The sequence below is a fragment of the Arvicanthis niloticus genome, chromosome 8 (genome assembly GCF_011762505.2).
Source record: "Arvicanthis niloticus isolate mArvNil1 chromosome 8, mArvNil1.pat.X, whole genome shotgun sequence".
NCBI classification, from domain to species: Eukaryota; Metazoa; Chordata; class Mammalia; order Rodentia; family Muridae; genus Arvicanthis; species Arvicanthis niloticus.
In genome coordinates this window covers 74,684,531-74,824,812 of record NC_047665.1, presented here as the reverse complement: position 1 = coordinate 74,824,812, position 140,282 = coordinate 74,684,531, and the positions used below count along the sequence as shown (strand labels likewise).

The following is a 140,282-nucleotide window of genomic DNA, read 5'->3' as shown; positions in this document are numbered from 1 at the left end:
ATCTGTATGGCTATAAAATAAGAATAGTAGGGGGCATAGTGAGAGGACAAACAGTAATGTAACACATATGTGGCACTATGTGGTCACATGCCAGCAATACGTGTCAGCAACCTAACAGGGAAGTGTACCCATACAGGAGTACCCTTCTTCCTGGCCGTGATCTCAGTAGCTCAAACACTGAGAGACAAGGTCTTATTTCTCTTTATGGTTGTATTAAATTTCATTGCATGTCTCATATGCATTTTCTTTATGCACTCGTCTAGGCTGGTTTTGTTCCCTGGCTAGTGTGCATAGTTCAGCTATAAACATGGATGTCCTGTATTTCTGTGCTGACTTCATTTAGACTGCTTCACACCTATACCTCTGAGGGGCATCAGGGTCTATGGTAGTTACATTTTCAGTTTTTCTTGAACCTGCACACTGATTAACACAGTGGCCACACCAGTTGACATTCCTAGCAGCAGGGAATAAAATTCCTCATGTCCCACATCCCCTTGATGGTTCTTGTCATTTGTCTTGGTAGTCATTCTGGCTGGTATTCAATAGAACCTAAACGAAACTTTTGTTTTTTCCTGATTCCTAAGAATGCTAAACTTTTTTTCATTGATTTATTGACCATGTGTGTTGTTTTTATGGAACACTGTCTGTTCACTTCATGGATACTGGAAGATGTGTGGGTAGGTAGTTTTTTATATGGCTATCATCTCCTGTGTGTAGTCAGCAAAGCATCTTTTTCTGTTCTTCAGCTGTCTCTTTGCCCTGGTGATTGCTTCCTTTGCTGTGCAGATGCACCTGAATTTCATGTAATACCCTTTGGTAGGAACGTGGTCCGAGAGTGGAGTCGAGTGAAGAAAGTTCTGAGCACTTGTGAGGGAACGCCCAAGATCCCAAGACAAGGGGTCTTGTGACCTCAGTTTCTTCAAAACCACAAAATCATTTTTGGATTATGTTTTCATGCCTCTCCAAGGTGTAACAGGTAGGAGTGAGTTTATTTCAGATTATTCATCACACCTGGCTACTGCTGTTTGTGTACGTGCCTCTATGGAAAACATGTTTTTGCCATGTGCTGCTTGTCTACCACGTGCAGCCTGCCATTGTGGTTGTACACTTACTTTACTTACATGACTCCTCTTGACCCTCAGAGTATAAACTGCCTAATGCTCTGAGAGTTTAGTCTGCCACGTTTGTCAGCTCCAGTCTCACAGGTCCCATCGCCAATTAAAGTGCCTAACAGCCTTTGTTTATGCTCAGGCTATTGTCCTGTCCCCTGTGCTACTGGAATCCTGTTCCAAAAATCCACATTAATGCGTGTCTCTGAACCATTTCCTTTATATTTTCCTCTAGTAATTTTAAAGTTTCAGGCATCACATTAAAGTCTCTGTTCCGTTTTTAATTGAGTATTGAGCGTAGTTAACAAACAAACAACAAAGATAATTGTTTATTCTTCTACATGTGGGTACCCAGTTTTCCTAGCACTGTTTGCTAAAGAGGCTGTCCTTCACTCCGTGTACTTTATGAGTTTTGTCTAAAATGAGGCAGCTTTACCTATATAAAAGTACTTACGGGTCTCTTTCCCTACTCTGTCGGGCTACACATGTGGATTTGCACCATTGCTGTGCTGTTTTCACTGGGTCTTTATTGTGTATCACTAAGTTGGGTGTTGCAATCCTGTCAGTGTACTCGTTCAACTCAGGCTTGCTTCCTGTTGCTGGCCCTTCATGCTTGTCAGTATTGTTCTTCCAGTTCTCTGATGAATGGCATGGACTCTTGACAACAGTATGTCTGAAGCTCTTGCTAATACAACCTCTTTCACAGTGTCACTGCCTCAGCCTATGTGTGGGCACAGAAGGCCTTTCCACCTGGGAGCCTCAGCAAGTGTTTTCTTCAGCGTCCTAAAGCATTCACTGGAGGTCTTTCACTTCTCTGCTTAGCTTTATTTGTAGCCCTTCCCTTTTCTTTCTTTCTTTCTTTCTTTCTTTCTTTCTTTCTTTCTTTCTTTCATTCATTCATTCATTCTTTTTATTTTTTGTTTTTGTTTGGTTTGGTTTGGTTGTTTGGTTTTTGGTTTTTCAAGACAGGGTTTGTCTATGTAGTTCTGGCTGTCTTGGAACTCACTGTGGAGATCTGAGATCTGCCTGCCTCTGCCTCCAGAGTGCTGGTATTAAAGGCATGCAACACCACCACCTGGTCTTTCTTTTGTTTTCGTGAAGCTATTGTGAACAGCATTTTCCCTGGTGAGTTCATTGTTATTATACAGAAAAAAAAATACAGAGCATATGTTGATTTGTATCCTATCACATTGCTGAGATTTTTAATCATAGGATCATGTGAATTACAAATGGCATTGATTTGAATACTTTTCCTATTTGTATTCTTTTAATTTCTCTCTATTATCTATTCTTGGACTGTCTTACTTAGGGTTTCCATTGCTGTGAAGAGACACCATGACCAAGGAAACTCTTATAAAGGCGAACATATAATTGAGGCTGGCTTACAGTTTCAGAGTTCAGTCCCTTTTCATCATGGTAGAAAGCATGGCATCATGCAGGCAGAGTTGGTGCTGGAAGAGCAGAGAGTTCTACATCTTGATCCGAAGGCAGCCAGGAGGAGGCTACTGTGTTTTCACACTGGGCAGAGCCTGAGCATATATATTACCTCAAAGCCCCACCTCCACAGTGACACACTTCCTCTAACAAAGCCACACCTCCTTGAATAAGACCACACCTCCTTGAATAAGACCACACCTCCTAATAGTGCCTCTCCCATGGGCCAAACATTCAAACACTTGAGTCTATGGGAGCTATACTTATTCAAACCACCACATTCTACTCTCAGACCCATTCAAACCACCACATTCCTTTCCCAGGCCCCTATAGGCTATATATATATATATATATATATATATATATATAGTATAGCATATATAACATACATATGTAAAATAACATAATGCAAAATGTATTTAGTCCAACTTCAAAAGTCCCCATAGTCTATCACAATTTCAACAGTTTAAAAGTCCAAAGTTCAAAGTCTCTTTAAGATTTATGCACTCTCTTAACTGTAATCCCATATAAAATCAAAATCAAAAAGCAAATCATATACTTCCAACATATCATGGCACAAGATATTACTGTTCCAAAACATAGGGAATAGAGCATAGTGATAAAATATTAGACCAAAGCAAAACAAAAAAACCAGCTGGGCAAACTTCAAACTGTCTCTCTCCATGTCTGATGTCAAAGTGCTCTTCAGATCTCCAACTTCTTTCAGCTTTGTTGACTGCAGCGCACTTCTCTCTCTTGGACTGGTTCTACTCCCTGCTAGCAGCTTTCCTCAGCAGGTATCCCACAGCTTGGGCATCCCTAATACCTTGGGGTATCCAAGGTAAACATCAACTTCACAGTTTCTTGTTCCAGTGTCTGGGATCCATGCATGATCTTCTGGGCTCCTAAAAAAAGGACTGGTGTCACTTTTCCAGCTCTGCCCTCTGTAGCACTCTAGGCTCTGGCTGACTCCGCTGCTGCTGCTGTGGTACTGGCATATGTTGGGGTCTTCTGCTGCAACTAGGCTTCACCATAGCCTCTCATAGGCTCTCTTCATGGCACTAAACTTCAGCTTCTTCACATGACCCCTTCAGTCCTTTGCCTTTAACAGCCAGGCTGCACCTTTACCAATGGCCTTTTCTCACCTCTCACCATGCCAAGCATCAGCTACCCTTCCATGACCTCATCATACTCTCCAGACAAGTATTACCTGGTGACTCTTATTCACTACCAAGTCTGGTTACCACCACAAGGTAGAACCTTGGCTGCCCCTGGAACATAGCTTCTTTGTGCTCTCACTTTCCAGAAGATTTCACCACAGTGATGCCTGACTCTTCTTAATCACCACTAAAGCATCAGTGGCCCCAATAGTCCCTTCTATTCTTAACTCTAAAGCCAGAGCCACATAGCCAAAGCTGCCAAGTTCTGCTGCTTGCTGGAGCTGGAACATTGTCAGGAGCCATCATAGGACAAGCTAATAACTAGCAGGTGATCTTCCTGCTATTAATATGCTTTTCCTGTTATTCTTAAACATATCTAACAATCACTAGGTATTAGCCCACCCCTTTGAAGCAGATCTCTGCAAGTCTACAAAGATGTACTGTCTTGTAGTGATGCTATACAGACAAATAGATGACTTCTTAATTCTTAATGATCCTATAAGAATTCCTAAAATTATATCAGTATGTATTAAGCTCTTTTATAGTGAGAGTGCTATTAGATCCTTTTCTGATAGTCAAAACTGCAGTGAGAACTCTGCCAGTCTCCCATGTGTCTCCAATTAATTGCTTCTAGATAGTAGCCAGACCTACTACTACTCACAGCACATTCCAAGAGGTTGTAAAACCATTAACCAACAGTCATAAAAAGGGAACTAATGATTTATTATAGGTGCTAGGACAGAAGATAAAATATTGACTGGTTTTATCTATACAAAACTTCACTAATAACTTAGTTATGGTTTTTAACTTTCAATGAACCTGTGGAGCTGTGACAGGTAATGGATGTTTAGCCAGATAATTACTCCTAAAGGATATGCATGTAAGCATTCTCTGTTGTAAACTTCTTATTCAATTTATGATTTAAATTTTATGTATGAACTTGTGATGAACTTTTACCATGTGATCATGCATTCTGAAAGATGTATAAGTACTGAGGACTAAAAGAAGAATCAGAACTGAGCTAAGGAGAACTTTTTAGACAGAACACTTTTTAGTCAGATCTGAATAGAACTTAAGATAGAGCAGAAAAAGCAGACAGCAGAAAGAACAGAACAGGTCTTTTCTTAATAACAAGACAGGCTTAGTCTTAACATTCTTCTTACAAACTTGGGTTTAATTCATTTAGCATTAAGATGGTAGAAGCTTTTTCTTTCTCTATGAAATAAAGATTGGAGTTCATTTTTCTTTTTTTGGGGGGGGGGGTTCGAGACAGGGTTTCTCTGTTTAGCCTTGGCTGTCCTGGAACTCACTTGGTAGACCAGGTTGGCCTCGAACTCAGAAATCCGCCTGCCTCTGCCTCCCAAGTGCTGGGATTAAAGGCGTGCGCCACCACTGCCCGGCTGGAGTTCATTTTTCATCCAGAATGAATGAATTCTTTTTGCACTGGTGCTTGGTCTTTTGCTCCAAAATCATATGTAAGTATGGATGTGTATATGTAAGTATGTAATTGTGAGAATGCATGCAAGCTAGACCCAACTGGTTTGAATGTAAATCTAAATATGTATGTATATGTGTATGTATATGTGTATGTGTATATGTATATATGCATACATATGTGTGTATGCTGAATCTATATATGAACTTATGTGTTTATGCATACTTGCTTATGTAAAAGTTTTTCCTTCTGTGAGAGTTATTCTCTTCTCTTGATTCAATAGAAGTTTATTGCTCCAAACTTTCCCCTAGCCTGACAAGCAAGAGGCATCTGGACAAAAGGGAAAAGGCTCTAGCAATTAATCCTTTATTTAATCTCCTGCTGTTTTGGGATGAGGTACTAAGTACCAGAGACTGCAGTTTCTTGCCTTAGAGGAACATAAAAAGCAGGTCAGCTACAGTAGCAAAGCTACTTAGACTAAGATAAGTAAACTTTATTATGCAGCAACCCTAAATATCTTGTAAGACAAAGTCTTACCCTCTGCCAAAACTATTCCCCCTCTGCTACCTCAAGAAGAACCAACAAGAAAGAAGACTCCGCTAGGGCTGGCCCCCAACAGAACATGGCCCCTTGTTCTACTAAATCTTCACCAGCTTTCTGTTTTCAATGGTTTCTTTTGCTGCTTTAATCTTGGTTGTCCAGGAACTTGCTCTGTAGATTGACTTTGAACTCAGAGGTCTGCATGCTTCTCTCTCCTGAATGCTAGGATTAAAGGTGTGCACCATCAGGACTGGACCTATGCCTTTCTTACTTTTTTCACAAGAATTTCATAAGTTCTGGATTCGAGTTTTTTCCAGATACAGTCAAGTTGACAACTGAGAATAGTCATCACAATCTATCTCTTATCAATTTGACACATAATCATATCTCTTTAGGTCCAAATGAAAATAATAACCAGGTGATAATAACACATAACATGATATAACTATAACTTGTCCAGCTGCAAACACATGAAAAATAAGCTTAGCTTGGGGGAATCTTGCTCTGAGGTCATTATTGTCTTAATTCCATTTCATCCTTGAACACAGGATTTAGCTCAATTTTACTTCTTGGTGCCCCTTTAATCTTTGAACCATGTATTTTGTATTTTTCCTTTCCCAGTTTACTACATTTGATTAAAATGCTCTTCATAAAAGTGAGCCTCAGGGCAGAGTCTATGCTAGGCTATTTTGAGTCCCCCTTCCTCAATGTAACCAATCTAAATCTCTTCATCTTAGCCTCAGGTAGACTTCCCAGAAAAGAGCAAAAAGCAGACATGGTCTTCACCAAAACATCGTAAGAATAACCTCCATGCAACATTCTAAAATTCCTCTTCTCTTCAACTTCTTGAGCTAGGTCCCAAGAGTTCAGATGATTCTCAGCACCAATGTCTTCCATATTCCTACTAGGATAGCCCACTAAGCCCCACTGAAAACACTTCAGTGCTTTCCAAATCCAAAGTCCCAAAATCCACATTCCTCCAAACAAAACCACGGTCAGGCCTATCACAGCAATACCCCAGACCCTGGTACCAACTTCTGTCTTCATTAGGGTTCCATTGCTGTGAAAGACACCATGACCAAGCCAACTCTTATATATGAGTTGGTACTGGAGGAGCCAAGATTTCTACATCTTGATCCAAAGGTAGCCAAGAGAAGACTACTGTGCTTCATACTAAGCAGAGCTTGAGCATGTATTACACCTCAAAGCCCCACCCTCACAGCAACACACTTCCTCCAGTACCAAGTGGTATATAACAAGACCATATCTCCTCCAGTAAGGCCACACCTGCTAACAGCGTCACTCCCATGGGCCAATCAGTCAAACATATGAGTATATGGGGGCCATTCCTATTTAAACCACCACATTGACCTAAGACTTTCAAGCACTACATGGAATAAAAATTAGAAGACTGAGCTCCCTCGTCAAATTCCAGCCTGTAGAGGAAATGTTATCCCCTTCTCTCACATATTGTGTTTGCTGTAACTTTGTCATATATAGCCTTTGCTATGTTAAAGTACATTCTTGTTCCCACTTTCTTCAGGGCTTTTATCACCAAGGAATGTTGATCTTTGTCAAAGGCCTTTTCTGAATCAATTGAGATGGTCCTATGGTTTTTGTTCTTAAGTCTTAGAATCACACTTAATAGTATTGAACTATCTTGAACTCTGGAATGAAACTAACTTGGTCATGCTGTGTGATATAAATATATGCTTGAATTTTATTTGCAAGAATTTTATCAAGAAATTTTGTATCATTGTTTAGGGAAATTTATAGCTAGTTAGTTTTTCTCTGTGAGTGAGTCTTTGGCTTTGGAACCAGGGTGGTGCTGGCTTCATAGAATGAGCTTGGTTGTGTTCCTTCCCTGTCAGTCAATGGATGTTTGTGTAGCATTGGTGTGGCTCTTTTTAACGACTAGGCTGCACTCAGCAGTGAGTCTGTCTGGCCCTGGACTTCTCTTTGTTAACACTTCAATGTCACTGATGGTAACAAATCTGCCTAAGTTGTTCATTTTTTTTCTTGACTTAATTTTGTTAAGTTATATTATGTCTAAGAATATTTTCATTTCTTCTATGTTTTCTAGTTTTTTGGAATATGACTTTTCAAACTATCCTCTAACGATTCTCTGTATTTTACTAGAGTCAGTAGCTATCTCCCTTTTTCATTTTTAACTGTATTCATTTGGGTCTTTTCTTTCTTTTACTTGGTTTTGGTAGGGGCTTGTCAATCTTATTTTTTCAATGAGTCGACTTCCTGTTTGATGGATTCTACTTTCTTTCCTCTTGTTCTCAGTGACTCCCCTATCGTGACTTTTCTACCCTGACAACCTACAGAGCACTTTCTGGGACTTTGAAGGATAGGGCGCCTAGAGGAAGTTTCCAAGTTAGTTCCCACATTGATTTCTCAATGTCCTTTAATCAAGCACTGTGTGTCTTCCAACAATAGCGTTTCAAGCTTAGCACTTAAATTAAATGCCTTGTGTCTTCTAGGATATTGTCTACACATACACAGTACCTACATGCGAACTCTTTGAAACACACACTCACACAAAATCTGGTAGGTTTCTATGTGGTGTTTTGTTTTGTTTGTTTATATGTTTTGAGACAGGGTTTCTCGGTGTAGACTAGCCAGGAACTGCCAGTGGAGAAAATTCCTGTCCTGGAACTCAGTCTGTAGACCAGGCTGGCTTCAAACTCAGAGGTTTGCCTGCCTGCCCCTGCCTCCCGAGTGCTGGGACTAAGGTGTGCATTGCCACCTCCTACTCAGCTCTGTAAGGCTTTTTCAGACATTCTTAGATTTGGTTAACCTACACCTTGTCCATTCCAGCTTAAAGCTCTATCCCCAGTATTCTCACCCTGGACTTCCGACCTAATGAGTCCCACTACTCTCTCGCCTACTTAGTTCCCCTCCCCTTCTCACAATCCTTTCCTTGATCTCTACAGACATTCCAAATTTAAAACACAAACAAAAACTTGAAGCTGAGCTCTACATATGAGAGAGAACGTGTGTTTGTCTTTTGGGGCCTGGGCTAACTCAAAACAGTATAATATTTTCCAGTTTCATCCATTTTCCTAAAAATTTTATTGTTCCGAGCCCCTCCCGTGTCCCCTCCGCCCACGAACAAGGACACGGGAGGCAATATTCGGGTGGTTACCACAAACGAGGCTTTACTTGTAACAGCAGAAGCGGAAAAGGCGGAAAGACAGGAAGAGGCTCTGCTTAAATACACCCTAGAGTGCCGTGTTCACTTCCGATTGGCTGTTCACTCATTACCCATAATACACCCCAGGATGGGCAGTGACTTTTGGTGCACTTTTGCCTCTTTGCACCTGCGCAGTTAATTGTTTACTACTGGGAGGACAAGATGCCCGCGCCATCTTGGAATGGCGCTAACCACGGCTTCCTACATTTTATGACTTTGTTTTTTCTGTCAGCCATGTGTACATGCCCCACACTTTTCTTTCTGTTCATCAATTGATAGACATCAGGGTGGATTCCATCTCCTAGCTGCTGTGAGCAGACCAACAGTGAATATGGGCATGTCTTCGAAGGAGAACGTGGAGCTCTGTGGTTATGCGTCCATGGATGTTAAAGCTGGACATGTGGTTTTGGCTTTTTGAGAAACATCCAGAACGACTTCCTCAGGAATTATATCAGTTTCTAGTTCCACCACCAGTAGGCATGGCTTCCTCAGGGACTACACCAGTTTCTAGTGCCACCACCAGTAGATATATATGTCTTCTCCTTGTCCGCACACGCATGGTAGCATTCATTGTCATTTGTGTTCTTGATGATACCCATTCTGATTGGGATGAGGTGGGACCTCAAAGTAGTTTTAGTTTGGCTTTCTCTGATGGCTAATGATGTTGAATACCTTTAAAAGTATTTATTAGTCATTTATATTTCTTCTTTTGAGAACTCTCTGGTCATATCAATATAGTCCACTTTTTGATTTAGTTATTTTTTTTCTTGAAATTTAGTTTCCTGAGTTCTTTGTAAATACTACCAATCTTATATCAGATGTATAGTTAGCAACAATTTTCAACTATTCTGTAGGTTTGCCTCTTCTTTCTTCAGTTTCTTTTGCTGTAAAAATTTCTTTTAATTTCATGAGCTCCCATCTGTTCATTGTTGATCTAATTGTCCCTGTCTTCAAGTGTTCTGCCTGCTTCTCATTCTAGCAGCATCGGTGTTTCAGATCTTAAGTCATCATTCTCAATCTGTGTGCAAATCTGTGCTGAGTGACAGATGAGGATCTGGTCTCACTCTTCTAACGCAGCTGCCCAGTTTCCCCAGCATGCAGAAGAAGTTCATTTCCCCCACTGTGCCTTGATATGAAAAAAATTATATAGCTGCAGTTGCTGGATTTCTTTCTGAGCCCTCTATTCTATTTTATTGGTCCATATTTCTGTGCTTGTGCCAACAGTATGCAGGTTTCACTACTATGGTTCTGTCGTGTAATTTGAACTTGGTGATACTTCCAACAATTATCTTTTTGCTCAAGATTTCTCTGGCTATCAATTCGACATGAATTTTAAATTTTTTGTATTTATTAAGAATACCACTGGAATTTTTATTAAGATTTCATTGACTCTGGAGATTGTTTTTGATGGGACAAAGCGATTTTGAATTTTGTCATTATTGAGTCTTAGGACACGTGAGCATGGGAAGTGTTTCCATCTTCTTGTTGATATCTTTATTTATTTCTCCAGTGTTTTAAAGTTTTCATTATAGAAATCTTCCACATCCTTGCTTAACTTATTTTTGAGGCAATCGTGAATGGACTTATTTCCCTGGTTTCTTTCTCAAACGTTTGTAATTGGAATGTAGGAAGGACACTGATTTTGTATGTTGATTTATTTTTTATCGTTCCACTTTGCTAAAAGTGGAAAGTTGTTTATCAACAACAAAGATTTTCTGGTGGACTCTTTAGAGTCTCTTAGATGATAATAATATCATCATGTTCCTATCTGACTTATACCCTTTCTCTTGTCATATTGCTCTAGCTAAGACTTCTAAGATTTCCAGTTCTATATTGAATAAAAATGGAGAAAGTAAATATCCATATCTTGTTCCTGATTTTAGTGGAAATGCTGCCTTTTCCCATCTAATATTATGTTGGATGTAGGTTTGTCATATACACATTTTATCATGTTGAGGCATGCTCTGTCTCGTCCACATTTCTCCAGGACTTTAACATAAAGAGGGGTTTTTTGTTTTGTTTTGTTTTGTTTTGTCAAAAGCTTGTTTTTCATCTATCAAAATAATCATGTGACTTTGATCCTTGTGTCCATTTATGTAATTTGTAACAGTTTTTAATTGTGTGTTTTAAGCTTTTTCTGCCTTGATGGTGTAAAATTAACTATGTCATGATGAATGATGCTTTTTGATGCATTATTCAAGTGTTTGCTGAAAATTTTTCAATCTGTTCATCAGGAAAATTACTTTGTAATATTTTTTTTTTTTGTGACTTTTTCCCCTTGCTTTTGGTATCAGGGTAATGCTAGCTTTGTAAAAAGAGTTTGGCAACACTTCCTAATTTTCTAGTTTATGGAACATTTGAGAATCTTTGGTGTTAATTTTTCTTTAAAGTTGTAGTAAAATCCACTGATGAGTTTATCTGGCCTGAACGTTTTTCTTAACTGAGAGATTTTAAAACCGCTGCTTCAACTCCCCATTAGAGTTCTGTTTAACCAGGGTGTGTCTCAGCTTGCTTTCATTTGATAGCTCTTGTGCACCTGGAAATTCATTAATTTCTTTAGATTTCTCAACTTAGTATGTTTTTAAGGTAAGACCTTTGAAATTTTTTTCTGAATTGATAATTGTGGTAATGGCTTCTTTCTCAATGCTGATTGTATTTACTTCAGTCTTCTCTCTCGTGTTCTGTGTAGTTTTACCAAAACGCTTTACCAATCTTGTCTGTCTTTTCAAAGATCAACTCTTTGATTCAGTGGTTCTTCTAATTGTTTTTGTTGTTTGTTTCTTTCTATTTCATTAATTCCTGTCCTAATATTACTTCTCTTCCTGTCTGTTGATTTGGGGTTTGTTTGGTTCTTCATTCTCCAGGGTTTTGGGGTGTATCATTAGGTTATTTATTTGAGATCTCTTTAATCCTTTCTTTTTTTTCCTTTCCTTCCTTCCTTCCTTCCTTTCTCTCTTTCTTTCTTCCTTCCTTTCTCTCTCTCTTTCTTTCTTTCTTTCTTTCTTTCTTTCTTTCTTTCTTTCTTTCTTTCTTTCTTTCTTTCAAGATAAAGTCTCACTATATAGTCCTGGCTATCCTGGAACTCTCTATGTAGACCAGGCTGACCTCTAACTGAGAAATCCACCTGCCTCTGACAAGTGCTGGGATTAAAGCATATGCCTCTGTGTCTGACCTCTCTGATTTTTTACTTTAAGTGTTTAGAGCTCTAGATTTCCCTGAAAAGACTCCTTTCGTTTTAACAGCATAGATTTGTTGTGTTGTTCACCCAAGAGAGGGCCTGATTTGTTTTGGAGAGTTCTGATTTTGTTGTTCAAAAAAAGAGGTTGTTCTCTATATTTATTGAACAGCACAGAAAATTCTTTTTTTTAAAGAATTTGTTTTATGCATATGAGTATACCACCATTGCTTTCTTCAGACACACTAGAAGAGGACACCAGACCCCATAACAGATGGTTGTGAGCCACTATGTGGTTGCTGGGATTTGAACTCAGGACCTCCGGAAGAGCAATCAGTGCTCTTAACCGCTAAGCCATCTCACCAGCCCAGCAGAGCAAATTCGATAGTAAAAACGAATAAGGAAATTTTGTCTTAATCAATCTGTTGCAGGAATCTCACAAAGGGAAATTGTTTTTCTAACCCTATTGACTCAGAGCATCACACAAAGCCATCATGCCCACATGTTGCTGTCAGTATTCTTTGTGGGGACTGTGGGTGGCTTCCAATGCCTTGCTGCTTTCAGCAAATGATCTTAGTCTTGGACAATATTTTATGACACACACATTGTTCTGAGTTAGAGTCATAATGGGTTATAAAAGAGAAAAAGGAAACATGGTCTATTGGGAAGTCCAATGCATAGTAAGATTAATTATATTGTTTTTTAAGGATATATATATATATATATATATATATATATATATATATAATTTTTTTTGAGACAGGGTCTTTCTATTTAGGCTTAGCTGTCCTGAAACTTGCTATCTAGTCTAGGCTGGCCTTCAACTCAAATAGATCCTCTTGCTTTTGTCTTCTGGGTGCTGGGATTAAAGGTGTGCCCCAGCAGTCCAGGTATAAAGTCAGTTAATTCTAAACTGAGTAAGCATACATTGTGTCAGCAGAATGGGAGCGTAGTTATAAATGACTTCAAAGAACATTGTTAGTTACAGATTAGGTAAATGTTTAATTTGTAAAGGAATCTGCAAGTAGCATCTCAAAGAGTCATTGCCACTGGGGGGGGGGGGGTCTTCTTACTAAGCAACCTAGTCCTGAAGCCTCAGTCCCCAATACCACTTGGAAAGGAGCAATGGCAAACTCTATAAGATACAGAAATATACTTAAAAGTAATGACAACCCGTGAATCCATCACCAATATTTAAAAACTAAAAATGATAAGACCAGCATGGAATGTGATATGATGTTAAACTTTTTAAAAGATAACTGTGTAAACAGTAAATGAAATAAGATAAAGAACATAGGAAAGGAGAGGAGGTGAATGTTAAACAGACAAAGGAGAAAGAAGGAATGGGCAGAGAAGAATGGTATAGAGGAGAGAAGAAAGCAAGAGCTCGGAGGTTAAAAAAAGGTTTTACAAGGTGTAGAATAATACATTAACAACATGCAAGACTTTTTAAGACAATAAAGTAAAATCAAGATATTGCTAAAGTGTGTGTGTGTGTGTATGTGTGTGTGTGTGTGTGTGTGTGTGAAGGAGACATAGAGGCAAAAAAGGAAATGAGAAAATGAAAAACCATTGCCCTAGAAAGAAGAAAAATGCTTGAACACGATTGGGTGATTGTAGGATGGGGGAGATGGATAATGAATAAAACATAAGGATTTTAAATGTAATAAAGTAAAACTTCTGCTAAATGTTTAAGAAGAAAAACACTCTGAATCATCCAAGAAATAAAAAGACAAAAATGAAGTGGTGAACCATCCTGCTCTGTGTCTCTAGAATTCTCATGGGCGTGTACGAGGGGCAACTGGGCTCCACTTGCGGACTTCTGACTCTCTTTTGGTTTATTTTGTCACTGAGTTATATCGGGCTAGCAACTAATGTTCAATAGAGCTGGTGGCTGTGCATCCGGGGTCTCTGCTGATCACACTTAACCCTTGCATTCTGTATACTGCCATCGAAGACTGCTGATGTCAGCCCCCAAATGGCTGTTTTGGCTGAGGGACGCCTTTCAAGTTCATTGGCATGTCAGAAGCCATCACAGCATTGAGGGGAGTAGACACAGGAGCCTGAGTACTTTCAAGGCCTCTTGAGCATTGGTCACCCCAGCAGAGGGAAGCCACTGTGGGTGTCATGTATAGCCCTGGAGCTTCAGAGTCTCAAGTCAGCCGACTTTCTGTAACCGACTTGTGAGTCCTACCAAACAATTTCAGCTACATCCCTTCAGTGAGAACTGTGTCACACAGTACTCATAATGAGCCCAAAATAAAGTTGAATTCTATGAACAGGAAAGATATTGATCAGTCAGAAACTCACCTTGGCTACACCAGTGTTCACAAACTGCTCCAAGAAAGATGTTCCTTGGAAATTCCCCATTCTTTGCAATGATTAAACTTATGGTGAGCAAATCTTTCAATGAACAAATGCATCTAAAACCCACAACAGACAATCCATTCTCAAGTCAACACTATTAAATCTCAGCTGAAGGCATCAGAACGTTTAGAAGACAAAATAGTCAAGTGTGTTGCTTGAACCTAAGTTTGCAGGAAGTGTGAGCTCGTTATTCTTAAGTCAGAATCATGGGATCATAAGGGGATGATATTGGGATTTTCCCAAGAATATACAAAATTTTACACTTTTGTTCCCTGAGTGCCATAATTGTCCACTTGGGGGTATTTCCAAATTGGAGTTCTCCATGCTTGTTAGAATTACAAATGCTGACTTCAGCTAAGAATTTTTTTTTCTTTCTGAATTACCCTAGAGAGACTCAAATCTACAGATGCACAATCCTTCTCCACAGTTCCAAAGGTGGGAACTTCTTGAAAAAACATAGTTGCAAGCTGCAGTCCGGTATTTAGTGGAGAAAGCTAAGCTGAATTACTTCAGGCTACCTGTATTTCTCCCACTTACTATAATTGGCGATATGTATTTGACTGCAAAAACAGTCAAATAAACTTGATTGGGATCGGAAGGCTATTATATTCCCTCTTAAAAATAAAAAGATTGCACTCAAAAACATACCTTCCTTTACTTCCGAGTTCTATGGGGTAAAGATTTTGTTAATGCACCAACTGGCTCACAGTTTGAAGTCTCAGACGGTTGTGATTCCCAGGTGCAGTTGAGGGATTGTATCACTGATTTGATAGGACAATGAATGTTCTGTGATGTAGATTTAAGCAGGTAAACATGCTGTCTCTTGCTCATGTACACATGGAATTTTGATTTGCAAAAGTCAAATACCAAGTTGAAAAAAACATTACTTTTTACCCTAATTAACTTTTCTAATTTGTAGATCCAACAATGCTTTGCATCTGTTATAACAATAGAAGACACTCAGATTTTTCAACTGATTAAAAAAGTGTAAGAATTTTTTGTTTGTTTTTATTTTGTTTTCCAGACAAAATTTCTCTGTCCAGCCCTTATTGTCCTGGAAATTGCTCCATAGGCCAGGCTGGCCTGGAACTCAGAGATCCACCTGCCTCTGCCTCCTGGTGCTGGGAATAAAGGTGTGCACCATAACACCAGCTTTAAAAAAAAAAAAAAAAAAGTAAGTACTAAAGCCAACTAGGCCAGAGCTTTCCAAAGAGATGCAGAAAATCAAGATGATTAGTTGTCTGTATTGCTACTTTTTAAAATTTTTTTTACTAGTACTGCACCATGTGGTAGGCTTTATGTCTTGCTTTTTCATATTTATAATTAATTCAACCATCATCCTTGGCTCTGACATGCAGACGAAAAGCAAAACTTGATGTAGCCATGTGAACTCAAAATTCCCGTTGTGGGATTTGCTCTCCACTTCCATTTCTCTGCAGTTCACTACGATTAAAATCTCTGAGTTTATCGTCTTAGTCACTGTGTAATCCAAGCTTAAATACGGAGCTCCATGGTGAACCCAGGTCCTCTCAACTTCAATCTTGCTGACATACCTAGTCAACCCTAACTGCACCTCTCACCAATTGTTGCTATTTCCTGTGGGAAGCAGAACTCAAGATGGCGCCTGGCTGGGTACCAGACGCCCCTGGCGTGTTGGCTCACCATTTCAGGAAGCCTAGGTGGCACGTAGGCTAGGCTTTACTGTGCATGCATTCTGCTTGTTCATCTTTAAGTAAGATCAGGCCATGTGAGGTATGTGCTCAGCACCAATCGGGAATGACCGTGTGGCAGGTTCTGATTGGAGAGGACACAGAGATTTAAGGGCTGGGAGCTAGAGCTGGGGGGTGGGGGGGAGGCTTTTGTGGTACTTCAAGGTTCCTGAATAAACCGTGTTGGCAAGGAGATCCCGTGTCCATTGTCTTTTGTCTGCTGGTCGGTTTGGGAGAGGACAATTTCCCTTCCTCTGGGTGTGTCTTGGGCCTGCTGGCCTCCATGGCACTTCTAGAATGTGCCGCTGGAATCCATCCAAGGGCCTTAGTGTATGCCATGCTGTACGTGTATGTTGTGTGTGTGTGTCCCAGGTAGTGTCTCCATCTTTCAGGTCTAGTGTCCATGTCATCTGCTAAGGAGCAGTTTCTGGTCCTCCTTCTCGATGCATTCTCTGTCCTGCACACTACCTCACAGAGAGCACTCTTCAACACTTTGAATCTTGGGTTTGTTAGCTTGCTACTTGTCTGTTTCCACGAGATAGGAGATAAACCACTGCTTATTCATTATTACCTATGAGCAGCAAGTGCTGTGCACAGCAAATGCTAAGTTCTCAAGAGCTGTGGTGAACAACCTCCAGCTTGCTTACCTGAGAACTTTTCTACACTGTCTCCTCCATTTTGCTTTCAAACACAGAGAAAAAACAAGAAACCTGTTCGTGTATACCATGACTATGGCTTCAAAAACTGGAAAACCAACTACTTCTTCAGAAAGTATATAATTAAGAATATGAATAACTTACAAAGTGCTCAGAATAGTCTAGCCTATAGGTAATAAAAAGGACCTAGCTGTAGACTTACATAAGAGTCTATTCCTGTCCAGATTTTTTTTTTAAACCATAGCTGCTCTGTAAATATTTGTGAATCCAAGTCTACCCCAGTTATCTACTTCAGAGCAGGTGCAAAATATAAAGGCCAGAAGGGGAATCTGGCTCAGTCTATTTAAATTAACCCCAAGCCTGTGGGTCACTACCTGTCTCATAAAATTCTGGTTTTGTCAGCCCTCTGGTTTACTGGAGGCAAGCCCTGTTTATTCTAATCGTCCTGTAATTAACAGCATTTTTTTTTCCCTCAGAGTCTTCTTGTAGATAGTGAGTGTGATAGTAACCCTAGGTATAGTTTTAAAGGTGACTATTAAATAGTAGCCCAGTATATCAGACCTCTGTGTGGGATGAGTTGAGTGGGTGTGGGGGCAAGTGTCTTGAAGAATGTGGGCAATTCTCCATCTTTTTTTTTTTTCTTCATCCTTTGGTATTTTCTTTTATCGTTGGCCCATTAGAAATTTTCTGGCAAGAAATTAATTGCACAGTTGATGCGTTCAGTTCACACATTTAAGTTACCGAAACACTTTGATATTAGCTGACTTTGGGGACTTTACATTTGCAATGACAAGTGTTGGATTCCTCTAACATTTTTATGTTTAATTTTCAGACTGTATTAGAAAGGCCTGTTTACAACAGCCCTGAAGCGCCCAACTAGACAGAATCAACTTTCCCAGCCCACTTAATTTGAAAGCCTGCCAAGTTAGGTGAAAGACCTTATAAATATGTAAAGCAGGAAGTTCAAATTACAATCAAGTAAATCCCTAATGATTGATGTTCTTTTCAAAAAAATTAAAAGAAGAAAAAAAAAAGGAACAACCAAAAAAAAAAAAAAAAAAAAAAAAGAGCGCATTTCCTAGACACCCGGCTAGCACCAGCACCAAAGGTTGGTAAGGAGTTCAGACTCTAGGTGTACTTTTAAGGCTTTATTTATTTTGAATTTCTACCACTTCCTGGAGGCCGGATGGAAGGATTTAAAAAAAAAAAAAAAACAACTGGGCACCTCAGCCATTTTGTTTGTAAGGCGGAGCGGTAGAACTGGGCCTGCCAAGAAGGGGTTTGGGAACAGCGCTGAAAGGGAGAGGGTGGGGGAGCCGAATATGGTTTCAACTTATGGCAGGATTCATTCGATGCTGATGCTAATGCAGGGACCGTGGTGCTTGCGGCTGCAGGAGGCCCTCGGGAACGTCACACCGAGCACACTCGGATGGGCATCTTTCCAGAATGGCCGCGTCCGCATGCACGCCCCACACAGACGCCGTCTCGCGTGGAGCCCCCCGCGCGCCGCGCGCAAGGGCGTGCCCAGATGCTCCGAGGACGCGGCCGCTGCCATTGTTGTGCTTGTCACTTACTCGCGAGCCCTGAGCCGGGGCCGGGCGGCGGCGCTCTCCAGAGCCCAGTGTAAAATGGCACAGTCGTGCATTCTTTCCGAGCTGCGGGAGGCGGGAGCGAGGGCGGAGCCCGGAGGCCGCCAGCCAATGGGCACGCGTGCCTGCCCTCTCGCCCGCCAGCGCAGAGTTGTTAACCCCGCGCCTGCCGCCGCCGCCAGCTCCGCAGCCTCCAGCCTGCTCCATTCCCCCGGACGCCCTCGGATCCTGCGGCTGCCCGCCCCGCTCCGCCGCCCTCCATGGACGAAAGTCTCACTTTTGATTTACCAAATATTTTCAGGATGTTTGAAGATCCGTACGCTGCCCGGAGGCTGTTTTTTCTGGACAACCCAGACCCCAGCCTATATTGTTACAATTTTTTTTTGAGAGCTGGCTGCTGCTTTGCCTACACCGATGGTAAGTTTATAATTTTAAATATTCTTGGCATTACATCTTCGAAAGGAGCACTAGATAAAAGCGGTTTTCATTGTGTTTCTTCTCACCAAACCAATCTTTGTATTTTTCTTTAGCTTCGATCTCTGCACGTTCCACCTAATTTTGTCTGGTTAATTTTTACCAAAAGAAAAAAAATAGTTTTTCTCTCCATTGTTAAAGATAAACATGTATAATGAAAATTATACTTTAATTGCTGTGAACTAAAGGGGAACTCAGATGTTTCAAGATGGACTTTTTTTGTGTGCCAGCAATGTTGGTAGTGCCAAATATGTACGTATCCTCTTTATAAAAATTATCTATTGCCTAATTTGTCCAGAGTAAATCACCAACAAGCAAACTACCGTTGTAGTTTTGTTTTGGTTTTTTAAAAATAGATCTATTGTGACTCCCTTGATGGAGTACTTCAGAAAGCAGCTCTGGTATAATGAAGGCGGAGATTGACATAACCGGGTTTAAGTTATGGCTGTAGCTAAATAGTGGCTCTTTTATTGCTGAGCGGATCTAACTTGTGGTCTTGATGTGATTTCTTTAACGCTCTTTGACGATTCATCTCTGCAGATCTATCTTATTTTTTTTTCCAGAAAGGTACATTTGGGAGACATTTTGTGATTTTGGGCATTTTTCTAGTTTTCTTCTTTTTGCACACGGTGGGAGATTTTTTTTTTTTTTTTTTGTTCTGCACTGATCTGTGTTGGTGGCGCTGTAGTGCTGCTCAACAATTTGTCAGTTTTACTAAAAGAAAAAAGGAAGAAAAAAGGTGGGGCAAGATTTTATCTATTATCCTTTAATTTTCATAAAGAAAAGTTCAATTTGGTCAACTGTATTATTTAAGCTTGGCTGTGGACGGTGCACCATGGCGAGAGCAGACATGTCGTCACAGCCAGTCCAGGGGACATTATGGACAAACATGCAGTTGGCAGTTGTGTTTGATCTCATCTGATTTATTATCTCTATCGGATTCTTTAATAATAAGCTGTCCTTTACCCTCTCCTCGCTAACATTCTATATGTATGTTTTTCTTATTTTACAAAACCATGCCTATTAGCACCCTTTCAGTGTAACAAAACATTTGAGTATTAGTTCTTCGGACATTGTAAAAGTTGAATTTCATTTGAATCAAGGGATTTCTCAAATACATATTCTGAATCTGTCTTGAGAATGGTCTAGTAGCTTGTCATGTCTGTTTTATTTTGAGCTGCCCCTTGGATTGAATTTATAGGCAGCCTTGTTTTAAATGAGCAAATATTTTTATTTGTTGGACAAGATAATTTTTTAAAGAGTATTGCACACATATCTTTAACTTAAAAATACTGATATGTATATTTTTAAGGAGGTGTTACATCTTTGTTCTTGAGAGTTATCTGATTAGAGACTAAAGGATTTAGGCCCAAAGCCAGGAACAAAAATATGTCACAATATGACATCGGCTTTGCTGGTCTCTGTAAACATTTTAGTTGTTTGTGAAGATGTCTTCAGTTCAAAAAGAAAGTAGGAGGGATCAGTAATTATGTTTTGAAATGCATTGTTCACCAAGTAAAGTAAAAACTGAAACGGCATTTGGATTATCTGACTAACAGGTCTTGAGAGAGAGAGAGTGACCGTGCCAGGAGTCAAGAGTCTTCATTTACTTTGACATCTGTAAATGCCCTTCCCACTGGTCCTTTAACAGTCTGGAGTAAGAGAATGTGTGAGCAGGAGTAGAAATGGTATTTCCTAGAATCTGTTTATCTCCTTCCTTGAACTTCAGAAGAAACAAGCCCAACGCCTATGTTTTGTTTGTAGCGTGCTCAGAAGGTTTGGAAGTATTCACTGGCATAGTTCATACTCTCTCTCTTTGTGAAGTCTATATGCAGCTCCAAGTGTGGCTTCTGATGGTATAGATTATGTATGGAATGAAATACTGCAGGTATAAATATTGCCTAACCTGGTTATGCTGGAGGCTTTAGCTCTCTGAAGTTGACCAGCTGAATAAAATATTCCTTCCTGCTCATTTATTGCTAAAATATTCTCTTCTTCATAATGTACTGATTTTTCATTTTATTTAATTTCTGAAACTGGCTATGTTTGTCTAATGTCACCCCTTTTAAGAGCAAACTGAGCTGGGAAGTCCATCCGTAGCTATGCAATCCTCTTTGTTCTCCTGACTATTACATCATTGATTATGAAGTAACCATTAGAGTTCAATCGTTACTTTTGAAAATCACTCAGACATTTCTATCACACATACTCTTCTAGATGTGACCTTGCCATCACTGTGGAAGTAAAGAGGTGTAAATCTGTGAGGTAAAAATAATTCCCTATTTTATATTAGTCTCCATTTTCAAATGTACCTGGTGCTTCAGCTCAGCTCTTGATTCTTTGGGAATTAATTCTTCTTAATTGACGTTTTATAGACATGAAGTTCATGATGTTGTGGCTATGCTTAGAATTAAAAAAACCAATTTTTTTAATCATTAAAAATCGTGTATAAAATGTAGTATATAGAGAACTAAATCATTTTTTTTTTTCATGGCAGCAATTGCTAGATCATGGACAATCAAAAATGATTTTTTTTTCTCGATTTTGCTGTGTCATTTCAAACTGACACTTTTTTGCATATCATTGTATCAGAGGGAGTAGTGGCAAGTAGCAAAATTGACTTCATTAAAATGCCGTGTGTGTGTGTGTGTGTGTGTGTGTGTGTGTGTGTGTGTGTGTGTATGTATGTATGTGTGTATGCAGGAGTGCATGCTGCCCATCCCTCTTGTGGAGGGAGAGGTTAACGAACAGTGATATGGTCAGGAAACAGGTTGTAGAAGGAAGGAAGGAAGGAAGGAAGGACACAGAGGACAGGCAGTCTGTAAGTCAGATTCTAAGTAATACACCTCAGAAAAATGCACTTTGAATCCTCAATAATAGGAATAAACTGAAAATTACATTCAGACTAATGTACTGAGACAGTATAGTTTCTTAATTCATTACTATGATGTCATTGGTATTCCTAAGTATTGAGAACATTTCAGATTAACCAAACCCACTGGGTAATAGATAATGGCAGGGTGAGGCAGCAAAGGGAAGAGGCATTTAGAGGCACAAAGGCAAGATGCCGACCTCACTCGGGACCAGGCCCCCTTAACTCAGGACAAACTTCTTTAAAGGGAAGAATATCTCTTCTCTGAATGCTGCTTCAATACAGATGTGAAGCTGGATGCTGTAGATGGTGGGGTTTTCTCCTGCCTGTGCATATCTGCCACTTCTCTGTTGTTTCTTGGACACCCTGCAGATATTCCACAAAGGTAACTGTTCCTGGCATGATTTTACCAAGGAAAGGAAAATAAGACACAAAATGGGTGCTCTGACTTGTTTTTTATCTTTCCACTATGACCCTGAAATGAAGAGAGATAAAGATTTCATTCCTGAACGCATGCTTTATGCTTGCTGTGTGCAGTACTGATTTTACCAGAGGTTCTCATTGTTCACGCTCTCCCTGTCTCCATCAGTAGTACAAGATGCTGGGTCATGGGAGTGAGAGAGAATGAAAGAGTCCTTCTCTTATCCACCTGAACGTCCAACATGGCTCCGTGTTCTAACAGTGTTTTAAATCTGAGGCCTTAGGTGTGGGATGTTACCATTTGGAATCATTGACCATGTATAATCTTTGGAGGATGAAAACTGTTTAAATTTCAACCTGTTAATATATGACAGTCATATTTTTATTAAAGGACCATAAAAGACACCAAAATCCACATAACACCAAATCCACACAGCTAGCTTGGGGAAGGAGTGGTTGGCCTTCATGTTTCAGCTATAATACAAACAGATGGTACATAACTAGATACCCACCTGATGCCTCTTCATATTACAAAGCAAGAGATACAACTTTTGACTTACATCTGTAAGAAAGCACTTGAGAGGGCTCCTGTAGGATGAGTTTGGGGCATGTCTCTGAGCTCTGTCTATTAGTTTGTTTATGTGCTTGCTTGCTTGTATCGATGGTTAGAATTCAACCCAAAGTCCAAAATGTTTACTTTTTAATATAATTTTCTTATGTGCATTAATGTTTTACCTGCACACATGTCTGTGGGAGGGTGTAGGATCCACTGGAACTAGAGTTACAGAGAGCTGTGAGCTGCCATGTGGGTGCTGGGAATTGAACCCGGATCCCACAGAAGAGCAGCCAGTGCTCTTAACTGCCAAGCCATCTCTCCAGTACCCCAGCCCCTACATATTTACTTTAAAAAACAGAAAACAAAAACAAAAAACCTGTTAAGCTGTGGCAGCACAAAGACTCAGGACTTTAAGGCCAGCCTGGGCTAAGGAGATTCTGTCTCAAGAAGAAAAGAAAGGACCCAAAACAAAGACAGCAGCCACACAAAAATAATGTATGATTTTTTTTTTGAATCTTAAATGGACTTTGTACATTTTATTCACATAGCCTTAATCTAAACATTACCATGTTCAACATCAACCTTTACAGTAGTACAGACAAATAAAAGGAGTAACCAAAGACCATTAGAAGCAATTTAAAATTGTTGAGTCAGGGTCTCTCCTTGGGACCTGGGGTTCAGCAGCTGTGCTAGGCTGGCTGGCCAGAAAGCCCAGGGAATGCAGCTGTCCCTAAGCCCCACCCCCACATCGCCGAGATCACAGGCACATGGGGCCATGCCTGGCTTTTTATATTGCGCCAGTCATCTGAACGGAGGACTTAAGCTCCTTTTACTATATATTCTTATTTTTAAATCTTCTGTAGGCATTTCTAATGCTATAAAACAGAAAGATTTAAAAGCAAAACAAACATTTTATGAAGTTGATACATTAAATATCTAGCTAATGCTTAAGCTACCAAGCAAGTGTAGAGCAAGAAAGTCAAATTAATGTTCTTTCTACACAGACAAATTGAAGAACAATTAAGGGGTTGCTGTAGATGACTTAAAATAACTAAATTATTTTGTTATAGAACCAGCTAACTCATGCTGGCTGTGTATGTTAGTCATCTAATTTGGTTTTGTGCTAACATAGAACTCTGCTGAGAACAATGTTAAAACTAACACTATTTATTATTTAAGTAAGCAGGAGGGAATCTCTCGGTTTGGTTTACTAGCTGATTTGGTTTTTTATAAACTTTCTTGGGGGTTTTTGTCTTTTGATAACACTATCAGTGTTATCAAGATGGCTGCCGAGACACACACATCAGAGTCTAGGAACACAGTTTTCAAAATGAGAAGACTCTGTTCTTACAAAACAATGGACATGTCTTATTTCACCCAGTCACTTGCGACGTTGGAGTGATCACAGTGGGTGCTACGAACTTGGATTGCTTTGTAAACTCCTGTGTGCACATGACGGAGTGATGAAGTGTTAGCATCATCTGTCGGCATGGTGACCAGGCTGCTCCCAGGCCAGCTAATTTACAAAGGGGCAGCCTGGGCTGCAGGATGGCTCAGTGATTAAGAGTACTTGCTGCTTTTCTAGAAGAGACACATTTGGTTCTCAGCACATACATGTCAGCCCACAGCCACCTGTAACTCCTACTGCAGGAGATCTGACGCCCTCTTTTGGCTTCCATGGTCACCTACACGTCTGTGATACATGTAAACACATGCAGACACACATACAAATAAATAAACACACAATTATTTTTGGAAGGCAGTAGCAATGTAGCTCTCAACTAGGGCTTGTGTTGTTCTACAGCCAGTACTGTCTATGAATCTCCACACAAAGTAGGGAAGTTAAGCTCATTTTTATAGAAGAAACAGAGAAACTGGCACACCTTAGACATGACCCACATTACCTAATAAATCAAAGAATAGAGCTGGAACTTGTAGGTCTGAGGTCAGAGCTTCCATTATAGACTCACCTTTTCACTCCACATTAGACCATCTGTAAATTTACATTTTGTGAATTGACATATTTTAGATGCACAGTATAGTATAGCTGCATAATTTTCTATTGGATCTATTCATTTTTATAACCGATAGTCATTTCATGGGAGGAACGATCTTTATTTAGCAGTGATATACATCTGAATTTTTTTAAAACTTTATTTACTTACTTACTTACGTGTTTATTACTGTTATTGTGTGCATGCTTGGTTTCTGGTATATGCCCAGAAGTCAGACACCTTTTAGGATCGTGTCTCTCTCCACCGGGGTCAGTTTTCAGGCTTACGGCACAGACCTTGTACATGCAACGTGACCTCAGCAGCCCTACTTCTGAAATTGTCTGTGTTGAGTTTGCCTAAAGTACCCTCACTATCAAGCCTGTGTGATGAGATTCTGTCAGAAGTTGATTTTTGCAAATTTATGAAGTTTTTGAAATTGAATAATGTATTTTGAATGTACAAAAAGAAAAGAAGCCTTGTTGAAGTAGGGAATTCCCACCACTTATAAAATTAAGTGCACATAGAATAATGGCTTCTATGTTATAGCATACAAGGCCTGGTTAGGCTCTAAAATGGCTCATCACATAAAGGTACTTGATGCACAAGCCTGATGACTGAGTTCGAGCCCCAGAACCTTCATGGTGGAAGAAGAAAACCAACTCCCGAAAACTGACCTCTGACCTCCACTTGCACACACACATCATCACCACCACCACCATCATCATCATAATAGTATAATAAAAAGAAAAGAAAAATAATCAAATGTTTTAGTCATTTTCAGCTTCAGGTCATAAGGGAACTTTTTCTTGGGGGACACTTTTGGGAGGATTCCCAATACTTTAGACCAGCAGTTGTCAAGTTTTAGCACCAGAATCACCTGGATGACTTATTAAAACAGAGTGCTGAGCTGCACCCCTTGGGTTCTGGCTGCAGGAAGTCTGGGGGTGTCCTATGAGAATATGCTCTTTAAGCCAGGCCCAAATGACTTGAATGCTCTCCTTAGGGGTACATCCTTGGAGAACACTGCCCAGTTCTGTCAGGCTACGTGCCATGATACTTAAGTGGGCCTCAAAAGCCGGGTCACAGACTATCATTCAAAACTGGCAGATACATGGCTACATGGGAGGGTAGGGTGGCCTCACTGAAACACTCGACAAGGACTTGGAAGATGTTAATTCCACAGTTGAATTTGATGGTAACTCCCATGCTGTGTTGCCAGTGTTTGAAATGTGGCCATGGGAAAGTGTCCTGGTCTAGGTTGATACTAAGCTTTAGAAAATCCATTCTTGTTCTTTCAAACTTTGTTAAATTAAACAACATGAAACTTTTAGGATTTTCCAAAAGCTACTCACAATTTACAAGTCATTTGGAAATCAGGTAAACACAGTTTTATTCAGTAGAAAGTTGCAGTGGAAAGACTCCTCTGTCTGGGCCATGTTCCTGGCTGTTCACAGTCTCATATCCCACCAACCATGAATAACCCCATTCATGGCTAGGGCCCGGTTTCCAAGTGCCTGAGAAAGGGAAGCCAGTGACCTATATTTAGCCCTGGAACTCAGGCTGTCACCACAGGTCACTGGAAACTCATCTTCCAAGGCAGAGGTCACAGAGCACAGTTGGAAAGCTCTGTATTATGCAAAGATTGAGGAGGACTTTCCCGGAGTTTAATCAGCTCATTTCTCTATTATTATGAACAAGACTCAAAGAACATTTACTTCTGAAGACCTTTGCTTCTTCTTCTTTTTTTTTTTTTTCTACCTGAAGGGAGGACAGAGAAGCTAGCTCACAGTCCTTACTTTCCTCAGAAGCCAATATAACCTTGTCTGTCCTTCCATTCAGCCAGAGGACTTGTTAGGACAATGGTGTGAAGAACCTCAAGGAGGTGTGAGTAGTGTGGTCTGGGGATGGTGAGCTGGGCAGGCCCTTCAGCTCGGAGGCCAATTCCTGGGACTTACATGGTAGAAGAAGAAAACCAACTCCCCCAAACTCTCTTCTGATCTCCACATGTAGGATATGGTGCCTACAGATAAACCATACAGATACACACGCACGCATGCACACACTAAAGATTTTTTTTAAAGATTTACTTATTTTTTATTTATATGAGTACACTGTAGCTGTCTTCAGACACACCAGAAGAGGGTATCAGATCCCATTACAGATGGTTGTGAGCCACCATGTGGTTGCTGGGAATTGAACTCAGGACCTCTGACAGAGCAGTCAGTGCTCTTAACCACTGTGCCATCTCTCCAACCCAAGATTTTTTTTTGTTTTTAAAGAATCATTCAGTGCCATTTAGTCACATACTCAGTTCATCTAAAATGGCATAAAACTCACATGCTATGCTCTCCAATTAGCTAGTCCACTTGCCACATGGCACCTGTGTATACTTAAATTTGAAGTAATTAAACTTGGACATTCTAATTTCTCAATCAGACTGTCGGCATTTCAATGGTCTATTTAGTAGCTTCTATATTGGGCAGCACAGACTATGAAACATTTCTGATGTTCTAGAAGATTCTATCAGGTAACCCTGGTCCAGAACATATGGATTTTCATACTACTATGGCAGGCTCATCCTCTTATCCTAGAACTTCTCAGTGCTGCCTGTGTGTGTGCACATGTTTACCCACCTATGTACTATGGTGGATGGAAGCCAGAGCCTCCTTGTGCTTGCTAAACAGGCCCTTTACATGGGGACTACACTCCAGCCTCTGTCTACACATGGCTTCACCTAGAAAATTGCAAACTCAGGAAATTCTGAGTTAATCTACACTGGAGCTGGCCATAGAGTCTTCCACAGCTATTCCGAATCCCTAATACGAAGCTAGAGCTGAGGACCTCTGAGTTAGATCAATAAGTTAACAACTACTGAAAGAGGGTGAGGGGGGCACACCTTTAATCCCAGCATTTTTGAGGCAGAGGCAGGTGGGTCTCTGTGAGTTCGGAGCCAGCCTACTGTACACAGTGAGTTCCAGGACAGCCAAGGTCACACAGAGAAACCTTGTCTCAAAAAGCAAAACAACAAAACAAAACCCAAAGAGCTAGTGAAGTGAGCCATGGAGCCAGAACTCTGTGGAGGGCTGTGGGTGGATTAGTATTGCTCCCCCCTCCTCCCCATTTTCCAAAAGCTAGAATCCTAGGAGGTGAGGGACATCTAAAGATTATAACTGCACAGTTGTGTCTTGGGAAGCAGTGAGCTAATGGCCCACACTACCCAGACTTCAGCTAGGAAAGAGACGACGCTGACAATCACCCTCTTCCTTTCCCGGGGAGCACTTTTGAAACCTTAAGGAAGCCTTACATACTTAAGAAATGTAACATAAATTTGGCAAGTCTCCAGTTCCCCTTAATATGTCAGAGCTACTTATAAGTTTAAAGGTGTAGTGGACAGACCTCCACAAAGTCCACTGTTAACTAGTTCAGTTCTTTTCAGTGCAAGTACTTGGGAGCCAGTACTTGTGGGGCATTCACCTATAATCCTGGCACGTGGGAGGTGAAAACAGGGAGGTCAGGTGTTCAAGGACTACCTCAGCTTTGTAGTGGGTTCAAGGTTAGCCACATCAGATCCTGTTTCAAAAAGTAAAGTGCTTGCTGTACTTTGTACTGTGCATTCTGTCTTCCTAGTTTGTGGTGTGCTTAGCTATTACAGGAACAGTTACAACCTTACGTACAGTCCTGGAAGGTGCCTTCTCTGTGACTTCCAAGCTTGCTGGGGTTTGATAAGCAGAAATTTTAGTCACAAGACAGCTATGTCCTTGTCTGGGGCTTCCCAGGCCATGCTGAGTCTTCCCAGCTGCTAATGTGTTTTTTAATTTAAAAGACATTCCAGGACCCTTTTTGAGTTAAATATTAACCTGCCTTTACCTATTTTAAAAGAAGATTAAAGTCACTCTTAAATTTTATTTTGACTATTTGAGACATATTCTCACGGTGCAGCCCAGGCTGACCTCAGAGCTGTCAGGCCTCAGACGTGTGTCACCACATTTGGTTTGGATTAGAATTTTATGGTCCTCACACAAGAAACTCCGATCAATTAACACAGTTTGGATTTTGCATCTCTCTCTCTCTTTCTTTTTCAACAGTGACTTTTAAAAAAAGATTTATTTATTTTATATATGAGGGTACACTGCCTCTGTCTTCAGAATCACCAGAAGAGGGCATCAGATCCCATTACAGATGGTTGTGAGCCACCATGTGGTTGCCGAGAATTGAACCTTTGGTGGAGCAGTCAGTGCTCTTAACCTCTGAGCCATCTTGTCTGCTCAGATTTCTTAATCTTTAAAAATATACAACAGTCTTTTATATCTAAGTCTCAGAGACCTTTAAACATGGCAAGAAGCCATATGACTTTACCTTCTGTCTTGTAAACAGTCATGTCTTGCAGATGTGACACATACCTGGTGGTCTCTGGACATCTCATGGGGCTTTGTCTGACCATATGGCCATATTTCCAGAGTTCCTCTGTTAACAAGTGTCTTAGTCAGGGTTTGTATTCCTGGCACAAACATCATGACCAAGAAGCAAGTTGGGGAGGAAAGGGTTTGTTCAGCTTACACTTCCACATTGCTGTTCATCACCAAAGGAAGTCAGGACTGGAACTCAAGCAGGTCAGGAAGCAGGAGCTGATGCAGAGGACATGGAGGGATATTACTTACTGGCTTGCTTCCCCTGGCTTGCTAAGCTTGCTTTCTTATAGAACCCAAGACTACCAGCCCAGGGATGGCACCACCCGTAGTGGACCCTCCTACCTTAATCACTAATTGAGAAAATGCCTTACAGCTGGATCTCATGGAGGCATTTCCTCAAAAAAGGCTTCTTTCTCTATGATAACTGCAGCTTGTGTCAAGTTGACACACAGAACCAGCCAGTACAACAAGGTAATACAGAAAAAACTGACTAGACCCCTTCCATTCCAGTTGAGGATGGTGTGCAAATGAGTGGCTCCTTCAAGTGTTCTCTCCTGAGTTCTGAAATGCACCCTTTTAGGATTAGGTTAGGCCAGTTAGATCATCCCCAGAGCCTCAGTCTCCTGAGACAGGTGGTATTGCGGCCTCACATTACCATGTAACACTAGTGAGCTCATGCTTCCCGAATGCCTATGGTTGTTCCTGACTTGCCATAGCTCTCAGTATATGCTCTCAACTCACTTGCTGATGGCAGAGTCAAAAACACCTCCCCATACTCTCCATAATCATTATAACAAATTATCAGAGATAATTAGCTTATAAAAATATAAGAGAGCTATTGGCTCACAGGTTGAGAAGTTCTGGTCTGTGACTGGAGACCTGTCACTGTTGAGGTGCCAGGAGTAACAGTCAGGATCTTGGGACAGAGCAGATCCACTGGCTTCATTGGCCAGGAAGCAAAAGTGAATTAGGGAATAAGCCCTATCTTTCCCCTCATGAGACTGCCCCCAGTAATCTAAACCCTCCCACTTGGTCCAACCTCCCAAAGGCTCCACCATCTCCCATCGTACCACCATGAGACCAGATGTTTAATGTCTGTAGGAAACTTGAGCTCCAAACTCTAGAAGATAAAGTAGGCATTAGAAGATCACCCCATGTCTGAGAACATAGCGCAGTGGTAGAAAACTTGCTTACCTTGTGTGAGGGCCCGGGTTCAAGCCCAGTCCCCTCCCTCACCCACATTGCCTCATTCAAACACAAGCTCTCTATCACTGAGCTAAATCCCCAACCCCAAGTTTACATTTCTAACAACTTATATTAATACCATTATTCTTTCCCCCAGAATGAATAGAATTAACAGGCAATAAAAGAATAGCTTACCTGTGACAGGCTAGTAACATTGCTGTTTATCTTAGGGGACAGAAACTGCTCTATGCATCATTTCCTCTCAAATCTATAGAAGCCAGAGCTTCACATAATAGTTTTAACTAGAAAGCGCACACACACATATATGTAATTCTAAGATCTTGCCGTTTAAAATGGATTTTCTTTTCCTCTCTCTCTCTCTCTCTCTCTCTCTCTCTCTCTCTCTCTCTCTCTCTCTGTGTGTGTGTGTGTGTGGCTGTGTGTGTGTGTGTGTGGCTGTGTGGCTGGGGCATGGTATGCACATGTGAGCACAAGTCTTCTTGGAGCCTAGAAGAGGTCATCTAGTGCCCTAGAGCTGGAATTGAGGAGCTTGTGAACTGCCTGATGTGGGTGCCAGGGACTGTGACCCTCTCTCCAAGGGCAGTGTGCCCTCTTAGCTGCCGAGCCTCCTCTCCAGCCCCACATCCTTCATTTTCCAATCTTCAGCTATGCTGTTTAAAGGCAGTGAGTGGGCGTGGTGACTCTGGAATACAAAACTGCTGGTAAATAATCAACTGAGCCAGCTGTAGTGGTGCCCAACTGTAATTCCAGCAGGGACACCATAACCAGAGGCCTGAGGCCAGCTTTAATTATGTGAGATCCTGTCTCAAAAGAAATCATTTGATTTTAAATTTGAATGTTCATATTACTTTACATACCAAATACATAGAATTTTTAAATCCCAAATTTTTAGCTAGCCAAGTTTTTGAAGTCATTCTTGCTGGTCTTAAACAGAGTCTCACTTTGTAGCCCAACACAGCACACTTGAATCTTCAGTTCCCTCTCTGCTGTTGTCTATTTTCTCCCCTCCTCTTTCCTCCGTGATTCCTAGTGCCCTGCCCATGTTGGGAGCTGTAATCACTGTGTGCTTGCCTTCACATACTGCACCTAGTTTTCATATTTTACCCTATTATCTATGCTGCTTTCCATGTGTATCGATATGCCTCACATTTATCTCTTTAGAAGGCCAAAACAAGCCTGGCAGTGGTGGCGCACGCCTTTAATCCTAGCACTTGGGAGTGGGAGGCAGAGGCAGGCGGATTTCTGAGTTCAAGGCCAGCCTGGTCTACAGAATTCCAGGACAGCCAGGGCTATACAGAGAAACCCTGTCTTGAAAAACAAAACAAAACAAAACAAGACTGAAATAATTAGTGCCTGTTTATTCTATGATTGCTGAATTTTGACTTCCATTTTCATTAAAGAAAAACAGAAAGAATAAATACATTTTTGGACTAAGCTAGCGGTAAACAAATTACTTTGTATATTTATGAACTATTATCCATATGTTTTATTTCAACAAGTAATTTTGTAATCTGGAAGCATAAAGATAACAAACTATACCTTTCAAAATAGGGTATAAAATAATGTAGCCTGTTTTGTGAACAGGAAATAAGTTGGCCAAAGGTCAAAAACATGTTTTTCTTTATTCTCTCTCATGATTCATAATACATAGCTGGCATGGGGCAGGGCTCGGTAAACAGAATCAGCTAATGAAAACTTAGTTATATAAAACATAACCAGGCTTTCTGTGCAGACTTAAATAGATTCTTTATACGTATAACACTTCAAATAGCTAAACTGGGTGAAGTGTTCCTGTCGTTTGGTTGCTAAGCTATCCTACTGTGTTAATTATTTTCTAAGCCTATTACAGTGAACTTCTCCATCTTTTTTCAGGAAGACTATCACACCAGTTGCAGATTTTTGCCCTCCCCAGACAATTTCGGTCATTTCCATGTAGGCCTTTGTTACGAAGTCTGTCTTTCTCTTCGTGTTCATCCTGCATCCTTCTTTTCTAGTTTCACAATATGTTTGCAAACTGCTTGTGTCCCTCAAATTATGTGTGGTCACACTTAGCATAAAGCTACATCCAGGTACATCATAGGAATCATTGACAGGGCAGTACTTTTTTATGAATACTTGGCATGCAAGAAGCCCTGGTTCTGATCCCCAGTGGGGAAGAAGAAAATAAAAGGAAATCCTTTTGCTTCCTGCCAGGAGCTAGGAATTCCTAGCACAGCACCACTCCCTTGACTAAGTCCCTGCAACGCCTGTTTCTGGAGCACGTCAGGATTTATTTATTCTTAAGATTCTAACCAGTCTTTGTCTACCACGTAGATATGCATACTATTAGGAAGTATGGAAGACATAGTTTCATTACAAATCACATACCTCAAAAACTTTTAAAATTTTTTTATTCATTATTATTGTGTTTGTGTGTGTGTGTGTGTGTGTGTGTGTGTGTGCGCGTGCGTGCTAGACATAGCCTGACCCATGTGCAGAGGTCAAAGAACAACCTTGTGGGTTTGTTCTCTCCTTCATCTTTATGTGGGCTCCCAGGGTAAAGTTTAGGTCAGCAGCTTACCCTGGCAAATACTGTTCACTGGGTACCTCACATCTTTTCAGGGGGACAGGGATTCACTTTGTAGCCCTGCCTGACCTGGAGCTCACTCTACACTAGGCTGGCCTCGAACTCAGATATCTGCCTGCCTCTGCCTCCTGAATGCTGGGATTAAAGGCGTGCACCACCTCTGCCCAGCCCCTAAACATCTTTGATTACTGTTTTTTGTTTTCTAAATGAACCAGAGTTGAATATTTTGTTAAAGTTATTTTAATGTAGGTATAAACACAGAGTTAGAAGAAAAATATACTCAGAGAAAGTCAGGCACATTGGAGAACGTGGACATGGCTTCTCAGAGAGTAGTCATCTTTACTTAGCTTTTTCCATATTTAAGGTTTTTTAAATCTAGCATTTTTCTGTCAATTGTGGAAGAATAGAGATAATCATAAAATTGAAGAAGCGTCATCAAGAATGCATCCTTTTCAGAGCTGAGGACTTGGAGACCCAGGAGACCGAGGTCAGAAGCAGCCTGGGAGTGGTTGTAGCTCAGAGCCTCAGTGTGGCCTGAACAGGGCTTCAGGTCTGGTTCCCAACAGCACAGGGAGAGGGAAGAGGTCGCACATGCTGGTGGCAGCAGAGCACTGGAGCCCAGCTTCTTTAAAATAAGATGCTTGTGAGTAACCATTGGATACAAGAAAGCTGAATCATCATGGATTAAATTTTAGTTTATTCATGTTCTAAAAATGTCACGTGGCTGAAAATGCTTTTTGCTTTTTAAGACGAGTTCTTAAACACAGCAGGAGGTGGCAGCATTACGAAATGCTCTCTAAATTTTCTTTGTATTTGCGTCCATGCTTTGCCTGCACATGCCTGTGCAGCACATGAATGCAGTAATTACAGAGGCCAGAAGGGGGCGTCAGGTCCCTTGATTGGTGGTCTTGAACCCTCATATGGGTGCTGAGAGTGGAGCTTGACTCAGTGGTCACTAGACCTGTGCGATCATAGCAGCTGGGAAGGAAGGGTGCGCAGACCCTTGGAGTAACACAGGCAAGCAGGAATGTCATGTCCTTTCACGATTGCAGCTAATCACGGAAGACGTCATTGCTAGAGAAGGCGCCTTGTCCACTTTCCTTTCATAAGAAATCTTTTGAGCAATTTTACTAATGTTAAGACTCCCCACTCCCCTTTTTAATTTATCTTGCCATAGTTCATCATTGGAGTTGTAGAGAATGCATTAAGTCAGGCTCATTTGTACACAAGTGGGCTCTTGTGTTACTCACAGGCCTGCACACCCTTCTTCCCAGATGCTGTTAAAACTGAGTACTCTTCCTTATATTGTGTGGCACTTTGGAATTTTTAGAGATTGTTCCTACTGTACTATCTCATTGGCCCATTAGTTAATCGCCTAAAAGGAGAGAGACTGAGTATTCATTCCTTTGACCATTCAGGTGAGATCATCCACTTACTCAGAAGTTAATCATTTCTGTAGTGCAGTCCTGTTAGTCAAGTGAAGACCAGAACAGATCACCTGAGAGAGTCAACAGGAAAGACATTCTCAAGGAGGCAGCCCGTGCTAGCTTGCCTCAGTTGGTGACAGGCCTGTGCACGCACGGTGCATCGTGGTTGGGTGCGTGTGACGGAGCTTAGCTGCTCACTTATGGCTGTCAGGAAGCAGAGGGAAGGAGAGACAATTCACTCTTAGAACGAATCCCCTTCGCTCAGTCAGTGAGGGCAGACCCCTTATTCCAGCATTCACCTCTGTGTAGTGTTGTCTTGGGGACTGAGGTTTCTACCCAGAAGCTTTTCGGGGCATTTAGTGTTGAGACTGGAAGAGTAAATAATAGTTATTAGATTGGAATCCAGATCTTCAACCCAGGAAGCTACTGTTATTCCCAGTGCCCGTTGGGGTTTTAAATGTAAATGATTAGTTACCATACTAACCATTTGCCCTTTTCCTGAGGCAACAGTAGCTAGCTGTGTCAGGAAGCTGGTACCCTGGGGACTTTTACCCTGAGTAACTCTGGAAGCTTTGGGTAGGGAGCATGAGTGGTCATTGGATAATCAGCTGGCAGTGATGTGAAAAGCACAGGGTGCCCCTTCTGCAAGCCTAGCTTGCCTGAGTGATGCATAGCTGCTAAATGGAAAGAAATCAGAGCACCCGAGCCCCACAGACTGTGAGAATACTATGCTTCTATAGGCTGCTTCTGTAAATATCATGTAGGTGTTTGGTTGGAGGATTGTGTTGTTTCCTTACTTTAAAGGAGTTCAGTCCCTTACCGACACTATTCTCTTTCATGCCAAGCATAGAGAAAGTGGATTGTAGAGCTGTAATGTGTGTGAGTGGGAGCTGATCGTGTGTGAGTGGGAGCTGATCGTGTGTGAGTGGGAGCTTGAGAGTGTGAGTGGGAGCTGAGTGTGTGAGTGGGAGCTTGAGAGTGTGAGTGGAAGCTGAGCATGTGTGAGTGGGAGCTGAGTGTGTGAGTGGGAGCTGAGTGTGTGAATGGGAGCTGAGAGTGTGTGAGTGGAAGCTGAGTGTGTGTGAGTGGGAGCTGAGTGTGTGTGAGTGGGAGCTGAGTGTGTGAGTGGGAGCTTGAGAGTGTGAGTGGGAGCTGAGTGTGTGAGTGGGAGCTTGAGAGTGTGAGTGGAAGCTGAGCATGTGTGAGTGGGAGCTGAGTGTGTGAGTGGGAGCTGAGTGTGTGAATGGGAGCTGAGAGTGTGTGAGTGGGAGCTGAGTGTGTGAGTGGGAGCTTGAGAGTGTGAGTGGGAGCTGAGTGTGTGAGTGGGAGCTTGAGAGTGTGAGTGGAAGCTGAGCATGTGTGAGTGGGAGCTGAGTGTGTGAGTGGGAGCTGAGTGTGTGAATGGGAGCTGAGAGTGTGTGAGTGGGAGCTGAGTGTGTGAGTGGGAGCTTGAGAGTGTGAGTGGGAGCTGAGTGTGTGAGTGGGAGCTTGAGAGTGTGAGTGGAAGCTGAGTGTGTCTGAGTGGGAGCTGTGGTGACCGGATGCTTGCCCAACATGTGTGAGGCCCAGCTCTGTTCCCTGGCCGTAACAAAGCATGGAAAGTAAAATAAGTATGGCACAGATGTCCTTTAAAAATGGGTCCTGTGGAGGTGGGCACTGTGACACACCCATAATCCCAGAAGGATGAAGAAGGAGGACCACAAGTTTGAAGCCAGCCTGAGTTGGAGAGTTCCAGGCTAGCCTGATCTACATAGTGAGACCTGTCTCAGAGGAGAGTGGGTGGGGATAGGCGTGCTGGCTGGCTGGCTTGGGCGTTCTTTTTCCATGAAATATTTCATCAAATCCTTAGAGAGCCTCACTGATAGGTTTATAATTCTTAGCTTTTGAAATGGAAAGGAATAGTTTCAAGGGCTTAGAGCAAAGCGGTTTCCAGAGTTCACTTTGAGAAGTTTGAGGATTAAATAAAGCTGAACATTTTGTAGATTCAGGGTTTTAAGGATCAAAAAGATGATGTATACCAATCTGCTCGGCTGCAGTGTCTATAGGGATTCCGAACAATTCTTTGTTTAAATGGCTTGCTTAGCATTTTTTATTATCAGGATAAAAATCTTTATCAGATACTGGAGAGGTATTCATTGGTCATGAACACCTACTCCTTCAGAGGACCCCGATTCAGTTCCCACATCTCACCTCTAACTCCAACTTTAGGGGATCTACAGATTCCTCGAACCTTCAGGCACCTGTGCGCATGTCCACAAACCTATAACCAATGGTAACAAATATGATACTGTACAGCTATATGGACTTTCAAAGAGTTTTTTTTTTAATGGCACAGTATAATTTGTAGTATTTTCCATGCCTAGTAGCTTCTGTATTCATTTATTTCTTCAGCCCCAAGGGTAGAACCCAGAGTCTTTAGCATGCTAGGCAAGTGTTCACCTGTGGAGCCACACATCCAGTCCCTACTGGTATTTTATATACCTATATAACTTTTATCTCAGTACGTGGACTCCTGTTGTAAAACATACTTTTGGAAAATGTCAAATTAATATGTGGAAAGAAATTGTAGTATTTAAGATCAAGTTTTTCAGACTCTTCAGATAAAGAACAGTTTGTCCATTTTAATTTTTTACAGACACAGAATAATCTTTATTCAAAGAACTATAGACTTTATTCTCTTCTGTCTTAAACTATGACAGTCTAGATCATTTTCTATCATAAGCGTTCTATTAAGATTATATACGTCTTTCTGTTGTTTGTTGAGACAGAGTCACTCAATATAGTCATGGGTGTCCTGAAACTCACTATGTAGCCCAGACTGGCCTCAGACTCACAAAGATCCTCCTGCCTCTGCTTCCTAAATGCTGAGATTAATGGTGTGCACCTCCACACCTGATCTTATGTGTGTTCTTTATAGTAAACAGAAGTCAGTGTACATAAAGAGTCTCTTAAAGGCAGTGGTGGCGCACGCCTTTAATCCCAGCACTTGGGAGGCAGAGGCAGGCAGAACTCTGAGTTCAAGGCCAGCCTGGTCTACAGAGCAAATTCCAAGACAGCCAAAGCTACATAGAAACCCTGTCTCAAAAAAAGAAAGAAAGAAAGGAAGGAAGGAAAAAATTTGTTTTATTTCCCCAATATATACAGTATCTTATATGCATCCCCCATTGAGAGATCAGATGTATTGTATTTTCTAATTTCTCTAGCACTGACTGCTTCGCCCTAGCTCTGAATAAACTATTGGTAAATATTTATTAAATGCTTTCAGGAATGAGGAAGCTGGACATCTGCTAACTGGTGTTATGATATTTAATCCTATTGTTTTGTCAAGGAATTTAACTCTTTGTATTACTCTTCACACTTGACTCATGTCTTCCTTCTTATGAGTAAGAAGATTGTCCTGATATTTAGTCATCGGCCATTCTTTGTTTTTAGTATAAACATATCCAAATCTCTCCCACCTTCCCAAAGAACAAAACCCTTGACCCGTCTCGTGCTTCTCTGCCGTCCCTCCTTCCCCATTTCATGTCCTCTCTTCTCGATTTGACATAGGGATTCTACTCTAACCTCCATATTCTCACCAGCTTTATGACCAGAGGCAGCTCCTACACCTCTATCCCGGCAGACACCTCAAGTAGGACGATCATGGAAGTGGTAGAATAAGCATTATTCTTGCTGTTTGAAAGTGGAATTGACTTCAGGGAGAGAACAGTTCGTGTAGGCTTAAGGACTGTTGCGTTTATCTAATTGTTTGTTTTTCAGATTATAAAAGTAGCATTTAGATGAATTAAGTTTCATGGAGGAGTTGATATTGAGTTGGATTTTGAAGGACAGTAGAATCTATCTTAGATTGATCTTGTGGGAGGCAGAGACAGAAGGCTGGAGAGTCCACAGCAGCCTGAGGAGCACAGGGAACACATATCTCAAAACCCAAGGGCTGTGATATGTAAACGTGAGTACAGACCTGGGCCTGGAGTGTGAGACTAGTTCCACTCTCAGTGCCATGAGATCGCAGGAACTTGTGGCCGTGGACTGGGTGGGCCAGAGCCCATTGTCAGTTCTTTTCATGGGTTGGTTCATTCAGCCCTCAAGACATTCTTGTAAGATAGGATTTTAGAAGATTGCCTGGAGCTGGACAAGAGGGTAGAAAAACATGAGTCCGACTCTGGAGGCAGGAGAGCTGAGCTGTCTCCTGGAGTTGTTGGCAGGACTGGCCTGTTTAGTTGAAGTGCTCAGCTTTGGTAACAATGAGAAGATGTTAGCAGCATTACAGGAGGCCTTACCAAAACCAACTTTACCTTTCCTCATGGGCAAAATACAAAACCATTATGGACATATGGCTTGGTAAAGAAGACATGGGTTTCAGGAATATTGACCTATGGTATGTACTATGAAGACCCACTAAAGGTGCACCCTGAATTGTGCTCATTATATAAGGGTGACGATATTATATGTAATTATTATTTCCATTGATTGAACCTTGCACCTCATTGGGGGTGTTGAGGGGGGACAACGACAGAATACAACAGAACAATGACTGAACACTTGCATCTCAGGAGCTAGAGGCAATCTGTGACTTCCAGGCCAGCTTAGGCTATATATCAAGACCGTATTTCAGAACAAACAGGAAAAGCACCTCTAATCCACTCCAAAGAGACTCAACCTTGTACACTGTCCATTCAAATTTCCATCACTTCTATTTGTAACAGGATTGTTGCGGGAGCTCCTGCTCTCTCCTGCCTGAACAATTCTTCTTTTTTGTGAATACCTAGCAGCCACTCCTTACTCTTGTCTCATGCATATAGCTCAGCTCCTCCACAAGTGCCTGTCTCTCTTACACTATTTCATTTCCCCTGCATCTGTCTTAGTCAGGGTTTCTATTCCTGTACAAACATCATGACTAAGAAGCAAGTTGGGGAGGAAAGGGTTTATTTTATTCAGCTTACATTTCTACATTGATGTTTGTTCATCACCAAATGAAGTCAGGAACTCAAGCAGGTCAGGAAGCAGGAGCTGATGCAGAGGCCATGGAGGGATGTTACTTACTGGCTTGCTCTCCCTGGCTTGCTCAGCTTACTTTCTTATAGAACCCAGGACTACCAGCCCAGGGATGGCACTACCCACAATGGGCTCTCCCACTTTGATCAGTAATTAAGAAATTGCCTTACAGCTGGATCTCATGGAGGCATTTCCTCAAGGAAGGCTCCTTTCTCTATGATAACTGCAGCTTGTGTCAAGTTGACACACAAAACCAGCCAGTATAGCATCTTTCAGAACCACATCCCGTGCTACCATCATGTGATGTTTGGTCTGCTGCCATACCCACTCACTGTGTGTGTGTGTGTGTGTGTGTGTGTGTGTGTGTGTGTGTGTGTGAGAGAGAGAGAGAGAGAGGTGACAATGTGAGTGTGTGTGAGACTAAGTATATGGGTGTGTGTATATGTGTTTGTGTATGAGTGTATGAGACTGAAAGTATGTATGCGTGTGTATATGTATATGAGACTGTTAAGTATGTGAGTAAATGTTTGTGCTTATGTATGAGTGTATGAAACTGAGTGTGTTTATGTGTATGAAACTCTAAATACGTGTGTACATGCATGTATGAGTATGTGAGTATAAGTATTTGAGTATGTGTATGAGTCTGTAAGTATGTGAGTGTGTATATGTGTTTATGTGTGTGTGTGAAACTAAGTATATGTGTGAAACTAAGTATATGTGTGGTGTGTGTATATGAGTATATGTGTGTATGAGTGTGTGAATGTGTGTATGAGTATGTGTGACTGTGAGTGTGTGTATGAGTGTGACTAAGTGTGTGTATATATATTTGTGTGTGAGTGTGTGTTGCTTGCTTGGTTTCTTAGGGCAGGGACTCCCTTATAGTCCAAAATGCCAGCAGCCATGCTCTCCTTCTTTAGCCTCCTGAGTACTGCAATCCTAGATCTGTATCCCCACACCCAGCCCTGACTACTTTCTCCAGCATTTTCCTGGGCTGCCGCCATGTGGTTCCCCACTCTCTCTTACTTGTGTTCCCTACAGAGATAGCCCATTATCACCTCTGTTCAGCATGTGTTTGTGATATGACTTAGAGCCATTTTTAACTACAAATCTTTTCCCAAGCATGTTCTGTTTGAGAAAAAGTAAGTGTATTCCACATATAGTGCTAGCATGCATTTTGGGAGCATTGAGAATTTTATGTAGCTTTTGTTGGGACACTTGCAAAATGAGAGAAGTTTAAATAGATTGATGAGAAAGTTAAAGACAGTGCAGGACTAATGCTGTTTCCTCCTAAGGAAACTTTGAGTAGGAGAACTGAGAAAAAGTAGACCTGAGCATTCAGTATTCGGTCCTACCTGTCAGACCGAGGAGCTGTGAAGTGAATGTGGCAGGAGTGGAACTCCTTTGGGTCCTGAGAAACCTAGAAGGGCCTGAGAGTTGGATTCCAGGGTACAAGGCCATGAATGGAGAACTTGATTCGAAAACATGCTTCTTAGTAGGCAGCTCTGAGTGTCCTGATGATTTAAACATTTCTAGAAAACAATTTATTTCTGCAGTGTCATTACTGTTGCTGTAGAATGTAGAAATATGTCTGTAGGCTGCAGAGTTAGTTCCTGCTGCTGTAGGGTGCAGAAACATCCATAGGCTGCAGAGTCAATCACGGCTGCTGTAGGGTGTAGAAACATATCCGTAGACTGCTGTTTGTCGGTCTGTTTTGTACCGATGGGATTGAGCCCAAGACTGTGCATGCTACCAGTCCCCTGCCTGGGAGCCCTTAGTCTGTTGTTCCAATGAAGATAAAAATAAGTAATTTCCTCAGCTCACTCATTGGCTGTAGACACTATTTTGTCCTCTAAAATTTTCAGTTCCCTAACTATAAATTCTCCTATAGGATTTTCAGTAATGTCATACTACAGGCCGAGGGGACTCAACAGCCAGTGTTCCCCTAACTGTTGAACCTGGAGAGATATGAGTCATGTTCCATGGTGGACCTGGCAGTTTTTCTGATTCCTGGAATGTGATCTAGTCTTCCATGCCTCTGAGATTTCTCTTGCCCTCTCTGCCTCCCCTTTTCTCCTCCCCTCCCATAATCCATGCTTATCTTCGTAATCTCACTTGGATATCCTCTCCCAAAACGTTTGTGGATACTTGAGTAGAGCCTGAGCACCTGAGCCTATTCCAACAATGTGCACTAGCTTTCATCCTACCCCTCGGTAGAGGCAGTTAGTGAACCCAGATCCTGGAGGAAAGGCAGGTGAAAGGCCCACTGCCTCCCAGAGACAGCTAGCTGCCAGTATTAGTTTTAGGATAATCCTGAATAACTGCAGTCTGTCTCCTGCTTGTCTGCTCCCCTCTGGTCTAGAGAAGCAAAGTGTGCTCTTGTGGGACAAAGGTTGCAATTAATGTTACATAGAAACAAACCTAAAAGATAGTTTGTCTGTGCACTCTGAGAGTTTCTATGAAACCCTGTATTTAAGAGTAGTGGTTATTTTTACTATGTAGCCTTTGAGGAAATAAGACTTACAACAGGTTTTTAAAATCTTGATTGAACATTTGAAATTTTGCCGACAAACTTTTTAAATCCATCCTAACAGTCTTTCCAGTTTATAACATCTACTTTTAAACATACTTAACGTTTAACCTCCCATTTCTGATGTGGCATGGAACTACCACAGGCCTTCGATTCGATTTTATAAAGTTTTCCAGAGAACAGATGGCAAGAGTGTGAACCTGTAACTACGTTGAAATAGCGTTTCTTCTAAATACAACAGAAATTCATGAGCTAGCTAGCGCTACAGGACTGGCTCTGGGATTTGGAAACAGTTTCTGAAATGTTTCACTTAAGATTGTTACAAGTTGCAGTAATTATTCTGCTTGCTTCAATTATACAAAAAGGGCTGAATAAAATGAAGGACTGGGGGGGGGGGGGGGAACTACTTTGGAGTTGCATATATAAGTAGTGTTTATAGAGAGCCCTGGGTCGGAAGACTGACCCCTGACTTGATGCTGAACCAGTTAAGAATTACATCAAAAGTTTCGTTCGACTTAGAGAGTTAGCCTGTGATTTCGCGTGCGTTTTTATTTCCAAGTCCCTGGACCTCCCGCACTGCGCTGCGCTCGCTTGCGCGGCCGCCCGGCGGTGACAGGTGCCTGCGCTCGGGACGCAGGCCGGAGCATCCCGGCCGCTCGACGCGTCCGCCTTTCCAGGGCCGGCGCGGGCGCCGAGCTCGTCCCTCCTTCGCTCGAGCACCGCGCAGGGCGGGCGCGAGGCGGCCGGGCGGAGCGGGTGAGGCGAGGCGAGGCGAGGCGAGGCGAGGCGAGGCCGGCGGCCGGCGGGCCGGGGGTTGGCGGGACGCGCGCTCCATGCCGCGCCGCGCCGGCGCCCGCTCGAGCCCGCGCTCCCCCCGCGCGTGCCCGCGCCGCTGCGCGATGCAGTGTGGGGAATGGCTGGGGTTGGCTGAAGAGCGTACAGTGGAGTTTTAATGTCCGCCATGTTGGCCATGGCGTATTGAAGAGAGCGAGTGAGCGAGGCGCGGAGCGGCACAGCCTCCCACCCTCCCGGCTGGTGTCAGGGCCCGGACGGCGGGCTTTGCGCTCCGCCCCCAAGTCCCCGGCAGCGGCAGGCGAGTGGAGACCGAAACTCCGGTTCTCCATGATCCCGCTGGCCGGGGCCGTTTCCCCAGAGCGGAGAGGTATCTGCTGCGCCTGAGATGAGTAAACTGTCGTTTCGGGCGCGGGCGCTGGACGCCTCGAAGCCGCTGCCGGTCTTCCGCTGTGAGGATCTGCCCGACCTGCACGAATACGCCTCGATAAACCGGGCCGTGCCGCAGATGCCCACCGGAATGGAGAAGGAAGAGGAGTCGGTACGTGTTAACTCCCCTGTCCGACCCGCCGTCAGGCCCGCGCCCTCCGCTGCCCGCGGCGGCGGCGGAGCAGCAGACCCACACAAAATGGCCGCCATCTTCTCTCCGCCGCCGACTCTCGGTCGCCGGCCGGGCCGGTCCCCCGCCTCCCCGGGTGCTCGGTCCCGGGCCACTGAGGCCCGGCGGAGCCCCCTCGAAGGCCTCCCGCCGTCCTCGGCCACTGGTACCCGGGTCCCGCGGAGTTCGGGGGCCCGAAAGGCACAAAGGGGTCACGTGACGAAGCCGCCGGCAGCCATTTTGTGGTCTCAGTTCTTGGGTTGGGCCTTGTGCATATCCGGAGAGGGAAGCGGGCTGGGCGGCAGTGGGGGTGCAGCAAGCCGGGAGTGGGCCGCGCCTGCAGGCCCCTCGAAGGGCCGCTAGGTGGCGCTCTGGGGCCGTCGGGGCCTGGCTGCGGCTGCGGCTGCGGGCACGGGCTCGGAGCGCACTTGCCGGAGGGCTCAGTGCGGTCCCCACGTGGAGCCTCCGAGGGGCTTGTCATGCAGACTTCAGGGTTCAGGATGATTTCTCTCCCCTTCCCGAAGGGAAATGGCGAGGGTGCTCCGGGTCTGCCCAGACGCCATTACATTTATAGAAGATGAAACTCCCGGGCTATTCTTGTTTCCACCCGCAGTGCTGGCGGGAAGAAAAAAAGAGCTGTCTCCTACTTTTTAATCTTTGAGACAGTGTTGCAGATTTGTTTACAGTGCGTAACTCTGTTCTAAAGTCTGCAACTTTTTAGTTTTTTTGTAAATTAAATTTAGGTTCGCCTGTGTTTAGAAGAAAAGATAGAGAATAAACGTTTCAATGAATGTTACAACTCTAAGGTACTTTTGTATTAAGAGCCTAGCTAAAGTTGAGTAAATTCTTCACAGACATCCTAATATTAAAATATCCAAACTGGGTGGGCTGCAGTAGTTACATTATTGTTTATACAGCTATTACGTGATTTACTATTGCCGTGGCCTTTGCTGTGGAAGTTGGGTCCGGACACAGATAATAAATAGACTCACATTTCCCCCAGATGTTAACATTATAACTTGGATGACTTCTAATTCTAAGGACTTGCACACGTTGGTTTCCAGGTACAGCCACTTATACAGGGTGCAGTGTGTTGACAGTTCAAGGAAGTCGAGGATTCCCATGGACTGTGTGCTCCAATTTTGTTGTGGAAAATTGTACTGTAATACTTCTGTTGGTACTGTAAGAATTTCTATTCTCTGTAATGTTTTTCAAAATAAAGCTGTTTAAACTGCTTGGGTTATTTAACCTTTTAAAGTAAAAAATAGTTTTGACAGTCGACTGTTACTTTGGGGTGGAGGGTCTTGAATCTCACTTCACAGCTGAGCGCTAAGTGTAGATGGGGTAGTGGGCTGACTTCTGACCTCTCGCTTACTCTGTGAGAGCAGTGCCCTTCACTCTGACTTGTATCAACTTAGAGTAGAATGGTGACATTTGTTTATTTTTAAAATAAGTGATTTGTTTTTTTTTTTTTAATTAAAGTACTTGTGATTGCAGAATCTTGTCTTTTTGTTTTATTTTTGTTTCTCTAAGTTATATGGATACTACTTTAAAGTTGGGGTGCTGGTGTTACCCTGCTGGAGGAATTTGTTGCATCTTGTGTGTCTAAGGTGGAAATCATTAACTAAGCAAGACCCACAACAGTACACTTTAGAAATTGAGTTAAGTCTTGCTTTCTGAGTCTTTTGGACAGTCCTGAGAGCTACAACCTAAAATGAAAGCTGAGCTCAACTGAAGTGTCTGTCCATGCATATTTACATTTACAGATAATTTTTGTTCACTGAAACAATTTTGATATTGTGCAGTGGTTGTCACTGGTTTTAGTAGGTGAAGTTCCAACTTTTATTAGGTATTGGGATTAGTTTTTTCAGTCATCTGTTTAGGATTCTTCAAGTCACAACCAGCCAAAACGGTATTGTGAGTCATAGGTCTCTTAATAGAAGAACTTAAAATCCTCAGAAAACAAACTGCTCCACAATCCTGTGTGTCAGTCCACACTAGTGACAGGCTCTGTGAGTCAGGGCGGTGAAAGTAGTATGTGGTACGATGTTGAAAAATACTGGACATAGTATAATTAAAGTTAAAGCAGAGTTCCTCTGTGGGCACATGGCCTGTGCCTCCTGCCGGGCCCTGTAACTGAGCGCCTGAATTGATTGTCTAGTTTAAGAAAATATCGATTATTTTAATTTAGTCTTAGTCTTGAAATGGTTAGAAATAGGATCTACTTATCATAATCTAACTTTATGGGTTTATAGGATTCTAATTAGACAAAACAGATGAGTATAGGTTCTTATCCACTGCTTTATAAAAAAGCATTTCATGATTAAAAAAAAAAATGTATGGCATGTAAAGCTACCTAAGAATATAATTGTTGCCTTTATTATATTTTTTGTGGTTAAAGAAATCTAGGCTTTGATCTGGTTATGTAGCCTAGGCTTATCTCAGATACACTCCTGACCCCACCTCCCTTAGCCTCCTGGGTACTGGGATTCAATGTAAGCCACCATTGCCAGCTTAGAAACCTTTTAGTACTGGGAGGATAACTTCTCAATGTACTCCTGCCAGTCTTAGTAAAAACTGAACGAAGCTTAAGCCTGGTAGCACAAGACTCTATAAGAATGAATCCACAAGCAAGGGATAGGCCCACTTTAGCTATGGACACCTTAGAAAAGATGAAGATGCTGGCTTAATTAGGCATGCTTCATTTTTTAACAAGTTTAAACGATGACACACATAATACACCCCTTTTTTAAAAAGCAAATTGTTAACTCTGTTTAAAAACTTTTATTGTAGAACTGAAAACTGGATTGTAGAACTTGAACTGACAGAATTATAAATGTTAGGGACTCAGTGTTTCAATTAGTAGAATGTAATAAATAACAACTTGCTAAGTCAAAAGCTAAGGGTGGAAATTTTTGTATTTAGAGTCACATGTAAATTGTAAAGCTCAAAAAAGAAAAAAAAAAACATAGACTAGTAATTCCATGAAAAAAAAAAAAAAAAAAAAAAAAGAGTGCTCCAGGACTTGGGGAACTGAATAAAAAAGAAAATGAGTGAGGGGTGGTTGCCCTACTATCACTTAGCAGCTCTTAAATAATTTCATTACAATGTAACGATGCTGTTTTCCTTACCACTGGGGATTGGTACCTTCCCAAAGAGATGAGCCCCATTGGATGGGCTTGTTAGAGTTGACCTAAGTGATTAAAATTGGGATTTTACAGTTTTCTTATATTGAAACATCTGCAGGTCTTTTTACTAGTTTTTAGAGTGACATTTAGCAAATTGGAGCTACTTTAGCTTTTTTTGGTGGGACATAGGGAACAGGTCATCATTTACAAGAAGTCTGGATTGGGTGGGACATTTGAAGTCATTGGATTATAAATGGTACCACATTGATATTAACCATGCAATCTCTTGAGACTGATTAAATAGAGTCTAGTTATCATAATTCAGCTCTAGATTTAAAGAATTCTAGTTAGACACAGCAGTCTTGTAGTCCTGCCTCTGTCTTACCTTCATTCTGGGGTTACCACATGCAAGTGAAGGATTTATAAACAATTTTGGTGTTCTTATAAAAAAAATTTTAGGGGAGGAAAAATTGCAAATATGTACACATTCCCAGTATAAAAAGCTCCACATCTAAAATTTTTAAGAGATCTTCTTTGGATTCATAGAAATAAATTTGACAGTTTCAGTGATAAGCTTGAAACTGATTTTCTTTTGAAAGCAAGCTTTTTTTCCCCTTTAATATGTTAAGCCAAGTTTATATCTCTTGTGTGTAAAGCTGCAAAATTCGGCCCATTGTTTCATCCTGTCAACAGTCGTGGAAGTGAAGTGAACTATCTATTGATTGGCACAGAAGCAGAATTAGAAACTTGAGGTCGTTTGGGTTAGGAAGAAATTGAGAAGATCTGGACACTCTGCATTAGATAGCAAAGGGTCTGGACACAAAGATAGTTGTGAAAATAAAGCTTAATTTTCAGTGAAAGTTTTATTGCTGGTGATTTTTGGGTTACTTGGATAGGCTGTCAGGTTGCTGAGGCTGACTTTGAACTACTGGTGCTCGAATCTCCTTTTGACTGCTGGTATTAATAGGACAGTGGTAATCAAACCTTCATTTGTAGAAGTTGGAATTCCCTCCATAAGCATATAAAATTTTGGGAAGGTTGGGTTTTTTTTTTTTCTTGTTTGTTTTGTTTTATTTTGAAAAGAGAAGGCTCAAACTTGAAATTTCAAATGGAGACTCTTTGTCTCAATATGGAGGTTATTTTTAAAATAAGTGTAATAAAGGGATAATAATTAAAAACACAAATAGGCAATCCAGAAAGAGACTGAAGAAAAACTACAGAAGGGAAAGCTTCCACTGACATCAGCCCAGAGGCAATAAGGCTGATAGTGTCTCAGTCTGAGGTTAACCCACGTTTTACTATGCAGTTTGATATTTGGGGTTAAAACTATCTCAACTTCATTTTCTTAAGAAATTACAATAAAAATGGATGGTTTGTATATCTAAAGGAATTTCTGTAGGTTGTGATGAACACTTTCTTACCAATTTATATTTTCTTTTTATTACTAGAGCTTAATTAAAAGCACTATTTAAATATAGAACAAACAAGGGATAGAAGATTTTCTAAATGCTTGTAAGTCTCAGGAAGGCAGGAGGGATTAAATATTATATCAAACAGTGTTCTATTAAAAACAGAATGGACTTTATTTGGTTGTGTTTTTGTTTGTTTCTTTTTATGCTTTGGGTGTTTTGGGGAGAGAGTTGGGGGGTTGTTCTTTTGTTTTTGGTTTCTCTAACAACCTTGGCTGCCTCTTCAGTTCAGTGGACCATTTTTTAAAGTTTGTTTGTTTTCATTTTTAGAGGCACAGTTTCTCTCTGTAGAGCATGTAGTAGCCTTAAACTCACGGGGATAGGCCTGTCTCTGCTCCTCCTAGGATCAGAGGCTCCTCCATCCACCCCCCTGCAGTTTCAGAGCTTGTTACTAGGTGGTTTTTAAAGCACTTGTTAATAAGTGTTCCTCATAGGAAAACACTGGTTCTGGCTGTAGCTATGACTTCACTTCTTACAATGAGATAACACAAGGAAATGAGATTTTATATTACAGGTCAGTAAAACAAGTTTCTGGGTACACAAGTGAAAGTAAAGTATAAGAACTTTTAGAGACAGGAAAATGTATTTAACTTCTGAAGTTTTGGACCTTTAAAATGTTACTTGTAATGCTAGGCATGGTGGTTCATGTAGTCTTGCCGAGGGTGAGGATGGAGTAGAAGCTACTTGTGGTGAAGAGTGAGACCCTGGGGCAGACTGGAGAAAGCCACTGTGACTTTGTGTGAGGTAGGAACCCACTGGCTTAACGACTTTCATAGGGTCACTGTCAGTAGAGTCCTGATGCTGTTGCTTCTGCATGTTCATAGACTGGAGTCTTTCTAACCCTCTAAATGCTCATGGTGACATGAAACTAGGCTGTTGCAGTAATGTAAACTTAGTGATGCCCAACTCTGCATCTTTAACTGCAGTTAAGTAAATTTCAGCTAACAGTTGGCAACCTGTTGCTGTGTTGCAATGAAATCGCACACTTGCTGGCCTTGAGAAGTTTGTGGTACTCTGGGTTACAGCCTTGATGAGTGCAGAAGTCAACTCTGGACAATATAGTGTTAGCTTTAAAAAGCTTGCTTCAGCTTTGGATATACAGTGTAGCGTAGCTTGCTGAAGTTTACAACGGCTTCCCTTCAATATTACCAAGCAGATGCATAATGTAACATGTCATGTGGGTGTTTTTTTTCAGTTCCAGTCTTTTTAGAATTAGGCTAATAATTTAAACCCAAGTAATACTTAAATATGCTAAGAAAATGCACCTGGACTGAGTCCTTTCACAAGTCACTTGACCTTACTGGATGGACTTTAGTCTGGTCCTGACTTACAGGGTAACTTCGAGGAGGAAAGAAGGCACGGGTAAGAACAGTGAGCACACAAATGCTATTGCCAAATACTAGTTAGGTTTTAGAGCGACCTTTTTATTGGTACTCAAAAGTAATTTAACATTGATGTAATCTGAAATCTTTGATTATCTGGTGTAAAATGTGTTCTCCGTAAAGAGGTCCACAATATAGTTGTAAAAACTGTCTTTAAGTTTAGGTGATTATTAAAACTGAGTATTAGTTAGAGCCAACTCTACTCTAACCTGTGGTGTTGCTTGAGTGGCTATACACAAGGCTATCTTTTCTTAGCTGAGAAAGACAAGGTCCTGGCCTATACTAGTTTCCTGTTTTAAGGAAGTGGTATTGTGCCTTAAATCTTGAATTAATTAATGACATCATTTGCCTGTCATTTACAAAGAAGGTAGTTGAGATTCCTGGGTAATTGGTTCTGGTCTAGTCTTGGCAGGCTCAGATATAAAGCCAGGTTCTGAAGGATATATAGGAAATAAGTGGGTGAAATAGTCACAGAGTACTGTGCTGGTTGTAAGAACTTGGGGTTAGAGCCAGAATTTTGTAATGAGTTTCAAATTATGGTTTATTGGTAAAAGAGGTCTGAAGTTAAAGCAGAATATAAATATGCTAGCATCGACGTGTAAAGCACAGATGTGGTCATTGCTTTAGAGACGGTGAGGTGGACGGCATTATGCAGACAGTAGACACAGCTACGTCCATTGTGTTCACTTCAGTAGCACATGTTGCCTCTTCTGGATACTAGTCAGTCCCACGGGCAGCAGCGACCACACAGGGCTGTTCTGTGGCTGTGGCTATGTGAGGATGGGAATTCTGTGTGCTTCACTTGCACATGGATGAGTTTCTAGAGTCTGAAATGGCGTCCAGTATGTAGTAAGCGTCGATAAAATTGAATGACTTGATGGGGGGCATAAAAAAGTAAACTTTAACATGATTCTTATGTGGCGGTAAGATTAAAAACACAGAATTCTAGATAGAAGGAAGATAGTTTTCTTTAAGTAGTGGTTGAGGTACACTTAGCTGAGACGTGAGTGCTGAGAATGAGCCAGCCCTTTGAAGAATCTCGAGGTAGAGAACCTTCCAGGCAGAAAGCCCAAGGATGGAACCAAAAGAACACCTATGTAACCAGAACACAGGGAGGCTGATGGGTGCTCAGGGTGAGGAGTTGCAAGTGCTTTGAAATAAGGTTTTATATAAAGAAGGAACATATTCCACCTTTCTTTCTTTCTTTCTTTCTTTCTTTCTTTTTTTTTTTTCAATATTGTTCTGAAATACCATGTGGGGAGTAACTCTTTTGGGCAAGAGTGGGAGGGAGTTTTTTTGTTTGGAAATGAAGAGGATGCAATGGATTTGAGATACATTTTGAGGTGGAACAGTACTTGCTGAGTTTGAATCAGCGGAGAAAAGATGAAGGCGAATAGCCAGAGTTTTACTTGAGCAGCTGCATAGATGATGGGAACACTAAGCTGCATAGATGGGGGCAATTAGGGAGGAGAACATAGAAACAAAAGGCTTTGGAAAGCCTCTTAATCCAAATGTAATTAGGTATAGGAGAATATAGTACAGTGAGCAACTGAAAGTGTGAATAATTTGAAAGTCATGGCTTGGTACTTGTTATAGGCTGGGTAGGAAATGTCCCTGCAGACTTATGTATTTAGACTCTGGAACCCCAGTGGATGAAGCTGTTTTAGGGCTTATGGAACCTTTAGGAAGTAGGACCTAGCTGGAGGAAGTGAGTCACTGGGAATCCAGTCTTGAAATAGCCCTTCCTGTCTCATTTTCAGTGGATCTGCCTTTATTGGTCAACATCTTATATAACAAGCAACTATGGCAAGATCCTTTAGACACCCCACTCCCCCAACCCCATAGTAGTCTTATCCTCTTAAACTGTGAGGCAGAATGAGCCTTTCCACTCTTAGGTTGCATTTGTTTTATGTTTTGTAAAAGCAATAGAAATTGTAACAAGCAGTACTGTTTCATTTGCTAGACTTTAGCTTATGGTGTATGCTCCAGACTTTAGCAACTCGGGAAGAACTGTTTGTTATGTTAGAGGTGCCATCCGTGAGTGGAAACGTTCAAGGAGGTTGGCTGTGCTGTCAGCTTATCCCAGTGACGAGATAGAGGGGACTGCTCATTGTTAGAACCAAGAAAAGGTGAATCGGAGAACACAGCAAGTACAGAAGGTGCTTTGGAAACCCTTTGTTAGGAAAGGCAGACACAATCAGGGTAGAAACTGGAAGGGACTGAGGTCTGCAGGTGATTTCTAAAACTGTTTCAAAGTCCTCACTCAGACAGGGAGATAAGAAAGCTGAACCTCCGATTGTTTTGAGGATTCTGGTCAAAGCACAAGAAAGAAATTCCAAATATAGCCTGGCAGCACAGTATGTTGAAGAGACAGAATTTAGACTTTGAGTGATACAGATATACAAAAGCTGCATAGGAAGAGTGCCAGGGGTCCCGTTGAGCTTTCCTGAAGCTGAGCTGAGCTGAGCTGAGCTGATGAGGAACTGCCAAGTCTGTGGAAGGAGGGATGGGTCTAGAAACACTCGGAGCTTGGAATGTTACCCAGCCTGGCCAGAAGAGACAATAATCTAGAAAAGCACTCTGGAAAGTTATCACCAGTTTTGTTCTAGGCTAATGACTGTTTTAGGCTTGAAAGACTGAACACAAGACTCAAACAAATCTGAGGTTTAAACAACCTGTGTTGGAAACTAATCCTGAAGCACAAAACTCGGCATTTGGCACTTCACCTGGATGAGGCTATGCAGGATGAGACACACCTGTAATTTTAACACACTGAAGCTGAGGCAGGAGGATTACTTTGAGTTTGAGATACAGCCTGAACGGCATAGTGTAGGCCACTGTTTCAGAAAGGAAAAGAAGAAATTACCAGACATTCAAAGAGCAGGAAAAATATGGCCCATTTGGTAATCACAAAAGTAGATAAAGCATTTAAAGGTATAAGTAACAGTATGTTACTCCAGTTAATATAACAGTGTTTCATTTTAAAAGAAGAGATGATCCCATCTTCTCTAACTTGGTGGCTCTGCTCTTGATAACTCTTCCCTGTCTCCCTAGGATCCGTTTGACTAGGGAGTTGGTTAACTAGCTTAGAGAAGGAATGCCCCCTCTTTTAAGGAAGGGAAAGCAAGCTATGTGGGGGTTGGGCAGGTAGTTAGAATTGGTAATGAGGGTGAGCTGATATAAACTTGTGTTTCTCTGTGACCTGTGTGATGAACTCATCACTTCCCTGTGAGGAGGGAGCCTGGAGTCTTAGGGATGACTAAACTCACTGGGAAAATGTGATTGGATTGGTGGCTGAAAGCCAGGATTGTGATCGTTCTAAGGTGATCATTCGGACAACTCAGTGAAAAGGAAGCATCCAGCTTGACTTTTGGCATAAATGTAGACAGTGGAGTTCATCTAAGGTTGACGTTTGCCCAGGAGATACAGAAAATAAGGGGAGTCGTGAAATCATGAGTGTTTGTGAAGCAGGTTATGATCTCAACCATGGGGTCTAAACTGTGTAAGCAGAGATAGAAGATACAGGGATAGAGAAAGTTGATATGGGACTCACTGTAGTGAAAGGCTCTGTGGAGTTGATTGTTTTAAAAAAATAGGAGTGCTTGGCTAGGGGAAGGAATTGAGTCAAGAGAGGAAAGAGAGGGATGCTTGAGTTTAGGTTTTAGAGGTACAACTACTGGTGAAATCAAGCTCTCTAGGATAGAACCTCAGGAGTGGTGCTAGAAGTGACCGAGAGCCCTGATGTCAGGTGACTCCAGGTGTGCAGACTTAGGCGTGACTACAGTGCAGTATTGGGAATGAGCGAGCACTATCCGGCCAAAGCACATGACAGCTTCCAGAAAAGCATAAGAGTAGGAAAGGCCAAGAAAAAGCATGGTGTGGGCTAGCTGTGGAAACCAAGGAAGGGTGGTCGGCCTGTGATGAGGAACCGGACAGCTGCTTGGGGAATGCTACAGAACCGTTAGAGCAAGGTGTAGAAACTGAACTAGAACAGAAGTCAGGAAGAGTGGAGGAGTTGGCTCACATCAGTTGCTGTTGAGGTCAGAATGCAGGGAAGAGCCAGAGAAACAGTTGTTTTTCAACCTCTTTAATAATGGTTTATAACCCCCGCCCCCAGAGGCTGAGCTATAAGGGGATGACCATGCTGTAGTCAGAGATAGGGATGGGAGCCTGAAGAAGGGCTGCTTACCATTCCTCATGGACAGTTACATAAATATTCTTTTGAGAGGAGGGAGGACTCTGAGTCTTGCTGTGTAGACTGTCTGGCCTCAGATGTGTGTGATTCTCTTGCCACTGCCTTCTGAGTGTTGGTGATCCCCATTGTGTTAATACTCAGGAAGTGGACCTTTATGGGTTGTTACGGAATATCTGAGACCTTTCCTTCATTCTCTACTGTGGTCCTTAACAGAGGCTTAACTAATTTCCTACCATGAGACTTTCTGGAAGTTTTGGAGGCTTCTTTTTTTTTTTTCTTTCTTTCTTTCTTTTTTTTTTTTTTTTTTATAAAAAAAAAAAAAAAAGGTTCTTTTCCTTCCTTCCTTCTTTTTAAGATTTATTTATTTTATGTATATGAGTACACTGTCGATATCTTCAGACACAACAGAAGAGGGCATCAGATCCCATTACAGATGGTTGTGAGCCACCATGTGGTTGCTGGGAATTGAACTCAGGACCTCTGGAAGAACAGTCAGTGCTCTTAACCGCTGAGCCATCTCTCCAGCCCTGGAGGCTTCTTTTCAATTGTCATAGTTACTAGGATATCATTGCAGTTATTAACAGGTAGCCTGTATACATTTCACAATATAAAAATAGTCCCAAAGAACATTCCATTAGATAAAATTTGTATGTGAGTTATCTACATCTAGGCCCTGATTCCATGTTTCTATGTGAAGTCTGTCTTTCCTTCGGTCTCTCCTTCCCCATCTCTTTCTCTCTCTCTCACTCTCATGTGCATGCATTCACGCACGCACACATGCACACACGCACGTGTGTCTGTCTGTGTGTATGTGTTAGTTTTGAGACATAGCTACCTTTTCCAGAAATGTGTAAAGTGTTGTATAATATATAGTGTGGGGTTTTTTTTGTTGTTGTTGTTTTTTGTTTTTTGTTTGTTTGGTTTTTTTGAGACGGTTTCTCTGTGTAGTCCTGGCTATCCTGGAACTCACTCTGTAGACCAGGCTGGCCTCGAACTCAGAAATCCGCCTGCCTCTGCCTCCCAAGTGCTGGGATTAAGGCGTGCACCACCACCGCCCGGCTAATATATAGTTCTTATATTTGCTCAGAAACTCTGTAGGCATAATCAGTGTCCTCTTGAAGGACAGAAGTGTTCAGTGGGTTTAAAATTTCAACAAATTTAAGTTACAAAGAGTATATATTATTGGCTGTGGAGTGCTTTATCAGTTGGGGCCTAATTTTATTTATGATTTAGTGTGACATAATCTATTCAGAAGCATTGCTTACTGGACAAGAAAGTCAATTCAGTTGTTTCCAATGGGATATCTCAGACAGCAAAGTTATGAGCTGTCTAAAGGGGGTTGAGACAATGGAGGTGGGATGTCTTCGTCTTTTTACAAGTTCTGTGACTTTTTATGCTTTTTTGTTTTGAGACAAGGTCTTCCTGTGTAGCAGTAACTGGTGTGGAATTCACTTTCTAGACTGTGTTAGCTTCCAATTTATAGAGATCAACCCATCTCTGCCTCCCAGGTGCTGGGATTGAAGGTGTGTGCTGGCTACATTAGTAACTTTTTATGCTCTTAGAGTTCTCTGCCACTTGATACATTTTGATCTAAGTATAAAGGTTATAATCTCTGTATAAAGGTTAGAACACTTTTTTAGGAAGATGTAAAGTCACTCTTTTTTTTTCATAGAAGGAGATGCAGAACCCCTTTTTATGATAAATGGGGGCCTGACATGATCTCTGACCAGTGTCTCCACATGTTGTCTTTCACTTGGCTCTTTCACCTTTCTTATCTGTTGTTGTTTTGTTTCATTTTGTTTTAGAGCAAGAGTAGGTGTTTTAGGCAAGAGTAGATTAAGGAAAGGTGAGAAAGAACTCTTAAAACTAGGAGGGGCTCCAAGGGGGGAAAAAAAACCTTTAAATCTGTACTAGCAGTTTCTTGCTTGACAACAAATTATTTTCAAGTTTGGCAACTTGCCAATACTTTTTGATACCGAGGAACTGAGAATCTAGAGGTGGTTTATTTTTATTATGCCGTCCTGAAGCCTGAACTGTTCTTCCAACATAGCACCTTACTTCCGCCAGAATAAAAGTGTTGGAGAAGGGCCATAGTCTTCTGTAATTTGATTGCAGAATTTATATACTGTTAATATGCTTTTAGTCACATAGATCTACCTAGGCAAAATGTAAGAGGGTTCTACACATGGCCAGGACTGAGGGACATTGCAGTGGTCTTCACATACCTTCCATATGTAGATTGTCCTTACTTACCTCCCCCAAAGCCCCCCAAGGCTCATCAACTACTGTCTGAACTCAGAGCCAGATCTTACCTAAGTCAGTGTTAGTACAATTGACCATTGCTAGGTATAGTTTTGGTGTTCAGATTCATGAGCATAATTCTTCTTGACCTAGGAAGCTAAGAATCACCTCCAACATGTAATGTTGAGTCAAATTTTTAACCAAGTACCATTGTTTATCTTCTGCCAACATTTGGGCTTCTAAGAGTCTGTTTTCTACTATCTTTTGTCTCTTACAATGTAAGAGACCAGTGTTTCTACATGTATACTTTTTAAAATGTTTTGAGTCTTCTTCAAATTGTATTGAGTTCTGTTAGTTGAAACAACTTGTTTAGTTAATGTATGTGTATGTATGTGTAATATATATTATATATTATGTATGTGTAATATACATACATATATGTAATATGTATTACATATATATGTAATAGATAGATAGATAGATAGATAGATAGATAGATAGATAGATTACACATACATACACATAGAAAGTGTCTTTTAGTCCAGTCTGGCCTTAAACTGGCTATACAGTGAAGATGGCCTTGGATTCCCAAACCTTCCTAACATCAGACAACTGCTGGTGTCACAAGTGTGAGCTACCTACACCTACCACCTAGCTTGTAAGAGTAAACTAGAGACCATCCCTTTACTGGTCCTACTGAGAAACAGCACTCTTACATTTCTGAGCAACTCTGTAAGCTAATCTGTGAGACAGGACTCTCAGCATCTTTTCTGTGGTTCGAGAGATTTTACAGAATGAGTTGAGGCCTGAGCCTGTAGTCTCAGCACTCACCTGTAATCCCAATGTGTGGGGCCTGAGGAAGGATGGTCCCAGCTGAAGCTGGCTTGAGCTGCATAGTGAGACCATGTCACAAGAAAGATGTAACTCTTTCAGCAAGCCATTTGGACCATGATTTCTGACAATGCCTAGGGTTTGGTTTTGGCTCAGCATCCATTTCCAAATATATGCTTCATTTGTAAAGAGACACTGCACTTTTTTCAAGACCATCAGCCTGTCTCTTGTTTTAAGAGCCCTTGATTTAATTATTCTTATTTATTACTATATATAATGGGGAAAAAGCATTTCTGACTTTGGTTCAGAACATCTCCCTAGTCCCTAGTTCCAGCACCTAGTTCACTAGGTAAAATTTCTGCTTTTCATCTATCTAAAAGCAAAAGCATAAACTTTGTATCCCTTATTTGATGATATATGCCTTCCAGTGTCCAGTAACTTGGCCCTCTGCTTGTGTGCCCTCACCTGCCTCACCTGTACAGCCATGGGACACACTGCCAGGCATCATCAGTGACCTTTTCCCTAATGCATTCTCTTTGGTCAGTGGACTAGTCCCAAAGCTATTCTATTTTAGTTTTTTGTTAGGGCAGCAAAGAATCAGTGTCAATTTGTGTGTTATCTGTTACCATGCAATTACCCCAAAGTCAGCAGCTCAAAACATCAACCAGTTAAAATCTCACCATTTCAGAGTTCAGGAGCTACATTACTGGCAGTCCTGACTCCAGTTTAAAGAGTCCTTTAGTGTTGTCAACACTGCTCACTTGCAAACGTCTTCCAGACTTACATTCTCAGCCCATGGCTTCTGTTCATCATCACCCAGGCCTCTCTATTGGCTACCTACATGCCTTGGCATAGCACCCAGCTTCCTCCAGAGCATAGGGCCCAAGAGATACTAAGAACACACCCAAAGCCTCCTCTTTGGTTGCCTAATCTTATAAATGGCACAGGGTCACCTCTGCCTTGCTGTTCACACATCAGCCAGGATTCTGAATACCAAGAAGGAGAGGTGTATCCTGGGTTAGTCTTGACGGCTAGCTAGCTGCCACAGCCCTCTTCCCATTGGGTAGTACTGTCCCCCTTTCCAGTCATTAGAAACTCTTTTACTGTCAGTTTAGATGAAAACTATCTTACGTTTGCCAAGTGCCATAGCTTCTGAACACTAGAGAACAAACTAACATATAAAAATTTCTTACCTTTCTAAGCCCATTGATGGCAGAAAGCATCATCTTTAAAAACAATATTAAGGTAACAGATGTTTCTTAAATGTTTTAGTAGTTCTGGGAGCCAGGTGTGGTAGCTCACACCTCTAGTCTAGCACTCAGGAGGTAGAGGCAGGTGGAGCTCAAGATACGGGTTATATGAGAGACATGCGAGTGTCATGAACTCTCTCTCCTGCACTGTAACTCGTGAAGTCCTGTGTTCAGTGTGCCAGTTTGCATGTTGAGAGCCATGTTCTCGGAGTGTGATACTGATACTGTGCTGTCCACACATGGCTTTTCCCTCATGGGACTTAAAACTCAGGTGATAAATTAGAGGTCTGTTCTTAAATTCCCAGCTTTAAAGATGAGAATTATTATAGTTTACAGCAATTATGTTGATACTCAGAATAATGAAAATAAGCCAAGGTGAAGTTCCTGAAAAGACACCTTGCTTACCAAGATAAATCATGAATTCTCAAAATTAATTTCCTACTTGAATTAAAGTTGTTTTGCGTTAATTTCCATCTCTTTGATCTGAAAATACAGATTGATGGCAAATGCTTTCTTACTGCCTGCAGTAAGGATCCATCTACCACTGCAGTGGAAGGTACCCGAGAGATTTGTATAATGTTCTTTCCTTCTGTGAAGTTTTCCTTGTAATACATGTGCACTAAAATAAAACAGTAGAGTGTGTATGTGTATATATTAAATATTAAAGAATCAGCTTTATAAACACATTTTCATTGATGTGTTTGTCCTGTAGCATTTGTTTGGTTCTGTTGTACATGGTCTGATTTTGTAACCCGGCCAGCCATGAACTCTTTGGTCTTCCTAGCCTCACCCTCCTAAGTGCTGGAATTATAGCCACATGAAACCATACCCAGTTTTATAAAAAGAATTACTAGACCTTATTACAGATGTCTTGACATGAATTCTTTTCCTTATCCAGCTAAACAGACTGGTATTAAACTGCCCTTTCATTGAGTTTACATACTCAGCTTTGCTAAATCCTAGTGAAAAGGTTAGTCTGGCAAGAAGTTGAGAATTTAATTGGACAAGTACAGTCAGGCAGCAAACATTGAAAAATACCCTGTGTCTAAAGTAACTTCCTAAAAATTTCCAATGTCCTAGCAGGTAAAAGTGCTTTCCACAAGTGCCTGATGACCTGAATTCAATCACCAGAACCCATAGGGAAGTGGAAAGAGCCACCTGACTTCACCAAGCTGTCTGTGGCATCCACACACACACCCATGCACCCACACATCATGTGAAGAGTGCTAATACACTTTAACGATTCATTGTCACTGTTGTCACTCCCATTGCTATGCTGCTTCCCTGGTTTAGGAGACTGTGTAACACTCAGATTTAAAGTTCCTAACTAAGGCTTCCAGAATTCTTGCTGCTTCCTCCTCTATTCAGAAATCAGTTTTTCTTAGAAGACAGAAAAAACTATTGCTGCTGTTTTTGAAGTGATGTGTGATGCTGTGCTGGCTAGTTTTATGTCAACTTGACACAAGCTAGAGATAACTGAAAAGAGGGACCTCAGTTGAGAAAATGCCTCCTTAAGATCTATCTGTAAGGTACTTTCTTAATAGGAGAGGGTCCAAACCACTGTGGATGGGACTATTCATGGGCTGGTGGTCCTGGTAAGCCAGTAAGCAGCACCCTGTCATGCCTCTGCATCAGCTGTGGCCTCCAGGTGTCCTGTCCTGACTTCCTTCAATGATAGATGCTATGATGTGCAACTCTTTGCTCCCCAACTTGCTTCTGGTGTTTCATCACAGCAAGAAAAACACTGACTAGGACAGATGCTCTGGGCTTTTGTCATCTGGCCTGTTCTTTCTCACTTCTGAAGCCTTCAGGTTTTTTTGGTTTTTTTTTAGCAGCTCTTCTTTCTTGCCATTAATAAAGCATTTCCCTACTGTTCCCCTACTGAGTTACTCATGGTCCTTTGCTTAGTTGTTCTTTATGAGACTGAGATGTCACGTCAAATGCTGCTGAAGCTTGTTTTATAAACTGGTTGATACAGTCATTTACTATAGGATTCTGAGCTCCACCTACCATTAACATTGGATTTTAATGCCTCCGTTATTTGTGACTAGGTTGGTTAACTTATTCATGCATTTCTAGCCAATATATCCCAAGGCTGTGTTTTGTCTTATTGCACTTCTGAGTTCTATCAAGACACTGGTTTTACCGTGGGATTGCTATGATACAAGTTTCTTAACCACTAGACTTCATTACCACACTCCTGTCACTTACAATATAGATCCATAAGTATGACTGACATGACTGTTTGTTTCGGTTACCAGATAGGATAGGGAAGGCAGAGGTTGGACTGTAAGCACAGAACCTTCCCCATCCTGGTGGCTTTGCAGCAAAGAGTTATTTATATCACTGCATTGCTTTTTTGGCTGACTTGGGGCTTCTGTTCTTCATGATAACCTCATTCCAGGATGTAGACTGTGGCAGAGTGGCCTCAATCCCAAATGTGACTTTAGTGGAAGAAAGAGCTACAGAAGATCAATTGGCTGTTAATGCTGTGGTCAGAATTTGACCAGTAAAAATAATGTGCCAAACCTAGCCATAGAGGAACCAATAATTACAGTCTTAAGGAAGTGTAAATATTTGGGAGATAATCTTCACTTTTGGCTAACCAAAGGTTTAGCTCCTTTTTGACAAATTGAATTCATCTCCACAGTGAAGCCTACCTGAAAGTCCCAGTTAGCTACAGCAGCAAAGTCTTTGGATTTTCAGATGATAATATGTAATTCTGTATAGGACTGTATAGGTCTAGATGTGTTGCCTCCTGCCCTGGATATGAATAAAAACTGCCACGCAATACCCTCTCCTCTTCCCCTCCCCATCCAAGTGTCAGTGGGAGTAACAGACAGGATGACGATGATAAACACTCCATATGGATGAAGGACGGTTGGGAGAAGTACTGGAGAAACCCACAGGCTGTGCCCGTTCTTCAGGCATAGGTCTGTCACTGCAAGACGCTCCCTGCTCAATAAATCTTTTTGGCTTCTGTGTTGACTATGAGAGGTTTCCTTTTTTCTTTTCTCAGCTTCATCTGATGTGTGCTCTGGCTTTGAGAGATGGACAATTCATAGCTGCCTTTCTGCCTATGGCAAGGCAGAGACTGCATGCCTCTAACTGTCTGCCATTGATGTCTCTTCGTTTCTTTGTTAGCACTTAAGCTTTGTGTTCTTCTGCCTCTTGGTTGGTTTCCACTGTGCTTCCTTTCTGATCAGTATGCCAGCCAGTGTTTCTTTCCAGATGTGTCTCTTCTAAAATTGCTTCCTACTGGCTTTATTTCTATGTGTCTGCCCATTATTTCTCCCCTGTGTGTGGGGGGGGCGGGGGGGCGCGGAGAGGGAGACCCACCCATCTTTTATGTAGTGCCAAGCAGAACAACCAATGCAGTTTTCTTTCTCAGTTTTTAAAAGCTTGGCTGAGGCTGCAGGTTTAGTTACAGTGGGTTATCAGTCTTTTCAGATTGTTCTAAGTTATTTTCCCATGCATGCTATGGATTGTCATTGTTCTTGCTTGCCATCTATTTTAGTTTTTTCTTCAGTATTTCAGATTTTGTTTGTGCCACCCCACCCTCCATTTATATGTTAGGATAGGCATAGGTCAGGCTATGGTATGTCTGTGATTAACTGCCTCAAAATCTCAGGATACAATAATATCAGAAGTTTATTTCTGGCTCTTGACACATTTTGTGTCACCATAGGTCAGCTGGGGATCCAGGTTGCAACAGTAATCATTATTTCAAACATGATGTTGGTGGAAACATGATGCTCGTGCTGTGGACCAGACAGAGGTCACTTTGGCTAAGAATGGACGCCAGAAAGTTTAGTCCTCCCAAAAGCATCTGAGGAAAGACACTTGGAGTTGTCCCTGTTTTATTGGCTGGAGAAGATGAAATGTGTCCACCAGCGCCTTGCCTTTGAGGTGTCTGCTAACTGCCTCCTGTTTTCCGAGAACTTTTGTTTTGAAACAGGGTCTGGACTCTCTGTGTGTTCTTGCTGTCCTGAAGTCCTGTGTCAACCAGCCTGACCGAACTCACAGAGATTAATAGTGTGCACAACCACACCCAGCTCAGCAGATTAGAGGTGTACCTTAAGATGACATATTTTATAGCTCCTTGCAGTCATTAATCTAGCCTCTCTTCTGTAAAAAAAAAAAAGAGAGTTTGCATTTTGGCCATGATTTGATTAGATTTTAAAACAGAGAATGTCATTTTCTTACTTGAAGATGTTTTGTGATTGAAAATTATAGAGTGAAGAAACTCCCTAATTGACAAATGTTTCAACACCAGTCTTGTGCCAGCGTCTGTTACTGCAGTGTTAATGCCATTATAGACTTTAGGAAATAAAAAGACTGACTGGTACCATCTGTTAAAGTTTGTCTTTGCAGTGAGATCATGGCTACTGTTCTGTTGTCTTTAAAAATATAATTAGGCTATCATTCTCAACAAATTTAATGAAATGTTCCAAATTTAGTATGGTTTACTTAATGTCTTTGTAAGAAGTAAGTGCTATCTGAGTTGTCTTTAGTCTTTATCTGAAGCAGAGACTTACGAGAGGAAGTGTGTCTCCTGTGACTGTGCACATGACCGAAGAGATGATGGTGATGGTGATGATGATGACGTAATGAATTAGTTTAGGGCTGTAAGCCATTACAGTTATGTTAAGCTTGCAGCTCTTTCCCCCTTCCTCCCCATATTAAGGTGGTTAGTGCATTTTTGTCTGTTTTCATGGAAGGAGTTGACTAGATTCATTTCAGGTAGCATGCAAAGTTGGAGAATATCCCTGTGAGTTTTCAGGTACATTGCGTGTGACATAAGTAAGTAGTATTTGGAATGAATTGCAGCTATGATTTTGATTGGAAGCTATGAGAGGAGAACCCTGTGTGACTCTGATGTACTTTTCCCTTTTGTATTCCAAAGTGTGGAGAAGCCCTCATTGTTTTGGAAAAGCTGACATGGCTAACTGGAGTCTGTGCTTTACAGTACCTGAAATTTCCATAGAAAGCCCTTAATCTGTCAGTGAGGTTAGATGATTTTCAGAGGCTAACTAATGACAGTGACAGTCAGCCAATAACAATGAAGTGGAAACAGTGAACTAGAATAAATCTTCAAAAAAAGATGTAGAAGTTGCTGAGTTTTGTTATATTGTTTGTTTGGGAGGGTTTGTATATTTTTATTACTATACTGGTTATTAAACCTTTATGTGCTTCATTTATAGTTAGAGTAAGCATTTCTACTAATATTTCAGTTCATTGTATGTTATAATTTGACCATTATAATATACAGAGCAAGGTTTTATAGACACAACTTCCTCAATTCTTAATATAACCCTGTAAGTTAGGTATTTTAGCCCTTTAATGGTAAGAAAACAGACATTAAATCGATTTTTGAAATGTTAGGTATTATACTAAGAGGTTTCTATCATCTGTTTCATTTTTTTCCCTTATAATGGAAGTAACTAATATATTTTTTAAAGGTAACTAAAGGGTGAGGGTGATGGTTCCATAGAAAGAAGTATGTACTCTCTCCACATGGGGACCTGAGGCAGTCAAAAGCCAAGTGTTACTGTGCATCCCTGTAACCCAAGTGTTGTAGGGCTGAGATGAACAGATGTTGAGAGCTCGCTGACAGGCCAGCCTAGCTGATTGGCAAGCTTCTCATTGAAGGAGGTACTGTATCTCAAGAAATAAGGCAGAAAACCCCAGGGGAAGACACCAGACACCCTGTTTCTCCTCTTCCACCACCCCCCCACCCCTGTCAAATATTCACATGCTCTATATGCACAGACAAATGGAAACTAAGATTTAAAGAATGCAATGCAAAATTAGAAAATAGAAACTTAAATTTCTGCCCACATTTCTGATGTCACTTTTTACATGCATTTCTTGATTGTTGAAAAAAAAACTCTACTAAAATCAGAAATTATAATTGTTTTCAAATTCCATTAAAAACAAAAACAATTTGCCATATCACATATTAAGCTAATTAGTAATTTGAAATTATCAGATATTTATTTTCTTCTGTGTTTAATTAGAATGAATAAAGGAAGAGTAAGTTTGAGCAAATGAAGAAAACAGGATTTTTGAGATGGTCAGGCTTTTAAAACTGCTATGGGAAGATACTATTTATAGATATAAGTGGGGACTCTGAGGGGTTATGGTTTTGCTGAAGCCAAGGGAGTTGGTACTAGTGAAGGGAAAAAATTATATGCAATTATTATTTCATTTTTAGCCTGAAAAAAAAAATGGTAACTCCACAGAACTATGACTTTCTCATCCAGACTATGTTACAGTGCCCTAGTTTCCTTAGTTGCCAGTCTTGGATTCATGCGCACTTGAGAGTTTGATTCTCAGATGGCTCAACCAGAGTATAATAAAACAAAGGAACAGTGGCTGAATACTCTTTGTAACATTTACCAACTGGAAAACAAAATAGATAAAACCGTTACTTTTTATAGGTCAAATTTAATCCAATTCGACACTTTGTTTCAACCAAATTTGTTTATCCTGTAAGTCTTTTCTCTGAATGGTGAATAATTTGTTTCTTTTATAACAGTAAAATTGATAATATACTTAATTCTAAAGGCAAGTGGATTTCTTCATAATTTCCTTTTAATTAAAAGCTGATTTTCTTCCTGTAAGGAAATTGCTACTCCTGAGTCCATTCCATAAATAAGAAGTCACAGGCTCATGGGATGGCTCAGTGGGTAAGGGCCCTGCTGTGCAAACATGAGGAGGGGTTCAGCTCCCCAGCAGCCATGTAAGTGAGGCATAGTGGCACACGTATGCTGCCAACACTGGGGGCTGGAGACAGATTCCAAAACTCAGTAGCCAGCCAGTCTAGCTCAGCCTGTGAGCTGGGGTTTCAGTGAAAGACTGCGGGTGTAGGGAGGCGTCCACGGAGGAAGCCACTCAGTGTTGACCTCTGACACCACCGCCACCCACAAAACATACACACACACACACACACACACACACACACACACACGCAAAAACTGCATTATTACCACATGCCAGGGAATGGTACGTATAGTGCCAAAGTTTATATATATAAAAGAAGCACTGGAAGGGCTGGTAAGTAAGTAAGTTTTAGACTCAGCAAGATAAAACAGTGCTTATTGAAGCGTGATTTACTTCACCTTGTTGAGTACTTCAGAATTGAGTGATAGGGTAATCAATCATCTGGAAGCATAGATACACATTGACGGCTTTCCAGGCGAGTAAGTGACGATAGGAAGTGCGATGCTTACCTAAATTGACTGTAGCGTCCTGTGATCCTCATAGCCAGTGTTATTCTTCAGCTTCCTCAAATTTTTGTAGCTCTTAATATTAGCAACCAACCTGTACTCAGCCATTGCTGGGGAAGGAGAAAAAGACGTGAAGGAATTAGTCCTTGAAAGACTGATGTGGAGCCAGACTACAACTGAAATCCCTCTTCTCCCACTGAGGGAGAGCCACATAATCTACTGAACATCGCCTTTCCTGTGAATTGGGTAGACATTGTAACAGACCCAGAAGTAAAGATGAAGGATGTGTTATGTGGTCTAAAGACAACGCTTTTACTTAATGAGCTGTGAGATGCTTTTCTCTCATTCTACTGTGTAATAAAAGGTCTTCCTGTTACAAACCACTGTGTATCAAAATTCAGATGTGTGTCAACAGTCTGGAACGTGTTTGGAAACGTGTCAGACAGTAAAGGCTTGCCTTTGCAGGCCTTCCAGCCCTTTAGAACTACTTAGCCTGCTGTGAGACAAAGCAGCCTGGGCAGTCTCCAGTGACCCAAGGCTGAGACTGTGCTCCAGGAGATAGGCAGACATCCACGGGCTGGACTTGTTCCCCTGCCCCCAGCTGTAGTTTGCTAACCTCTCATATTTGATTTTCCATTAAAACTCTGTTCAAGCTTGGAGCATCTATAGTCAAAATAGAGCCCCCCTTTAAAAAATAAAAACAAAAAGATAAACTTTGTGGAAAGTAGCTTGTTTAAAATTCATCTGTGGAAGGAACTGCAGGAGTTTCCTCAAATAGACGAATACACTGTTGTAGAAGAGAATGATTTCAGTTTATCACAGCTTAGCATTACTTTTTGGTTTTGAAACTTGAACATTTACTCCTGTGAATTGGATCTCATCCAACTTTTCAGTCCATCAGACTAACAATGCTCACATGAATAAGGAAGACATGGTAGGTGCTTACATGGTAGGGTGGGCATAGTATGTTTGGGCAGAGCGTGGCCCCTGTGAGCCCTCTTCCATCCTTTCCTAGACCCTGCATTTGCTGGGATTGGTGGTGCACGGGAATCCTGTGGTGAATGGTAGCTGTGGAACCAGAGAACTTTCTAAGATCACTTTTCTAGGTGGGTCAGTGCAGCCAGTGTGTTCAGTGACTAAGTGGCTACTGTTGTGAGCCCTGAAGTTTTCTTTCTCTGTTCAAAGCTATATCCTATTGTTCTGTTATGTTATCTTCCATGTAAGCTATGTGGCTGAGCACAAAGTTGGCTGACAAGAAAAGTGTTCACAAACTGTCCCCCTGAGAAGGCAAGAGGTAAATATTCTTTCCTACTATGAGTCTGTTATTTGGGGATTGTTTCAGTTACAGAAAAGTTTTTAAGACGGGGATAGTGCAGCGACTGAGGAGACAGCTCAGTCAGTAAAGTGATTGTGAGGCCCTGCCTTCAATTCCCATAAGAAGGAAGAAGCAACTAGTGATGGCACAGGTCTGTAATCCAGCACCGAGGAGGTAGAAACAGAGACCTGGGGCGTGCTGCTAGCAAATCCCCAACATCTATGTAAAAAGCCAGGTACGGCAGTGCTCCTTTTAACACAGCACTGAGGGTGCAGAGGCTGGAGGATTTCCCAGAGCTTGCTGGCTAGTCACTCTAGCCAAGCTTGTGAGATGTTCAGTAAGTAGCCTTGTCTCAGAAGAACAAGGTGGGAGATAATGAAACCTGGCACAGCAGCTCACTGGGCATGCACACTTGCACATGTATGCATGTATCACACAGGAACAGTGCACAGAACTCTGTGCCTTGGGCCCAGATGTGATTCTTTATATTTGTTCCACTTGCTTTCTTGTCTTCTCTGCTACCCTCTTTTCCTCCCTTCATCTTCACAAACCATTAATTACAACATGGCACTTTGCTCTTAAGTATTTCAGTCCTTTCTTGGTTTTTATTATTATTGTTGTTTTGCTTTTGTTTTTTGACATCATGAGAGTGTGTGTGTGTGTGTGTGTGTGTGTGTGTGTGTGTGTGTGTGTGTCAGTGTCAGTGTCAGTGTCAGAAGCGGGGTCTCAAATGGCAAAGGCTGGCCTTGAACTGGTCTTCCTGTTCTACTTCCCAACTGGTGACATCACAGGTGTCACTGTGCTGCTTCTTGCTGTTTTGCCCTGCCCCTTCTGACATGTGTTATGCAGGTAGTTTGGGGGCATCAGTTCATCATCGGGAAGTTATCTCCTGATTTTTTTCTTACTCGGCATTCTACTTCATAAAGATTTCAGATGCCCAGGCTGGCATCAAACTTCGTGGTGTAAGCCATCCTCCGCAATCACCTCTGCCTGTTTTCTCTGTTACTTTAATAGATAGTGTCACATGAAAATGGAGAGAGACCTCCAAAGGAGAGGCGCACATCCTAGTACAGTCATGTAAAATGGAGAGGGGTAGATGTGGACTAAAGATGATGAATCACCACAGACTAGTGTTACTAATAAGTTCTGTAAGATACTGACTATGGGTGGGAAGTGCTGGGGTGCTGATTGAAGAACTAGTGAGTACACATCACCAGCAGCTTGCAGCAGACACCACAGAGGAGATTAGAGTGTTGTGTTCAGCCTCTTTAGAAAGACCACTGGCAATAGCTCTAGAAGAAAAGGGGTCAGAGTGTGTTCCTGCTGGTTGATGAACTCCAACTTTGAGGTAGGAAACAAATACTGAATAACTTCTACATAAACAAACAAACAAAAAACTCTTAAGAATTGGGTCTGATTTGGGTAGGGGGAAGGAAAGAGAGGCTTCAGGCCTGGATAAGTGAGGTGGGAGAGATCAGATGGGGGAGGGGTAGTGTGCATGACCAGATACATCTGGAGATGTATCTCTGGAAATCTGAGTGGAAACTAACATGTAGACTAACAGCATGGAAGTAGGTAGCACTGGCTTAACAAAAGAGACACTGGTCTGAGATGTAGATATTATCACTGTAAACTTTCTAACCAGAAAAGCAAAGAAAGAGGCTTTGGGCTTGTTCTCATTAGATTCTTTTCTGCAAGGATCTGTAATTTTAGCCTTGCTGTCACTTCTGTGCCATCACATTGGGTGTGCAGGGTTTAAGAAGTGAAGTACAAACAGGCAGAGTCTAAGGGAGAAAGGTTTAGAATTAAACATGTCAATAACTTAAGCCTTGGTTATGGTGGGGAAAAACTTTTGCCAGTTAAGTCAAAAGACAGGATGCTTTGGGAGCAAGACAACAAATACTAGCTGGGATCGCTGGAACCATAGATTAACTTTGCATGTTTAAGAACTATACAGAGGTGGACTCCAGTGTTAGGTCTTGTGGGTGAAGCTGGTTTTGAAAGTTGCTGTGATATCGTGTGTGTAACTAGTTCCTTTTGTTACTGATAATCTACTTATTTTTACTATACTATAGTTTGCCCTATTTTGGGCACGGGGAGGTGGGTTGTCTCAATAGTGGGGGTCAAAACCAGATTCTCATATGCTGTACATATGGTTTAGCACTGGACTGATAGTGTAGCATGTCAGTTTGAGGCCTTTATTGTTAAAATGGTTTCAGCATTCTTACTCGGGTCTTTTGTGAGTTCATATCCAGTTTCTCTTGAATCAACACTTATAAGTAGATTTGCTAGGCAATATGGACTGTGAATGTTGGGTTTTAAAAAGTGCTGACTTTTTTCTCAGTGACAAGGTATAAACCCTCTCATTCTAAATCCTTGCCACCTTTTGATGTTGGCCTTTTCAGTTTTAGCCATCCTAGTGAGAACACAGTAGAGGAGCCCATGGGCAACGGTCTGGTTAGGAGGAGACATCTGGACAGAACGTGAAGATATGGAAGGAAGTGTTATTAGAAATTTGACCAACAGCAAGGACTCTGGTGTAATAAGCTGGGGGAGGAGGAGGAGGATTCAAGAGGTCTTTAACAAAATCAGCCATCACTTATTTGCCCAAAAGGAAGTCTTATATATTGTTGCTACTTAGAACAAACTGCGTCTAATTCAGTCAGACTGAGCATATTCCATCTTTTTGGTTTGTGGCATTTATCCCAGTCTGTTACAGAGCAGGAAGAACCGTTTTCTCATGCTTCCTTGAGGTTGCCCTTTCCCAGCTTTCCTCGGTGACAGCTTATAAAATACTACAAAATAAGCCCAGATTGTCAGCCCAGAATCTCAGTACTTGCAGATGCTCTTGTCTAGTCCTCGAAACTAAAATGTATAATCCTCATACACCATGTGAGAATGCAGCTCATAAAGATTAAAAGGTAATTTAGGGCTGGTGAGATGGCTCAGTGGTTAAGAGCACTGACTGCTCTTCCAGAGGTCATGAGTTCAAATCCCAGCAACCACATGGTGGCTCACAACCATCCATAATGAGATCTGATGCCCTCATATGGGTGTCTGAAGACAGCTACAGTGTACTTACATTAAATAAATAAATTATTTAAAAAAAAAAAAAAGGTAATTTAGACACCTGCTCTGAAAGAACTTAAACTTGGGGAATGGTATGTAAACATAATCACCACCTGCTATCCATCCTAAGTGTAAGACGTGCTCCTGTAGGTGCATGCTTGAGGGAACAGCTTTGTGTACGTGAGGAGGAATGTGCAGAGCCAGTGGGGCTTTCCCATGGATGAAGATCTAGAGTACCTCGAGCGGAAGCTGCACCCCATGATGTGAGGTCATGACACTGACAGAGCTTAGTCTCCTGAGATTTAGAGGTACTGTCCGACTTTTCAAAGGTTAGTGGTGTGCCCTGTGTAGAGCCTCAGGCAGTAGGTGCCCTCAGGCAGCTCTTATTGAGTCAAGTAGCGAGTTAGTGCAGCCACAGCGGAGTGTTGTAGTCAGAAGAACAATTGTGGATGTCAGTCCTCCGTCACCTGACACCTGTGGGAGACACATCTCATGTCCTGCTGTGTATACAAGCTAGGTGGCCCTCAGGCTTCTGGGGTCTCCTAACCACTCCCAGTCTCACTCTGTAGGGACCCTGGGATTACAGCTATGCTTACAGCACTCTGCATTTCAGATGTGTCTTGGAGTACAGGATGGATCTGCAAGATCCAAAAGGTAAACTATACCTCACATGTTCATCTAAGCACTGAAAGATGGCTGAAGACTGAGGACACAGTGCCCCTGCTTCCTCCATCCTGACATCCAGGGTATCCAAGAGCAGAGGTGCGTGCATGCACCTGCTTTCCCAGCTGAGGGGCTCCCAAAGCAGCCTGTCTCAGGGCTTAGGAAAGAGAATAGAAGGGCTGGAGATCAGCACCTCCTCGCTCAGTCTTACCATTGAACCTGAGTTCCTCCAGCCTCCTGGGGCCTAGTAGGAATCCGAAAGTTTATCACCAACTTTATAAACAAAGCATTTGTTTTTAACTCTGCAACTTCTCTGGGATCAAGGGTAACTAACTGTAAAGTGACCTGTAAGTACTTTCTATACATAAATAAGTCCAGATTGTAAAAGTTTGTAAGACTATTCCATGAGACCCATTCCTTTAATGTAAAAAAAGGAAGCAGGTCCTTTCAGAGCTGGGCAAAGAAAAGCAACAACTGAGGGAACCTTGTTAGGAAAATAATAAAAATGTAGTGTATAAAAAGTGTGTGTGTGTGTGTGTGTGTGTGTGTGTGTGTGTGTGTGTGTTTTAAACTTGGAAGTCTGAGGCAGGAGCAATCCTTTGAGTTAGGTCTCCTGGGCTGCATAGTGAGCTCCACATCAGCTTGACCTACATAGTGAAACCCTGTCTCAAAAAATCAAAAGGGCGGGGGTGACTGAGTGCTATTATTCCAGGGAATGTTAGAATAGATGTTGAAAATGTTTGAACATAATTGTAATTGTCTGCAGATCCTTCCCTGTGTCCAAAAAATATCTTCTACATAGTACCAAGGGGATGGATTGTTTTGAATCATTTAAGGAGACAGCTTATGCGCTTTAGATTGTTCCCACATGGTTTGTTTTTTTCTCCACTGTCAATTTGTGTTGTAAAGCTATCATAAACTTATACAACGAAACCTAGAGTGTTGAAGAGAATAAAGTCTCAGTGTTAAAGCGTTCCAGCATATATCAGGTGACCCAAAGCATGTAATGGGACTCTGTTGTACAATAAAGCTCTATGTATATTACTTTGTATTATATTCCTGGTTGTATTTATATGTACATAAAAGTATTTGGGGGAATATATACATTCTTAACGAGCTTTTCATACAAGTAGAATGCTTTCCACTTATGGAGGGGGCGGGGAGTTTGTGTGTGCATGCTCACACGTGCATTTGCAGTACTTTTATAGTGGCTAGTGTTCTCTCAGACTGGTAAAAGCTTTCTGGGTAATAACTAAACCAGAGCTTATTTTGCACACATATTATACCAATCTTTTTGGCCTCGTGTTCATCTTAAATTGTAGCCGATTTTGTAAAGGCGCTTTTGGTGTTCCCCTGCACCTTCCAGCTGCCTGGAAGACCTGCCAGGGGTCACACACTGGTAGATGTTGGGGTTGGCTCTAATCCAAGCAGCCTGAGTCCAGGGCATATGCTTCTAGCCCAGTTTGTACTATGTGTCCAGAAAGGGCTTTGGAAATTCTGAAGAAAAGTTGTTACTTGAGACAAAAGGTTGGGCTTTTGAGTATGTGTTCATTATAAAGAATATAATTCATGCTTTTCTGTGAAAGTATCCTCTAGGTGGTTCTCATGAAAGCTTTTGAAATTTATAAAACTATATGAACAGGATGAATCATAAAATGTTTTGTTTTGTTTTGTTTTTGTTTTGCGAAACGGTTTCTCTTTGTAGCCCTGGCTGTCAGGGAACTCATTCTGTAGACCAGGCTGGCCTTCAACTCAGAAATCCACCTGCCTCTGCCTCCCCAAGTGCTGGGATTAAAGGCGTGTGCCACCACTGCCCAGCATGAAATGTTTTAAATACATAATCTGCTGTCTTCATATATTGTAAGTTGAGCCTTGATTCCATCCTGGGTCCCTGAAGTCGTACCAGTAACAGGTGGCAATAGTGCATAGTCCTATAGTCCAGAAAACACCTGCAGTGACATCTCTGTATCCATCACTTGAAGATTTGAAGGTAGACAAAGTAATTCAGGCTCACACTGTCTTCTGCCAGCCAAGCAGTTTTGACAGAAGCTTCTGCTCCAGTTGCTCAAGATAGAAATATCTGTCTGTCCTAAACTGTATCTGCAGCTCTCCCAATATGTAGAACTAACTTTAAATGAAGAAATGGGTGCAGCCTGTTGTCTTTGGAGCACCTGCTCAGGGGTTAGGAGCAAGAGCTTCTAGTATGGCAGTATCATCTGTCACAGGATTCATAGAGCAGTAAATAAGCAATGGATCTGTTGAGTCATTTTGTGTAAGGATCAAGATGGAAGGACTAGACTCAGGCTTGAGTCTAGTCCATAGGTAATGAGTCCATTACCTATGGTATGAGTCCATAGGTAATGGTATTTGTGGAGCTAGTCCAGGCTCCTCCTCCACCTTATTGGTTAGTCTGAGGTCTGGAAAGCAAGTAATACAAACTCATGGTAAAAACTTCGTTCAGGGCTCTGGTGTAGCGCCTTACTGGGTGCACAGGCAGGCTGTTGCTTTTAGAAAAATAATGTCTACAGTGAAAGAAAATTCTGCTTCTAGAGATGGCCTTCTCTGAGTTTAACACCTGTGAAATCAGCAGGCAAAGCTGTTGAATTGAAGTCCATCAAATGGAAGATGTAGTCAACATTGAGGACTGTCATTACCATTGTAACCCTGCCTACTTTTACATGCCATTAAACAGACAATGCCCAACATTATGAGAAGCTTGAAGGGTCACTTCTCACCTAAGACTTCGATTCCATTCACAATGCAATGTGAGTGAACCCTCCAGGTTCCTTCAGCAATTTCTGTTACCCACATGCTGTTTTCCTAGAGTTGGAGGAGCATAGCTACCTAGAGACCTTTCTGTCTATCTTCTTCAGGGCTGGCACACCTACAGTCTGTTGTCTGCAGCCTTCTTCTGATTTTACAGATGTGAGCGATGGTTTTCAAAAGATTTACTGTTTTCCTAGAATCACTTGTGTTGGTGCTGGTGGCACATAATTAGGATAGTTGGCGTGGGCTTAGCCGTGGGTGAGAGCCAGTCAGTCACCTTTCTCCTGGATAAAACACATTGCTGGCTGTGCTCTTAGCTCCACAAAGCCTTTGTGTTTTAATACCTCAGTATGGTATTCTATAGAACAACTGCCTGTGTTGGTTACTTATGTGCCCATGTAAAGTGCCTTACACAACTGTCTCTCTCATTCATGGAGACATTATACTCTACATGTAGCTTGCAGAAGACTGTCATGATTCTCACTAAAGTATAACTGCCTTCACTTCATACACTTCAATTGTCACCAAAACATCTAGAATAAAAGCCAAACCAGTTACTGCTGCCATTCTCAAACCCCAAACATCAGGTCTGTGTTAAATTTATGTCCCTAGTTCAGCTAGAATGGCTTACTAGGAAAACATGGCTGGTTAGTTGTATTCAGGAGTTTTAGTCACTGCATGAAAGAGAATTGTAAAGTTACTGTGAAAACCAAGTCACCTCTCAGCTCTTACACCAAACAGAAGCTTTGGATTCTGTCTTCACTTGAAGATTAGTGGGTGGTGCTTAATTAGCCACCCAAGTGCTGAAATTGTGTAACCTGGCTTCTCTGAGGGGTACCTAGAACAATTCCCTACTCATTCTAGGTTGTTCCATTTTCTGATTCTTCCCTGTAAACATTCCTCCCTGTCAGTGCCATTGACATTTTTATGATGATTTTCTTCCTAGTTGATATGTACTTCATATTATCCTAAATGTGAACAAATAGAGTTAAATTTTAAATAACTCTTGTCATCTGTAAACTGAGCTTTCATGCTGTTAGTCAGAGTCTCATCTGTGGCAGATATCACCTTTTGAGGAAGTAGTATTTATATCAAAAAGTATTCTTACATGCACACCGTTTTTGTTTTTGTTTTTTCGAGACAGGGTTTCTCTGTATAGCCTTGGCTGTCCTGGAACTCACTCGGTAGACCAGGCTGGCCTCGAACTCAGAAATCCACCTGCCTCTGCCTCCCAAGTGCTGGGATTAAAGGCATGTGCCACCACTGCCCAGCACATGCACACCTTTGATCTCAGCACACACAGGCAGATGGATCTTTGTGAGTTTGAGGATAGCCTGGTCTATGTAATGAGTCCCTGTGTCAAAAAAAAAAAAAAAAAAAAAAAAAACCCTTAGGCTAGCTGATCTGTTGGGTTTACCAAAATTCCTTCATTTGAAAACAAGTAAGCAGAAACTTCTGTAAGGTTCTACATACTGATGATACGTCTTAAAGCTTACACTTTGTATTTTCCTTGTTTCTAGGAACATCATCTTCAGCGGGCTATCTCTGCACAGCAGGTGTACGGCGAGAAGCGGGATAACATGGTTATTCCAGTTCCTGAAGCAGAAAGTAACATCGCTTACTATGAGTCCATATACCCTGGGGAGTTCAAGATGCCAAAGCAGCTCATTCACATACAGCGTGAGTGCTCTGTCCATCCTTGTTTCTTTTTCTGTCTTCTATATAACTTGACAAAAAGCTGTTTTCCTATATTTGGAAGCTAGCTGTAGCTCGCTATGATGTTAGGATAGCAAGAGATAATGTTGGGACAGGATCTGGATATCAAACAAGGGTTAATGCATTTTTAAGGCTCTTTTAATTATCAAGCTAAAATTGGTTTTGTCTCTTCTACAGCATTTATTGTAAGTTGTATTGACTGTATAATTTCCAATTATGTTAGTGTGTTGAAACCTAGCATGTCTATTTACAGGGCTCTATCAACCAGCTTTTGTCTCACTGCCCTGAGTATTAGAAAACCTTGATTCTCTGAAAAAAGCTTGAAAGTGCTGAAAGAAGTGAGTCAGGCTTTAAGCAGAAGCAAGAGGGTAGCAGGCTTGATTATTGCTGGTATAACAGCTTTAATTCCATTAATTGCTAGCACCACTGCTTCTGCAATAGCATTGACACAAGGAGTTAAGACAACTATTTTTGTTAATCATCTAGCAAAAAATGTTACTAATGTATTGAGTATACAAAAGGATTTATATAGGTATCTAAAACAACAAATTATGCTCTATAACCCATTCAAATTATCTGAAGGAGGTTCAGGGTTCAAGAGTTAGGAGCCATCCCAAGTGACATGACAAATATTATTGGAGTAGTGTTACTTTTGAAATTCACAATGATTGTCATTATAATTAGAAAAATGTTACAGACACCTGTAGAATATTTGGCATAATCATAACATCTCTTTGGGTGTGTTAACTTTGCATAATGAGATTATGAATTTAAAGAATGCTGCTCTGTTGACCTTTGGTGCTGCAGATAATCCTGATAAAATTATTCATGGCCTGAGCTCAGTATTTCCAGTTTGGACAAACCTCAGGAATGGCATATATAGCTTGATCAGGCTAGTCCTTCTTGTCCTGGGAATACTTTTATTCCTGCCCATCATGTTAAAGCTTATCTTTAACAACATCAGCATGTTGGCAGCCAAAGTACATGGCTTAAACCTGAAAATGGACCCCCAGACAAAGTTATTAAATTAACAGGCTGGCAAGCCAAGGATGGGTAAGATTCTGCACAGAGCCTTACCAACCTAAGACATAAGTGCCTTTGATAATGCATATTCCATGACAGGTAAGGAAGTCATTCTTGTCAGAATGACCTAAGACAGGCTCAGTCTTGTTAACGAAATAAAAGAGGGGGAGAGGTGGAGAGCCTTGGCAAGAATCTGACATGGGCCAAGGACAAGGAAAGGAGCTGCTTGACAGGAATATGACATTGACAAAGGACAAGGAAGTAGGCTTCAAGCAGAAATGTGACATTATACTAGAACAAAGAAGTAATTTTAGGTAGGAGTCTAAATTGTAGACTACAACAAAGAAGTAATCTCAGGCAGGAATCTAAATATTAGGCCAGAACAAAGAATGAATTTCAGACAGGATTCTAAATTTTAGACTAGAATAAGGAAGTAGGCTTCAGATATGAAAATGACCTTGGACTAGGATAGGAAAGTTGGCTCAGATACTTTGGTCATCCTGATAAGCCTTTAGAAACAGTGATCATGGGAGTGTTCACGTAACTTGGTTTAATGCCTTGCTTTTTCTTTGGCTATTTGTGTTTATTGTCTTGCTTGTTCCTCGACTATTTGCATCTAATGTATTGCTAGACCCTCAACCTAGAACTGACCTTAATACTTGCATGTAATCAAAATGGTATAAAAGTATAAAGGAAGAGGGGGTATAAGATAGGGGGTTCTAGGGAGGGGAAATGGGGAAAGGGGATGACATCTGTACTGTAAATAAAGTTAGTTCCTTGAGCACCATGGCCTACTTTAAGTTAGTAGGGCCTATTTTCCACTTTTAACAGTGTTTGAGGGTCCAGGATGTATCTCGTCTGATGAAGTACCTCGTGGGCCACAAAGCCCTACACTGCATAAACTGGCCACAGTGGTGCACACCTGTGTTCTCATGTAGGAGGATAGCAATTCAAGTTATACTCAGCTACATTGTGAGTTTCAGGTCATTGTGGATCCTGTCTCAAAGAAAATGGTGTTTGAGATACCTGGATGGCATTTGTCTGTACAGTTTTATAGTTCCCTCATATGCTGCTTCAGATAACTAGAATCTTAATATGCCTCAAAATAAGAGCAGTTTTCATTTTGTTTGGAATTAGTAATGTTACCAGCCTCAAAGAACTTGATGTAAGTCAGGAGTCAGCTTTTTCTGGGAAGGGTTTTAAATTTGTAAGTCATTCTCTGTCACAAATATTCGTCTTTAGTGTTGTGTAGTATAAAGGCAGCTACATTTTATTGGTAATATCAGATAGCAAGCCAGAGTTGTTTTGTGGGGTGTGGTTCACCAGTCTCTGACATTGGTATTTGAAGTGTCAGTGCTCTCATTTGGAAGTTATTCCGCTGGATGGTGAACTAGAAATGATTGCTCAGAGTGATCCACATTTGGTGGAGATGAACTGAGAGCTTGTAGGCATAAGATGGTTTATGTCTTGCATCATTACAAAAGCTTACTTCCCTAGCCTCAGGTAAGTGACAGCTTAAAAACAAATAGTTAAAGAAGTTAAGCCAGAAACTAGGTAGTGAGTTAGGGATTATTTACAGCCAGTTTTTCAGTTTTGTATAAGATCACTAAAGAGTAAGACAGGTTAATACTATGCTAACAAAAGTCTGTAGATAATCCCTTAGAAAAACCTCTGAAAGTAAAGCCAACATACAAAGGGATGGGTGGATCAAAGTCAACCACAGTACATATATGCACCACATGCCCTCTTCATTAACCCACCCATTGGAGGACATTTGGGTAGCTTGTAGATTGACACTAGTATAAATAGGTCCACTAGAACATTCATGTACATGTTGCTGTAGGAACTCTATTTTTCATCTCTCTAGGTTCGGTATTCAGGTTGACTGGCGTGAACCATCCATTTTTAGTTTGACAGCTACCACACTGTTTTGCAGGTCAGACGAGTCATCTGACATCGTCACTGTCAGTGCAGGTGTAGTCTGGTTTTATGCTCTGCAGCATCTGGCCAGGGTCATTAGCTTTGCATTGCAGTCGTTGTAAGAACTGCATAGAGCATTAGCTCATCTTTTATTTTGCACTTCCTGGAGAGACTAATACAAGGGATCATTTTGTGGCTTTATTTGCCATCTCTTTATGTTGTTTTAAGGGACTGGTCATGCATCTTTTACCCATTTTTCTAATGGATTGTTTTATTGTTGATTCTGAGAGGTAATAAAGACATCTTCTAGGCTTAAGACACTATTAGATGCATGATGCAAATATTTTCTTCCACTTTTGTCATTTCCCACAACAGACGTTCTTAATTTGGATTAGATCCAAGTTATTGATACTCCTTTTACATGGCTGTTGTTCTGAGACAGGGCCTTATTATTTTGTAGCTTTGGGTGACATGAGTTGCCACACCTTGTTTTCAGATAATTCTTTATTCTGACCTGGAAATTTGGCAGTTTTATATGTAATTCTGTGGTCCATTCTGAGTTAATTTTTATGAGAATTCTAAAGTCATTGGTTTTTTCCCAGTCATTCTGCTGCTGTTGTTACAGAAGCTTGCTCCCATTGGTTACCTTCTGCTCCGTGGTCAAAAACTAATTGAACATATTTTGTGGGTGCTGCTCTGTTTGTGGCAAAGTCTCTTTGTATCAGAGTAGTCTCAAACTTGGCATTTTCCTACTTTGGTCTTGTGTGTGCAAGGGTACCACTTTGCCCTGCCGGGTCTATTCTTGGATTCTCAGGTCCGTCCCTTGATCTTTGTATTTATCTAAGTAGAACACCACTGTCTTGTATGTTATAGCTAAATGTAACCCTTAACATCTGGGAATAAGTCTTGGGAGGTAAGAAAACAGGCTGAGCAAACTGGGGATCAAGTCAATAGCAGCCTGCTTTCTTATAGCACCCAGTCCTGCCTGTTCAGGAGTGGCCTCACCCACAGTTGTCTGAACCTTCCCACATCAATCATTAATCAAAAAAATATCCAAGAAACCTGCCATCTGGTCAGTATGATAAATGTATTTTTCTCAATTGAGATTCCTCTTCCTAGATAGGTAGAAAAACGTGTAACCAGCACAGCCTGCTGATGTGGTAGGTTACTCTGGTTGGCTTTCGGGTACTAGCCTTCCACCCTTATACCTCACTTGGCTGTGGTGTAGTGTGCCTTTCAGCACATTGTCAGGTGAGATGTTTGCTCCAAGAGTTTATGGAGGACTTTGGCTTCTATATTCATGAGTGGTATTAGTATCATCTTTTACTAATAAGATGATAAGATAATAAGGCCCTGATTTATGCTTCATTATTATTGGTGTGATAAAACATGTTAGGGAATGTTCCATCTTTTTGTGTTTTGTGGAAGAGATTGAATAACACTGATATTAATTCTTAAAGAATTGTTAATAGCTTTTAGTAAACTGATAAATGAAGAAAACGTAATTGTTTAATATATTAATCAGAGTTCTCTAAAGGAACAGAACTGATAGAGTGTGTGTGTGTGTGTGTTTTCTTAGAGTGGCTTATAGGCTATAGTCCAGCAAGTTCAACAGTAGTTGTCTATTGAAAAGTTTAAGGATCAAATAATTGTTCAGTTCCTGAAGCTAGGTATCTCAGCTGCTCTACAGTGTGCACTGAAATCCTGAAGAATAGGCTCTAATGCTGATGAAAGAGTGGACTTGCCAGCGAGAGTTGAGGGCAAGTAGGGGAAAAAATGAACTTCCTTCCTCCATGCCCTTTCTATAGGCTGCCTGCAGAAGGTGTGGCCCAGATTAAAGGTGGGGCTTCCTACCTCAAATGATCTTATTAAGAAAAATCCTTCACCAGGAATGCACAGCTGCTTGGGTTTTAGTTAATTCCACATGTAGTCAAGTTGGCAACTAAGAGTAGCCATAACGTACAATATAATTTGTTTTCAGATAAAAAATATACTTTTAACTCTGGTAGATGACTTAATAACTTGTGAAGAGTACATTGCCTTGAATTCTTAGAAACCCTTTCAGTGGTTTATACATACATACATACATACATACATACATTTATTTCAGTTGTGTTTGTACATAATGTGTATGTGATTATTTAGGAACTGGAGGATGGGCTCTCACTGGGTAAAAGTGCTTGTGGTGCAAGCCATGTGAGCCTGACAGCCTGGTTGGATCTCTGGGATCTCTCAGTGGAAGAAAGAACCGACTTCTAAAATATTTGTCTTCTGTCCCTACCCCATACGTACTACACATGACATGTGTGTGCCCACACTCACACACATCATACAAACATACAATAATAAAATAATTTTAGGCCGGGCGGTGGTGGCGCACGCCTTTAATCCCAGCACTTGGGAGGCCAGAGGCAGGCGGATTTCTGAGTTTGAGGCCAGCCTGGTCTACAGAGTGAGTTCCAGAACAGCCGGGGCTACACAGAGAAACCCTGTCTCGGAAAAAAAAAAACAGAAAAAAATAAAATAAGATAATTTTAGAAGGGGAAGCTCCTAAATTACACTAATTTTTTTTGGAGCTTCTGGTTTCGTTTTAGTTTTATTATACAGGGTTCTCTGAGGACATTTTCATGTGAATAAAATGTGCTTTAAGCATAATTACCTCCATCCTCTTTCCCTTCCCTTTCTTACCCTTCTTCTCACTCACCTTTGGTCCCTAGTCATCTTGGTTTTGCTGTCACGCCATCTGTAAATACATGATTTTATGTCTAAAGACCAGCACCCATGAGTGAGAAAACATGAGCGTTCGCCTGTTCCCAACTGGCTCAGTTTGCTTAATACAGTCATCTCCAGGGAAGTCCATTTTACCACGAAGGCCCCTCTGTGTTTGTTTATCCCTCTGCTGCCTAGGTTGGCTGTTGGGAGTAAACACTGGTGTGCAGTGCATCTCTAAGGCCAGCAAGGGGACCTTGACATAGTCTGCCAGCAGAAGGTGTGGCTGGCTTAAAGACTTTCCTCCTCTAAGATCTCTCATACATGTGCACAGGCATCTGGGTTTTAGCTAATTCCAGATGTAGTCATGTTGACAACTAAGAATGGCCACTACCGCTAGAGTCCTGTTGAGAACTGTACTGTGCTGTACCTTGGAGTGTCTTTCTCTAACAGTTTCAGAGTATCAGGCCTAATTAAGGTCCTTTAATTCATTTAGAGTATGTTTTTTACAAGGTGAACACTCATGATCTACAGAAGAGGCTGTCTTCCCATCAGTATATAACTTAGGAGTCTTTTAAAGTCCTTTGTTCTCACTAGCATGGATTTTGTTGTGCGCGCTCCATTGCGTGGCGTTGATCTGTAGATCCGCTTGTGAGCCAGTGCCTCAGTGCAGGCTGCCGTGGCTCTGGTGCAGCTTGAAATCAGGGTGCTGGTGCTTTGATTATTTCTTTGGTGTTTTTTAGGGTGAAATTAATATGCCTTGAGGCCGTGATCAAATGGGTTTGAAAATGTATGCCTCTCCCTGCCCCCTAAATGGAAGTGCCTGCTACTACTGTGTACTGCAGGCGATGTGACTCTTTGTAAGTCTATCACTGAATGCTACTTCATTTCTTCAAATGGGAAATTAATTCTACCTCTTTTTTTTTTTTTTTTTTTTTTTTTTTTTTTTTTTTTTTGTCTTCTCTTGATTTAGGAACAAAGCCAGTATTTTCTCTGTAGTCTTGTCAGAGTTCCACAAAAAGAAACATTAAAGCCATTACTATCTTCAGCTGCACTCTCTAGTGTTTCTAATTATTTCACTTAGCATTGTGCAATTTCTCTTGATCCAAGGGATCAAAAAGCAATAATAGCAATGAGTGCACCAGTCATTAGGAACGTGGCCGATCCCAGGCTAAAGCAGGAGAGGGACATGATGGCCCAGGAACGTCTTGAGTGTCGTAATGATAGTAAAGTGTTGTGAAGGAGGGAGTGTAAACCGAGCGCACCAATGAGGAAGTGTTGCACACAGCTCATGGTCCAGTCGAGCGTCAGAGCTTGTGACACCATGCGGACAGTCACCAGATGACAGCATAGAGCTCACCAGTGTCTACTGAATGTAAGAGAGTTTGATGAGGAGTAGGATATGCAAGACGTTTAAGCTCTTCCTGACACTGCGAATTATACCAAGAGGGAAAAGAAATTAGCATTAGGCTGCAGTCAACACTTCATAAATCAAAATTACCAGATGGAGCCCAAGAGGCAGCTCAGCCAGTAAAGTCACTTGCTACCAAGCTGAGTTCATTCCCCAGGCCCAAGTTGCAAAAGGAGAGAACCAACTCCTGAAAGTTGTCCTCTGACATCCATGTGTGTACTGTGTCATGCATTCGTGTGAGTGTGTGTGTGTGTGTGTGTGTGTGTGTGTGTGTGTAATTAATAAAATGTAACTATCCGTTATGAGGAACATTTATATGTATTTCATCTCTGTACTAGATAGTAAGCACAGAGCTTGTCCTTACCCTGTTCTCACTCGCCTGTGATCTGTGATCAGCTGAGCTCTGAAGTCTTCAAGCTTTAAGTTGCTGGAGTGTAGAGTAAGAATGGTATGTGAAGAAGAATAGAGACGACGCTAAGTGATTCGGCTGGAACTGTGGTCTCCTGGAGACATGGGAGGAAACTACTATCTCATACATAGTACTTTCTATTTCTCTTTTAAAGTAACCAAATGAACTTTCATTTGGGATTGTGCTCCATGCACTTAGATTCATGCTGTAGCAGTGTTCCTGTATGTAACATACAATACTTAGGGTTGATTTTTCTGTGTTTTAGTGTTTGTGGTTTTAAAGATCAAACCCGTGTCTTTCCTCCCCCCCCCCGGCCCCCCCCCCCCCCCCCCCCCCCCCCCCCCCCCCCCCCGCCCGCATGTGAGGCAACAACCCACAGCATGGTGATGGTGTGTTTTGTTTTTTTTGAAAGATTTATTTACTTGTTTTTATGTGTATGAGTAATTTATCTGTATGTATGTATGTGTGTATGTATGTATGTATGTGCATAGCATGCATGGCTGGTGCCCACAGAGGCCAAAAAAATTAGTTGTGAATGGTTCTAAACGCCTTATAGGTGAACAGCAAATTCTGTTCTCTGCAGGAGCTGCCTGTGATCATCTAACTTGCCTGAGCTGCCTTGTTTTTAAACTGTACATGTGTCTGGGTTGACCTTTATAAAGGAATTAAAATCCACAGTGTGGTAGTTATTTAGGAGCAGTTGACTAGCTGATTTTCATTTTAATTGATAAAACGTTTTTGTTGTTGTTGCTGCTGCTGCTGCCTACTGTATAGATCAAGCTGACCTCAGACTTGGAGCAAACTGGCTGGACCTCCTGAATCCTGGGCTTCTGGGTTCCAGGTGTGGGGCACCAAGCTTTGTGGCTGGTGGGATTGATTAGAGGAAGATGTGACAGACACACCTGTAATCCCAGCCAACACTCTGGAGGCCAGCTGTAGGACTTGTGTTGGCACTATCAAAGGACCCTGGTTGGGAGTGGGGCTCGGAACGGAACGGCACTTCACTCTCTGACATGAAGGCAGTCTTCCTGTCTACTTCCTCCTTACTTCCCTGGAGGCTTAAAGATGATTTTGAGTCTGTACCAGCAGCTTGTGGAGAGCATTGATAGAAAGGTGATATCGGGCAAGTTGGTTTCATTCTTATGCATGATTAAACATTATGATGATGATTTCTCATGGGGTTTGCTCTAAAGAGAAGCACATTTCACAGTAGAGCTTTTTGGTGATTGTTGTGCAGATGAGATCCTAAGAATGCATTAAAAGCCTCAGAAGGCAGAACAACAGTACTGGTCCCTGTCAGTATGGCTTTCTGGGTGATCTGGGTCAGCCATGTTTAATAGAACTTTCTAGAGTGATGGATATGTTTTCGAATTTGTACTTTTCTGGAACAGCCCTTACACGTCAGTTGTTCACACTTGGAATACAGCTAATGTGGCAGAGGCTGAATTTAAAATTTTGTTTGATTAATATAAATTTAATCAAAATAGCTAAGGGACAAACATAGATCTGGATTAATTTGTTTAGAAGCAGAATCCAGTGCTCTCTGCCTCTGTTCCACCATAGAAGACTTTCTCAAAGTCTTGCTTCTGGAGCGGTGACGGAAATGGAGACACAAGGGAAGAGCTGATTGCTACAAAGTGGGTTGAGAAATGCTGGCACCTAGAGACTCAAGTCTAGACATCCAGTTAGCACTCCAACACACTTTTAATTAGATAAGCCAGTGAAGAAGGTAGACAGACAGCAAAGTAATGTGTTTAATTCTGCAGGTACTTAAGGCATCCTCTTAGCAAAGGTAACAGCTACTTGGAACCCACTGAGTGTCCCCTTATATCACAAATGACTGGTTGTGTGGTTATTTCCATTCGGTGTAAGTAGATTTACTTAATGCTAAAGTACTTCTCAGTTAACTGCTTCAGATGGTGGCACAGAAGGGACAGGTTCCTCCTTCTCAAAATACTTAGAGATACAAAGACAAGACATAGGCCTTCATTCAGGATCAGTCTCATCTTACTAGAGGTCAAACCATGCTTCATAGCTAAAGTGTAAAACAGTACAGAAATGACGGTGGGAAGAGAGGAGGGGATGATTGGGGCAGGGATTTTGTTTTTAAGCTATGTACCTTGCGATTTTATGATTGTTTGAAATGCCTCTAATTTATGCAGAATGTTATATATCTTCTCAGCGCATTTTTCTGTTGAGGATTTAGTTTCTGAGACTGAAGAGCTTAGGAACCACTTATTGGGTGAGTGGTAGGCAGAGGACTTTGAAGGAGTGACACCATCTGGAGTTTGAAAAGATTAAGTTGGAATTCACCTGCCTAGACAAAAAGTACTTCATAGAAAGAAAGACCTGGCGCCATAAACTGTAGCTTGCCGTGGTGTGAGACTTGATATACTACTGGCCTTAGGGAGATGGGACAGGGATGGGCAGAAAGATAAATAAAGGCCTTGTCATTCTAGGCATTAGATTTCCAGAGTTAAAACTAATAACCCAAAGGAAAGAAGAAATAGAAGAGTTTTGCTATCAGAATATTTAATCTTCTTTAACGTCCTGCTCCCTCCGTTTCTGTAAGCTACTGGATGAGTTTTGATGCTGTAGACTAGCGTTCTTGCTTGTGTGTCTAAGTACTAAGCCACACATGCCTGACACAGGGGCACGAGAGTCTCTTAACTTGAACCATTGGAACTGTCACTGTTACTGGTAATGGCTTCCTTAATCTTTTAAAAAAATAGCTAAGTGATTTATAAAATAGAACTTCAATAATCTAGACAAAGAACTTGCATAAAGAGTGGGTGGGGAGTCCCATTTTTGTTTTTATAGCTTTTATCTACATTCAGTTCTGTGTAGAAAACACAGCGCTCAGCTAGATTCTGTGACTCTGGTGATGCCTTCATTCTTTAGGAGCGAGGGCTTGCTTTGTGCTGTGTGCAGCCTGTGCTGGGTAGAGTCACGAGGTAAGTGATTGCTATGGTTCCTCCGTCAGCTTTTAGCTTGGACGCTGAGCAGCCTGATTACGATCTGGATTCTGAAGATGAAGTATTTGTGAATAAACTGAAGAAGAAAATGGACATCTGCCCATTGCAGTTTGAGGAAATGATTGACCGGCTAGAAAAAGGCAGTGGTCAGCAGGTACAACTTCATGTCTGAATGTTTGTGTGTTACCTATAAACTCCTGTTTATGTGGAATGGTGCAGTATGGACAAGGACTGAGCCAGTACACTCTGCAGTTAAAAGCATAGATTCACATCTGCCTGGTATTAACCTGTATAATTTAGGGTATTATGTTTAAATTTTCTGTGCCTCAATTACCCCAGCTGTATATAGAGATAAAGATAACAAACTGGAGGGAAAGGTGTCACACATCTTTAATCCCAGCACTTGGAAGGCAGATGGATGGATCTCTGTGAGTTAAAGACCAGCCTGCTTTACATTTTAAGTTCCAGGTCAGCCAAGGCTACATAGTCAAAGAAGCAAAAAATCTCTTCACCTGGCATTTGTGTATTTGGTGAACAAGTAGAAAGTGACTAATATCGAGTCCTAAAGTCAGGAAACATGGCAACCTGTGTGACCTAGGAAATTGGCTTGGGATTATTGTAAGACTGAACACATATGGGCTGGAGACGTAGCTTAGTTAAGTACAGTGCCTGCCCAGCATGCATCTTGGGCGTGCTCCCCAACACCCAACGAAATCACGTGTGGTCCGGGTCCTAGTACTTAGAAGGTGTCAGGAGGCTCAGAATTTCAAGGTCATTCTCAGCTATGTAGCAAGTTCAGGACTAACTTGGGATGCATGAGACCCTGTTTAAGAAAGTATACCGTCAATACTGTTGTTGGCTTGATTGGTTTCATTAAAGAAGTCACGCTGATTGCTTTTGAGTCCTTGCATATGTGTTTTATGAAAATGACGAAATGGTTTTACATTTAGCCAGTCAGTCTGCAGGAAGCCAAATTACTTCTAAAAGAAGATGATGAGTTAATTAGAGAAGTTTATGAATACTGGATTAAAAAGAGGAAAACCTGCCGGGGGCCATCACTGATCCCGTCGGTCAAACAGGAAAAGCGAGATGGCTCCAGCACCAATGACCCTTATGTGGCTTTTAGAAGACGGACTGAGAAAATGCAGACTCGGAAAGTGAGTGAATTTTTTTAATTTTTAAGAAAAATTATAGCTATTACTATCTTAATTTTGTGACTTAATTTTGTGTTTTTATATAATATTCTTTAAAATTATACTAGAGGGGTTGCTCAGTGGTTCAGAGCTCTTCTTTCTCTATCAGAGGACAGTATTGTAGTTCCTGTACCCATATCAGGTCAGGCAGCTCCTAAACACCTGTGACTCCTGCTCCAAAGATTTTAATGCCCCACTTTGGACCTCTGGGCACTTGTGTACACACACACACACACACACACACACACACACATTTTTTTAATTACACTAGAAAATAGTAAAATAAGTTGACCTTTAGTTTTTATGGGAGTTTTAATACATATTAATATTGATTCACTTAAAAATCAGGTACAGAATTGCTATCTTGGTGGTCTGTGTCTTTAAACTGTAACCCTACAAATCCATACATTCTTATGTGCCAACAGCTGCACTTCCTGCAGCTAGTTAGAAGTGCTTCAAGCCTTAAGCAAGCACCTTTATATTTCCAGAACCGCAAAAACGATGAAGCCTCCTATGAGAAAATGCTCAAGCTGCGCCGGGATCTCAGCCGGGCTGTCACCATCCTAGAAATGATCAAGAGGCGTGAGAAGAGCAAGCGGGAGCTGCTGCACTTGACCCTGGAGATCATGGAAAAGAGGTGAGGCCTTCGTGCGGGGCGCTAGGACTGAGAGCAGGGCGTCCCGTGTGTGTCCTGGTGGTCTGAAATGTCAAAAATTCTTTCTTTAATAGAAACCGTGGGGTTAAACTTTGTGAAATTTTAAACGCAATTCTGTCTTAATTTTCTTGAAAGGTGATTGATTGGGTTCACTAACAGCGCATCAGGTGTTTCTGTTGAGAGAGATTTTATTCTTTTTGAGTTGTGTACGGCTGTGTGAGGCAGGGTGAGTGTGTGTTGAATACTACTAGTTTATTTGGGGTGTTTTGTGGGGTTGTGGGGATTTTTAGTACTAGAGACAAAACCCAGAACCTTGCACACCCCAGGCAAACATTTCCCTGAGCTCTCCCAGCACCATGACATCCAGATGACCACTTAATGACGGTGCACATGACATACACATAAAAGCTAGTTCTCGAGACCCAGATTCTCAGCTCCTACTCCCCCATTCACCCCCAAATAAACCCTTAAATTTCTTGTGATTCTTTCAGGGAAAAAAAAATAGTTTTGTGGCACAGACAACTATGATTGGCGGGTGTTTTGGCACTACTTGAGGCATTTCAGCCTTGGGGTTTTCCCCCACAGTCAGTGTGCCAAGATAAGACTAGACGGCTCAGGATTTAGCTTCATCTGTAGAGGTCCCATGGCTAGTGCCTGTAGGAGGTGGTAGAAACAGAAGGACCAAGAGTTCAAGATGAGGGCCTTAACGATGGCTCAAAGGTTACTCTTCCAAAGAACCTCAGTCTGATTCTCAGCACCTATGTTACGTCTAAGAACTTCTTGTTAAGTTTAGGTCCAGGGGGTCTAGTATCCTCTCTGGCTTCATGGGCTACGCACATGGTGCACAGACATACAAGTAGGCAAAGTACCCATACGCATTCAGGATCACTGTTGAGTACCTCATGCATTGGAAGTCTTCCTAAGTGACCTCCTAAGCAGGCACACAGGTGACTGAGGAGGTGGAGTTAGTTGGACTGTAGATCATTTAACAATGTTTATGGAAGCATCTCACTGTACTCTGTATAGCTTAAAGTTTCCTTTGTGTAATTGTAGGTATAATTTAGGTGACTACAGTGGAGAAATCATGTCTGAGGTCATGGCACAGAGACAGCAAGTGAAGCCTACTTATGCCATCCCCATCATCCCGATTACTAACAGCAGCCAGTTCAAACACCAGGATGTCACGGACACGAAGGAGTTCAAAGTTAACAAGGTGATTAGAGCTTTGTAACAGTAGCATCAGGTAAAGGGGATATGAAACGTTGGTGTGATTAGTAGTGTGGGGGCCTGGAAAGAACATGAAGTCTTCCCGCCCGGTGTAACGTTCCAGGACACATCTATGTGTGAGTGACAGGCAGGTCTTGTTAACAGCTGGTGACATGGGCAGAAGTGGAAATACTTTGACAAGTTGATATGTCATAATTTGTGAAGAATAAAATTGGTGAAGGGAAATCCAGAGAAATAAGAGAGGACAGAAGTGTGCCCTTTTGATAAATGCGCTTCAGGCAGGAAGTGTTTTGTAGACTTGTGACCTAACATGTATCACTTAACTTAATCGTTCCATCTCAATCTGCTGGTTATTTTGTTATCCACCCTGTTCTGTTTAATATCTTGCTTCTGTGATTCTTTTTTTAGAGTATAATTTACTATATCATTTGTAATAATGGTTTCTATAGCCTAGACTTCCCCATCAGTCAGAGCACTGACAGAGACTATTTAAACGTGTTGATTTTAAAGTATTGGGATGTTGGACACATGAATAAAAGTATTCACTTTGATAATCATAAATGGTGGCTATTAATCCCAGCAGAGGCCATGCCTGGCAGATCTCTAAGTTTGAGACACAGCCTAGTCTACATAGTGAGTTTCAGGCTAGCCAAGGCTACTTAATGAAACACCTCCACCCAAAAAGTAAATGTTAAAGGTCGTGTTCCAAAATATTTCTTTGCTCATAATTTCCAGTCCTACTTATATCCAATTTTTCCTTGCTTTTATATTGAAGTCCTTGTTTTTATATTGAATTTTTATATTGTTCACTTGTCTGAAATGTATGGCCTTACAGATCACCTTAAAAGTCTTCTTACTTTGATTTTTATATTTTGGGATTTAACTCCAATTCTAATTATACAACATTGTTTTCATCTGTATGTTCCAGAACATGAGCCATGCGCTTCATGCACATAGATCTAGTTTACCTTAAATCCTTCTAAATTAACACAGAGTCATTAATGGAATAGTCTGTTATTTTGAACATTTTCTTATTTAAATTTTTATTCAGATTTTTTTGTTGTCTGTCTGGAGAGACAGGTGAGGAATTAGGAACACCCATTGTTCTTGGAAAGGACCTGGGTTGAGTTGCTAGCACCTACATCAGACGGCATACAACTGCCTGTAATTCTGATTCTAGGGGGGTCTGATATTCTCTGGCTTTTGAAGGAATTTGCACATACGCATACATTTTTAAGTCTTTGAAGCAAATGTTTGTCTTGAGCAGAGCAAATGTAGATTATTAGGGGAAACTGAGACTGCACCTCTGAGGGTAGGAGGAGCTGCCAGGAGGAACTCCAGAGCCTGTTTTAATAGTTTAAGCACTTGGCCTCCCAAGTAATAATTAGCTCAAGTTGTTAATAGAAGTTGCAGGTTGTGGAATGTTCTTCCGCTGTGTGACTGACTTGTGTCTACGTTGCAGCAAGATAAGGCTGATCTTATCCGGCCGAAGCGCAAATATGAAAAGAAGCCCAAAGTCTTACCCCCGTCTGCTGCCACCCCTCAGCAGCCGAGTCCTGCTGCACTGCCAGGCTTCAGTGCTAAAGACTTAAACCAGTACGACTTCCCCAGCTCAGATGAAGAGCCACTGTCACAGGTAAAGAGAAGACCAGCTCTCTGCACACGGAAGAGGAATGTAGGAACCCGCGTGTTTGACCTCTCATTGCTTTTTATTTCAAGGTTTTGTCTGGCTCTTCGGAAGCTGAGGAAGAGAATGACCCTGATGGCCCTTTCGCTTTCCGTAGGAAAGCAGGCTGTCAGTACTATGCTGTAAGTGTCAGACTTTCTCTATAAACAACAAACAACAGACAGACCGACAAAATACAATAATTTGGATTTTTTTTTTTTTTTTTAGCCTCATTTAGACCAGACTGGCAACTGGCCCTGGACTGGCCCTAAAGATGGAGGCCTGGGGGACGTGCGATACAGATACTGCTTAACCACTCTCACCGTGCCCCAGAGGTGTCTCGGATTTGCACGAAGACGGGTCGGGCGCGGTGGAAGGTAACGCGCTTCTGCACTTCTGCTTTCCTTGCAGCAGCATGCTTTAGACACTGGAGTCAGAGGTTAAGCTGAGACCTTCCTTGTGAACAGATTCTAGAAGCTCCAGCTTGCTATGCTGAGCAGAGCTATCTACATGTTCCCACTGCACCCCCAACGTCCTCACCCACTACATAGTTCTCATGGGCCCTTAGCACCTGAGTTATCACAGGGTAGACTCCCAAGAAAGGACAAGTGTAACTTGTGTTTACACACTCAGGATTGGTTCAGGAAACGACAACCAAAGTTGCTGAGTTCTGGGGAAAGCCTTACATTAACTACTGCAGTGACCACTTAAATTTGCTGCTCGTGGCCTCAGTTTGTCAGGATGTGGTTCTGTGGTCTGAAATAGAATACTTCATGCATGGAGAGGAGAGAAGGAACTGCAAAGCACAGAAAAATTTTGGTTGAAAGACAATTTGAAAAAAAGAACTTTATCCAACATTGAGATTTGAGGCTAAAAGAACCAGAGCCAACAAGATGACTCAGTGGGAAGAAGCATTTGCCACCAAGGTGACAGCTGAGTTCTGTCCCAGGACTCATTGGTGGAAGAGAGAAGCAACTCTTGGGAATTGTCTTCTGACTGCTGCATGCGTGCTGTGCTATGTGCCCTGTGCCATGCAAGCACGGTGTGAGAGAGCCAAGTGCTGCAGCGATGAACTTGCTAACTTAAATACTCAGTGTACTTGTACTCAGCTTTGGGGGAAAGCTTTCGGGAAAGAAAGGAAAGTCTCTGATGTAATCTCTGGTGTCTGCTCCTTGTGCAGGGTCTTGCTGGACAGAGCGCATTCAGACTATGACAGTATGTTTCACCACCTGGATTTGGACATGCTTTCCTCACCACAACCTTCTCCAGTCAATCAGTTTGCCAATACCTCAGAAACCAATACCTCGGACAGATCTTCCTCTAAAGACCTCAGTCAGATACTAGTCGATATCAAATCATGTAGATGGCGGCACTTTAGGCCTCGGACACCATCCCTGCCTGACAGTGACAGTGGGGAACTCTCCAGTAGAAAGTTACACAGAAGTATAAGTCGAGCAGGAACAGCACAGCCTGGGGCCCACACGTGCAGCGCCTCCACGCAGAGCAGAAGTAGCAGCAGTGGCTCGGCACACTGTGGTACGTTCATTTGGGGTGCCCATGGCTATACCAGGGTGGGGTCTTCCATCTTGTTGAGGATGAAGCGTATTATTCCCATAGTGAGATGCTTAAGTATTTCTTTGAATTCTGCTCAATAGTGTTGTTGCTGTGTGAGTGTGTTTGTATCTTTCCTTAGTCACAGCCTAAAAGACATGGTATGTTCTATGTATTTAATGTTTAATTTGTTACCTTGAGGTAGCCTATGGACCACATGATTCATTAATTTTCAAGTAATAAAATAAAAGGGACCCCAAGTTGTTAGTGGTATGTACTTGAACATCTAATCTAGTCTGCTTAAATGTAGAGGCCAGTAGTCAGTAGTTACATATAAACTTACACTGACATTCAGAATAAACACCAGAGAAGCTGACTTTTAATATATTGAAGACATTTTTTTAGATAATCCCTACTTTGTTGTGCATTGTGACTAAAACTCTGGAAACAGTGCCATGCCCTGTGACTTTCTGTTTTGAACCACTTGAGTCCACATTGTCTGAGCTATGTAAGTTATAAAGGCTCACTGTCAGCATGGCGCAGCAGGTTAAGATGCTGAGTCCCCAAGACCCGCACGGTAGAAGGGAAGGATGCCACTCCTTCAGTTCGTCTCCTGCCTCTGTGCATGCACACACTCAAATACATACATCCAATAAATTAAGAAATAGTTTGGGGGTTTTTTTGTTGGTGGTAGTTGTTTTGGTGGTTATTCTGAAACAGAGTTTCACTGTAGTTCTGGCTGTCCTGAAACTACTTTGTAGGCCAGACTGGCTTTGCACTCACAGAGATGCCTGGCTTTGCCTCCTGGGTACTGAGATTAAAGGTGTACACCACCATGCCTGGCTTATGTTTAAAATAATTTTAAATTATTTCATTAAAGTTCTTTTAGGATGATTTTAATACAGAATTTTTTTAAAAGAGGATTGTTTCCCTAATTACCTAATTAGGTTTCAATTAAAGTGTTTTCTAAACATGAGAGTTTGCTGTCATCTTCAAAGGCTCCATAAACTCATTTACTTGTTAGTTAGAAAAAGAGTAAGTCCATGAGCTGACTAGACTTGACAATCAGTCATCAGAAATCTGTGGTTTCTGGGGCCTCTTTAGTGATTGTAATTCCACCAATTTTGCTACTGTTTTTCTGTTCTGGATAGTCCTTAAAGTCAGGCTGAAGAACTGGTCGATTGGAGGCTTAACTAAGTATAGGTGTGGGGGGTTCAAAAGTAGAAACTCTTAATAGGTTCCCCCAAAATATTTTTGAAGATGCATGAATTTTTTTTTTTTTTTTTTTTTTTGATTTTTTTATGGAGAAAGTAGCCATGTTCTATGAACCCACATCATGTCAGTCCTAAAGTGGTGATGCCGAAGAGCATGACAGATCTCCAGACGTCAGTTTACGGAATGAGCCGTGCTGGCGGGACTTACATGTCAGTGCCAGTTGCTAACTTTCCTGATTTCGTTCTCAAAGATGATTAAAAGGTAGACATTAGCAAACGCTACCGGAAAAAGCCTTTCATAATTATGTAACTTTTCTTCTTAATCGTTTTTTTTGGACAATGGGACTTTTTTAAATGCTGTATTTATTTTTGTTTATACTTAGAGAATAAATGCCCACAGACTACCATAGAGTTACACTCTGTTTTCATGCTTGGGAATACTCACGAGATCATTAGGCTTTCTCTGTGGCTCTATAAATTATGTTATGTGTACATTTAACATAAGTGAGTTCTGCTAACAGCCCCTGAAGACAGAGAAGACAATCCAGCTATTTACGTGTTACATGGCAGTTGAAGCATATTCCTCCTGAAAGAAAGCGCTCTCCAGAGGCAGCCGAGATCTGCTGAGGGTCTCGGGTGTCAGCCAAGTTCTCTCCACAACCATCTGCAAGCTAGATCTTAGCTGTGCTGACTCAGCCATCCTGTCAGATGGACAGAAGTCAGCTTCAAATTTAACCCCTTCTGATTATTCAGTTCCTGACTCAGATATTGAAATTGATATTTACAAGTGATGCACACCCCCACCGGGCTCCTTTTCCAAGTAGCTATTAGTGAGTTGTATACACATTTTTTAAATAGGAAATTCCAACTGAAGGTACCAGGAGTGTACTCATTTCCCTGAAGAGTGGCCAGTTGTAAAGCCGGTTCTCACTGCCTGGGGTCCCTTCAGCTTGCTGCTCAGTCTTGGCCGTTTCGCACCTGTGCTCCCATGGAGGGTGTCCTTAGTAGGGTGTTGGGTAGCCTCTGAGGAGGTCACAGTGAATGTTGTGTCCCCTTTGTTCTGTGTATCAGAAGGGGGACTTGGGAAGACTTAGTGATAGAGGTTTAGAATTTCTAGGGCTAGATCTACTGAGGGATAGGATAAATTGTTTTTAATGATCATTAGTTAATACATGGCTTGGACTGTTTTCAAATAGTTTTCTAGGCTTTTATTAAGCTATAATAGCACCTTTTCAGTGTTTGCTCCATGGTTGAGCTTCCATCTATTTTGTGCATTTGAAATTGGAGGGATATCAAATTACCATAATTAGATGAAACCCTCGTACAGGAGCTTAGCTAGCAACATGACTCGGTCGGTAAAGTCTACGCACCGCCAAACCTGCCATCCCAGTTCTATCCCTAGAACCCTCCGGTGGAAGGGGAGGGTCAACTCCCACAAGTTGTTCTTTGTCCTCCTTCCTTATGCACACACACTCTCTCAAAGAGCAAGAGAGACACAGACATATACACAGGAAGACAGGGGATAGGATACATGTGTGTGAATGTGTAGATGATTCAGAAAGACTAAAACTCCTACAACAGAAATGTGCCTAGTACTTGAAGTCTTAGCTTCCAGTGAAATTGAAATCGGCATCATTGTAAGCTGTTTTTCTAAACTCAAACTATCTAACAGTCTTATTTTTGTAAGTGACAGAAGTTCTATGGATAGAATTAGTGCATATGACTTAATGTTTCATGGAAAGGCCTGCAGTCTTATGCAGTGGTTATTGTTACTTTTGTAAGTCTACAGAACCCTAAGCTTACTTCAAGGGCTTTCTAGTCCAGACTCTTTTCTGGAAGGTGCCTTTCTCTCATGGCACCTTGTATAAGGTGCACTGTGAATTCAGCAGGTGTATGTAAATATTGCAGGGGCATCACGGCCAGAGTAGCACTAGGCTAGTGAAATATCACTTTGAAGTCATAGCCAGGCACACTCAGCTTTGACACAGCTTGCCATCAGTTGAGTTGCAACACACCTTGGTTTTCAAGTTGGTCTTTTTAGGTGGCTGATAAGGACTTGGGAAGCTTTTCGATTTCAGTTCCCTAATGCAGAGATCCTACTTTATTAACTAGACCATTGCACATGGTAGTTGTTTTCCTTAGGCTTTTGTTTGGTTTTGTGGGGCTACAGATTGGATCTAGGGCCTCCTGCACACTGGGTAATTAAGATTGGATCTAGGGTCTCCTGCACACTGGGTAACTAAGCACATCCCCAAGTGCACACTGGGTAACTAAGCACATCCCCAAGTGCACACTGGGTAACTAAGTACATCCCCAAGTGCACACTGGGTAACTAAGCACATCCCCAGTGCACACTGGGTAATAAAGCACATCCCAGCTTTTGTTTTCATTGCCTTTTTGGGTCAGCTGTTAGAATTAGAAACTTGTGATTCAAAGGTGCTTTAAAACAAATTTATGGGGTTTGTTTGTTTTTAATAAAATATAAATGTCTTCCATTTGAAATGGTTCGTTTCTTGTTGATATGTGTCTCCCTTTCCACTTAGGTAGACGCAGCGTCAAGGGTGTGCCTATAGGGCCTTAGACAATTCCAGGTACTGGAACACAGCGTTTCCTCATTCTTGGAGTTGGCTTGTTTCAGAGTCCTGCCCCAGAGAATTAGTTAGAGACTCCTAAAAACTTGGTGGTTTCATGTTGTCTGTTTCCGATGAGAGGAAGTAAAAAGCAAACTATTCTACATTGAAGGAACTTGCTCAGAGAGCTTATCCATATACTACCAAAAGCCGTCTCCTTCATTTCAGAATTGTGTTTTCTCATGGGATCATGTTAAGTGTGTTCACTGTCTGCTGTCACACTGTTCACCAAAGATGGTCCCATTTCCTTTCCCAGTTTAATGCTCTTAGCTTTCATATCTCATAAATATCGATCTAGAGCTGTTTTTCTGTTTTCACTTTGAAATCTCACTATTGGTGGTGCTTGCTCTTCTTCCGTATTTTTCCCTAGGACCTCAGCCTCATGTCCAGCATGAGGTTACAGGGTGGCATCAGGTCTGAGGGCCTCATTGATCAAGCAGTTGTGATTCTAGATCTGCCCTAGATGGTTGGCTCTGCCCACCATTTGTGAATTAAATTTGACTGTTCCACTTTATCTGAAGTAGATGTATAGCTGAAAACTTTCTGCCTTGATGCCTAGACGTTTGAGAAAGTATGGTCGCTTTCACTTATTTCATGGAGCATTTGGTTAGACCGTAAAGTTAGACTGGATCGGGGACCTTTAATGCTTCTACAGTGTCTGTAATAAGATAAGAATATAAAATCTAGTTCACATTTAGTTATCCACATTTACCACCTTACCTTCATGTAAATTCACATCCTTTTGGATTGCAATTTTATTTCTGAGATGGAACTGAGAGGACTTTGGTAGCCACCTGAGTCTAATCCTTGTCACGTTTGCAGGAAGGTGCTCTGCCCCAGCAGGTGACATGCTCTTCTGGGGACTCTGTGGTGCTGGGTCTGTATTTCTCACTGCCAGCCTAGTTGTTGCTGTTTTAACTACAGATTACTTGCCAGAAACATCCAGACCAGATTTTACAACTAGACTCTAGGTAGAATAGCATCGTCTAAGAAGCCGTGATCTTAGATACCGAGCTGACCGACTGGTTAAGTCTTGTGTCTATCTCTGCATCTCCACTGGCAGGAGACAGAGGTTAAAAAGTAGGCTGGCTGGGCTGGAGAGATGGCTCAGCAGTTAAGAGCACTGACTACTCTTCCAGAGGTCCTAAGTTCGATTCCCAGCAACCACATGGAGGCTCACAACCATCTGTAGTGGGTTCCAGTGCCCTCTTCTGGTGTGTCTGAGGATGAGCTACAGTGTACTCATATACATAAAATAATAAATAAATCTCTTTTTAAACAGTGAGGTTGGCACACCTGCAGAAATGGGGATGGAGCTTAACTAGGGCAAAACTATTTGAAAGTATTCAAAGTTGATTCCCAGCTAATTTACCACTAAATGTTTAACTGAAGCACAAATATCATCAAAAACACCAAAAGACTTTTTGCAGGAGAAGGGGTCATGAGCAGTGGCTGAATCATCATTTTCCTAGGTATGAAATGCCTTGACCCGTCCAGAAAAAAAAAAAATTTTTAATTACTGAATATTGCCTACTGAAAAAGTAAAGTCTGAGGCATCACGTTTGGTTTTAGGAAGTTAAAATATAATTTTCAAACACATTGGGGAAAAAAATCTAATAAATTATCTTAAAGTTTAAACAGTTGTTTTATGGAAATAATTATGTTAACTATGAACCTTCATTTCAGGTAACATTCACTTTTGTAAATTTTTCATGGTTTTGACCCAACTCACTTGTGTTACATGTATGTCAGTGTCTTGATAGCAGGAAATTACTTCTGTCAGTATTTAATGAATATCCTAATATCACTAAGTATTCCCATAGAATTTGATCTGTAGATTAAAATGGTAGGAAAGACTTACAAGTCAGATACCAATTAAATGGAGCTGTAACAGACAAAAGATAAGGGAACCAATAGGAGTATTTTCCAGGGAGAAGTGTGGGCCATGAACTTAGTACAGTTCAAGAAGGTGTGAAGGTACCAATAGCCTAACGGTCTTCTGGGTACGGTACAAGTGTTCCTATTGTCTAGTCTACCAGGCAGAACCGGGATCCTGGAGGTTAGTAAAGATCCCTCCCAAGTTACAGGTAGAATTCAGAAAACTTGATGGGCTGATGATATTCTAGCTAGAAGAGCATTCCATAGCAAATCAGGTGGGCGTGTTTGAAAAATGCAGGCTTCAGCTCAGGGAGCGTTGGATGGTAGATGCCCTGGTATTGGGTGTATAGCTAAACTGTGTTTGTTTTGAGTTTTGGTTTTGGTTTTGGTTTCTTTGGTTTGGTTTGGTTTGGTTTGGTTTGGTTTGGTTTGGTTTGGTTTGGTTTGGTTGTTTTGGGGTTTGGGTTTTTTTTTTTTTTTTTATAATCAGACAGGAAACGTTTCTTTAAGAAGCCTTTACTGTCAGGTGGTTGTGAAATTATTTGCTTTCTTTTTTTTCTTCCCCCTCCCCCTTTCTTTTTAAACTGGCAAAGGAAAAGAATAAAGAAACAGGTTTCCTTTTTAAAGTTGCACACACTTTTGGGGGTAATAAATGAACATTTTTTTGTTTGTCTTTTTTAGAACTGAGCTCTCCATAGACACACATAAGTAGCTAACACAGTGTCTGTCCTCAGACTTCACTCTGTACAGTAATCAGCATAACTCCGTTCTTATTGACTGGATTTTGTCCAGGTGGGTTAACTGGGTGGGGAAAGTGATTAACCTTAACCCTGGGACTTCTTTTCTTCCTGTTAAACTTGAAAGATGAGTTCTCCTGTTAAAGTATCAGATTTACTTTTTATGTAGAGGGAAGTTTTATAATGACTGGAATAAGAAGCTATGTAGACTTTAGTGTGTGTACACAACTGTTGGGAAGGCCCAGGTCTTGGCATAGCAATCTGGACAAAATAGAAGCGGAATGCTGGTTACCAGGTTTCACCTCATGCTCAGTGCAAAGTGTATCCCCAAGTGTGTGGACCGAGAGCCCAAGAGCACTTTATACACTGTCCAGCACAGTGTCACAGTTGAGAAAAGTAGTGGGTTTTCTTTAAGTTGAAGCCACTTTGGTTAAATGTGGCAGAAGATGCTGGTTTCTCTCTGGAAGTGACCTCTGGCAGCATCATTTCTACCCAAATGCCTGCCTCCTTTTTGCACAGGAGCATCTTTTGCTGGATTTTTTAGTGTTGTAAGGTGTGTGTGGCGTCTGTGCATCTTTGTGAATCTTTGTCTCCTTGTTTTATGTTCAGCATTCACAGCCGAACAATACCAGCAGCACCAGCAGCAACTGGCACTCATGCAGCAGCAGCAGCTTGCACAAACTCAACAGCAGCAAGCAAATAGTAATTCCTCCACCGCCGCTCCACAGGTGAGGGACTTGTGTGTCTTATGATTATCCCTCATTGTTTCCCACCAGAGTTCATCTCTAATTACCAAGTGTCATAGACCTTGCATCTAACCAGCAGAAAAGTGGCTCTGGCCTGAATGTACAGGGTTTAGAAAGAACATTCCAGGTGAGTATGGAAGCTGTTTGCTCTGCTGCCTATTAGACAGAGTAACCTAAGAACATAGTTCTCTTAGCTGTAAAGTTGCTGCATTCTGACTTGTGGTCTGTAAAGGACTGTGCCCATCATAAAGCCCCATGCAGCTGATGTTCTGGTTCCAGAATTAAACCACAACAACCTGTTCTGCTCTTAAACAAGGCCGCTCCTAAAGCATGGGAAGATATCTGCTGTATAGATAGATTTGGGGCTGAAAGGTGGGAAAATTGAGTCTTCCAAGCATCTTAAAGGAAATTTCACTTTTTAAGATTCAAGGGGCCTGCCGGGCAGTGGTGGCGCATGCCTTTAATCCTAGCACTTGGGACGCAGAGGCAGGCGGATTTCTGAGTTCAAGGCCAGCCTGGTCTACAGAGTGAGTTCCAGGACAGCCAGGGCTACACAGAGAAACCCTGTCTCGGAAAAAAAAAAAAAAAAAAAAAAGATTCAAGGGGCCTTTTCATTTTTAAATTAAATTATGATGTCAGATCTTTTTTAATTAAGGGATGGTTGTTTTACTATTGAAAGATGCCTTTGGGTGTGCAGTGGGTGGCTATTAGCAGTAAGAGTGGGTAGAGAGAGTAGGTAGGTAGAGATCAAATGAAAGAACGCTACATATTTGCCTTAATGGATTTGTCCAGCACTGAACTACCTGAGAAATGTGTTTTAACCTTTCAACTGGAACTTTTTGTTGTTATTGCATTCTGTATTAATAGGCTTATTTTGGTAATTGCTTTGTATATATTTTATATTATCATAGGAAAATCAAAATGCATAAACCTTTAAGTTAGACAGCTAACTTTTCAACCTTCAAATTTATGGCTATAAAAATGAAGTAGATTTCATTGATTTGCTACTTTTAGAACTGTGAAGCTGACTGAGGTGACTGTAGTGGAGCCGACTGACTGAGGTGACTGTAGTGGAGCCGACTGACTGAGGTGACTGTGTAGTGGAGCCGACTGACTGAGGTGACATGTGTAGTGAAGCCAACTGACCGAGGTGACTGTGTAGTGAAGCCAACTGACTGAGGTGACTGTAGTGGAGCCGACTGACTGAGGTGACTGTGTAGTGAAGCCGACTGACTGAGGTGACTGTGTAGTGGAGCCGACTGACTGAGGTGACTGTAGTGGAGCCGACTGACTGAGGTGACTGTGTAGTGGAGCCGACTGACTGAGGTGACTGTGTAGTGGAGCCGACTGACTGAGGTGACTGTGTAGTGGAGCCGACTGACTGAGGTGACTGTGTAGTGGAGCCGACTGACTGAGGTGACTGTGTAGTGAAGCCGACTGACTGAGGTGACTGTGTAGTGGAGCCGACTGACTGAGGTGACTGTGTAGTGGAGCCGACTGACTGAGGTGACTGTGTAGTGGAGCCGACTGACTGAGGTGACTGTGTAGTGGAGCCAACTGACTCTGGTGACCTGTTTTACTCTGACTCATCCTTCAAGGCCATTACACTTATGACTTTTGTGTTTTCCTTTCAGGGTTTTGTTTCTAAGACTTTGGATTCTGCTAGTGCACAGTTTGCTGCTTCTGCTTTAATGACATCAGAACAGCTGATGGGATTCAAGATGAAGGATGATGTGGTGCTTGGGATTGGGGTGAATGGCGTCCTTCCCGCCTCAGGTGAGGATAAAAGCATCTGCATGACTCAGTTACAGTTATATGCGTACATATTTGTACACATTGTGACTTAGCCACAAAGTGCACAGTGTTTACATGTTTTCTTTCTCTCCCTAGGAGTATACAAGGGCTTACACCTCAGTAGCACTACACCAACGGCACTTGTACATACGAGTCCTTCGACAGCAGGCTCAACTTTGTTACAGCCTTCAAATATTACACAGACTTCGGGTTCCCACAGCACACTGAGTCACCAAGTAACTGCTGCCAACTCTGCGACAACTCAGGTTCTGTTTGGGAACAACATCCGATTAACTGTCCCCTCATCTGTCCCCACTGTCAACTCTATCGCCCCAATAAACGCACGGCATATACCTAGGACTTTAAGTGCTGTTCCGCCATCTGCCTTAAAGCTGGCTGCTGCAGCAAACTGTCAAGTTTCCAAGGTCCCCTCCTCATCTTCTGTAGATTCAGTTCCAAGGTGAGTAGTTCTTCTAAGCTTAAATGTCTGAAATGTAAGCGCCTAACTGCCTCCTGAAGTGGTTCTACACCTAAGTTTTCTCTTTTCCTTCTATGTACTGCATATATATATATATATATATATATATATATATATATATATATTCAATATATATATGAACCTTCATGTATTCATGAACTAATTAATTAAGCAAGTGAATGTTATAATTGAGTGTTAGTTGAATCAGACTTGAGACTGAGCCAGTGCATTCACTGGGATAGTCAGTGCTGCTTCTGACATGGACCTTTCCTAATGCAGCAGTGACCTAGAGTGACCTCACTTTCCTCCAGCTTTGGGTGGAAGGAGTTCTCTTTAGTGTGTGTCTTATACTGTTGATTCCATCTGTGGCTTGCTGTGGGACTAGAACCTTCCTTCTCCAATCTGCTAGCTACTCGTAAAGGTGGAAACGTTGTGCGGGCCGGCTAACGTCTGATCAAGCCAGTGCTTTCTCTGCTCATTCACCTTCTTGAAGTTTAGTAAATAGTTGAGGGTTTTTGTCAAGGTTCCATTTTAACTATAACTAACTAAATTTAACTCTGTATTAACCAATTAAAATCCTGCTGCTACAAAGTACTAGGAGAAGAAGAAACAAAGACCTGCATTATTCAGATTAGCAAGAAATAAGCTTCAAACATGAATGTGATGTTAAAACAGTGCAGGTGATAGACAGAAGCCCTTCCAGGTGGGTCTTAGACCAGGGTTGTCTTGCCCAGTTCATGCTGTAGACAGTCGCTATCATTTTAAAACAAAGAGAAATATTTTTACACCAAGTGAACTGTGTGTTCTACAGAATATCAGATCTACTTGATTGGGTGAGGAGAATGTGTATCAGAAATTGGAGTAGGCAAAGCAGAAAAAAAAAGTTGGGGAAGATAGTATTTAGTGGTTAACAAGTAGCTGGGTTTTCCACCAGGCCTGAGCTAGACCAGCATTTAGACATTTCAGCAGAGTGTGAGGAAGCGAGGTGTGTGGTGCTCATTGCAGAGTGGGGAAGCGCAGTGTGTGGTGCTCATTGCAGAGTGGGGAAGCCCGGTGTGTGGTGCTCATTGCAGAGTGGGGAAGATCGGTGTTTGGTGCTCATTGGTAGCCTTTACTCTGCACACCCACAGGTCCCTGTCTACATTGATCTGCTCAGGACCAGAAACTCACTGTTGGTCTGTTCATGGCTGATCAGTGGACTAGTTCTCTTCCCCATCTCCAGCCATGACTTTCACTGCTGTAGAACTGGACAAATGTGGGGACATTTACAGTAGGTGGGACTTCTCATATTTAAAAGCAGGGAACAAATTCCTAGAAGCCAGTGGACTTTTCAAAGGATACTTCTAGAACCTAGTGTGTCCTAGTCCTGAGTCTGTCTCACTTAGTGACATCCATTAGGACCAAGATTTAAAGTCCTGACGTGAATTTTAGACATACTTGTTTCTGTGTTAGATTACTAAGAAAAGCTTTGGGGTTGGAAGGAGGAGATGGCTCCATGGGTATAGGTCCTTGCCATCAAGCTGGAGCAGGGGCCATTGTATCCATGCGATGGAAGAAAAGAACCCGATCCAGCAGGCTGCCCTCGGACACACAGCCTCATTATGTAAAGGCTGAAAACGAGTTCAGGGCCTAAGAAAATGACTCGGTGCTTGCCAGTACAAGCATGAGCAACTGAGTTCATGACCTACATTGTAAAAGAAGCTTCGTGTAGTGTTGAGTCTATAATTTATGCCTGCATTGTGGGGGTTACAGGAAAGGAAGGGATACTCGGATCCCTAAAGTTCCTTGCCAGCCCAGCCAACTCCATGAACTTCAAGTTTTCTCAAAAACTAAGGTGAAGATAGATAGAAGAAAGGTGTCCCCATCCACCTCTGGTCTCCATGTGTTCTCTCTCTCTCTCTCTCTCTCTCTCTCTCTCTCTCTCTCTGGTCTCACAAACACACCAAAACAAAAGGTTCAGGGCCACCAAGATGGCTCCATGGGTAAAGGCACTTGCCAACAAGCTAAGTTTGATCCTAGAACCTATGTGGTGGAAGAAAAGAACCGACTCCCCAAGAGCTGAGCTGAGCTCCTCCTGAGCACACGTGTGCATGTGCACACACTGAGCTGAGCTCCTCACCTGAGCACACGTGTGCATGTGCACACACTGAGCTGAGCTCCTCACCTGAGCACACGTGTGCATGTGCACACACTGAGCTGAGCTCCTCCTGAGCACACGTGTGCATGTGCACACACACTAAGTAAGTAGATAGCGTAAGGAGAAAAGGCAGCTATGGAAGGAAGGCAGCTGCAGCTGTAACTTTCAGAGCTTGAAGGGTGTGTGTGTGTGTGTGTGTGTGTGTGTGTGTGTGTCAGTGTGTCAGTCATTTGGGTTCTTGGTCAGTGTTTTGGCAGTACGGTTGGCACGGAATTGACTGTTGATCCCTGATTTACTTGATTTCTGCTTGCCTATTTTTTATAATTACAAAAATTCATAATCCTTTATTCCATTACCACATAAGTGATGTTTCTATCTGCTGTTAAAGATAACTAAGGCTTTTAAATAAGGATGGACTTCATTTGCTCAGTTTGTACATGACTGTTGACTAATATAACTTTTATCCCAACAGGGAAAATCATGAATCAGAAAAGCCAGCACTGAACAACATAGCAGACAACACAGTAGCAATGGAGGTGACGTAGCTTCCTGGGAGCAGGACTGCATCCTGGGGACATGGTCAGGTGCTATGCATCAGAGCGTTGGAACGCAGGGAGGATGGAGTGCACATGTGCGGTTCCATGGCAGCTGTGGGGACTCGGCAGCACTGCTCATCTCTCGTGCTTCAACCTTTCTTTTCTTATTGTTAATAGGAAAAAAATCAACATCTGTAAATTAAGAATACAGCAATTATCTGTACAGTACTGCATATTTGTAATACCCTTGTATATATGTTACTTGAATACAGAACTGTTCATTTGTGATGCTTTGCACTTGGGGGCGGGGGGTGGGGGGTAACTGCAACAAGAGTGTGAGCTGTGAGATTGTGTAGCTGGTGTCATCACATCATGTGCATGGTGCGGAACCTGCTGTCTCTATTTATTGTGCTGTGTTTACAGGTTTTGTACACTGTACCCTCATTGGTTCCTGTGCTGTAGTAAATGTGTTAGGTAGCTGTGGACTCCTTGGTATTTTGTAAATGGTATAACATAACTTGGTTCCCTCTGGGTCCTTGAGTTTTCTGTGTATCATGTGAAAAAAAAAAAAAAATGGTGACATACATACAGAATTTTACAAAAAAAAAAAAAAAAAGGCATCAGTTTTTGAAAACGGGGAATGTACTGTTCAATGGGGATCTTCCTGGTCTGCTAGCATTAGGACGCAACAAGCTCAAAATGAAGTCTCTTGAATTCTCCCGTCCCCGCCTACCTGCAAGCTTGGGCGGCCCCGGTACTTAAAGCACTAATGTTATGTTGCTGCCCTACAAACAGCCCAGTCCTCCCATTTCCTTCCACACCAAAAAGTGTTAAATCAAGTACACAAACGGAGTCCTTACAACTGGAGTTTATGTTGTCTTGCCCTTTTTTTAGCACAAAAAGATGTACTTTTATATTGTGGAATTGTTTAAAGACTTCATTCTTTACTTGTTCTTACAGAAAAGATATAGGGGAGAAGAATGCGGTAATTGCTGTCGTGTATCGTCATTCCAGTTTGTAAAACAGCCAGCCAGCTTTTTTCCTTTAAGATTCTCCAGAAGGCTGCGAGGCCAGAACCACAAATATCGGGTGCCTTCCTTTGGAAATATTTGACCTCTCTTCTGTGAAGAGAATGGTACTTACCAGACTACTACTACTGCTTTGTTAGTACCGAAGTCTGAATGCCCAGTCCAATGGCATATGTTATCTTTAAGGTTTTTAATCCCACCTGGAAACATTGTGATAGAATTCTCACAAAATAAACCCAGGGCATTACATGTTGACAAACTAACATGCAGTGGTCTTTGCCTTTTGTTTTCAACCCCAGAACTCTGTGTGACTTTGTTGTTTTAGTAAAGGGGCTTGGTGAAAAACAGGAAGGGAGACCTTCAAGTTCATGTTTTCAGTGATTATTTTTGATGTGTTTGTCTACAACGGTGAAAGAAATCCCTGCACTTGATTTATAATCCCATGGAGGTGAGAGAGTAAATAAGATGTAAAATGTGTGTCTAATGGAAAGGAAAGAGGCTAGGTCAGTGAAGGAGCACAGAGAGCCAAGGGTGTTACAGTCAGGCTCCGTCAGAAACTTGAGCAGCACAAGCAGTTGGGTAGAAAGAAGATCGATCTGGGGACCAGGGAGCAGAGCATAGGGACAACAGAGTGTGGCACAGAGGACTCTGGGGACTCTGCCTTCTGTACAGAACCAAGCTTGGAGCAGAAGAGTTCCACTCTGCCTCAGTATCCAGACTAGTCTTCAGGGGCAACTCCATATAGTTGATGACCACAGTGACCCCAGGGATATCGTGAAGTACTTAGCTCTGTCTCTGTTTAGAGGACATTGAAAGTTGCTTACTGGCCAGGCTTAGTGGCAATAATCTCAGCAGAGACAAGTGGATCTGTGAGTTTGAGGCCAGCCTGGTCTACAGTGAGTTCTAAGACACCCTGGGATATATACAGAAACCTGTTTCTAAAAAAGAAAAAAGTTAATGAATCTGTTTAGAAAGGCACATGAGAAGAGAGTGTTAAGAAAGGCTTCAAAGGGACAATAAGAACCAGAGTTCTATTCCTGGAACTCGGTAAATGCAAGTGGTGACAGATGCTTGTCATACCAAGACTGAAGCAAGGAGGGGGAGGGTGTTCCGGCCCCTGGGCTCCCTGGTTAGCCAGGCCTGTTCTGAACGCTGCAAGCAATGGCAGACTGAAAAGCCAAGGTGGGCCCCTTCTAAGGAACACCATGAGGGTGTCTCTCTGGCCTCCACATTGGATGTACAGACAAAACTTAGTTCAAAATGCTTCACCTGAGCAGATTCAACCAACCACAGACAGTTGAAAGCACTGTGGGGAAAAGACAGTCAAATGACAGGTCAGGATCAGCATTTCTGAAGTGCACAATGCCGATAGAATGAGGCCAAGGGCCTCTGAAGTTTGCCTGCTATATGCAGGCAAATTCGTAAATGTTCTGGAGAACAAGGAAGTGAGTCCTGGCTAGAGTTGAGACCCAGCTGTGCTGGTTGGCAGGTCAGGGTCCACGAAGCAGCTTCTCTGTTGACTCGCAACAGGGATTCAAGAAATGTGCAAAGGAATACACATTTTAAAAAAAAAGAAAGATACCCATAGTTTAAGGGGTATTTCCCCATACCCCTAAACTATGTTTCCCATACTTTGCTGCCATGTTGCAATAACATAAAATAAAGGACATGCTACAAACGGCAGCTTAAACAAGAAGGGCTCGGGAGAGTGAAGGAAGGATACCTGCCAGACTCCAAAGATGGCGTGTTTGTTCTCAACTGTTTTGTGGTTAGACCAATGCACACAGTTTCCTTGGTAACCATCTTTATGGTTACTAGGGTAACCTTAGAGGTCACTATCACTCTAAGCTTTGATCCAATTCATGAACAAAACCCCCAGGTACCATACAAACATTTTTTTTTTTTTACCTAGATTATTAAAAAAAAAAAAAAAAAAAGTGTTCTCTTTTGAACTCCCAAATTATAAGGGTTGTGGTTTTGGTTTATGGTTGGTTGGTTGGATTTTGGTTTTGGATTTTAGTTTGAAAATAACAGCATCACAGGAACAGACAAACAGCCCATCAGACTAAGAAATGTGTATTGTATTGTCTGTCAGGTGCTACAGCAGATGCTGAGGTCGAGCAGGTAAAGCCCAGCCTCTGTGCCGCTTACATCCTCGTAGGCTCTGCCCTGAATGACAGACAGATTGGGTGAGGCTACGTAGTACACAATCACACTAAAGTTACTAACTTAATGTCAGAATAACACAATCATTTACTTAAATATTTTTCAAGTTAATTAAACACTAGCCTCTGAAATTACAGACTACACAACTGAATAAAACAGATAATTCCAGAATATTCTGAATACATCCAAAAGCCTAACAAGTAGAGAATGTCCTACATTGGTAATCCTATAAAGGAGTCGCACCATTGGTATCACAGAACTTCAGTGTTACAGAAGGCTTGCTTGCTTGCTTTTGTATGTGGGTGTACATATTGGATATAGATGGCTGTGGGCGCGTGTATGGTTGTGTATATGTGGGTATGTGTGCATATGTGTGAGCACGGGTATGTAGCAGTGTGCACATGTGTGTGGAGGCCAGGGTTTAATGTCCTCTCCAGTATCATTGTCATCATCTTATTATTTACTCCATTGCAGTGTGTGTGTACCATAGCATGTGTGTGGAGGTCAGAGAACAACTTGCAGACAGGATTTCTCGTTGAATGAAAACTTCATGGATTGGCTAGGCTGGTGAACTCCAGGTCCTGTCTCTGCCCCTGTCTCTGGCATTAGAGTATCAATCTTATGCCACCACACCCAGATTTTATGTAGGTGCTGGGGATTCAAACTCATGCTTGCGTGGCAGGCATTTTACAGACTGGACCATCTAGCATATGATAGTTTTATTTTTGGCCATATGTATTATTAATTTCCAATCACAATAACATTTATTACAAGTTTGATAGCTCCAGGATAGTCCAGCCCACCACAGCCAAGTACAACTATGAATACAGCACAACACAAAAGAGTAATGGGGGGGGTGTAACTTAATTGTACCATGTATGTGAGCTTTGTGAATGGCAATATTATGTCAGGATGTCAAAGGTTGGGCATACCTGGCAAAAAATGTTTCTCAGTTCTAGGAGAAGTCCTAAATTCAGAATATAGTTATTTCACTCAGTTGAAATCCAGTTTTGAAGGAGCTAAGGACAGACTGCCTCGTTTCTTTTTCAGATGCCCCAGGCTGGCTGGCTGGCTGGTGGGCTGGCTTTCTCTATCGTCCCATTGATTGCCTTCTCTAGTCTCAAAGCTCGCACTGCCTAGTTTCCCCTGTCACCCCCCCCACACACACACACACACACACACAGACACTCACCCCTGTCTCTCAACCCCAGCCCTGTCATGTGAGCACTTGAAAAGTGTGGTCAATGATTTGCATGTCATCTCTCAAAATTCTCAGAATGCAGGCTGCTGGGCATTCTGCCTACAGTGATGGCCGCCACCCCTGGGCCCTACATGGATGGCACATAGAAAATGCAGCACAATACTGAAGATCTTGTAATATGTGAATATGCTGTTTGTTCATTCCTGTTATTTTCAAACTTTTTAACAGTAAAACTGATTTTTAGTTACAAATGTGTATTTGTGTGTTTGTGACTGCAAGCTACAGCATGGGTGTGGCAGTCAGAGGACCACTCTCTTCAAGATGGGTGATGAGGCTTATGTCAGCAAACTCAGCTGCTCACAGGCCCAACATGATAAAACTTTATTTAAAGCATTTACATCTAGGATTCCAATATATAAATCAGAGGTAAATCTACTTCGTGTTCATGCTTTCCCACTCATAAAATTATGTGTTTGTAATGTAAAAGGTCCGATTAGGGACTAGAGAGATGGCCTAGTGGTTAAGATTGCTTGGTGCTCTTATAAGTGCCCAGCTCAGTTCCCAGCAACTATGTCAGGTGGCTCACCACCACCTGTAACTCCAACTCCAGGGGATCTGGTATCCTCGTCTGGGCGTCAGCAGCACCTGCCCTCACACACACATACCCATATCCACCCTGCACCAAGCAAGCCATGAGAGTAAGCCAGTAAGCAGCACTCCTCCATGGCCTCTGCATCAGCACCTGCTTCCAGATTCCTGCCCTGTTGAGTTTCTGTCCTGCCTTCCTTCAGTGATGGATTACCACATGGAGCGCAAGCCAAATAAACCTTTCCTCTGCCAAAGTATTTTTGTCATGTGTTTATTGTAGCCTCTGTGTTCTCAGAAATAACAACTCTTAACAACTCTGAGACTTAAGTATATGTGGATAAATCCTTAGGCCATAAAAGCTTTGGATTGTTCCTCAACTAACTAGTAACTTATTTAACTCACGTATTCTATTTTATCTCTTCTACACAGCTAGTTACCTCTCAAGTTTATGTGACTGTCTCCTCCAGACTTCAAGGGAGTCTCCCACACCTGATTCCCAGAATATTTCTCTCTCTCTCTCTCTCTCTCTCTCTCTCTCTCTCTCTCTCTCTCTCTCTCTCTTGAAACTCCCACTTCCTATTTCCTGCCTCAGCTCATTAGCCATAGGCTTTGACAGGCAATGCTTCCATGCAGTTCATAAGAGGTTCTCTCTACAATTGATAACAATGAAAAGCAACCTAAGACGGTCTTCATGTGAAAAGCAATCTAAGACGGTCTTCATGGTGAAGCCATCTTTTGCTGTTATAAACTGTTCTCTCTCCTATGCAGTGCTCTTTACTTTGTCTAATGGTAATGCCTCCCATACTGCAGACTTGTTGACTTCAGCTTGTGTCAAGTTGTTGGCCTGTCTCCACATGGAGATGGCTGTCCTGGTCCATTTAGTGCTACTACTTCAAAATACCTGAGACTCAGCAAACTTTATAGAAAATTTGCTTTTACATTTCTGGAGCTTGCCTGCAATCTGATCTCATGGAGACTTTTCCTTGATTGAGGTCTCCTCCTCTCAGATGACTTTATTTTGTGTCAAGTTGACATAAAATTAACCAGTACAATTGACCCCTTGTCAGCTTGACACACAAACACATCACCCTTAAGTCACAACCTTTACACAGTCTTTACAAAGTAAAATACATTTAAACTTCAGCCTCTTTAAAATATCAAGTAGTGGAAGGAGTAGCACTCAGGAGACGGAGGTAGGCGGAGTTCTGAGTTCAAAGTCAGGCTGGTCTACAGAGCAAGTCCCAGGACAGGCAGGGCTACCCTATGTAACCAAAAACCCAAAAGTAGATAGATAGATAGATAGATAGATAGATAGATAGATAGATAGATAGACAGATAGACAGACTGACACAGTCACAGATCAAAGCCTAAGCAATATAATGCAATGTCCAATTTCTCAGATTCACTTATGATCTGAGTTCCTCCAAGGGTCTTGGTCACTTCTCTAGCTCTGTCCTCTGCAGCACACACTGTGTGACTTCTAAGCTGCTGCTGTTGCGTAAGTGGTTAACACATGATGTTGGCATCACAAACATACTGGGGTCTTCTGCTGCAACTAGACTGTATTTTCATCAATAACCTCTCCTAGGCTCCCTTCATGATGCCAAGCCTCAGCATGACCCTCTGTGCCTTCAAAGCCAGTATCTGTCACCTGTGAGACTTACACGTGAGCATGTTTGCTGCCAGCATGAGGTACAACTTTGGCTCCTTCTGGAACACAGCTTCTATGTGCTGACCCTGGAGAAACGCTGGCCAGAAGACTTTACCCCAATGATGCTGGTCTCTCAATCACAGCTGTTTCTCTATCCCCAACTGACCAACATCCATTGTCCCACCAAAGCAAAGATTTTACTTTAGAGGTTCTGGCCTCTTGTTATTTACAGCAGATTCTTCAGCTCCAGCTGACCACAGATCCTTCACACAAAGAACCCCGGCACAGTCTTTGCTTCCCTCTGAAATGTCAGAAGCCAGGCCTCCATCATCTGTGCTGCTCTCAACACTCTCATCTCCCAAGCTCCTGCTGTTGTGGGAAATATTAAAAATGATCACCAAGCTCCCACACTGTGCCTTGCACCTGCAGGCCACATGACAACAGCAGGGTGTTATCATCTCAGCAGACTCTCTGGTCTCATGGTTCCCGAAACACCTGCACCCAACTCTCTAAGTTCCCACTGGTGGGTCACTACCACCCCAGCCCCATGCTTCAAAACCCCCACTGCCTTTGTGGTGCACATCAGGCAAACCCATGCTTTGCTGCTGCACCTTTCTCTCTGGAACTCAATCAAGCAGCCATGTGAAAAAAAAAATCACACAAACTTAGTTCAGAAACAATGATAACTCAATCTCTGGGCACAACAGCTAGAATGCTAATCTTGTAAGTCCTATTAAATCTAAATCCTCTGGTGGTGAATCCTGGAGGATTTGCCATAAGCCAGGAGACATCCTGTCCTCACATCTACATCTTGTCCTCACACTGTCCCTGTCCAAAAAAAAAAAAAAAAAGCCTATCTCCTCTTTCTCCTTTACTTGGAAGTCCCTCCTACTCACCCAGTGATTGGCTTATTCATTAGGGGATGGTTCACAAGAAGTCACCTGAGTATGTGACTCACTCCTTGTCTGCAGCCCCTCCCAGGAGAGCAGAATTAATATCAAAATACAACATCAAAGTCATCCACAATGCCGGGCAGTGGTGGCGCGTGCCTTTAATCCCAGCACTTGGGAGGCAGAGGCAGTCGGATTTCTGAGTTTGAGGCCAGCCTGGTCTACAGAGTGAGTTCCAGGATAGCCAGGGCTACACAGAGAAACCCTGTCTTGAAAAACAAAAAACAAACAAACAACAACAACAAAAAGTCATCCACAACAGTTTCCCCTTTCTGTCTACTTAAAAGACTCTTTTATCTCAGATATAAATTGAGCACAACTATTACCATTTTGTAATTTAAATGTACAAGATAGACTTAATACCCAGTCTATCCTTTTGTCAATAAAAGAGAACACTGTCATCTATCCTAACTTAAAAGACTTATAATTCTACCCTGACTTATGTCCTGGCTTTAGATTGTATGTCGTCTGAAAAGCATCCTCTCAAATCTGTTCTCTCAATGTAAATAGCCTGAGTTGGCTATGAGACTGTTAGTCTTTCAACCTCATCAGAAATCCAAGAATGACCAGCATTAACTGAAAATATATAGGAAGCCTAACACAGCTTCCAGAACTGAGACAAATTGTAGAGACAGTTGCCTACCCATACAGCCTCAGTAAGTCAGGAAGTTGGAGCATCGGTCTTCAGCCTTCTGGACCAGGATCATCTGACAGACAGACCTTAAAAGACAGGAATTTTTAAGGACTAGCTTATTCTGTCTCGGCAGAACTAAAGCTGTCCTGACCTGTAAATTGTGTCCTTTCAGGAACAGTACAGGTCTGCAGGAGACATTGGCAATTTCTGCCCAGTGGCAACCTAGCTACAATGTATCATTTCACCTGGAGGTATGGATGCTCAGTTGCTTCTTTGAATCCATGAATGGGAAGCTGTTAGGAGCAGATTTGTCTCAGCAACAAATGAGTAAATAACATTAAATGTCATATTCTGTGAATTTCTGTCATTTTTGAAAACCAATTATCTATGTAAAGTAATCAAGACTGTTATCTGTTAATTACCCTCAGCTATTTCTAATTAAATATCTTGAAAACACCCTAACAAAAACCTCAGAGCCATGAATTTGTTATCTGGCCCTTAACTCACAGGCTTAATCATCTCAATCAGTTTATAGTAACAGTTACAGACGGACTGGGTCTAAGCCTTGCACTTTTACATTTTTTTATATCAATAGAAGAAATTTATACCAATGAACACCTAGATTTTGCATCAAAATAAATTCTGCACCAAAATAAGAAATTATAACTTCAATTTAGTAACAATTATAAAGATTTCTACCAAATGAGATTACGGCTATACAATCAATTCTCGCTATATCCTCCCTGTTCCAATTATGACCTTTTTTTTTTTTTTTTTTTTTTTTGGTTTTTTGAGACAGGGTTTCTCTGTGTAGCCCTGGCTGTCCTGGAACTCACTTTGTAGACCAGGCTTGCCTCAAACTCAGAAATCTGCCTGCCTCTGCCTCCCAAGTGCTGGGATTAAAGGTGTGCACCACCACTGCATGGGCCCTGGAGCAGGAGCTGATGCAGAGGCCATGGAGGGTGGTACTTACTGGCTTATTTTCCATGGTTAAAAAAACTGCTTTCTTAGAAACCAGGACCTCCAGCCAGGGGATGGCACCACCTATAATGGGCCGGGCCCTGCCCCAACATTCACTAAATGTCCTACAGGGTTGACCACAGCCAGATCTTGTGGAGGATTTTCCCAAAAGTTCCCTCCTGTCACATGAGTCTAGAGTGTGTCAAGTTGACATAAAGCCAGCCAGCACAGGGGGATTTGTCATGAGGACTGTTCCAGTTTGCTTTCTGTTACTGTGATAAAAACAACTTAGATGCCGGGCAGTGGTGGCACACGCCTTTAATCCCAGCACTTGGGAGGCAGAGGCAGGCGGATTTCTGAGTTTGAGGCCAGCCTGGTCTACAGAATGAGTTCCAGGACAGCCAGGGCTATACAGAGAAACCTTGTCTCGAAAAACCAAAAACAAACAAACAAACAACAAAACAAAAACAAACAAACAAACAAAAAAACCCTTAGAGAGGAAGGGGGCCGTTTCAGCTTATAGCCCCTCATGAAAATCAGGGCAAGAACTCAATGCAGAAACCTGGAAGCAGAGCCCCAAACAGAAGCCATGAGAAACAGAGACTAAAAGTTACCTCTTTAAGTAGACCAGTAAGATTGATAAAGCTATAGCCAGGCTGAAAAGGAAAACACAATTTAGCAGCATTGGGGGAATTAGAAGACACAGGATTAGAAATGCTACTAAAATTTAAATGACAAGAAAATATTAAAAACTTTTTTTTATAAATCACACAGCTTAAATGACAAGATTTCCTTCAAAGACACAAATTGACAGAACTATTTCCAGAAGAAATCAATATTTGTTTGCTGAAGTAACATTTTTTTTTTTAAGTGCTAGCTGCAAACTCAGGAGATGGCTGCATGGGTAGAGTGCTTGGCACAGAAGTAAGAAGCCCTGAGTTCAGGTCCTCCTTCCCCACGGGATGGGGTAACACTTCCACACTCCAGAGCTCCTGTGGAGACAGGAGAACCCCAGCAAGCTTTTGGAGCATCTAGCTTGGCCTGTGCAGTGGTCAGACAAGAGCTCCTGCCTCAGACAAAGTGGTAGAAGAGGGTGGACACCCAAGGTTGTCCTTTGACCTCCACATGTATCCTGGGACATACACATAAACCACGGAGGGTGAAAGGAAGTGTCAGCCAGGCTGTGTTGTGTGTGCTCACAATTCCAGTGCTTGAGTACAGGAGGTAAAGGGATAATGACTTCAGAACCAATTTGAACAACATAGCAAGATGCTGTACTAAACAAAACAAACAATATGATTACAACAAAGAAAAGAAACCTCTGGATGTGGGGCTCATGCCTTTAATCAACACTCAGGAGGCACAGGAAGATAGATCTATGTGAATTAGAGGCCAGCCTGATCTAGTTAATGAGTTCCAAGATAGCCAGGGCTACATAATACAGAGATATTGTCTCAAAAAAAAAATAAGCAAGCAAACAAAAAACAAAAGAGAAAAAAATAACAGAACAATGTGTTCATAAATATCAGCTCTTGTGTGTGTGTATTCCCACACACAAACATACACACACACAAACATGAGAAGAATTTAGCAAATTCATTGTAACAGCAGACACAAACAAGGCTACTTACTAACCATGTGGTTAAGCAGTTGGAATTTCCAGCCCAGCTCCAGACCTTAAGAGAGGAGATTAGTGCTGGAGACTGATCTCAGTTACCAATGGCCAATGACTTAATTGTTCATATCTGTTCAGTAGACCCTCCATAAAAAAGCACTATACAGGCTGCTCTAGATCAGGTGAATGTAAGAATTGTCAGTAAAAATTACATGAAAGTCATATATACAGCCAATCAGATAGAAATTAATTTACTAGCGATTTATTGCTGGTTTCTCATGAAAAGTGGGACTCAGCTAAACAGGGAAGTGCCTCAGGCAAAGGCACCAGCACCTTGTCCAACAAGAGACTGGTTGAGAGAGCTGCTGTAAGCAAGGTCTTTAAAGTGGGGGAACTGATGGAGAACAAGGAGCAGCAAGAGTCTGATACAAGTTATCTTCTGCCTTTCAAAGAAGGGCCACACACATACAGATGGTATCTACACATGGGCAAGTCACCAGGCTTCAGCATTAAGTTGGCCTAAGCTCCAGCTGCATAAACAGTCTTGTCTCGACCATTCACCTCCAGCTGCATAAACAGTCCTGTCTCGACCATTCACGTTTGGTGGTGGGCTCTGTATCCGCTCCATCCTTCCAAAACGGTTGAATCACACACTAATAATCTGAGGCCTACAGTCCTGGCTTTGTCCAGGGCTCTGTGCCCCCTGCAGAGAATGACATTTGAACTAATTGCTCACCAGGGCTGTTGGAGCAGGTGGAGGGGGGGTGTTTCATTGACAGTGTCAATCCATTCCTTCTGGAATGGGCGCCCCCTATCGGTACCATGCTCCTAGTGTACTAGAATTTTCTCAACACATTGCCCTCTGTGCTGGCTTAAAAAACCAAACAAACAACACCAAAAACATCAAAACAAAACAAAAACTGTATTATGTAGCATCTGTTTTCTCTTGTCCTATGCTAATTAAAAAATACATAGAGTGTCATCGGAATCCAAGTCCGACTGCTTGCTCCAAAATAAGCCAAATGTAGAAATGAGAGGCAAAAACTTTATTCAAAAAGTCAGAAACAGAAATTGTCTGTCCAAAGTTCTTAGGAGGGGTTAGGAGGATGTGATGGTCTAGGGGGACTATCCTTGGTGGCCCAGGTGCTCCCTGACTGGTGGGCACCTTCTTGAAGCAGAAGGGCTGATTGTAAACATTCCAGCCATGACAATATTTAGAAATGTTTAGAGAAGAAATAGGGTCATCTTCCTGATGTAGAACAGCTACATATTAAACAACCTCCTCAGTGGCATGCTACAAACCGACATGCTAATACTCTGTTTCCATAGTTACTGCTCTTTACTCTGCTCAGAGTACATTTTACAACCTCTTCCAGCATCGGGAGTGTAGCTTGCTCAGGCAAGGCGTCTTACCTAGCCATTGGTCAGACTCTCTTGGACTAACGTCATTTCTTTCTTTTATTAGGAAAACCTCATAGCTGGGAGGTGACTTGGTAAGAACTCTTGCTCTGTAAGCATGAAGAACTGAGTTCAATTCCCAGCACCATGCAAAAAGCTGAGCATGGCTTCGTGTAATCCCAGCATTGGAGTGGAGAGGTGCACAGATTTCAAGAGGTTGTTGGCTTGGCAGCTTAGTTGAAATGGCCAGCTTCCAGTTCAGTGAGGGAATTTGTTTCAAAACAATAAGCTGGAGAGTAATAAAAGATCACCCCCCGCCATTACCTTACTCTGGCCTCAGCAAGTGCTGGCCCCATGCACCCACACATGTGCATGCACAACAGAGACAGAGAGAAATCCATACAGCCCTTTGGGAACCAAAAAACTATAGGAAATACTCACCTAACCTATGTAAATGTTGAAAAACCACAGCACACAGCTAGGCCACATGGAGTTATTGCATTAATAGAATAAAAAGTCTTTTTTTTTTTTTTTCAAGATAATGAAATGGATTTAGCAAGTGCTATTATATTGATGCGGTTGGTCTTTCTCCTGCACCTGCCCGCATAATGGGATGCATCAGAGCCCTCAGGACTGTTCCTGAGTGGGTACAGACCACGCAGGACAGTTCTGTGAGGATGAAGAACAATTCCTAAGGACTGCCATACAGTCTAGAAATGTTACTCGTGCTGAGGAGCTGAGCTAGGCTCCCACTGTCTGTGTTAGGCAATTCATATCTGCCTTTAACTTTGGCTCAAGAGATCCTAAACCTGTTCTAGCCTCCTTTGGCACTGCACACACACACACACACACACACACACACACACACATACACAATTTAAAATAAGCAAAGATAAATCTTCAAAAATAAAATAAGAAGGTTGGAGAGATGGTTCAGCCATTAAAGCACGTGTATTTCTTACAGAAAACTCAGGTTCAGTTCCAAACAATCCACATAGTGACATAGCCATCGTGACTCTAGATGCAGGAATCCGACAGGTGTTCACGTGGTACACATATACATACATGAGTTCAGACAAAACATTCATACACACAAAGTAAAATAAATAAATCTTAAAAATTAAAATACAGTAAGATAAATCTCTTAAAATTAATGCTTTCTACCTGGTCACCTTTGTGCGAGCCGTCAAGCAAACGTCTTGTCCATGCACATCAGAAGGGGAGATGCCTCTGTGATTATTAGCAATACAAAGATAACCCAAAGCCAAAATTTCTGGAATCCATTCCAACCAAAGGTGACAAGATTCAGATCTCAGAAGCCACTCACAGGAGGCTGGTTGATAAAATACTCTCCCTTATTAGTGTAAGCTTTCAGTCAATTGCTGGCCCTTTCAGTCTGCTCAAGAGCTGGGTCAGTGGTGGGTAGCCGTGGGTGCCCCCTGGTGGCAATCATGGAGATAGATCGAAACTACAGGTTTCGGAGAAAATGGACACAGAACAAGCAGGTGCCCGCTTCCAGGTGTTAGGAAGTAGTGGGACCACTCCATCTCTAGGAACGTTATCTTGTGAACGTGATGCTTTAAAACTTGTTTTTAAGAACTAGAAGCTGGAAGGAGCTGCACACATCTGGAATCCCAACAGTTGGGAAACTCAGGCAGGAGGGTCAAGAGCAGGATGCCAACCTCAGCTAAAGAGCAAGTGTGTGGTCAGCCTGGGATACATGACAAGACTCTGCTTGGTAAAAAGAAAAGGAGAAGACATGGAGGCAGTCTGTCTCTGCACAAGGAGGTGTCACCCAGGGGGTAGTTCCTGAGAAGACATGGAGGCAGTCTGTCTCTGCACAAGGGGATGTTACCCAGTGGGTAGTTCCTGAGAAGACATGGAGGCAGTCTTTCTCTGCACAAGGGGATGGCACCCAGTGGGCAGCTCCTGGTTTTGTTACAGTTACTCCCTAATGTGATTTATCAGATCACCTGTCACGGGTCAAATGTGTGCTCTCTAACATTGCCACATCCTGCTGAATAAATCTGGGGGTAGATGTGGTAAAAGAGCCCATCGGATGAATCCTGTGAGCACCAAGAAACACTCAAACTCAAAAAAAAAAAAAAAAAAAAAAAAAAAGGGTAAGTAATTCCAGGTTTTGCTCTAGCCATGGCTGCCTTTACTGAATGCATTATATAAAATCTCCCACATCCCAGGGGACAGGGACACAGACTCCTAACTGCTATGTGTAATGATTTGGATAGATCAAAGTCCAGAAATAGTATGTTAGCTGCAAAAATCAATATATCATAAATGGCCGATTAAAGCTGCAGTTCCAAGGCCAACTTCCTTCTACAGGTGGGTGTCCTGGGCCATGCTCAGCCTATTGCAGCCCCACTGCGTGATTCTAGCTGAGGGAGTAGGGTTCCAGTCTTACCATCTGGCAGAGGTGTACAGGTGAGTTCAGTGGAAGCCCAAGGACAATGAATTAGAACGAGCAGTTAGGAATAGAAACAGAGAAAGCTAATTAAGAAGGAGAAAACACTCCTGATGGGGATGTGGGCTACAAAGCCAGGAAAGACATGTGGAATGCCAGGCTCCCTCTCAAGCTTGTACATTACAGTAAGGCCAGGTAAGGCAGGACATTCGGTCTTTCTCTGGCATCTCTCCGGACATTTTGATGTTTCTGCTTACAATCACAATATCACAATACTGGGAAGATGGCGCTGACACTACTGCATAAAGTGGAAGGGGTCTTCACAGTGAGGACCCCTGAATCTCACTACAGTGTCACCCTACTCACCTACCCTTCCAGAAAAGCCCATGGCAGGTAGTTCTGAGCTACAGGTAAGCCTGGAGTTGATTCTTAGAAGATTTATTAGGAACAGACTGTCTTCTCCTGAGTTCTTTTGTGTTTCGAGCTCCACTGTATCTGTGTTTGGGGGGGGGGGGCGGGATTGAGATTGAGAGACAGAATGACAGACACATCCTCGAAGATCCATTCTGCCTGATTGTGGGGAACCATGGGGCCTCGATCCCCACTAGAACAGAGCTTGGCTGCTCTTAGCCCTCTATCCTCCAGTGTGTGGCATAGGGAAAGCTTGCATCTTAGAATCATAGTGGGGAGCCAAGCCTGATGGCACATGACTGGAATCCCAGCTACTTGTGAGGTTGAGATAGTAGAATCCCAAGTTCAAGGTCTCTCTGGGGAACAAAGTGAGTTCAAAACCACTGTAGGCAACTTACTGTCTCAAAGAGCCTGGTATCAGGGTAGGATGCCAGAGAAGTAGCAGAGAAGTGCTGAGGGTAGCTTAGTGGCAGAGCACTTGCCTGGGCTCAAACCCTCAGCAACTATAAAACAAAATAACCAAACATATGGGGCAATTTTTACAGATGCCGGGCAAGATCCAGAAATGAGCAGTTTAAATAAGTAGATGAGAATCTCATCTGAACAGTTTCTGGAATTCTCAAACGTTACTGAGTGCTTCTTGTGCGTTAGCGTTCCAGCACTGAAGCAGGCTGGACCCTTTGCTTTGGGTCTAAGATGAGTTAGGATAATGTAGGAGTGTGGGGCAGACAATTCTTCATGATGGCCAAGAAACAGAACAGGACAGGAAGGGATAGTTACACGATCTACCTTCCCAGGTATGTCCCCAGTGCCTGCTTTCTCCAACTATGGTCACCTCTCAATGGCCACTTCAGCAAGAACTCCTCAGTGAATGACTCCATTGAGGAAGTTCCCGTTCTCAGGCTCCATTCACTCCAGCATGTGGGCCTTAACACTAGGGGTGTGTGAAAATGTGGGTTCTGGTCAGTACTGTAGGCTGTGGGTGAAGATAGATTGTAGGTGTTGGCTTGGCTTTGCATTAGGAAGCTAGTTTTCATGTAGTCCAGGCCTGTGACTATATGATGCAAGCTGTTCTTGAACCCCCTGATCCTCCTGCCTCCACTGATGTAGTGCTGGGGTCCCAAGCAAGTGCCTGCTGAGAATGTGAGACCTAACACTCTTGGAGCTCAGGGTTGCACCCACTACTCTGGAGTTGCTTCGGTTACCACATAAGACGACACATGACGACTTAGTCTAGTAAAGACAGAGAATAACTCTGTATCCCCTCTGACAAAAACAAGAGTAAAATCTCCTGTGACTGGTTGTGCCTGGATACGCTGGGGGAGGGACAAGCACACATATCCCAACCTTGCAGTCAGCCAAGAATTTGTCTATTTTTGAAAGCCACATTAAATGCAATAGAAATCTGCTGGGACCAGGTGTTTTCCGGTCTCATAAGACAAAACTGCAGATTCAGGCTCCAGCTGTGAGAATTTTTTTCTTCTTCTTACTTTTTTTCACCTCTTGGGAAAGAGATTTAAGCTCAGCAACAGCAGAAATGAAGACTTCATTTAATATAAACTAAAATGCCTCCAAATTTTTATCTGCTAAACTGTGCGCAGATAAAACCGGGCCAGAGGGACACCATGCCTGTGACCAGGAGATGAACAGAGTAGTATCTTGGTCTGATGGTCACACAGGTCCAGGGTTTTTAGAAAGACCTTTTGTTTTAGTTAGGGTTTTACTGCTGTAAACAGATACCATGACCAGGGCAAATCTTATAAGGACAACATTTAATTGGGGCTGGCTTACAGGTTCAGAGGTTCAGTCCATTATCATCATTAAGGCTGGAGCATGGCAGCATCCAGGCAGGCATGATGCAGGTGAAGCTGAGAGTTCTACATCTTCATCTGAAGGCTGCTAGTGGAAGACTGACTTCCAGGCAGCTAGGGTGAGGGTCTTAAGACCACGCCCATGGTGACACACCCACTCCAACAGGGCCACACCTCCTAATCCTGCCACTCCCTAGGCAGAGCACATACAAACCACCGCACCTTTGCGTGTTCTTCTTTTGGGTTTTATTTTAATGCTTTTTTTTTTTTATTTGAAAATACCTTTTATTTTCTGCTCAACATTATGGTAGTGTATGCTTAGTTTGTGCTTAGAATCATCTGGGGAGAGAATCCTTTTTTTGAGCTTTTTGTTGATTATGAGTTTCACATGGTGCACCCCAATCCCTTTCATCTCCCCATTCCTCCATATCTGTCCTCTGCCCTTGCAATGCTGCCCTCAGAAGAAAACAAACAGACTTGCCACGGAAGCTGTAGTATGTCATGGTATGTCACACAATATACCTTTTGCCCATATGGCTTTTCTTGCAAATGCTCATTGCAGTGAGTCACTCATTCATTGGTCTGGTTCGAGGCCTCTGGCTTCCGCTACACTATCAATACTGGATCCTCACCAGGACTCCTCAGATATGCTGTTGTTGCCCTGTGTCATGGGGATCTTGCAGCTTTGGGTTTGCAGGACCTGCCTCTTCACTAGCTCAACCAGTTCATAGATAAGGTAGATGCTGGAGTGCACAAACTCAAAGCACTGTATCTGGGCTGGGAACGTGGTTAAGTTGGTCAGCCTGACTGCTCTCCTGAGCTCAGGCTACCAGGGCCTGGTTAGAGTCAGGCACTCTCCCCAGTGTTGAAGCCTATTATGCATGGGGCCAGATCTCCTGCTGTACACAAAGAAGGACAGGGAGGGGAGCAATCTCTCCTCCTACTGACCCTTGGTCAGTTGTACTTTCTTTAGATGCAAGTCGATGTAAAAGGAAGAAGTTTACTTTTCAGCAAGTAGGGGTAGAACTTCAATTAGTCCCTCAAGGCGAGTGACTAGAAGGCAACCCCAAATGGCTATTACAAGCAGTTTTTATACTTTTTAGGGGCACAGGTTACATCAGCAAGGTTACAGTTCAAACTTATTGGCTAAGCATATTGACCTTTAAATCTATTGGCTAGCAAGCATTGGCAGATTATGACACACATTTGAACTCTACCTGGGACTTTCCAGAGAGTCAGGTGACTATCAGTCAGGTCAGCACGTTCTGCAGTTTTTCTGAGGATTTTTTTTTTACTCAAGAATGTTCCTGTGGGTGGAGAATGGAACCTGTTCAAGCCTTGACCTCAGGCTGGGGGTCAGGGGAAAGCTGTAAGGAGGGTGTGGGACTGGAAAAAGCCCTTAGGGTCCCTTACTACCCCATCACTGAAGAGGGCAGATATTGACACAGACCCCTGATGCTACAGGGCCACAAATCCAGACATGGCCCTCTGTGGCATCACAGACTGGGACTTACGATGGCCCTCACATTGAGCTGTTCCTCACAACCCTCTAGTCTCCAGTTCCACCTCTCCATCACTTACTAGCTCATCTTAGTGGAACCCAGGGCCATCAGATGTCTTCCATGAGGTGCCAGGTAGAAGGTTGTCTCCAGTGGGCTTTTATGTCAATTTTTAACTTGTGTTAAAATATTCATAATATTTTCACCTTTCCTAGGTGGGACCAGACTGGTGGAAGTAGGTCAGTGAGGACTTGATTCCAAATGTTCTGTCTTGTGTTTTGTTTCCTGGGCTGCACCAGGTGAACAGGGTGCTGCCTCACATTCTTGTCACAGTGGACAAACAGACCTGCTTCACCACAACTGAAGTGGAAATTTCTAGTTTCTTTGGAGATTCAATGAGAGGATGTTTTTGGTGAAGCAGATTCATGGGAGGGTGTTTATGGTGAGAACAGACGCATGGTGTTTTTCTGGAAGCAGCCTGAAAAAGGGCATGTGATATTTTGCTAGAGCAGATGCTTGAGAGAACACGTGATGTTTGGGAAGAGTACAAATATAACCCAACAGACAGTGGGCAATGCTGTGTGGTATTGGTTTGCCTTGCCATTCTTTGCTGGTCATCGTGCTCACCCAAATCAGGAGCAAGCCCTTCCCCTGGAACCTCTGTCCTCTCACACCTGCATGACTGTGTGAAGTAGCATCCCCTGCATATACACGTGTGCACTAACCGCTTGATTGCAGTCCCACAAAGCAGCATTTCCCAGCTGAGGCAAAGTGAACACCATTTCTAACATAGAAGAAGGGACACCTACTTCTTATCTTAGTTATGCTTGGTTCTTTTGTAAGATAAACAACTTGATTTGGAAGTCTCAGCCAAAAGCCTTACTGAGAAAATTTAAAGTTAAAAGAAAACTAACTCAAAGAGCTTAATTTTTAAAATGCATTGTATATATGCATCCGGTAGTCCACACCTTAAACTGTAGCACTCAAGAGAGGCAAAGGTAGGGCACCTCTGTCAGTTTGAGGCCAGCCTCATTTACATAGTAAGTTCAAGACTAGTCAGAGCTACACAGAGGGACCCTGTCTCAAAAAAAAAAAAAAAAAAAAAAAAAAAAAAAAAATCATGTTTTCAACCCTGTTGGAAGACTTAGGAATAAGTCAGGAATATTTTTCATCATCTTGCTGTTATTAAATAATTTGACAGAAGCCCAGGTTCTAGCAATCAAATCAGACATCTCTCTTAACTGAAATTTACTGAACAAAAGTCTTTACAGCCATTTTGGTTAATAAATGTAGCCTCCCAGTGGCCACAGTTGAACTGGGTTCACCTGAAAGGGAGGCTGGAAATGAAAAAGAGATGGTGAGGCAAGAGAAGCATGAAGCCAAGACAAGCTTCTGATCAAGGCTTAAAGTTTAATATTCAGCACCTGTATAGGAAAACCCCACAGAACCCGTCCTTTGTTTCAGCTGGATCAGGTGGCAAGGCAGGGTCAGCAGGCAGTCTATTTTTCTAAGTTCCTGTAGGAGGTTGCAGGTGCAGCCAAGGTGGATGACTCCACCTGGATCATTAAGGTCCTGTGGGAAACAAGGTCTATTCAACCTGCTCAAGGCTGGGAAGGGCACAGATAAATGTAGTGGTTTGTATATGCTTGGCCCAGGGAGAGGCATTATTAAGAGGTGTGGCCTTGTTGGAGTCAGTGTGTTACTATGGGTGTGGGCTTTAAGATTCTTGTCCTAGTTGCCTGGAAGAGAGTATTCTGTTAGCAGCCTTCAGCCTTTAGCTCCTCCTGCACAGGGCCTGCCTGGATACTGCCATGTTCCTGCCTTGATGATAATGGACTGAACCTCTGAACCTGTAAGCCAGCCCCAATTAAATTTTTTGTTTGTTTGTTTGTTTTTCAAGACAGGGTTTCTCTGTGTAGCCCTGGCTGTCCTGGAACTCACTCTGCAGACCAGGCTGGCCTTGAACTCAGAAATCCACCTGCCTCTGCCTCCCAAGTGCTGGGATTAAAGGCGTGCGCCACCACCACCCAGCTCCCAATTAAATATTGTCCTTATAAGACTAACATTGGTCGTGGTGTCTGTTCACAGCAGTAAAACCCCAACTAAGACAAATATCAAGAATAAATTATATGCAATTCCCACTGAAAGTGAATGTACATGATCAGAACTATTGGTACAAGTTCACAAAAACCAGCCCCTCCTTCTTTAGGCCATATATTTGCAACTTTTTTTTTTTTTTTTTTTTGACTCTGAGAGATTACACTGAAAGCTTTATCTCCTGACTATCAATTTTCCTTTCTGTTGGAGAAGTCTGGTAAGTTTATGAAATACTTGATCACTTTCATTGCACAATTTATTTTACTTCTATTTATAGCAGGTGCCATCGGTATCCTACAAGTAGCAGGGAGATACATTTTACTTTAAAATCCAGAGGTTGTACTTATTTAATTGTATGTGTGGGTGTTTCACCACATGAGTGCAGTACACTGAAAGCCAGTAGGGGGCATCAGATCTTCTAGAACTGGAGTTACAGATGGTTGTGAGCTACCATGTCCTGATCCTCAGAAAGATCAGCCAATGCTCTTAACGGCTGAACCATTTCTCCAGCCCCTAAAATCATTTTATAATAGTAAAATGTGTCAAGTTGCAGAAAATAGTATACATTGAAATTTAGGGAACATCAACATAAAGTGTAGGGGTCTGGCAAATGGTAAAGATACTACTTTTTATACATGTTGCTTTTTTTTAGTCAAATTATTGTGAAATTTGGCCTCCTCTAAAGGCCAGTCTCTAAGAATTCAAAGTCAGGATGACCAAAATAGGCTGTATCTTTAAAATATTGCCTCTTTAACAGAAAACGAGGTTTGCCGCAGGAGATGATGTGTACAGTGAAGCTTTCTGTAAGTTCTATAGGAGAGAAGGGGCCAGGGCATGAAAGTAATGGAGAAGGAAGGCGACGTGAGCAGGGAGCCTCAGAGAGGTGCTCACTCCAGAGGATGCAACTTGACCAAGGCAACAGAAGAAAAACAATGGCTGTCTTGGGGCCTTTGTATGCCAAGCTCAGAAGTTATTAGGGCCAGGAGAGGCTTTTGCTGTCCAAACCCTACAACTTTTCCTTTGAACTCTGAGAATATGCAGGTGTGTGAGCACACAGGCACATGCATACACACACACACACACACACACACACACGCACACACGTGCACACACACGTACACACATACACACACACAAGTAAATAAATACATAACTGTAAAGGAAAAGATGTTTAGGTTATACCCAGTGGTTATCTGGGCATCATCCTAAACTTTGATCTGGGAAGTAAAACATCACATCATGACAGTTGTGCAGATGGAAGCCATGTAATGGGAGCATCGGAGTGACTGAAGCCAAAGACAGAAAGAGCAGCAGGCAGCTGTGACACAGTCAGTTGTGTGACAGCTGGGGCAGAAGTGATAGAGAGGTCAGACATAGAGAAGTAACAGCTGCGTGCAGGCTGCAGGACATAGCAGTGCATGATGGGACAAGGAGGGGAAAGGTCCTTGCCACTTATACTCCAAGACTTCTAGAGGCTTCTATAGGATTCCACTTTCTATCACTTTGCAAGGGTCCATGAGTCACCGAAGAGTGATACGCCAGACTCAAACAGTATGTAAACACAGAGTGTTTTATTCTGCCGAAGTCCAGCATGCTGGGTTCTACCATCACCAAGGTAGAGAGTCAACCAAGCGAGCTTGCAGGCCCAATTTAAAGCACATTAGGGGAAATCTGGGGTAGGCGAGCTTTATCTCTCTCTCTAGGCATTCCAGAACCTTTGGGGGATGGGAGGACTGGAGCCTTGGGTTTTTTTCTAGTATTGACTTGCCTGGGCTTGCCTGGACTTGCCCAGTTCTTAGGCCTAGTCTCCTAAACTGCCAATTTAAAGCTTGTCTTTGAGTCAGCCTAGCCTTCTTGACTCCACCCAGAACCTCATTCTTTGTAACCACAGTGTTACACTGTCATGCAAATTGACAGGAACCATTTGGTTTCCAAATCAAGCAACTGTTGATTGCCCTATGTTTGGAAATCAGTATTCCATTCACAACACTGCAAATGCCTGCTAATGATGGGACTGGAGCAGGTGCTGAGAGCACACTCTGCAAAGCACAGCTGGGATGCACTAGGAAAAAGTTAGAGCTTCCCACCACGATTTTCTCCCACCGCACACCTGCCTCTTCACTAACTAAAACTATTTGAATCATTTGCTATAAATCTTCCTCCTGCAGCTAAAGGGACATGGAATTATGACAGCTGCAATAAGTAAGATATCATTCATGATAAACCCTGGTTTGACTAGTAAATGACACAATGGCTCTACTCAATCTTGGGACAGGTGGCCAGATATGTTCCCTTGTCTTCTTCTTGGACAAGATAATTCACAGATTAAAATAAAGTTTTCCTCAGTGTGCACTGTAAAGTAAAACTCTCTATAGACATAGTAATGGGACTGTTAGGTCTTAACCTCAGCCTGCACCCCACCCCAAGATGGCAGTTTGGGCTCAGCTTCTAAGATTCTAGTGAGCAGAGCCTTAGTTTACCAGAGACCCCCCTGAGTGAACCATGTGGAGATGAGATATTGCTGCAAAAAGCAAGAGGAATTTTTAATGTTCCAGCATGCTGAGGCCATCCTGCATCCCAAAAGGAGAGATGATCCCACACAGCTTGTTCAGTGAATATTTATACAGTCTCTAAGGGTAGTAGTCATTGGTCACAATGTGATTGGCAGAACAGTGACCTTTTAAACTGATTGGTCTTTAGGGAATTAGGCAGCAAGGACTTCCCTTGTCTGTGTGTGGCCTGTATTCCATGTGCTCTGGTTCCCCACCCACCCCACCCCCACCCCTGCAGGTTGAAGACCCCCCAAACTCGGGAGACCCTTACTCAAGTCTCAGGAAATCACGGCCACCCAAAAATCGCAAGACACTGTACCTAGATGCAATCAGCAGAGGTTTATTAGGGAGAGTTGGCTGGCCAAGGTCAATTCGTTCACTCACGTAGGAGTTGAATTGACAAAGCCAGTCAGTCTGAGAAGGGTTTTTAAAGGAAGAAACCACAAACCTGGAGAGTGAGGAGGGGGTGAAAGGTTGCTAAGGAAATATAACATAAAAATAGCGGAGAATTCCAGAGGAACGCAACCTAAGTGAATTATGGGTCATGTGGAAAACACTCTGTATTCTCAAAATGTGGTCTTGCCCTGTCACTAGCTCAACTATTTCTCAGTCTCACCTAGATGACTTGCATTTCTCTTTGTGGTCAGGAATGTGTCTTCCTGCTTTGGGCCTTCCCTACCCACAGGTGGGTTCTCTTCCCTGAGGTCTAAGGAATGTTAATTAATCCCTCTCTTTCTCTCTTGAATGTTAATCTAACAAGTGTCCTCTGCCTCGGGGATAATGTACCCCTCCTGGAATGTGGAATGTATCCTGGGGCAGTGAAGGCCCAAAATCTTACATTCATTTCCGCTTCCTTGAACTAGTGAACCTGCATTCTTTTGCTCAGGTCTAGGGGTCATAAAAACTTTCTATATTTTATAAAATGATCTTTATAATTTTTCACTCTACAGAACCTCTGGGGCACCTGCGTTATACAGGGCACTAAGTGTAGGCCACAGTTCCTGGTGGCTGATCTGGAAAGCTTACAATCGAGCCATAAAATCCTTATCAGCCTGAAAAATCATTTCTGGGGGGTGGGGGAAGTCAAGAGCTGGGGTCAAGGGAGTGGGGGCCCCACACAGGAGGGGTGTTCTGGGCTCGGAACAGGGCCAGGACAAGGGCACCACCCAGCCAGTGCCAATTTCCAAGGACAATTTAGTTAAGATGTCTTCTTAGGGTTCTGTTCATTCTCTCTACCTACCCTGAACACTGGGGACAGTACGAACAATGGAGCTTCCGATTAGTACCCAACACCTCTGTCAATCCCTGACTTACCTTAGAAACAAAAGCAAGAAAAATCAGATTCAATTACCTCGGGTACTCCTGTAGAGTGAAAAATTATAAAGGCCATTTTATGAAATATGTGTAGATTTTTCCGCCTTACAGAACTCGGAACTGAAAATAAGATTTCAGGCCTTCACATTCCAGGTGAAGGACACTTGCTGGATTACATTCCCCAAGCCTCACCCAAGGCAGGAAGGCATTCCTGACTACAGATAAAGATGTTATCACCTAGGTGGGGCCATAGCCCTATAGCCGGAAGGAAAAAGTGACTCTAGATCGTTTGGGCTAGATTCTCTGAAATGTTCCACTGTTCTTGGTTACCCCTCCCTTGGTCTTCCCAGTGCTATGTTCAAAATTTGTAAAACAACCAATCATGTGTAAACGCGCGAAAATGCCTTCCTCCCCCCACCCCATGCTATAAAAGACCCTTTATCCCACCACACGTGGCCAAAAACCCTGCTCTTGGAGCTAAAGAGCATGTCGTTTTTGACCGCCGGCTCCTCCCCTAATAAACCTCTGCTGATTGCATCCAGGTATGGTTTCTTGTGATTTTTGGGTGGTCGCAATCCGGAGGCTTGAGGAAGGGTCTCCCGAGTATGGGGCTCTTCATTTGGGGGCTCGTCCTGGATATGCGACCACCTTAATCCAAGAACCACGCTGGGAGGTAAAGGGACACCGCGGTTTTTTTCTGTCTGGTTGTTGTGTGACCTTTTGTCTAAATCGTCTGATTTCTCGTGTGCTAGGGTTGCCTAAATCGTGTGCTGTTTTGTCTAGGTTTGTTTAAGTTATTTGGTTTCTAAGTTGTTTGTGCCCGTCTGTCTGAATTATTTGGTTTCTGAAAAGTGCACTTCGGTTTGGACTGGCAGCTGTTTCTGTCTCGTGAGGGGCAGTAAACCATTTTTGTTTCGAGAGGAGACAAATGAGTGATTAGCAGACGTGCTGGAGAGTCACTAGTTGCTGCACCCCCAGAGACGTTTGGGGGTTCATCTAGGTGCCGGGGAGGACGTGGAATCCCTCTAGGCTGGCACAGGTTTGCATCTAGGTGCCGGAGAGGACGTGGAATCCCTCTTGGCTGGCACTGGCGATTGAGACGGGTTTTTTTGTTAGTCTTTTTGTGTGTTAACAATGAAAACTAGAGAGAAAAGGTCAGAAATGGCCACCGTGGTAGTTGTGCTCTCATGGCAGTGTGTCTATTTTTGGGTTGTTCATTGCTGGTATGTTAGAAATCTGTTAGACTTGGTCCAGCATAGGCTGACCAAGTTGTCTGAATCTGTTAAATCTGAATCTGTGAAGACTGACCGCGTTGTCTGGTTATTGGAGTCTTACTTGGAAGGCGAGAGGCCTTCCAGAAGGTCAGGGGATCTGACCCGTTGGATTTCAGGGGGAAGGTGAGAGGCCTTCCAGAAGGTCAGGGGATCTGACCCGTTGGATTTCAGGGGGAAGGTGAGAGGCCTTCCAGAAGGTCAGGGGATCTGACTGTCAGGTTTCAAGAGACTGAGCGCTCCTACTTGGGAGAAGATGTGGAATCCTTCTCCATCTGGGGTCGTGACCAAATGTAGTTAAGTGTTATTTGTGCCACCCGTGGCAGGGGTGAGCTATCTGTGTTTTATGTACTACCCGTGAGAGGGGTGAGTTATTTGTGTTGTTTTTTTATATGTGTGTGTCTTTTCTTGGCAAATCATCTGTGTGTTAGCTGTTAATCTACTGTGTTAAACATCTTGAGTTAAAAATAGGTAACATGATTGCCGGCAGAGAGAGAAATGAAGCCGCCGGTACAAGAATACAACTGCAGAAAGGCGGGCAGGTCCTTTAATAAGGGGCAACTACCTCAGTTCATGCTCGTGGTTCGTGTTCCTACAGCCCGCCTACCGCATGTAGGGTATGCTTCAGGTAACAGCACATGGAGGGTGCCCTCACCCAGCCCGCTCACCCAGCCCCCACTTGGCGGGCTACAACTCGTGGTTCCCCAGCACAGCAACAGCGTGCAACAGCTACCTAGTTTGGTATTCCTGGCTGTACTGGGTACCTTGAGGTCACTAGTGCAACAAATGGCGGTTTTCCACCTGCCGCCTATGAAGATAGATGAGAACCCAGGTGATAAAAGAAAAAAGAAAAAAAACCTGGCAGTGGAGCCAGGACAGCTAGACAAACAGCCACAGCAAGATTGTTCACCTGAGAGTTAATTATTTTTTTTTTTTAAAAAAAAGAGAGACAAGAACTGGTTAAAACTGCTTACTTAATTTAGTTTAAAACTTACTTGTGAGGCAGTCTTGATTTACACAAGAAAAACTGATAATTCGCCCTGCTCTGTGGCTAGGAGAAGGACACCAGCAGAAAGCAGAAAAAAAAGGGGGCCAGCAGTTTTTTTAGCTTCTGTAATAAGGAAGTTGATAATGATTTTTCCCAGTTTTATAAGTAAAGGAGTGCTTTTTTTTCTAAAATTACAGCTTAAAAGTTATAGGCTGCCCTGAGTCAGAAATATATATATATATGAGTCAGGAATATATATATATATATCTCCTTCAGTTTTGATAAATTTTTTAGCCATTACTGTTTGAGTCAATTTCATTATTTGTATGAGATTTTCATTAAGATTTGGTTCAAAGATGAGAGTTCTGACAAGATAAAATTAAAGAAGTGGTGAAGACTTGTGCTCTTACGTTAGACATAAAAATGTTTACTTTATTGTTCTTGTTGTAATCAGAAATAACTCTTTAAAAGGTTTTTATAGAACTATGACCAAAGTTTCTATTTTGTTAAAAGTTAAATTCAAATAAGTGTCAAATGTAACTCAAGTTGCCTTTTAAAAATTGTTAATAACTGTATGAACCTTCAACATCTTAATAATCCTTGCTGTGAAATGCTATAGATAAGGCTATTCATTCTGATTTGGTTTCTTTCTTAGAGCTTCAGAGGTGAGCTCACATTACACCTGTGGACAAGGTACTGTTTGCAGACTGAATTAGGTTATGGTCTCTAGTGTGATGTGAACAGCAGTCATGCAGCCTCACAAATGCATCAGTCTACACAGAGTTCAAAGCAATAAATAAGGTAAAAGCCTTGCTTTCACAAGACCTTTGCAGGTTCTGGTCTTCAGATTGGGGACCCCGTCAATTGATCAGGCCGTGGTCAGCAGCAGGTCAATTTGGAGCAGATTTGACTGAGACCTCCATGTGACAGAAGGTAAGGGACACCCAGAGGCCCACGCCAGATTCCGCTGATAGGTCTTGAGAGAGAAGATTATATGAGACCCCACTAAGTTTGATCAGGACACATGAGGTTAAGCAGAGATCAGATAAGTTACCCACAGCCTTTCTAGACTAGCTCATAGAGACATTCTGTCAGTGTAGACAAGGCTCCAGAGGCTCCAGAGACTACAAGATAAGTCATTGAAAGATTCAGGAAGTATACTACATATTAAAATGATTGATGATAATAGCAAGTGAGAGAAGATTTAAAAGAAAGGAATAGAGAAGAGGAATAGAGGTTTAGTGTAAGTCTAGAAGAAAAGAGTAGAGAAGAAGAATAGAGATAAGTTGCTGTGAGTCCAGAGGAATAGAGAGGAATAGAAAAGAGAGATAAAACTCTTTGAAAAAGACCAGTATGTGCATTGCAAGTAAAGGAGCCAGCTTCAGGGTCCAAGAGGGTCCTAACAAATAGAAGCCAGGGCCAGAAAGTCCCAGGCCTCGAAAAACACCCCAAGTGGCGAAGATAACAGCTCTGTGTGAAGACGGCTATTGAGATAGACGGGGCAGCTTGGAGCCACCCAACTTTTGATAGACACAGGGGCTTCCTCCAGGCCAATGGGTCAAAAGGTATTCATGGACTACCCGAAAATGGTGGACTAAGAGATGGGCTGGGTATCCCATTCATTTATGGTCATCCTAGACTGTTCCTACCCTCTGTCGGGTTGAGACTTACTCCCCAGGAGTGGGGCCCAGACGGGCTGCAACTAACTGACAAGAACTCACGGGTAGAGGAAAGGCTCCTCCTACTGACTCCAGCCGGGAGCCGAGGTAACGTGCTTTACAGACGGGAGCAGTTTTCTCCATGCTGGTCAGAGACAAGCCAGCGCTACTGTGGTGGACACATGCCATCTGGACTGACTCCCCACCCCTGAGATCATCGGTGCAGAGAACAACCTTGGAACTTGGGGCTGACAAGAAAGCCAACATCTGCATGGACAACAGGTATGCTTTTGCCACAGTCCATGCCTGCAAGGCTATATGCCAAGAGAGGAAACCCTGATGAAACCGGAAGCTGTAAATATTTGTTGCCCAGGATACCAAAAAGGGAGGAGACTCCAGCCTGAGGCAACAACCGGACAGATCAAGTGGCTTGATACAGGAGCCCTCCCAGGTTTGGGGCCTAAAATAGACAATGGCGCACACAAGAAGAGAGAACTATATTCCCCAGAAAGCAAAGGATTTACCAGGCTAAATACACAGATGGACTCTTAAGATATGAGTGCAACCAAGCAGCTAAGAGACTTAAAGCGTATAAGGGACCTTAGGTTCTAAGCCAGAGAAATAATAAGACTTAGAGTAGATAAGAAATACCTAGGAGAAAACAGCCTAGAATAGGGACCTTCCCGAGGTTTCAAGTGTCCTAGGTAATTAGATCAAAGAGCAGTTTTAAGGTAAGTCAGGAATTGAAGATCCACTGTTTATATTGTCTCCGAAGCTCAGGACAGGTAGAGAGAATATACAGGACCCTAAAATTAAACTACCCTTGGGAACTGGCGCTGGCTAGAGTGTCCCTTGTTCTTGCTCCATACCCAGAATGCCCATTTTGTGTGAGAAATGATTTTTCAGGCTACTAAAAGACTGTTCCTGGTGCTGTGGACCATCCGACCTCCTTGAAGTTCACCATCACCACCTGTGACTGATGTCAACTGGAGAAGATCCAGATGCCTGAACAACCCCCTACTCTTTGGCTCCAGGTCTTCTGCTATTCTACAAGGCTAAAGAAGCAGCAGGCCTTGACTCCTGAGACCACCCCAGAGGCATAGGGAAAATGCTGCCTTGGAGGGTGGGACTTAGTGTGTGTACACCCAAGGTTAAATGACAGCTTGTGATTACAAGATTGAAGTTGAAATGTGAATCTAGAGTTATATAGATTTGTTCCTTTTGCAATTTCTCTTTATTATATATGTGATTTTATGTATATGTAGACAGCTATGTGCCACAAAATGTGGAAAAGTCAGAAGACAACTTTGAAAGTGTGCTACAAAGAAAAGGAAATGTTTTGAAACCCCTAGTCAATAGAATAGAGCCCAAAAACCCCTGCTAACAGATACCTAGTGCCTAAAATTGATAAATGGTAGACTTACAGCTCCGGGTTAACACCATGTGTTTCCACTGCTATCTTTGATGAAAACAAAGATTATTGTGTACTTGTCCAGCTAGATCCCGCAGGTACTCTTGAACTGAGTTTGAGATACACCCTAGATGATTCTGCAGACAGCCTATTTTCCTTGACTCTAGCTGTTACATTGTGACTAGGAGTGGCCATAGGTATAGAGACAGGTGTAACTACATTGATACAGACACCTCATTACTTTCATCAGCTGAGAGCTGCCACTGATGTGGATTTGAGAGCCCTAGAACAGTCAGTAACAAAGTTAAGTTGTTACTAGACTTGCTGTTTCTTAAAGGAGAAAGTCTGTGTGCTGCTCTAAGAAAAAATGTTACTATTATGTAGACCATTCAAGAGTGACCAGAGAGTAAATTCAGAAAAAAAGTTAGACCAGAGACAAGATAGAGATGCACAGCAACTTTGATTCGAGAGTTGGTTCAATCCTCCCTTGCTGGACCCCTTGTGATTTTACTTTTGCTCTTAACCATAGGCCCCTACATTTAAAATAGATTAGTAACTTTTGTTAGAGAAAGGATAAATGCTGTTCAGCTTTTTGTGTTGCGCCACCAATATAAGACTTTGGGTCAAGAAAATGGTAATTATGATGACACTGGAGTTTAAACTTCTCTAAAGATCCTAATCGGAAAAAGTGGGGTGAGAATAGACTTATTAATAATTGAGTTTTTATGATTAAAAACATAACCAAATTGGAAGAGGTGGGGATGTAGAGTGAAAAATTATAAAGGCCATTTTATGAAATATGTGTAGATTTTTCCGCCTTACAGAACTCGGAACTGAAAATAAGATTTCAGGCCTTCACATTCCAGGTGAAGGACACTTGCTGGATTACATTCCCCAAGCCTCACCCAAGGCAGGAAGGCATTCCTGACTACAGATAAAGATGTTATCACCTAGGTGGGGCCATAGCCCTATAGCCGGAAGGAAAAAGTGACTCTAGATCGTTTGGGCTAGATTCTCTGAAATGTTCCACTGTTCTTGGTTACCCCTCCCTTGGTCTTCCCAGTGCTATGTTCAAAATTTGTAAAACAACCAATCATGTGTAAACGCGCGAAAATGCCTTCCTCCCCCCACCCCATGCTATAAAAGACCCTTTATCCCACCACACGTGGCCAAAAACCCTGCTCTTGGAGCTAAAGAGCATGTCGTTTTTGACCGCCGGCTCCTCCCCTAATAAACCTCTGCTGATTGCATCCAGGTATGGTTTCTTGTGATTTTTGGGTGGTCGCAATCCGGAGGCTTGAGGAAGGGTCTCCCGAGTATGGGGCTCTTCACTCCAAACCTCAGGAAGATTTCTTTTAATATTTTCTTGGCTCTTACAGAAGCTGTTTTCTGCTTGGTGGTGAAAACCCCAACCCATCCAGAAATAGTATCTACAAATACTAGAGGGCTTAACTTCCTGGCTTAACTTCTGCAAAATCAGTCTTCCAATATACTCTAGGCTGTTCTCCTCTAGGTCTTTTGTCTGGTTTACTCTTGGCTGCCTAAGCATTCACTTGCTGGCATATCTTATACTGTTCTACTGTCTGTCTGTCTGGCCCAAAACCCAAGGCTCATTTTATATCTATCTGTCTGTCTATCTATCTATCTATCTATCTATCTATCTATCTATCTATCTATTTATCTATCTTAGATCCTTTGCCTGCCTTGATGAGCTTATCCCCTAAATGAGTCTATCTCTGCATTTGACCTAATAAGTCTTTTGCTTATTTTCTGGGGAGTACAGTTCTCTCTTCTCATGTGTGTCATTGTCCTTTCTTCTCTCCGTAATAGTTGTTGGGGTGGCTAGTAATCTGAGTCCTTTCTTCTTCCAGTATGTTTTAAGTGAGGCCATCCCTTAATCTAGCCCCATTCCCCAGCAGGTGTCTCTTGCAGGCCCATAACTGAGATAGGCTCCTGCATAGCCACTTCTCCAGACACTTGATCTGCCTGGTTATTGCCTTGGGCCACTGAGTCTCCTCCCTTCTAGTGTCCTGGGCAATGAATAGTACTCACAGTTGCCGGCTTCATCAGGGCATCCAAGAGGTCCAAGATTTCGTCTGATGGGAGCAGTCCTCTCTCTTGGTATATAGCCCTGTGAACATGGTCTGTGGCAAAGGCATACCTACTATCTGTGTAGGTGTTAATTTTCTTGCCAGCCCTAAATTCCAAGGCTGCTTTCTGTGCTGATGTGCCCAGGAGGTAGAGGTTCAGCTCAGAAGGCATTTGTGCGGTCTACCACAATAGTACCTGCTCATCTCTGACCAGCATGGAGAAAACTGCTCTTGTCAGGAGCAGGTTGCCTTGGATCCCAGCAGGGGTTTTTTGGAGAGGTTTTCCTCCATCCATGGGCTCTCCTTTTGGGCCAATTGGTTGTGGCCCATCGGGCAGGAAGTGTATCTGAGCCCCCATCCTGGAGAGTAAGTCTTGCTCTAACAGAGGGTAAGGACAGTTTGGGATGACCATAAATGAATGGGATACCCAGCCCATCTCTAGGTTCACCATTCTTCGTGTACTCCATGAACACATTTTGGTGCCAGTGGCTCCATGGAACCAAGTTACTTTCTTGGAAACGGGGCCATTGGCTTGGAGGACGGCTGAGTGTTGAGGCCCTGTGTCCATCAAGAGTTCAGTGGGCTTCCCCTCTACTTTCAAGGTTACCCTGGGCTCTGGGAGGGGTCCAAACCCCATCTACCCCAATCAATCTCTTCACTTAGGGCTAATACCTTCACTGTTTGGGGGTGTTTTTTCCAAGGCCCGGGATTTCTTGTCCCCAGCTTCTGTTAGGGCACTCTGGGCTGAGCGGCTCCTTTACTTGCAATGTGCACACTGGTCCTTTTCAAGGCGTTTTCTGTCTCTCTTTGATTGGAGTCTCTCTCCTCTTCTTTCCCTAACTATTGTAGCCAAGATTCTCTGTAATTCCTTTCCTGTCGCCTTTTTTTCTCATCTCTCTTTCATCTTCTGTCTTCCTAAATCTTTTCTTGCAGTCCCTCTAGCCTCTGAGGCATTTTCCTGATATCTACTAGCCTAGTCTGTAAAGGACAGTGTGTACTGACAGAATGCCTCTATGAGCCATTCTAGAAAGGCTGTGGGCAACTCATCTGATCCCTGCTTAACCTCACGTGCCTTGATCAAAATTGGTGGGGCCTCATGTGGCCCCCTTGAGACCTGCCAATGGAATATGGTGGTGAAAGATATAGAAAACTTATAAAAAGTATGGAAAGTTTTCATGACCCCTAGATCTGAGTCAAAAATGTTGGCCAGCCGGTTCAATAAAGAAAGCAGAACTAAATGTGAAATTTTTAGGTCTTAGAATTCACTGCCCCGGGATACATTCTGCATTCTGGGAGGAATACATTATTCCTAAATCAGAGGACACTTGCTGGATTAATGTTCAGGAGAGGAAGGGAGAGGCTGATTAACATTCCTCAGACCTCAGGGAAGAGAACCCACCTGCAGATGGGGAAGGCCTAGAACACAGAGACACATTCCAGGATGGAGGAGGTAGGGAATGAGAGGAATGGAAACTTTTTGAGACCTCTAGCAGATGTTTCCCACACCCCCGCCCTGAATAATGGGCTGGGACTTTCCACTATTTTTATGATTTGTTCCCTTGGTTACCCCCTCACCCCCCTGGTTTGTAGTTTTACCCTTTAAAACCACAAACTCTCCCTGGGCCGCAGGGTCAATTCCTCTGCTCCTGCATGAGTTATGAGTTGACCATCAGCCGACTGATTCCCAGATTAAAGCCTCTTGCTATTTGCATCTAGATCAGTGTCTTGTGAGTTATTGGGTGGCAGTGACATCCTGAAACTTGAGTGAGGGTCTCCCCTCTTGGGGGTCTTTCAGTGGTAGGCTTTTAGGTGCCCCTTACCTTCTGCCACACTAAAGTCCCAGTCAGATCTAGTCAGAAGAAACCTGCTGTCAACCACAGCCTGGTCAATCAATGGTGCTCCCATGTCTGAGGGAACATTGTTTCTTTCTGGTATCTTCTCTTGCTCTTTGGTCCTGAAGAGCACTCCTGATGGCCAGAACCTACAAGGGTCTTGGGGAAGAAAGTTTTTATCCGTGGGGGGGAGGGGTCCCCTACTAGATTCATCCAGGTAAACTATATAGGGCACTTAGTCTGGGTGCCTGAGGGATCCTGGCCTAAAGACTCTTTCCTCTATTGCTTTGATCACCTGTACAATGGTCCCTATGGGTGGCCACCCTACTCTGAAGGTGGGCCATTCAGAGAAGCAGAGAGTAACTAACTTGACCTTCTTTACAACAAATCAGTATTTGCACCACAACAGAGGCCTATTCTTTTGGCTCTCTGACTTAGGGCAGTCTATAATTTTCACAGCAAGCAACCTGCCTGCAAGCAGTTTCTTTGTTTCAGAGTCCCCTCGTTGAAGTCATGTGACTTGTCTCAGTGCTATTTACTCACTATTTTTTAAATAAAAAATACATATAATCATAACTTTTAGGTGAATAATCTTAAATTTCTAGTGAATTTTTGCTTGAAATTGGTGCACCACCTAAAATGGGTGATAATTTGAAAAGCCGGCAGTGCTACCTGGACCACCATGTTCTCTCACCAGAAGCAGCCAGAGGCCAAGGTCCCCATGAGCAGCAGGTGGGAAGCCACAGAGGCTATTCTGTCCCACTGCCATGGCTCATGGAAGTCACCCTTTTTCTCTGCCAGGTTCTTACACACCTGGGCCCAGCCTCTCTTTTTGTGGAGGCCCTCAGATTCCTCAGTGCAGGCCATGGGGAAAGGGGGTGCTAGGAACAGGAGCTACAGCCAGCCCTGCTGTGGTTTCTCCTCCCCTCCGCTGCTGGTGGCCATGTTACCTCTTTCCCTAACTTTCCTCTAGTAGTTAATTAGGATGTTTAACAGGGTAGATTCAATCTAAAAATACCGTCAGTCAAAGTTCAAGAACACAGAGAATGACAATCAACACAGACAGTTCACCCCTGCCACAGGCACAGAAACCAGGTTATACAGACAGACAAATAAACCTGCTCAAGACCTCTGATCTACAGCCCTCTGGTGCATTCTCACAGGAGGTCAATTCCCAGCCAATGCACCAAATGTAAGACTCTAGTGAGCAGAACTTTAGTTTGCCAGAGACCCCTTGAGTGAATCATGCAGAGACAAGAGATTGCTGCAAAAAGCAAGAGGAATTTTTAATGTTCCAGCATACTGGGGCCATCCTGCATCCCCAAAAGAGAGGTGACCCCACACAGCTTGTTCAGTGAACATTTATACAGTCTCTAGGGGTAGTGGCCATTAGTCACAATGTGATTGGCAGAACAGTGACCTTTTAACCTGATTGGTCTTTAAGAAATGAGGCGGCAAGGATCTCCCTTGTCTGTACATGGCCTGTTGTCCATGGGCTCTGGTTTCCCCCCACCCCACCCCCACCCCTGCAGGTCAGTCCCTATTCCCTATGGTCTGAGGAATGTTAATTAGCCTCTGCCTTCTGGAGGGGAGGGGTGCTTAAGCATTCTATGACCTTTTTTTTCGGGGGGGGGGGGTCTGGTGGAATTTTCTTCTTCAAGTTCAGGCAGGACTCTGCCCTGGTAAACACACGGCGTTCCTCAGAAACCTTGTAAAGTATGTTTCTGTTTGCCAGGAAAAGCCATTGCTTCCTTATCTGCTTCTGCAATCCCCAACCTCCAAAGAGGGCATCTGTTCTCTATTAACTTAAAAAGCCTCCAACAGATCAGATCCCCACCCTGGTTCCCAGGCCAATCCAGCTAATCCACCTGCCTCCTGCACCACAACACAGCCCTTATATCTAGCAGGACTTGGCCACCATTTTGGTTGTCTTCTCTGCCCCCATATCCCTGGCAATTGCCAGTCTGCTCCACTGTCTCTGCCTTCTCTCACTGTCCCCAAGGCAGACTACCCAGATGGCTCTGGTTATTCTCTCTTACCATGGATCAGCCTTATCTCCACCTCTCACAAAAACCACATAAAGAACCACATGGTTATCAGCTCGTGATCAAGTATAACCAGCATGGATCTGAGTTCAGGCCCCTCACTGAAGATTTTAAGCTCTTGTGTCCCAGGGCAAAGAATTAGATCAGTGACACAGGTCAGAAACAGAGACTGTTTATTAGAAAAGGAAAGCCGTGGATATTTACATGGAACACACCTGTATCAACTGACAAGATGACCAAGGTATGATTGAGGGGAAGAGTGTTGTAGGAGAGAGGGTACAGCTAGAGGCATCTGGAAGAGTTCACAAAGGAGACTGTAATAGGTTATTCTTCCACTGGTGAAATGAGCCAATTCAAGTTAGATTATATTAAATGCTGGTTTACTGGGAAGCTGCTCTCTCCAGTGAGCTCACTGGACCCAAGTACTGAGGCCAGAGAAGTCACCATGGGGAAACAGGGAGAAAGAAACAGAGAGAGAGAGAGAGAGAGAGAGAGAGAGAGAGAGAGAGAGAGAGAGAAGGGAAGAGGCAAGAAGGAGAGAGGGAGAGAAGAGGGAGAGAAAGGGAAAGAGAGAGAGAAGGAAGGAAAGAGAAGAAAAGGGAGGGAGATGGAGGGAGAAAAAAGAGGAGAGAAGGAGAAGGGTGAGACAAAGATGTCTGGATTCTATAGGAAAGAGCCTCTGGGGAAAGGCAGCCCAGCCTCTATACTCTGTAACAGGTAAGGACTGAGGGATGTTGGGAGAACCTGAAGGTCAAGACTGCTTTGACATGTTAAATATGCACTTCAGTCCTTTGTTCCAGAGTCCAAAACCAAACAGACCTAACATGGCTGTGAGGAGTGTGGGAGAGGAGGAGATCAAGAGAGAGGGAACTAAGGAAAAGAACCAAGAGAGCATATCCTCCAAGTCTCAGGGTTCCAAGGGAATGAGAAGCTGGGGAAGGAGGGATTGGAGAGTGGTGAGAGGAGCTGAGGGAAGCCACAGGTAATTGTGATATTGAATTATAGCTCCCAGGGTCACCAAAAGCAAACCTTCCCCAGGCCTTCCCCCAGGCCCAAGCAGGCCCGTGAGTCTTTTACCACAATAGACCAAGCAACAGTAGGATCTGAGATGCATTGCATTGCCAGCCTTGGTGTCCTATGGTCTGCTACCGAGCTAAGAAGAATGGACTGCCTGCTGAGCTAGCCTTGACACCTTCTGGACTGCTATCTCCTCACCCAGCCCCTGGGCTGAACTGAGAAGAGACTCTGGGGGGGTGGGGCTCCCCCTTTATATTGTGAAAACAAAATATTAAACTTCAGGCCTTGATCAGAATACTTTGTCTTGGCCCCACGTTT

The 140,282-nt window shown here is 42.5% G+C and overlaps 1 protein-coding gene across 5 annotated transcripts; it reads left to right on the top strand.

Moving 5' to 3' along the window:
- Positions 1 to 18,655: 18,655 nt before the first annotated feature.
- On the top strand, positions 18,656 to 104,649 carry Epc1 (enhancer of polycomb 1). 5 transcript variants are annotated; one of them, XM_034509951.2, is made up of 15 exons: positions 43,003 to 43,155; positions 74,274 to 74,433; positions 84,925 to 85,070; positions 85,867 to 86,073; positions 86,598 to 86,746; positions 87,818 to 87,977; positions 89,454 to 89,627; positions 89,711 to 89,800; positions 89,886 to 90,034; positions 90,838 to 91,193; positions 98,277 to 98,406; positions 98,465 to 98,540; positions 100,048 to 100,189; positions 100,304 to 100,667; positions 103,295 to 104,649. In XM_034509951.2, exons 1-15 carry the CDS (start codon positions 43,003 to 43,005, stop codon positions 103,365 to 103,367), a joined length of 2,529 nt encoding a protein of 842 aa, XP_034365842.1. In that variant the 3' UTR covers positions 103,368 to 104,649. The 5 variants fall into 5 exon arrangements, 4 of the variants coding, with proteins under 4 accessions (XP_034365839.1, XP_034365842.1, XP_034365838.1 ...); XM_034509948.3 differs by lacking the exons at positions 43,003 to 43,155; positions 98,465 to 98,540 and adding an exon at positions 18,656 to 18,793 and having other exon boundaries at positions 98,277 to 98,395; XM_034509947.2 differs by lacking the exon at positions 98,465 to 98,540 and having other exon boundaries at positions 98,277 to 98,395.
- The last annotated feature ends 35,633 nt before the right edge of the window (positions 104,650 to 140,282 follow it).

Coding starts and splice junctions, on each gene's coding strand:
- Epc1 (XM_034509951.2), top strand. CDS start 43,003: ATGAGTAAACTGTCGTTTCGGGCGCGGGCGCTGGACGCCTCGAAGCCG. Junction 86,074..86,597: donor AGAAAATGCAGACTCGGAAA/GTGAGTGAATTT, acceptor TTATATTTCCAG/AACCGCAAAAACGATGAAGC. Junction 100,190..100,303: donor TGGCGTCCTTCCCGCCTCAG/GTGAGGATAAAA, acceptor TTCTCTCCCTAG/GAGTATACAAGGGCTTACAC.